This window comes from Equus asinus, chromosome 5, assembly GCF_041296235.1.
Source record: "Equus asinus isolate D_3611 breed Donkey chromosome 5, EquAss-T2T_v2, whole genome shotgun sequence".
Classification (NCBI taxonomy): Eukaryota; Metazoa; Chordata; class Mammalia; order Perissodactyla; family Equidae; genus Equus; species Equus asinus.
This window is the reverse complement of record NC_091794.1, coordinates 68,229,587-68,373,765: the sequence shown is the minus strand read 5'-3', so window position 1 is coordinate 68,373,765 and position 144,179 is coordinate 68,229,587. Positions and strand designations below refer to the sequence as shown.

At 47.0% G+C, this 144,179-nt stretch overlaps 1 protein-coding gene across 3 annotated transcripts; it reads right to left on the bottom strand.

Moving 5' to 3' along the window:
• Positions 1 to 63,843: 63,843 nt before the first annotated feature.
• On the bottom strand, positions 63,844 to 143,292 carry PLPP3 (phospholipid phosphatase 3). Of its 3 annotated transcripts, none has more exons than XM_044770875.2 (6): positions 142,631 to 143,292; positions 103,160 to 103,317; positions 89,499 to 89,779; positions 88,761 to 88,818; positions 78,468 to 78,644; positions 63,844 to 65,765 (listed from the first exon to the last, which is right to left on the bottom strand). In XM_044770875.2, the coding sequence occupies exons 1-6, from the start codon at positions 142,767 to 142,769 to the stop codon at positions 65,640 to 65,642; spliced, it is 939 nt and encodes a 312-aa protein (XP_044626810.1). In that variant the 5' UTR covers positions 142,770 to 143,292; the 3' UTR covers positions 63,844 to 65,639. The 3 variants fall into 3 exon arrangements, with proteins under 3 accessions (XP_044626810.1, XP_014700171.3, XP_070365925.1); XM_014844685.3 differs by lacking the exon at positions 142,631 to 143,292 and adding an exon at positions 133,163 to 133,365; XM_070509824.1 differs by lacking the exon at positions 78,468 to 78,644 and having other exon boundaries at positions 142,631 to 142,905.
• Positions 143,293 to 144,179: the final 887 nt, after the last annotated feature.

Below are 144,179 nucleotides of genomic sequence, written 5' to 3'. Positions count from 1 at the left end.
TGTTGAGGGACATCTTGAGTGTGTGTGTTGGGAGGAGGAGGTTCCAGTTTTTGGCAATTATGAATAAAGCTTCTATAAACACTGATGTGCAGATTTTTATTTGGACTTTAGTCTTCAAATCAGTCGGAGAAATAGCTAGGAGGGCAATTGCTGGACCATGTGGTGAGATATCTTTAGCCTTAATCATCTTTTCATGCGATTATTTACCTCTGTCTATCTTTTTTGGTGAGGTATCTGTTTAGATATTTTGCCCATTTTCTTATTTTTGAGCTTCAAGTGTTCTTGTATATTTCAAATGTAAGTCCTTTATCAGATGTGTTCTGCAAATATTTTCTCCCAAAGGCCTTTGGTGTTGTCTCTAAAATCTCATCACCAAGCCTCAAATGATTTCAGATATGTTCCCTTATGTAATCCTGATCCCACTGCTCTTAGGCAAGGGATGTTACATCCATTTTATAGGAGAAATGGCTGCTTCTCACTCTTTTCTCTGAAGTATCTTTAAACAGGCAAAAAAAAAAAAAAAAAGAACTAAGAGAGAATGTGTAGACAAAAGCAGGCCAAGACACACATGAAATATCTTCACATCTCCTGTTCAGCCTTAAAAGTCACGAGCACGTGACTGTCTCCTCGACCACCTCGCTGGATTTGTTTTAATGTAAACATCACGCTCTTGTTGCCGGAGTACGCACACGAAGACGGTGCCAATGTTTGAGAAAACTGGTGCTCCATCGGGAAATCCCATGTGTGTTGTCTGGGTGACTGCAGCTCCCGGCACAGCGACATGCTCCTTCCAGGAATATTTGTACATCAGTTTGGGGTGCAAACAGGGCTGAGGAAGGGACAAGGCTCAGTAACTGTCCGATGTCACCCAGCTAGCAAGTGACAGATCAGGATTCGAGACCCGAATGAGCAGACCCCCAAGCCAGCGCTCCCGCAGCCTGTGGGGTGCAGCGTGTGTGCTGGCCCTTGGCCAGAGACGGCCTGGCTCAGGGAGGCTGTGCCATCTCCCTCTCAAGGAGGCGGCCTCCTCCCTCCCGGGAAATGGCCTTTGCAGCCTCCAGAATCACCCCATGTAATTGCGGCTTCCCTCTCCCTCCAGAGCACAAACGAGCAAAGGAAAAAGCAGCCCGGGATGTGCCTATCACGGAAGCGTGTGAAAGTGGGGGAGAACCAGCCTTATGGGGATGAAAAAGAAACTGAGAAAAAAATGGTAATTTTTTTAATAACAAAAAACTTTCTATAGCCAAACAATTTTTGCTGAAACAACAATGCACATAATAAGTCGTATTGAGAAACTTATAATTACGCCAAATTAAACTGTGTGGAAGCGTCTCTCTGGCCGTGAGAACCATTCATCTCTTGGTGCAGTCGCATTCAATGGCTGGGACCCGGGCAGCCGCAGTGCTGAAAGGAGCAGCTTCCTGAGAGAAAGAGGTCATTCTCTCCAAGGAATGGCCTCTGCCCTCCAGAGCCAGGAGCGGACTGGCTCTTCTGGGGAGACTGGAGCGGGAGGCAGCTCTGTGAGAGCCTGCTTTCAGAGGAGTCCATTTGCCTCCCACCCCTCTCATCTGGATTGTATGCATTCAGCACACATGACCATGGATGGGTGCAGACCCGCGCTCCAACCTCCTGCTCAGGGCGCAGTGGCCTGGGAACTTCCCTCGAAGCAGCCCCCTTTCCCATATGCTGTCCTGGAGCCCAAGACCTGAACTTAAATCTCTGCCACACCTGCGACTAACTCTGTGACCCTGCTCCACCTCTGGCCACTTTCCTCTCATCGGCTGAACAGGAGTAATAGGACTCCAGGGGCTGGGCGGGTGCTTCCTCCTGCCAGTTTGAAGAAGATTGCTATTCTAGAGGAAGAACTGACAGGGCGGTGGCTCCATCATTGAGACAGGCCCTCAGAGCTGGCTGCAAAACTTCTAGTTCTCTCTGGTAGTGAGTGCTTCCTCTCAGGTGTATGTAAAACTCAGGCCGGTGTGCAAACTCAGTGAGGGCGGAGACCTTTTCCTTCCCTTTTCTTGTGCCTGCTTCAAAGAGCCCCCACCCTCTTTTGCATGCCTCACTGCCTGGGACCAGGCAGCTCTCCCCATGGCCCGCTCATGCCCTGATCCTCAAGCGTCAGGGTGACTGCTGCCATTCATGTTGCAAAGACTCCAAAATGGGGCTCTAAGTCCCGAGCAGCGTGACGGAAAGACAGAGCGGGAACAGGGGGTTTTGGGGGATTAACCAGCTCTCCCACTGAGAGGCCAGGCAACCTGCCTTACTAAATCCTCCTACTGGCTTAAGGCTGAGCCCGGAGATCACGACAGCCTTGAACAGATGTGACACGATGGGACACTTTCTGGGCCTTGGTCCAAGGAAGGAGCTAAAAGTAGATGGCACATGGGCACTTGGCACTTGTCACTCTCTCCCTTGGGTTATTTGTAGAGGCAGCAGGGTGTCTTGAAAAGAACAGGAGACAAAAGACCCGGGTTTGCCCCCAGCTCTGCCACTTGCCAGCTGTGTGACCTTGGGTGGGTTACTTCACTTCTCTAGGCTTCAGTTCCCTCAACAGAAAAACAGAGTCTTGAAGGATTCTGAAATATTATCAAAATTTAGTTTCCTCAAAGAACATGTGCATGAAACATGAGTGAGACTGCTTCTGGCTGGGATGAAGTCCTGGCTCCAATGTGGCCTCCTGTCTGTGGCTTCCCACATCTTCCTGCCTCCTCCATGCTTAATGGTGCCTTGCACACACTTCGATCTTAACACTCTGGCCTTCAAGGTCTGTAGTGTGTATCCTTGCTTCCCCACACTCGGCCACACCTGGGTTCCTAGAAAACTAAACCACCAAAGGAAAAAGACCCTGCGACTACCGGCCCCACTGGGGTCATTAACCAGTGTATCCATCAGCGTGCCCGCCTCTCCTCCTCGGCTACAGACTCTCCAAGGGCAGCGACCAGGGCTGATGACCGGGTATTCACCACGGCGCCAAGAGGACACACGGGGCGTGTTCAGAGAACACATGTGGAAAGCAAGAAGAAAGATGGGAAGGGAGAGAAAGAAATAGAACCGCCCTCCCCAACAGCAGCTCCCCCAGCCAGTCCTCCCTCCCTCTCACCACCGGGCAGACCCACGCTCTCATGGTCCCTCTGAGACCAAGATCCAGATGTTTTCTTAGTCCTCCTGGCCGCAAACTCTACAAAATTCATAAAGTCCGGCTATGGCTCTTTTTTCCAGCAGGACTCTCCTGTATGAGGTTTAATGACTCAACCAGTCACCCAAAGCCTGCAGTCGCTAGGGACTGCCAGGGTCATGAGATAACCCATCCTGGCTCCATCGTGCAGGAAGATCCCCGGTATAATCTCTCCATAAAATGGGAGATTTCATTCACTCCCCCACTTAGACCCGACCTGCTGTGTTCAACCTCTGTATCTTTGCATGTGTTCTTCCCCTTTGCCTGAAATGCCTTTATTCATTCCCCAAACCACCCCCCCACACTCTGAAATTCCTACAACCACCACTCTTGCCACGGCCAATTTGCCTGGTTGACTCAGACTTATCTTTCAAAATACAGCTCAAGAGAAGCCTCACCAGCCGGGAGGCTGCACAGCAGGCATGCAGAACAGTTGTCGGGACCCTGGGCATTAGAGTCGAACCTCAGTACTAGCACACAGGAGCTGTGTGACTTTGGGGAAGTCACCTCCCAACTCTGAGCCTCAGTTTGCACATCTGTAAAAAGGGAATGATAACACCTTCTTCATGGAGTTGTTATGAGAAGTAAATTGGTTAATGAATGTAAAGAGCTTGGCACAAAACTTGGCACGTGGAAAGCTCTCCATGAGTGGCAGCTTGAGTTGTGTGTGAAGCATTCCGTGGACCCCAGCCTGGGTTAGTGCCCCTCCTCTATAACCCTACAGCACCCTGTGCTTATCCCTCTAGTTGCCATTTATCTCACTGTTTTGGTATCTGTTCATTACTTGTGGCCCTCCTAGACAGGAAGCAACTCATGGCAGAATCTCTCCGACTTGATATTCCCAGGACCCAAGAGCGGGTCTGTTTGTTGCATGAGTGAATGAATGGGTGGAATGAATGAATGCATGCATAAATAAAGTGCATTAACAGACCTTTAGGCTACACTGACAACGACGCTTATTCTAAGCCCCACGAGGGCTGGAGTTGGATCTGCCCAGAGCGGCTCAGGTCTGAACCATGCCTATGACATCGCACTGGGTCCATGAGGACACAGAGCAGTGGGGACAATGAGAACTAAAAGGTGGGCTCCAACACGTACTCTGTCACTGCTGAGCTCGCCCCTCTCACCTCCTCTCAAGGCCCACCAGCTGGTTGACCATCAATAAACATTTGCTTGGAATTCATAGATTTATTTATTCATTCAACAAATATTAATTGAGCCAGACACTGTTCCAGGCCATAGGGTGCAGCAGTGGATAAGACGGGCACATTCGCAGGAGAGACAAAAGGAAGTACGATTCCTTAGAGGTGACACAAACCAACATCACCTATGGCTGTGGAAGCCGGAAGGGAAGGAGCAAGAGCAACGGACAGGGGGTCAGGAAGCCCACGTTCGTATTTTCACTACAGGCACAGCCATCTCAGCCAAGGCTTTCAGCTTCTCTCCGCCCCTGTGACATGGTACTTACACATGGTGGCTGTGTCTGCCCTACTCACCACAAGGTCAGATAGTCATACTGGGAATGATAGAAAATGCCGTGGAGTCATGGAAAGATGACAACTTGTCATCAAAACGATCTGACTCTGTGACCTTAAGCACATCGTCCACCTCTCCAAGCCTCCACTTCTTTGTCTGTAAAATGGGGATCAATACTCACTGGGCCTACCTCGCAGAGTCCTTGTGGGTCTTACCCTAGACCACAGCCGGAAGCAGGGTGTTATAACCGCAAGGAGCCCTGACACTGGAGCTCCCTGCTGTGGGCCTGTGCTTCAGCCCCCCTATCTCAGGCTCAGGGACTGGGTTTCCCTCAGGTGGATCAGTTAGCCTCTCTGACCCTCAGGGTCCTCATCTGTAAAATGGGAACAGTAATCCCTGCCTGGCCTAGCTCACAGTGTTGTGAGAATCTAATGAAATTGTGGGTGTGGGAAATCTTAGCAAAAGTTGACCTGCTACGTAAATGATAAAGTGGTCTGCAAATTTGAGGAATGGTTATTCTTTGTGTCATGAGGGATTATGCCCATTAGAGTAGAATTGAACTTGATCCCACATCTGTGACTCCCCATCTAGAAAGAAAGAAAAGAACCATTGAGATGGTCTCCATGTATCCCAAACTCACAAAGACTCTCACTTTATTTATTTATTTATTTATTTATTTATTTTTGCAGAGGAAGATTCACCCTAAGGTAACATCTGTTGCCAATCTTCCTCCTTTTTCTTCTTTTTCCCCTGCCACAAAGACCTAGTACCTAACTGTACATAATTGTAAGTTCTTGCAGTTCTTCCATATGAGCTGCCACCACAACATGGCTACTAATAGACCAACGGTGTGGTTCCACACCCAGGAAATTAACCCAGGCCAGGAAAGCAGAGCACAACAAAATTTAACCAGTAGGCCATGAGAGCTGGCTTCTCACTTTATTCTTGAGGTAACTCCATGTGCTATGCAGGAGAAAAAGTTTTTTCCATTATTAGAGAGGAAAATAGGAGAATCGGATTCTAGGCTGCTACTGTTGTCCCTACTGTGTGACGTTGGGCAAGTTACATTCCCTCTCTGAGCCTCATTGTCCTCATTTGTCAAGTAAAGAGGTCAGATTCTATTTAAGTTAGGATGCCTTTGGAGGGAAGAAAAAAATAGTGATAATCAATAATGCTGTTTTCTCACATAGCAAGAAGTCCAGGTGCCAGGGTCCCAGGGTGGGTACTAAGGGGTCTCAGAGATATCAGGGCCACAAGCCAGTTTCTATGTGTTTCTTTAGTGGTGTCAAGATGGATCCTGCAGCTGCAAACTTTACCCCTCTCTCAAAAATGCCCAAAGGCAAGAGGAAGTATTTATTCTCTTCTTAAGAAAAGAATAAGGAGAACTTTCCCAGATGTGCCCTTGGTGTGTCATGACGGGGGCGGGGCAGAGGGGTGGTCACGTGCCCCTTACCTAAAGAAGTCGGGAGAAAGGGAAAGGAATTACCATGACGAGCAACGGAATCAGCGTTGTGATGTCAAGAACCAACGTGGGAATGGCCACTGAGCAGGCACCCCTCAGGGCCTGACACAGACTCGGGATCTCTGAAGTCCCTTCACACCCCAAGGTCCAATGCTGAGACCCGCCCAAGGTCATGGACCTCCACAGGGGGAACTGAGAGCCCCTTCTCAGCCTCCAAGCCCGCCCCGTTCATGCTGGATAGGACCAGCTGGGAGGTGAGGCTGGCGAGTGAACCAGGACCCCACAGCCGTGAACGGTTCTCTCGCCTGAGGACGCCCATTCGGCCAGGCCGCACCTCCGGCAGCTTTCTGGATTCTATTTCTAAAAACAGGCTAGTTCGGCAGGCCGCACTGACCACTTGCTTTCCTTCCTGCATCTTCGGATAAATAAACAGAAACTGGTAAGAGTGACTGGAACGAAATAGAAGTCTATTTTTTCCTCATGTAACAAGCCTAGGGCTCCAGGGTCCTCGGAAACTCAAGCTCCTTCCGTCTTTCTGCTGCTCCACCCTCAGCACATGTGCGCCCTCAAGGTTATTTCCTGGTCCAAGATTGCTTCTGCAACTCTGTTACGATCATTACGTCACATTCTACAAGGAATAGAGAAAAGTGAAAGAAAAAAGACCTTTATCTGCCATACCCTCCTGCTTTTTAAGGAGCTTTCCCCCACATCTCACCCCAAAACTTCTTACGTCTCATTGGACAGAACTGGGTCACAGGGCCACAACTTGCTGCTAAGGAGGCTGGGAAATGTCCTTTTTAGACGGGGCATATGGCAACTCCCAGTCCATTTAAATGAATAAGCACGATGAAGAGAAGGGATCCTGGGCAGGCAGCTAGCAATCTCGGCTACAGCTCCAGGGCTGGTCAGCGGAGTAACATGTGTTCCGGATAAAGGGTCCGGGCGGTGGGTCACTGCCAAGTGTCGGAGGACAGGGGACATCGGGTGCGGTGGGGGTTGCTGTGTTCACTGGGTTTGGGCTGGCTTTCATCTGGCTCCCTATGAGATTTTGAACGCATCGCTTCATCCCGCTACATTTCCTCAGGTCTAACACGGACGGAGAGTCTACCAGGTCCACTGTGGTGAAATGAATCTGAGGATGAGATTCGTTCTTCCATGTGTCCGTGCATTTATTCCACGAGAATCTACTGCACGGCTTCTATAAGCCAAGTGTTGTGCTATACATCGAGGATTCAGAGATTCACAAAAACCCTGCTTTGGGGAGTTTATAGTAGATTGATAAAAGCCCAGGAAAACATCCATTACGATAGATTGTGCTAAATCTTACGTTAAGGATAAGTACAAAGAAATGGGAGGTTGGAAGAAAGGCACCTAATGCAGGCAGCGGTCCTCAAAAGCATCATCAGGATGCTTAAAGTATGAACAGGAGCTGGTGGATAGAGGACGAGGAGGTGGACAGCATGTGAACAGGTATGAACCCATGAAAAAGTCTGTCATGTTCCAGAAGCATTTTCCCACTGCACACTAGCCCTCAGGGGAGGCTCTGCTCTCAGAGCTTTGTCTGCTGGCTGGTATTGTTTATTCTACTTGTTTGAATTCAAACAAACCTGAAATTAGATCTCAGCTCCACCACCTCACAGTGTGAGCTCAGGCACAGAGCTTCGTCTTGAACTTGACCTTCGTATCACATGAACTTCAGTGTCTTTATCTACGAACACCCCCAGCCGTTGGTGGTATGGATGAAGGGAGATGTGAACGTGCCAAGCATGGTCCTGACACTCAGTCAGCTTTCAGTCCGTGCTTCCTCCCCGCTCCCTTTCCCCATGGCTACGGGGTGAGCCTAATAGGTTTCGGGGAAACCAGAAAGAGGAGACAGCCACAGGCAATAGCTTAAGGAGGGCAAGAGTGGTTTCTGTGTTGTTTCCAAGTGCTTACTAGAACAGGAAAAACTCAGGTGAGAGAGAAACCACGACGCCTGCCAAGCAGTAGACTGCATTGCTCACCCCTGGTAAAAGAGATGCAAAGAGCTTTTAAAGCAAGGGAAAGGTCAACCTCTCCAAGTGATCAAATGCCAAACCTGTGGCCCTGTGACCTTCCTCCTGCAATTCCCATGTGCTGGTTTCCTCCTCTGGAAAATAGGAGAGCGATCTCTGCCCTGCCAGGGCTGTCTGTGCTGTGTGCATAGGCTTGCAGGGGGGTTTTAGGTGCAAACTACATCAAGCCCCTGACGAGGGGCGTTACTTCTGTCTCGGTGCCTCTGCCAGGCTGGCCCCCTCATCTCCACGCTGTTGGCTCAGTGCTGCCTCTGGGCTGTCCTTCAGGCTCCCCTTCACCCAAAGCTCTCTCTTCTTCCTTTTACCTTCCAAATTCTCCCCATCCTTACCAACTGCATCTCCAGAAGCCCCTCCTGATGGCACTCGTCCACACTGATCTCACGCCCTCAAGAGGTCTTCAGACTGGACCGCACCATGAGACAGTTACTCTCTTTCTTCTGTCTTTTTCCATTCTGCCGCATCCTCACCTCACTCAGACAAGGACCGCCTGGTCTCCCACTTCCCCCATATCATCACTTTCAGAGGGCCCTCCCTCTGCTCCCACCTCTGCTCATTCCAAGTCTAGCGTCACCTTCATGCCCTAGTGAAGCCACTTCATCTCTGTGCTCTGCCACGACCATTTCAGTTCCCTAAATGTGCCATGCCCTGGCTTGCCTCCCCTGCCTTTGTCCTTCGGGCTTCAGGTTAGATGTCTCCTCTTTTGGAAGCCTTCCTTTGATCCTCAGCTCCAACCTGACTCAAATTACGTACCTCTACGATCAGTCCCTTTTGCACCTGTTTCCCCCATTACTCCTCATCTCAGTGCTGAAATTAACAAGTTTATGCCTTTCTCTGCCTCTGACAGTAAATTGTATGAGAGCCAGGGCTTGTCTCTCCTATTCATCAGAGTCGTAGCTCCAGCACTGAGCATAGTGTCTACCCAGCTAGGTGCATGCATGACCTCTCATGAATTCCCCTACCTTCCAATGATTGCACTGAACTCATAACAGATGCACAGCGAATGTTATCATCAATCCAGTCAGTTCACAAGCATTTATCCAGTGCCTACTATGTGTCAGGCACTGGGCTAGGTCCCAGGATAGAATGATGAATAAGACGGACCATGCTCTCAAGAAGATCCCAGGCTGGAGGAGGAAAAAGACCACTGCAGTGTAGGGGGATGAAGCCCTGTGTAGAGATACAACCCTCTAGAAGTACAGAGAAGGAGCCAAAACTTCATCTGTAGAGTCAGGAAAGGCTTCTCAGAGGAGGTGGCAGTTGATGGGTCCTTTCAGCTAAGGAGGAGTTTGCCAGATTTAGGAAAGAGGACTGGGCTGGCCAAGGTGGAAGAAGCAGCATGTGCAAAGATGGGAGGGAGCAAAAGGGTCACTGCCTCCAGGGCAGGTGAGGAGTTCAGGGTCCCTGGGTGTGGAGTCCAAGGTGCGGGTGGAGGCCGTGAGGCTGAGATGAAGGCAGAGCCCAACGGGGAAGGGCCTTGCCTGCCAGGCGATGCAGCCCTGATCCTGCAGGCAGTGGGGAGCCATGGAGGCCTTCGAGCACATTAGTCATGTGTCCAAGTTCGAGTTTCAGAAAGATGACCCTGAGCACAGTATAGTCTCATTTCCTACCCCCCACCCCGACCCCCGCTTCTCACAAACCCTCACTCACCTTTCCATCCTTCTTCCTGCAGACCAGAGGTTCTCAAAGTGTGGCCCTGAACCAGCAGTCCATATCAGTTGGGAACTTGCTAAACACGCAAATTCCCTGGCCTCATCCCTGACCCAGTCAATCAGAAGCACTGGGAGTGGGGCCGGCACCCCAGCTTTAACAAGCCTCCAGGGGACTTGAATGCACTCCCAAGCTCAAGAACCCACACGTCAGACAATTCTACCTTACAAGGAGGGAAATCCAGCCCCGGTGGTCTCACCACCACCACCACCAACGGGGTTTGTTTCCTGGTCAGGGAACCACACCAACGTCTGTCGGTTGTCACACTGCAGCAGCTGCGTGTTGCTTTGATGCTGACAGCTCTGCCACCAGGATTTCAAATACCAGCAGAGTCATCCGTGGTGCACAGGTTTCAACAGAGCTTCCAGACTAGACAGACTAGGACGAAGGACCTGGCCACCCACTTCTGATGAAGCTGGCCGTGAAAACCCCATGAACAGCAGCGGAGCACTGTCTGGTACAGCGCGGGGCGGTAGGAGGATGGAGCGGAATGACCGGGCAGGGGTTCGCTCTGCTGTCCACAGCGGTGCTACAAGTCAGAATCCATTCCATGGCGCCATTGACAAAAGAAGGGAAAAGACTAAATAGTGATATTCTTCCATTAGCTTCCTAGTTCTCCAGAAACACGCCAACGTGAAGGCCCCATCGCAGTGGACTTATTCTTTTTCCTAGCAAACATGATAATGCACTTATTACATAGAGATGGAAGGAAGAACGCTTCACCCCTATTCCTTCTCTGATTTATCCCACAGATACGTATTGAGCACCTGCCATGAATGTTTCCAGCTTGAACTCAGACACATCCGAGTTTGGGTCCCAGCTCCACCACTCATTGCCAAGAATGGAAACATGGTGGGGCAAGGACTCCACTGGGGAAGTGAGACGACTGCTGAGGGAGCTCCGTATCCGGCTTCGCCTGAGGCGGGGGCAGTTCCAGGGCACCTCTCTTAGGTGTGCGTGGCTGCATCCCCCTGCACCAAGCTCCCGCAGATGGAGCTCCCAGCTGTGCAGGGAAGGCTGTGGGGTGGGGCACGCCAGCAAGCATCAGTGACACATGTTTCATATTATACGCAACATTCTTTGTGGGAGCCCCAGTGGAAAGTGCGCATGGCCAACCATCCCTTTCTCAGAAGAAGGGGGCCCCAGGAAAGGGGATTTTGGCTGCTGGCTTTATCAAGAGTTAGAAACAAAGTGACGGCTCTGAGCTTGTTAGAAAAACAAACTGTCTGTGCTTGGGCTTTGCATTTTGAGGATCAGGACATGGTCAGGATATCAGCGGACCGCTGAAGGGCCCACCTGGGTCTCAAGACAATGGCAGAAAGCGCATGGAATGTGGTGTCTACCCCAGCTCCCTGACTGCCTTGCTGTGTGGCGTTAGGGGATCCACTCACCTCACTGAGCCTCTACTTCCTCATCTCGAATACGATAGTAACATTCCCCTCCCAGGGGAGGCACTAAGAAGACCCTATGAAATGGCATTTGCAAGAGTGCCCTGTAAAACATACTACGTAAAAGGGATTTTTATTATCATTATTCTATGTTGACAATTCAGAAGGAAATATTGTCTGTCATCATAAACTAGTGGAAGAAATATGGATTTAAAGACATACAGAACTGGATATAAATCCCACCTTCACCACTTACTGGCTGTGTGGCCTCAGGCAAGTTACTTTGCTTCTCTGAGCCTCAGCTTTCTCATCTGTAAAATGGAGTAGAGTGTTCCCCACCCAATCTGCTTGCTGCCAGGACTAACTTGTGCCCTCTGTAAATGCCCCTGGCCTAGGGAAGTCGCTCCACACAGGTGAGCCCTGCAGCGCAAGGGTGTCTGCCAGGTTTGAGGCCACTCCCAGAGTCAGCTCTGCTGTGTACATGGCCTCACTTGAGGGGACACGGCTGCCTCCTCCCCCTGACACTCCTCTGAAAAGCTATTCATCCTCACAGCTCTGGCGGCCTCCTCTCACCACCTCGATCAAGTTTCAGACGCCTTTGTTTTCCCCTTACCAAGCGCGAGGTCTGCAGCTTCTCCCCTTTCCCCTCCAGCCTGGTGAGCTGGGCCAAGAGCTCAGCCCCGAGCAGCACAGCCCAGCACCTCTCATTAAGGCACACAGAAAATGCCACAGCTGCCCCGTCCTCCTTCCCTGGTAAGTGTATTCATCAATTGGCAGCCCCGGGAAGCAGTTCCCAGCCTCCACGTCTTTTCAGCTGAGTAAGATCCCTGGAGGGCAGCGGGACTTTCTTAAACCTGCTCAAACCCAGCCAGAGTTGGGACAGACCTGATCCAGGCCGGATGGGGCAGGGACTAACGTTTGCAGACCACCTCCCATGTCCAATCCCAGCGTGAGCATCGCCCTTCTGCAGGCGCCTCACCTGACCCCACAGGACTCAGTGAATCCGATCACCCACTCCCTCGGCAACCTGCGTTTCTTCTTGCAGGACTTACGGGTGTAACCTGCCACAGTGTCTGCCACACAGCAGGTGCTTAACAGACGTATATTCAGTGAATGGATGAAACCTCGTGCAACGCAGTGGGGTAAATATCATCATTTTCCTGATTCTACAGTGGGGAACTGAGACTGAGGGGCCAATGTCATACCCAGGCTGACACAGCCCACAGTGGTGGAGCTAAGATTCAAACCCAGGTTTTCCCCAGGCCTCCCTGCATTTGATTGACATTAAGATCAGGCCGAAAACGTTAACAAAGGCAATTTTTAAAACTAAAGAAGCTGAAACTGTTTGCCCAGAATTCCCTCTCCACCCCCAACACAGCAGGATTTGTACTGAGCAAGAGAGAGGATTCTGAGAGCTTTGTGCCACCCACGCAAGGCCGAGGAAGGGGACAGGGGCGGCCCTTGTCCCTCAGCTGCTGGGGACTGGACCCTCGCACGGAGCCCTCCCCGGCTCGTCCCCACCAGAGCAGCACTGGGATAAAAAGTCTTAGGAGAACAAAGACCACATTTTCCCCTGAGAAGCGGAGAGGCCGGTGCTGGGGAACAATGGCCGTGCTGGGATCAAAGACAGCTGGGGACAGAGCTGGATGAGAATGACAACCTGCTCTCCTGCTCCTTTCACAAAGGTCTCCGGAGAGCATGCAGGCCAGGCCCTTGGAGGGCCCCTGACCATCCCACCTCCTCTCCCCACCCCTCCCCTCCCCCCCCACAGAGCCCCTGACTGCAGCCTCAGGCTCCTCCCCGCCAGCCAGCCAGCCGTGTCCTCCTCCGTGTCCTCCTCCGCTCTAGGCCGCAGCTCAGGCCTTTCCTCTGCCTCTCCCTCCTTTCCTCGTAAGTGCATGGAGTCAGCTTCAGTGTTTCGCTCAAAAGCAGCCTCCTCTCTGCCCTCCACACCACCCCCCTGGCTGGAAGCCCTGGACCCGGGGCACCCTGAGTGCTCACCCAGAGCCCGCTTCCAGCCTCTAATTACAGCACGGACCGCACCAGACTATCACTACCAGTGTCACCGCCTCCCCCACTGGACTGTGACCACCACATGCAGGCTGAGACAATTTCTTAAGGATCTTGTGAATGCGTTGCCCAGCACAGGAGGAGGCTGATGGATAAAGGTTTGTTGAATGAATAAAGCAGTGAATGGTGGAGAGCGAGCTCTCCTAAGGCCTGGAAATTCACTTGGGAACCATGTCTTTGGTGTGAATCAAAACCTCCCTGACCTCTCGATCACCTTCGTTTAATTTTCTTCAGCTAACACTCTCACAGTGCCTCCTCTGTCCCGGGCACGGCTGGGAGCTGAGAGTGGAGTGTCAGCAAGCCAAGTCCCAAGTGACAGTCTAGTGGCCGGGACAGGGGACAAACAGTAAGCATTTGCCTAATTAGAAATTATGGTAAGTGCTGTGAAGACAGAGCACGGGGCAGGACAGTAAACGAGCGCATTAATTTGTGCATCAACACCTGCTGAGAGCCCACCACGTCCCAGAGGAGGTCAAGGCTCGGGGGGCGTACATGGGGAGCTATGTGTCTGTCACGGAGCAAACCTGGCCTCTAAGGGGGAAGCTGGTCCAGGCTGAGAAAGTGGCAGTGGAGCCAAGATTGAAGGGATGAGCCAGCATGGAGGAGGCAAAAGGCAGAAGGTGGGGAGACTAAAAGTTTGCTTTGATTGGCAAGAGGATTGGGTTGCCTGCAGGAAAATATAAATGCCTTTGCACTAAAAGGCCCACAGAGGACATGGTAGCAGAAGTCAGCAGAGCAATCAATATGTGACGATCAGACTCAACTACCCACAGAGACTTTGTCTTGCCCAAGGTCACCCTGAGGCCCCTGGCAGATGGAGAAAAATGGAGCCCCAGGGCCCTGGCTCCAGCCACTGCCTCAGGATGCCCTGTAACTGTGAAATGGATTGGGGAGACCCTTCTCTAGCCCAGAGATGGACCCCTGGGATTGGAGAGCAAGGCATCACCAGGATGTGCCTCTCTGGAGGACCAGGTTTGACCTGGCATTTCCCATAAAGGGACTGCCACTTACCATAGCAAAAATAATGAGTGATGCCTTCTGGTGTGTTCATTCAGCATTTACAGTTGGCAATGCTCTTTCGCGTAGATAGTCCACCTCTTCTAAGAGCAATCGTCAAGCCCTAGGTTTCAACGAGACTGAGTTCTACTCAAGTCTTCTTGTTAACTGTGACCTTGGACTTGTTATTTCACCACTCTGAGCCTGAATTTCCCCATTTGTCACCTGGGACCAATTCTCCCTCCTGGCAGGGCTACGGTTGGGATGGTGTATGAGTCAGCCCAGCCGCCATAACAAAGTACCACATTCTAGGCGGCTTAGGCAGCAGAAATGTGTTTTCTCACAGCTCTGGGGGCTGGAGGTCCAAGATCAAGGCGTCAGCAGGGTTGGTTTCTTCTGAGGCCTCTCTCCTTGGCTTGTAGATTGTCTTCTCTGTGTCTTCACAAAGCCTTCCCTCTGTGTCCTAATTTCCTCCTCTTATAAGAACACCAGACACAAGGGATCAGGGCCCACTCTAATGACCTGACTTTAATCTAATTCTGTCTTTAAAGGCCCCATCTCCAAACACAGTCACATTCTGAGGTACTAGGGGTTAGGACTTCAATGTATGAATTTGAGGGGAACACAGTTCAGCCCATAACAGATGGAATAATGTTTCTAAATTTCTGCATGATGCCTGGCAGACAGCAGACACTGGCTAGATGGTAGGTGGCACTGGCATCATTGGGAGAGACTATGGGGTAGATGACGAGCGCTTCTCTCTCATGTCCTATAATGGACGAACAGGAGTCGGGAGGTGCCTTAAGTCCTAATCCTGCCTGGCTGCCTGGATGACCTCAGCAAGACCTTGGTGCCTTCTCAGTAACCACGAAGGGGATGCACCTCATAATATATACATTCCTTTCCTTCTCACATAGCGCCATTGTATAAGTAGAGAAAAATGAAGTCCCCAACACTGGCCGCTCCAAGAGCAGGACAGCAAGGAGGCTAAGGTTCTGCCATTTTCAGAACCAGCCACGCTAATGTTCCCCAAGGGCTCAGCTTCCTGCTGCTGCTCTGAACATTCTTCTGCAATTGAAGCAACTCCAGAAAACGTTCCTTTCCTTACGTCTCCCCTACTGCCCTCCCCAGCATGTGGGAGACAGCATTTTTCCTAGAGGCAATCAGTTACATTATCAGGCACAGAAGATACAACTTAGGGAGCAGTCCTGATAAGACTCAATTGTCCCCAGGTCACCCACTGGTATCTTAGACCAGATTCATTCGTCTGGCAACCTGCCCTGCCCTGACCTGCCCTGGGGTGCCCAGGACAGCTAACCTTCCAGGAGCAGGTGACAAGGCCAGAAAACAACCTTTGAGGTAACTTTCCCACCGTGCTGCTTGCTCAGTGAGATGCTAAAGAGGTTGTTGGTTTTTCATGGTTTTTTTTTAAAGACTATATCAGCACATCCTTTTTGCAACGTGAGCCCAGGCAGTTCCTAAAGACTGGCTTTAGTCTATTGTATTTGCTTCCTCTTTGAACCCAGTCAAATCAAGATCGTGATGCCAAAAGAGATGAGTGAGCAGAGGAGAGATGCTGAAATGGCATTTTGGCATAGCAGGGGGCAAAAAATGGATTTTGAAAAGGTGTTAATTGATCTTTAAGCCAGTGAGGCCGTATTTGGGGGGAGCTCTTTGTGCTCCATTCTGAGCCCCATATTTTGTGTTGATTTTCAAAATGACCCATGTTCACAGGAGAAAATTTGGAAAATAGAAAAATGTAAATAGAAAAATGTAAAGAATATACACACGCACACACACACACAATCTGTAAGCCCATCATCTTAAGAAAGTTGTTGAGATAAATTGTTATCAGTGTTGGGATGTATCTTATTCCAGGCTTACTTCTTGTGGAGCTGAGATCATACTAAAGATAAAGTTTCATATCTTGCTTGTGGTTTTTTTCAGCTTTGTTGAGGTATAATTGACATATCTTACTCGTTTTAATTAGTACTTTATCATAGGCATTTTTTTTTTCAAGAGAAACATCAATATATGTCTAATATCCCATTAAACTGATGTACCACTGTTTCTTACCCATTCTCCTGTGGTGGATGTTTAAATTGGTTCTGTTTTCTGTTTTACTGTGGATGGCTTTTCTTTTATTTGTTGGATTCTTATAAATAATGCTACCTTGGACATCCATATATTTTATCTACTTTTTTCTAAGGAAGTATCACTTCCTTAATTTCACATGCTGTATTCTTAAAACAACACTGAGAATTAGGTAGCATTCACACGGAATAGATGAGGATTCCAGAAGCCAAGTGCTGAAACATAGTTTGTAACCCCAGAACTGAAGCAGAGCCCACTTCTTTAGACCTCAAAGCCCACGCTCTTTCTACTACTCTGTGCTTCACGTTACAGGTGAAGGACCGTCTGATACCAGGTCCCATCAGGAAGAGTTGGAGGAACCAGGAATTCTGCACCTGCAGAGAGAAGACTTAGAAAGCAAAGACATCTTCCAGCATCTGCCAGGTCTGCCGATTGGTGAAAAAGCAAGCAAGCTTGTCCTGTGCAGCCACAGAGGGCAGAACTAAGACATCTATACAGACATTAGAGATGATTTCGCTCAGCGTAAGGAGAAAGTGTGGTACCGTGGGTGTGATACAAGACAGACTTGAGTGTGAATCCCTGCTCCATTGCCCTCCAGTTGTGTGGCCTTGGGCAAGTCACTTGTGTTCTATGAAACTCAATTCCCACAAATTATAAACCATGTAAGTTTGGTCGGAGGATGAGAAGTAATGTGCATTTAGAATACAATTTGGTGTATAGCAAGGGCTCCAAAACTGGTCACTAGATTTTTTAGCCCTAGATTATGGCTGTCCAGCCCTGAAATGGGCCATGTTGGATGTTCAGCAGAGTTGGGATATCCGTCTGTCCAATATGTGTGGAGGCAGCCAGAGGTGAAACCAAGTGATCTCTAAGATACCTTATAGGAAAAATGTGAGGCAGAGTTAGGAGTCCTGGACACAAGACCTTGCTCCATGACTTAGCAGGTGAGGCGTAAGGACAAATGATTTACCCATTCTGGGCCTCCGTCACCTTGCTTGTAAAAATAGGGATAATAACAACGTACTCCTCACCAGGCTGTTGGGAGAGAGAAAAGAGATTGTTGATATGCAAGCACACAATATAACTCCAAAAATTTCCACCAAAGTCCATTAATTGTATGATTATCATCCCAACACAATGACATGATGATTCTCCTGGGGTTGCATGGAGAAAACAAACTGTGCTTCTGATACAACTCCTGCCTCCCGGCCTCCAGCTCCCCTCACAGCAGTCACTGTGTTTTACAGTGTCGTTTAAAGGCAGAGCCGGCCAGGACGACCAGTGCACGCCTGGAGTGTGGAGGAGTTAGGATGCTGCCCGTGGATCTGTGTTTCATCTCCCAGAAATGTCTACATACAGAGCAGACAGCACCTTGTCTCCAGGACCGGGTCAGAGACTACGCGGACCCTTCCCCAGCCCCTTCACCTCCGGCTGTGGGACACTCAGAGGTTTTGGAAAGCTGACCCTTTGCGCTGGAATGCAGTGAGCTAGGCCTGACACATCTTCCATCAAATTCCTTGGGAAAGAAAGATCCCAGAGAGGCAGCCTGCATTCATCCCTCTGATCTCAACCATGCGCGTGTCATTAGGATTTTATCTCTTCCTTGATTGCAGCAACTGCCTGGTGCCCTTCACTGAAATGCCCAGTACATGAGGCCAGACATTCCTGATCCTCAGTGCTCAGACTTCCATCCATCACTTAGGAGTGGACAAGAACTGCATTCAGAGGAAGAAGTGGCTTGTAGCAGCTTCACCCCATAAATTCTGATCAGGTGTCTTCTTAGCCAACATTACCTTTCTTCCATTGAAGACTTGGGGTTTATAGCAATCCCCTATCAGTCTCCTCAAAGCAGAATCGGGCAGTTGAAAGCTCTGAAGGCAGGTAGACCTGATCATAAATACCAGTTATTTGTGGCATTTATTTGTGACACAAGGCAAGCTGTTACGTAGATTAAATGAGATGGTGTATGTCAGACCTTAGCCCACTGCCTGAGCCACAGTGAACGCTGTAAAGGTTGCTGTGACTTAGCTGGTGTAGTAGCTGCATGACCTTGGGCAATTCACACAGCTCTTACAAGTCTCAGTTTCCTCATCTGGAAAAATGTCATCTGTCAAAGGTGCTTGAGAACAAAGCAGTAGGTTCCACACCCAGAGCAGGCTATGTTCATTTTCAGCTTCTTTCACTTAGTAAACCGTGTGTCCTTGGCATGTTATTTAAAGGAACCTCAGAGCTTCAGGTTCCTTTTCTCTAAGTACAAATAATAACACCCATTTTGCAGAGTTGCTGGGAGAATTAGAGATAATATCTGGAAAGCTCCTGGCATGAAGAACAACTGCGACATTATTCCTGAGGGGTGACTGGCAGAATGGTTCCCACCTTAATTTTGAATGGCAGCAATTTAAATTTGGCATCTGAAGGCATTGCCTTCTTCTTCAAAGAGCGGAACAGTGTAATCGCCAGCCAGCATGGCAGCAAGCGGACATTGAGGTAGGCGCTGCGGGTGCAGTTGATGGCCCACATAAATTAAATCAGAACCAGGCTCAAATTACACAGCAGCCACCAGGTGGGGAGCTGGCAAGGGGATGACCACTCTGCCATCAGGGCTTCCCAGCCCCTCCCTGCCCCTGTTCAGAAGTGGACTGTTCCTCTAGACATGAATTCCAGGAATAGCCAAAATAAAATGGCCTCTAGTTTTCAATCCGTCCTCAAGCCCCACATTTACCTTAGTCATTCATTACCTAAAAGCAGGTTTGTCACAGGACTCTCAGCTCACAGAGCTCCAATGATCCCTAATATCTCCCCAATAAAGTTCAAATTCAAACCATGAAGTTAAAGTCTTCTGGAATTTTCCACCACTTATCCTGAAGAGAGTTCACGGTATAGGAAGGGCAGGGGGCTCTGGACTAGGAGGCACACACACCTAGCTGAAGCTTGGCCCATGCCACGCAGCGCCTAAGTTGTGCAGAGCAAATTTCCTGGAAGAAACGAGTGAGTTTTCCTCAAGGGCGACAAGATAAGACCTGGCGCTGGGCACTTCCACGTGTTCCCTCAGTTAATCCTCAGAACTACCGCTGCGAGGTGAGTTCTTATTGTCCCGTTTTGCAGGTGTGGGGACAGAGCTCCAGACCAAGCAACACAGGTCCAGTCTCCAAGCTCACTTCTGTGGGAGCAAACAGGGACCCCAGGAGCGCCCCCACCCCCCGAAAGGATGAGGCCCTGGACACTGTGAGGTGCCACGGTTTTGCCCACACCACTCGGCTGGAGCATTGGTGCTCTTTCTGGCCTCCTCATCCCTCCTTCATCTATAGCTAAACCATAGAGACCAGCATGGTGTCTGGAACTAGTATGCACTTAACAAAAATCTGTAAATATATTTTGGAGCCTGGACTCATCACCAGGTTGCCCTCAGACAGTAAGGAGGAAGTGACTCCTACCAGCCTTGACCAGAGCGGAGCAGGCCTCCCCGTTACACATTCTCAAAGTCCCACTGCATTTACCTTCTAGCTGGTACCATACACACAGTGCGGACGCTGAGGCTGTGGAGTCCACGAAGGTAAGCATTATGCCTGCTGCGCTCATCGCTGCATCCTCAGTGCAGCTGGTTTCTACGCGTCGGAGGAACGGACGGATTCACAGGACCTCTTCGCTGGCAGCAGTGCATGTGCGCCACGAATTGCAGCAGGAAGGAGCAGTGCAGACAAGTCACATTACTTCACACTGATGCAGCTCGGCATCTGCTGGTCAGGGTTTGTTAGCTCATAATAGCAGTGAGGAGATTGAGGTGCAGGTTGGTTATGAACCCCCAGGAGAGCCAAGGTTAGCCCTTAAGGACTGATTCAGGTTCCACCTCTGCTCCAACTCATGCTGCATGACCTAGGGAGGTGCCACCTCCTGCTGGGGCGGGGCTTCCTCACCTGATATGGGAGGAGGCAGGATCAGGAGAGCTCACAACATGCTCCCAAGCCTCATATTCACCTTTCTCCACTGGCTAATTCCTCTAGCTCCAACTTTTAAGGACATTTTGAAAATACCTGAAAGTGTCTCCTGAATATTAAGATACTAGGGACAGCTACTGGGGGTAAAACATGTTGACCAACCCCCCACCTCAGAACAGTGCAAAGATTTAGGATAGAGGTAATTCAAACAGGACAAGAGGCTCCAAATATCAAGGTTAGGGTTTTTAATGTGATCAGAAGGGATTCTCAAATTGCCTTTCTCCCTTACTCACTCTCTCTCTCTCTCTCTCTGTCTTACACACACACACACATACACACACCCCAAGCTAATCCTGCTACCTATCTGGACCAAACAAACAAGATAAGGGGTTGGGAGAGGGAATTGCCATTTACTATCCTAGCCACACCCTCCTCGCCAGGTTTTTCTTGTTCAAAACCCAGCTCACTTGAGCAGGAAGCATCGCCTCATCAAAATCACCTGGAGTGGGGGCTGCAAGTCTGTCCAAATGCAGATTTCTAGGCCCCATGCAGATCTTATAAATCGGATATTTTTCGCACACTCCTCAACGCCCCCCTTTCCAATGCTTCCTAAGTTTTGAGACTCACTGTGTAAATGTTTAGGCCAATGTGGCGACTATTGAAATGTGCCATGCACTTTATATAGTAGCCTGAAGCATATGAAATCGTCAATATTCAACCATTTTTAACCTTCAGAAGTGACAACTTTATATGGTTCAACCTAATCCATTGGCGTATTTGATAGAAACCTCAGCACAACCTTCCAGGTAGGCATCATTGCTCCTAGTTTCCATTTACAAACACGAGGCTCCGAGAGGTCACGCATCTTGCTGAAGGACACATCGTCAGTGGGGGGAAGAGGTGGGATCTGAAGGCAGGTCTGGCCACCTCCACAGCCCACATACGCCCCTCTGTTCCTGAACTTTCCACCACCGCTCCTCAGGACAACTGAAACACTAGACAGATGTGCATGTCTCGGCCACAGTGTCCTAGGTTGGCGCCACCTCTGGCTCAAAACAGGCCCCGAGTCTGTCCCCGGAGGCTTGGGCTGTGTGCACATGTGTTCAGAAAGCTTTGTTTCTTGTCAAAAACTCAACTGATGTTTTTCCTGGAATGGCTTTTGGAAGGGAGCATGATTGCTGATTAAATATGAAGTGGTTTGAAACCTAAGTGTCTCTCTGAATAACGTAATGTTTGCTCCTGACCAGGAAGGGGTGCCAAGGGGCTGTCCCCTCAGGGTGATTTACGGCTCACTCTCCAACAGCCCCCTTGGAAGCGCTGCAGTGGCTCTCCTTGGGTTTGACACCCCTCAAGGGATGCGTGTCCTGAAGTGGCCTGAGGGCTGGGAGGGAGCACGGCTGTCCCCAGAGCCATCAGCTCTGCTGGCTGAAACCGTGCCTGCCCGAGAACTGGCTGCACTGCTCCACGCCTGGTGGAGGAACAGAGATGGACAGACACACGCTCTCCCGCCGTCTCGGCTGGGGGCCTGAGAGGCTGTGAGGGAGTCCCGGAGGAGGGTGGAAGGAAGAAGAGCAGCTTTGTCTAGAAGGGCTTCGCCTCCCAGGTTACATCTGTCATCTCTCATTTCCTCAAAGACCCCTCAGGATGGTTATTCCTGTTGCCATTTCATGAATAAGAAAAACCAAGACCCAGGAAAGTGAATACTTTCCCCAAGTTCACACAGGATTTGAACCCAGGATTGTCTGATTCCACAGCCCCTGTTCACTTCAGGAAGGAAGAGGAAGCAGGAGGGAAGGGAACTTGTGCCAAGCTCTGTCCTGGATGACTTCCTCTCTATTATCTTTATTTTTCTTTTTGATGAGGAAGATTGTCCCTGAGCTAACATCTGTGCCAATCTTCTGGGTTTTTTTAATTCTTCTCCCCAAAGTCCCCCAGTATATAGTTGTATATTCTAGTTGTAGGTCCTTCTAGTTCTTCGATGTGGGGTGCCACCTCAGCATGGCTTGATGAGCAGTGTGTAGATCCACACCCGGGATCCGAACCTGTGAACCCCAGGCTGCCCAAGCGGAGTGTGCGAACTTAACCACTACGCCACCGGGCCAGCCCCTCCATTACCTTCTTTATTCCTTCCACCGTTCCTGTGAGGAAAGTAAAATTCTGCCTATTTCACAGTTGAGAAAACTGGGGTTCCGTGTCCTGGAGCATCTGCCCGGGGTCACCCAGTCAATGAGCAGCAGAACAGGCTACCCCCAGGCTGGTTCTCGCTTCCCACTCCCTCACGCCCCCCGGTCAACCATGAGTCCCACAATCGGGATGTCTCCTAACCCTGCCACTAAGCTGTGTGTGCTTTGCATGCATGTTAGTCCTCACAACATCTCAACAAAACGTTTAGTATTACTGTGCCCATTTCACCAACACAGCCCCCTGAGGTTCAGAGAGGTTGAGTAACTTATACAAAATCACACAGTAGGCAGCTACACAGTAGCTGGCAGATTGGGAATGCGAACCCTGATCTGTTTGACCTCAACACTTGCCGCTCTCCATAACTCAGGAGGCCTCATTGAGGAGCTGCATCAACACCCCAGTCTTTGCCCTTATTAACTGTCACCTTGCTGAAGGCGTTCAGCCCTCTGAACTTCAGTTTCCCTGTCTGTGAAATGGAATTGTGTGGGGACCAGGAAGACTAGATCCATTCATGTACTTAGCCGGGCATTCCACAAGCACCTATGGGTCTCCTTTGTGCTGTCAGGCACTCCGCTGGGTTCTGGGGTCCAGGAGCTGAATGAGAATCTCCACTGACAAAGACAAAAGACACAGACACAACAGGTGAAAAGGCAGCGTGCTAAGTGGTACGACAGGGCTGTCTGCACAGCAGAAGCACTGGAGAAAGTCCCACGTTCTTACGAACCTTATGTAAAGGATTATTATTGCTGTTCACTGAAACGTTCAAGGCTCATTTTCCTGAGCCTCACTTCCTGGGGTTCCCCCTTTAGGTCCCGCATTCTTCAGATGGACGCCTGGGCCAGCAGGACTTGTATGTGCAGCTGGTTTCAGAACTTGCGACACCCTGGACTTTTTTTAACCCTCCAGGAGCTTTTAACCCTCCTTAGCCTGGAAAACCCCAAAGGTGACTCAGAGACTTTCAGGAAAGGGACTCGAGTGGTAGCCTCTGAAGCCCCTGACTCCCCCAGTCCTGTGGCTGCCCCTGTCCTGGAGCAGACTGTGAGGGCAGACCCCACAGACTTCTCACCCAGCGAGGGCTCAGCGTCCAGGGTCCACTGCCCCTCAGCCCTGCGCCAGTCCTGGAGCACTGGGCAGGTCCCTCTAAGCTTGGTGTCCCCAGCTGTGGCATGGGACAGAACTTCGACCCCCCCTTCCTCCCAAGCCTGCTGTGAGGACAGAACGGGGAAGGACAGCACTGTGCGACGATCCTCTGGGATGCGGAGCCCCTCCATTCTCTGTTCATTCAGTGCGCACTCTGTGTCACCAACGCACCAGAATACCTAACACTACTGGGCACCAATTCCATATAGCAAATCAGTTTACAAATAAAACTGTTATTAGTCAATACTTAATATATGGAATTTAGAAAATAGAATTCTAAGAATACTTCGACCTACATATCCTGGCTAACGCAATCCTTGCAAGAAGCCTGAAGGCAGATGTTCACGGATGGGGAGAGCGTTTGCACAGAGCTTGCGTCACCGTGTCAGGCTGCGCATGCGGCTGATAGAGCAGAGCAGAGCCGGGATGTGAACCGGGATGCGAACTGGCAGGACGGCTCCGGGGGCTGTGCTCCTCACCTCCATGGCATCTCTCGCTCTCCACCGGCAAGGTCTGGCCCTGCCTTCCGGGGTTCACCGTCTGGCAGGAGAGATTGACAAGAAAGCAGACAATTACAATATCATACGATGCCTGCTGTGACAGGGAAGCACAGGGGGCCCTGGGGCTGGAGGAGGGGCTCTGACCGAGCCAGGGGTATCACGGAAGGCTTCTTGGAGGAAGCAAGTACAGAGTAACAAAGTAACCCTGGCCGAAGCACCAGATGTGGGAAAGCTCCGGGGTAAGAAAGAGGCCGGTGCATGTGAACAATGGAGAGAAGTGGGAACACAGGGTGCAAGTGGGGAGACGAGCTGGGGCAGAGCGCACAGGCCTGTAATCTGTCTCCGGCAGGGTCTCGGAGGAGAGACACACATGCTCGCCTGAGCCATTCGAGAAGGGAACCTCACCCAGGGTGTGGGCAGGGAAGAGCGAAGGTCATAATGGACGCTGCGGAGCTCCTGGGCTAATGGCCATTACCACCCTGAAGCCTGAGGGGGCGAGCGAGGGTGTGTGGGAGACAGTGGCAGGAGCAATGGACTTGGCAGAGGGACACAGCGCTCTATGGGGACCTGGAGGAGGGAAGCCGGAGGAAAGGCTCTGACGGTTCTCCTCCTCCTCGCCCTTCTCTTGGGGCTTCATTGGCTGAACCCCACTGGGAAAGGAAACGTAAGTGGACCCGCTGACACCCTCAACACAGATCAGGGTCCTGGGGCCCAGGGCAGGTGGAGAAGGGGGAATGGCGGACCTGCAGGGGGCAATCAGATGACACCCTTGTCCAGGAGATTGTTTGCCCTGAGGACGGCGGGGAGCCACTGTAGAGACACTATCAAGTCTCCATTTCAGAATGGTGGCTCTGATCGCAAAGTGAAGGAGAATGAAAGCAGCCTGTGAGGCTGGAGGCAGGGCCACCAGCTAAGAGGCTACGCAGACGCCCTGGTGGGAGGCTGCGGGCCTGGACCACGGCAGCGGTGTCGAGGGTGAGAAGACTTCGACAGGTCGTTAGGTAAAGGCTTCCCAAACCTCAGGAAGCTGCCACCCTTTCCTCCTCCTCTTCCCCCACCTCCACTGTAACAGCTTTACCCGTACACACGCATGCGCAGGCACAAGCATGCACACATGCACATGCAGATGCATACACACCCCACCAGCACCACTCCACGTGGCCTGGTGCCGTCACAGCCCGCATCTTCCATTCCTTGGATTCATATTCAACTCACTCGTCCCGCAGCCCTGGAGTGGCTGACGCTGCCAGGCGTTCTCACTGTGTCATTTCATTCTGCTCCATAGGTCCGTGGTCTGGACGCTACGCCCAGCAACATGAAGCTCAGATGAAGCCAGAGTCTTGTTCAACAGCAAGTAAGCGGCACAGCCAGCACTTGAACCCCAGTCTGCCCGGCCCTGTCTGCCCAGGGCATCTTGGCCCTGATGCACCGAGAGTTGACCCCTCCTCTCTCCCTCCTTTCTCTTGCCCTCCCCTCCTCCCTGCCATGAGAGCCCAGAGGGTGTCCCAGGTGAGATGCATCCTCCCCTGTGGTGTCGTCAACAGACAGGCTGGGTGGCAGCGTCTCCCCATTGCCAGCAGCGGCCTGGTGTGGGCGGAGCCTTGCGGGCCGGGCGACGACCCTGCAGTGGAGGGCCTGCTCTTCCCACCCTCCCGAGCCCAGGCTGTGGCCTGCTGCGGGCCTCCAAGGCCCTTCCTCTAGGCCGGGAGCTATTTGAAGTGCTTTACGACGTTTAATCGTCACAAACCCTGTGCGGTGTGTACCGTGAGCCCTCCCATTTTACAGATGAGAAGACTGAGGCACAGAAAGTTTCAATAAATTGCCTGAGGACACAGGAGGGCAAGCAGCAAGGCTGGCTCAGAGCTCAGGCAGGGCGGCTCCAGGGTCTGTTCACTGAACCTCCTCAGATGCTTTCTGTCCCAGCTGGAAAGCCCCAAAGCACGTCCACACTACCCTTCATCTTGAAAATGAAAAGGAGGCCCAGAGAGACAGAGTGACTTGCCCTGGTCAGCGACAAAGCCTGGGCTAGGCTCTGGCCCTGACTCCCAGTCCAGGGCTCGTCCCCCTCCTGGCTCTGCAGCTCCTCGGGTCTCCCTCCCGAAGCGCCGTGTGCCCCTGGCTGGAAGCAGGCTGAGTCTCTCCGGCTAACAGCTCGATTGCGCTGGGGTGAGCGCGCCCCTCCAGGAAGCCGGTTTACGGGACATTAAGTCCCTTGCTAATGACCTATGCTCCTCACGTCCAAACTGGAGCTTGGCCGGGACTCCAAGCAATGCGCTGCAGGAGTCAGGCAGCTTTTGGCCGGGGAATAACCAAAGCCAAATGTTTCCAGAGGCAGGAAAACCCCTAGGGCCCCATTCCCCAGCTCCTCCTCAGCCCACAAGGGGGTTGCTCTGCAGCCAGTGGAAGACATTATCTATTCTTCCTGAGACTCCCGGGTGACCCCTGGACAGCCTGGGTTACCGTCTCCCCCAGTCTCCCTCAGCCCACAATTATTCTACAGATGAAAAAAACCTTTAAGATGGGAAACGTTTTTATCCAAACCCTGCACTGAACCAACGGGGAAACTGAGGCCGGCAAGGAGCCTGAGCCAGCTCCAAGCAACAGGAGGACCAGCACAGCCCGCGGCAGCCTGGAAACCTGGCCTGTCCACTGTGAATCCTGCCTCGTAAGGGCCTCCCAGCACTTGGTTTGCCCAGAAGAAATACTTACTGAAACTGTTTTGTATTATTCGTAAAATCCTAAACAGTTGGAGATGTCCTTTCAAAAACATGTTTGTAGAAATAAAGAAAAATAGTTCAGGGAATAACTTATCTCCCTCATCCCTTACTTAATCTGTTTACGCAGGATTCCTGGGCAATGACCAGGCTGTCCCCTGCCCTCCCCTTGGGGCCTTGAAGGAGGTAAATTTAGGATATATCAATGAGCTCAATGGACTGATTTTGGGGAAGAGCTTCAGTTTACACAGCGTTTTCATGTTACGCTTTACAGCTTGGGAGGTAAACACCCACATATTGCAAGAGAGGCCGTGCGGCCCGGCCGGGTCTCCACTGGACGCTGGGTGAGGTAAACCCAGGCCGGATCCCAGCACAACACCCCCAGCTGTGTGAGCTCAGCTTTTTATCAGCTCTAAGCTTCTATTTTCCGCATTTATAAGACAGCCATCACATCCCCCTCACAGACTTGTTGGGGAGATCGAATGAGACGAGGCGCCCGGCACGTGGTAGCACTCGGCAGTGCCCGCACTGGTTATCCGTGTACTATCCTCTGCCGGGGACCACACTACCAAAAAGATGGTTAACCCTGGGGTTTGTCATCCCAATACAGGCAGAAAATGTAAATGAGCACGCGCAGGTTTGATGGCTTCCAGATGACAAACCCACAGTGGGCGCTGGATATGTCCAGGACTGGCACATCACCCGGGTACCCTAATCAGAGAGAACCCACGTCTTGTGTGAGAGCTACTGGGAAGAGGCACGATTTTTTTTCCTGCTCAATGTGAACCTGGAGAATGCAGGCCTGGAGGTGCTGGCCGCCCTCTTGCCACTGAGTATGGATCCAGCATGGAGGGAAGGAGAGCCAGGAGGAGAAGATGGGGTCCCGATGACATCATTTGAGCCCTCCCTTCAGAAATTCTACCCCAGGACTTTTAAACCGTATGAACCAATACGTCCTACTTTGGGTAGGAGAGAGTGTATATTACTTGCAAGTGAAAGAGTCCCACAGTTTCTCCCATCGGCCTCAAGCGTTGTTGAAAGACCAAGAGACACACTAGCCTGCTGAGTGAGGAGGGTCGGCTGAGGCCACCAGAATGAGACACGTGGGGACTCCGGGCACCTGGGGGGATGTTCTGCTTCTTAGACGGGAGCGGGGTATGCAGGTGCTTCTCACGCTATTCTTTGTGCCCTGCATGTACGAAATATCTCACAATATATATTTTTTAATTCTACCTAAACAAGTATAGCTTGGAACAACTTTTCCAGAGACACTTTGGAATACATCTCAATTACAATGCATAAATTTATTCATCAGTTTGATTAATTCAATTACTGATTCAAAATTCACAAATCTTTTAACCCTAAAACTCCTCTTCTTATCCTAAGAAAATATTGAAACGTGCTGAAAGATTTATGTTCCACATTGTTTATAATTTTCAAAAATTGGAATGAACTTATGAGTTTTATCAATAAGGAATTGAGTAAATTATGGTAAATCCTTATAATGGAATATTTACGTAGTCATGAAAAAGAATATAGGAGATCTTTTATGCATTGACAGGGAAAACCATCTATAATATAAAGTTAAGTGGAAGGGGTCGGGGACAGCTGTGTGTCATTTAGAAATTGCATCTTGGTTCCAGTCACAGAAGACCTCATCACAGTGGCTTCAAATCACAGGCAATTATTCTCCAATATCAAAGATGGCCTGAAGAAGGACACTTGGGGCTGGTGTGGCTATTCCTTTGAGTTATCAAAGACTCTGACACATTCTTCTGCCTCCAATGTGTGGCTTCCATTCTCAGGGACCCTCATGGCCTAAGATAACCCTGGAACCGTACCTTCACATCTGTTTTGTAGGCCAGAAGGAGGGCAGACAAAAGGCTAAAAAGACACACCTCCCGTTTGAATTGCCTCTCCCCAGTAGCCTTCTTAGTGGGGTACAACCTGTCTGCTTATATGCTATTGGCCAGAACTTACCCACATGCACACACCTCACCGGAATGGAGGCCGGGAAATGTGGTCTCTATTCCAGGCGGCAACGTGCTCAGCTCAAAATCAAGATGCTGCACTAAGGGGTGTGTGTGTGTGTGTGTGTGTGTGTGTGAGTGTCGATTGCAACATATATGTTCATGTGAGTACAGAATAAAGTCTGGAAGCATATATACCCATAAAAAACGGTTATGTCCAGGAAGTCAAATCACAGAGTATTCTTTCACTTGCTACTTCGTATACTCCTGAATTAACAAAATTATTTTAAACCAACTTATCTTCAGAATCAGGAAAAAAACAAAGACATCTCAAATTTGAAGAATAGTGTTTAAGTCTATAACATAAGCTTCGGTGTGCATGACATAATTGACGACAGCCTTCCATGCCAGGGTTTGCGTGCACGCATTCATCCCCATGCACTTCTTAGGCCCTCTTAGAGCCTTCAGAGTGTGGTGGGTGCCGAATTACAGAAAGGCCAGACACATTGGACATGAAAACCTCTTTTCTCATCTACAGACATTAGAACCTACTGATGATACTCTTATCGTGATTGAGGGCAGGCTTCCTTTTACGAACATTTCATCTCCTCTTGAGATCCATTCAATAAACATTAGTTGAATGCCTACTATGGGCCAGACGATTCATTAGGCCCTTTCAACCTTTTCTCATTTATCCTTAACAAAAACCCTGTCAGGCAGATACAATCATCTCATTTAATAGATAAGAACATCAAGCCTCAGAGAGATGAAATAAGTTACTTAACCAAATGCAGCTCAACATGAGGTCTGTCTGACTTCAGAGCTCATCCTTTTTCTCCTTCACTGGGGGAGGCCTTCGAGCTGAATCGGCTCCAGCCCCTCCTCTGGAGCCAGTGGATGATAAATGGTAAATAGTCCTCACCCAAGCTCCGTGCCTCGTACCTTAGGAGCCTCCGAGTCTGAGGCTTTCTAAAATTAGGTTGATCGCTTCCTTCCTCACCTCCAGCCAGTTTTAAATATAAGCTCTCCCATCCATCTTCCTTACCCACGGACGTTTCCTCCGCATTTCGCGGACCATCAAACCAGCAGTATTTTTCCTATTGCCCTCGCAGCTTCCTCTGGGAGGCTGATCCATTACTCATTTTGGACCCGGTGTCTTGTGAACTTGTCAATGGTCCTCCCGACTTAACTGTCAGCTTTGACGCAAGTTACAAAGAGTCTCCGTGTTTTCGTTGCCCCTCCGGGATAGGGCCCTGGATGTCAGGAGCCCCTTCTATGTATCCTGGAGTGGGTTTCCCACAGGCAGTGGGTGTGGTGTAGAGAGCTGGGGCTTTTGACCCCGAGAGACTTGGAGCTGAAGCTTAGCTGTGCAACATTTCTGAGTCATGGTTTCCTTATGTCTAAAATGCAGGTGATAATACATTTTTTCCAGGCTGCATGTGAGGACAAATTGAGATAATGTGAGTATTTTAAGCCCAGCAGCTGGGGATTGTTCAATAACTTTCATTAATTATCTTCCTTCCAGTTTTCTTGATTGAAAATGCCCCGAAATTCTCACTTTTAACATGTATTATAATTATGCCAACAATTACACAGCATAATAGTTAAAAGCACAGACTGCCCGAGTTTGAGTCTCTGCTCTACCCCTTAGCTGCTGTGTGACTTGGGCATTTACTTAAACCTTCCAAACCTCAGTTTCCTCAACTGCAAAGTGAGTTTTATGATTGCACCTGTCTCAGGGGTTAATCACTTAGAATAATGCCTCGCGCCCTGGAAGCACTCAATTTGTGTGAGCTGTTATTGTTCCCACCCATCGGGCTCTTGCTAACTGGCAGGCTCTGTGTTAAAGCCTCATGCAGTCTCTCTCGTTTTCACAATAACGCAGGTCATATTCTTCCCTCCCCTGAGCTGGGGAAGTTGAGATTCACAGTGGGAAGATGACTTACCCTGGTTCCCGCAGCTAGCAGGTGGCGGAGGTTGGATTCATGTCAGGCAGTCAACAGCAGAGTCTTTTTCACTCCACTATGAGGTTATCTCCCTCTGACTTCCAGCTCATTCTCCAAGGAGCCCCCCCTGGCTCCTTCGCAACTTCCTATCCTGATATCGCAGGGACATTTCCACATTAATCTTGGTTTCCTTTGCTATTTATGTTCTGCTACCTTGCCCACGCTATATCACAGGGTTGACTCATCAGAACTTGTGTCTCGGTGGTTATGACCGTAAAGGAAATGTCCCAGGACCCCCCCGCCAACCTGTCCCTGATCTCGGCTCATAAATGATAGGCTGTTTATCAGAGGGCAGAAGGCAGCCTATTGTTGGGATAGAGAAGAAAGGGGACCAGGTTAGAGTGTCATGCACAAGATGCAGGCCTCCAGGACCTGCTGAGTAAGCTGGTGTGCATGTGGCCCTTGGTAAACAGGATGATGACGGCCCAAATTGCTGACACTCAGCTCTGCTGTGCTGTGAACTGAGGCTTGCAGGAGCAGTGATCATCGCCGCAGAGAGACTGATGCATCCATCTAACAACCAGGAGAAATTAAATCAGAGCAGCTACCTCTGACGGAACGCTCCCCACGTGCTAAGGAGGAGACACACATACCTCTCAGGTGTCAGCTCTTCCCAGTCCCTACCATGCTCCTGGAGCTCTGAGAATCCCAAACAACCCTGAGCTCCCCACAGGCACCATGCTGATTCTTCCCTCCGTGCCCTCATCCACTCATTCCTTCAATCAGTCAATGTATTCTGTCTCTCTACTGTGTGTCTTTTGTGGGTTGAACGTGTGTCCCTCCAAAATTCGTATCTTGAAATCCTAGTCCCCAGTACCTCAGAACGTAATCTTATTTGGAAATAGGGTCATTGCAGATGTAATTAGTTAAGATGCGGTTATACTGGAATAGGGTGACCCCCTCATCTATATGAATTGTGTCCTTATAAAAAGGGGAAATTTGGACACAGACACACAACGCGGAGGTAATGCCACATTAAGAGGAGGGCAGAGAGCAAGGTGATGAGTGTTTACAAGAGACACCAAAGATTACCAGCAAACCACCAGAAGCTGGGAGAAAGACACGAAACTGATTCTTCCTCATAGCTCTCAGAAGGACCCACCCTGCTGACACCTGTTCTCAGACCTCTAGCCTCCAGAAACATGAGAAATTAAATTTCTGTTGCTTGAGCCACCCAGTCTGTGGTACCTCATTACAGCAGCCCGAGCAGACTACCACAGCGTCAGGCTCAAAGTGGTGGGGATCCGCACTGAGCAAGACAGATGAGGGCACTGCTCACACTGAGCTTGTGTTCCAACAGGGAAGACAGACTGTAAGTACACAAAAATATATCTCACGTGATTTCAGATCACAGTAAGTGATAGAAAGGAAACTAAAGCAGGGCAAAGGGAGAGAGGGGGACCACGGTGCTCAGAGAAGATGCCTGTGAGGAGGTGACATTCTGAGCAGAGCCCTGAGAAGCTATGGAGAAGAACATTCCAGGCTGGGCCCTCTGTCTGGACGGTGGTCCCCCTCTCCTGTGCGGCACCCCCGCAAGCCTTCATACCTGGCTGACATCCTTCAAACCTCAGTTCAGATGTCATCTCCTCCAAGGAGATTTGCTGACCTCCAGGTTAAGCCAAATGCTGCTCCCCTCTGGGCTCCCAAATGCTTAGACTACAGGGGTGTGCCTGAATTCCCACAATGCTTTATAATTTTTTGGTTAGTTGTGTGTCTCTGTGCGTAGATTGTGTTTTCACAGAGGACAGGACCATGTCGAGTTCACTCCTGTATGCCAGCATGCAGCACAGACACTGCTGAAGAGAGGTGTTCAATACAAGTTCATTGGATGGACAGGTGGATGAGCGGATGGATGGAAGGACAGATGGATGGACAGACGCATGGAAGAAGAGATGAGTGGAATTATGTTATTTATTCATCACTACAACCTTGTGACATAGTTACTATTGTGCTCAAGGCATAGACGAGGGACTCTGGGTCCCACTAACGAGGGATCTTGGCTGTTCACACTGATCTTGTTCTAATTCAACTGGTCTGAATTTTGGTGCAGTAGCTGGTTGGGCAAAGCCGCCAATCAGGCCCCAGTTCCTCGAAGTGTATAGCCTCTTACAGATTACACTTTGACTTTCCATTAAATCCTCATAACAGCCCGAAAAGTATGCAAACAGGATAATCGTCTTCATTCGACAGATAGGAAAATCTTGATTCAGGAAGGTGAAATGAATTGCCCAGGGTCTCATAGTTGGTGCATAGAGCAAGCACTCTTGATCGACTGCTTTTTCCATTCATGGTGCTGCCTTCACAACTAATTGACCCTCAGCACCACATCCTAGATGCTCGGACACAAGAGGCACTTCGACTTCATCTAGTCCAACCTCTTACAGAGAAGGAAGAAGTCGCTCAGGGTTGGTGACTCTACGTTAACCATCCTCTCTCTCAGGCCAGTCCCATTTTACTTGCTCTGAAGAAATACCGGAGAGACACTTCTCTGTCCAAAGTCAACAGGAAACACTTGCCCTTTAAGACAAAATAAACAAAGAAAGAAAGAAACCACTATGTGGACATAGCTCTTTTAAAATCCATTTTTCCCTGAGAACTGCCCTTTCTTTCTCAAAGTCCCTTTACCTTTAAGACCATAGGCTTTTCTAGAGGATTGAGTTGGAGGAGGACAGAATGATGATAAATCCACCAACCACAGTACCCCCTTCCATCAGCCCCTTAATGAGAAACACGTGGAGGTGGAGAGGAATGAAGGGATGGGCAGAGTTCAAGAAGCTCCTCCCTTTCTGGCGTGGATGGGGGTCTGTTGCAGATCGCAAATGGCCCAGCATTCCTGGCGGGAAATGGCAGAGAGCAGAAGTCCCACCGCAGCCAGCAGCCTGTGGGTCAGTACAGGTAACAAGGGCCTCCTCTCAGTCTGTGGATTGCTGTGACTTCAATCCTGGCGGTCCACCTTGCCAAACAGCCCTCGGTTCTGTCCTGGGCCTCTGTGCCCAATTCAGTGTATGGATTTGACCGGAGAGGTCAAGGTCAGATCCAGAAGCTGCAGTCAGCCCCAGGCCCCCATGTGAAAAAATCTTTCAAGCTTACAAAGTATTTTGGGGTAAAATGCCTCAAAACTTGTCTAAGGTTGAAGGCTCTTACCCCTCCCCAAGCCTGCTTCCACTCCTGTGTTCCCAATGACACCAACAATATTCACGTACCATTCAGCTAGAAGAATTCCATTCACGTACCATTCGGTGTCTTTATTCTCTCTCTGTATCCTTCCCATATTCAAATAATGCGCAAAGGCAGCTGAGTCTTCTGGAGAACACCCTCCCCAAGACTCCTTCCTCTCCATTCCTGGAGCCCCTGCCCAAGGTCTGGCCTCCTCACCCCTCCCTCTCCCTGCCCACTCACCCTACCTGTGAGTATGATCTCCCTGCACAATTCATCTGATCAGGTCTGTCCCCTGCTCCAACTGTTGGGTCCTATTTCCCATGAGATACGTCCAACTCTTTATCAGGGAGCAGGAGGTCCTGCATAACCTAACTTCATCTCCTCATCTCGTACCCACTTCTGCCTTCCATTTTTCTCTCCAGCAGCTCTGAACCGCCTGTAGTGAAAACCACATCACACCATTTGTCACCTCCATTCATTTCCTCGTGTTATTCCCTTTTCCTGGACTGCTTCCCTTCCCTCCCCATTCCCACTTCCCATTGCCCTGCCTAATTGCTACTCATTCTTTGAGGCACAGCACAAGTATCATCTCCTCCAGGAAGCTTTGTGAGATCTCGCTCATCCCACCCCAGCTGAGGTAGGTGACTGAAGTGTTCCCACAGCCCTCACTTGTACACTATGCACCGTGAGTGATAGCCATCTGTTCATGTGCCTTTCTTCTCACTTCATCGTGAGCTCCTCAAGGGCCAGGGCTCCATTTTACTCATCTCCACGTCACCAGCTGCTAGTCAAAGCCCTGGCAAGAGTAAGGACTGGACAAATGTTGAATGAACGAATGAATGGTTGATGGACTTGATATGACTTATGAGGGAAAGTGAGGAGTCTAGGATAATTCCAGGTTTGAGGACACAAGTGGCCGGACATTGATGCTTTTCATAAGCGTCGGAAATACAGAATGAATGAAGGCTTAGGGAGCAGATGGCTGCCCCCATTGGGTAGAGACTTCCACTAGGCAGTTAGACCTATGTACACATCTGGAATTCAGGAAAAAACATTATCTGGACGAGAGATATCATTTGGGGAATCACTGCAGTGGGAAAATTCCTCAGAGATGGGTCTAGAGGGAGAAAAACAGGGGAGGGGACCCTGAGGAACACTGGCATTAAAGCCTGGGCAGAGAAAGACAGTCGCATGCCAATAATAGAGCGAGAATGGCCAGAGAGGTGGACGCTGCTCCATCAGGGTGTGACGTCACCCAAACCAAGGGAGGAGAGCATTCTGAGAAGAGCGACCAGCATTTCCAAACACAGCAGTCATGGCCACACTTCTTAAATGATGGGCAAGGCCCTTTATAATCTAGCCTTTGCCTATATTTCCTGTCTTATCCCCTCACACTGTAGATTCCAGCCTGTCTGCATGGCTTAGTGTTTCCTCAATAGACTACACCATTTCACCCTCCTATACCTTTGCTCAGTCATTTCCTCTCCCAGTAAGGTCCATATCCATCCACCCCAGAATTGTCATCATCAATTAAATGCCATCTTGAGCCTTTCCCCCTGTAAAGCCTTCCTGGCCTAACGCCTGCCCAGTGCGCGGGGTCGAGCACAACCTCCTCCAGCCCTTCACTCTTCTGTGGATTTGGATCCTGCACATCACCTGTAATATTGCATTTTTATTTCCATGCCTATCTTCACATGATTGACTTGTGTGGGGGCACAAGCAGTCTTATTCATCTCCATAATGCCAAGCAGACACAGGGTCTGGCAGAAAGTCAGCAGCCCATATATTTTATTGAACGGGAAAGAAAGAACAAAGAACTTTGCATATCAACATCACTCAGAGAACAAATAACAGAAGTGCAAATATCAAAATCTGGTTAGTTGAAAGTTCTCTTTTGTTGGGTTTTGGTTAGCTGGGGTTCCCCTGGAAATCCCTGGGTTAATATTGCACAGGATGCATTGAGTTTTGCCCTGGCCTGGATGAGCTCCTGAACATAGTTGCAAATGAACTAATCTAGGTGGGAGGGAACACCTTTGTGGGGTTATATAGAAACATCCGTTTGTGCTAAGGCTGCCAAACTGCCTTTCGTTTGGCCCCACTGTACCAAGGGTGTCTCATAAATGTTAAATAATCATAATGACCATGCTCAGGGGGGTGTCAGTGGTCATAAAAGCTAGCTTTTATGGACACTTCCCTGCATCTCCTGGTGGGTGGTTAGAAATTGAGCAGGCCCGATGGCCAGAGGTCTCCATACAGGCTGCATCTAAGAGACCTATACGCTTGGGTGGCAGGAAGAGAATCCAATCTCAAGTTGGGAAGCCCAACCATTGATTGATTGAGGAAGGCCACCCACACTGAGCCTTCTGGAATCCATTGGTGAGTCATGGGCCAAAGGCTTATGTCTTCAATATGGGCCATTGGGCCTGATACCAAGGCATTTCCTGCTTACAGCCTAAGGGAGCTCTCCTTAATGAGGGTGATGACCTGTAGGTCCAAGAAATAACCAGACGAGAGGAAAACCCTAGTCTCATTTACACCTCGTGGGACATGGCTTCCTAAGCCTTTTCTGTTTGGTTCTATATTCTCCAGCAGACCTCAGTTTACATTCATCTCATCATTTATCTGTTGTATTCATTCATTCCATGGACATTAATTGAGTACCTGGGCTAGCTGTTAGAAGTACAGAGAGAAATAAAACACCGTGTCCACCCTTATTGGTCTACTGTAAGGAGATAAGACACCAATTTTCACATAATGTGTTAAGACTATACAGCCACAGAGTTATGTACATAGACAAGAAAGGGGACCAGAGAGGTAACATTTGTACTGAGTTTTAAAGGATGAATAGAATTCTTCCAGGCAGGTAAAGGGAGGAAGAGAGGGTGCCAGGTATCCAGGAGGGTGGAGGAGGCATTTAAACAGTTAGATACATAGAGCGAGTGGAGCGCTGAAATGGGGGTCAGCAGCAGGACCTCCACCTTGCATAGTTCCCGGGGGTGCCACCTCACATCAGTGCCGACAGAGTCATGGAGTACAAAACCTGGTGGGTATATGCCCTTTGTGGCCCTGTCAGGAGACTTGGTCTCTGCTGTTAACTAGCTACACGACCTTGGATGATGCTCTTCCTGTTTCTCAGTCTCTTAAGTGTAGCATAAAGAAGCTGGAGTGGATGGCTTCCAAATATCCTCTTCTCTTAAGAGTACTCGATGGGTCTATGAGTCCAAGCTGAGTTGAAATGACATAGTTAAAGCTTGTCATTTCAGGACTGAAATAATTACTGCCCTTGGAAATGACACTTTAATCTTCCCTGTGAGCCTTGATTTCTGTACATTTTTTACATAGTTTGGTTAAACATGATGCATAGGATACTAACACTAAAAGGGGAATTAAAGATCATTTAACCCAAGTGGTTCATTTCTGAGAAGGGGAGACTGAGGCCCCTAGACAGTGAACGATTCACCCAAAGGCGTACGGCAAGTTGGGTCAGGACCCAGACTGAGTAGGATGGAAGAATTCTTTGCCCTGAGCCAAGCAGTTCTCAAATTTGACCCTGACTCCCTCCAAGACATTGTAACCTCCCCGGCCCAAGTTTCAAGCTTATGAAAAAAAAAGAAAAAGAAAGAAAGGCAGTAGAAGACAAAACTGGCATCCTGTTAAGAAGTGTAATGTTGCTAATGGCGCTGCCTGCAGACCTCCCTGCCTCCTGGCCACCCTGTTCCCACTCTGCTGGCTGCGAAACTGCAGGGCACGCAGTGAATGAACTTGCAGATCAAGGACTGTAGCACCTCCACCTGATATTTCTTTGAAATATGAGAATCCCAAACCCTATTCTTCATAAGTAAATTAAATCTATGTATATTCAAATCACGGTACATATGGCCAAAATATTCCAGGCACCATCCACCTAGGCACTCAAAGAGGAAACCCAAGTGTGATTCTAGCTCTTTCCCCACTCTCTCCCATTCTCTCATTCAAGTTCTAAAACATGTGCCTCTACCTATCCCCACCGACCTACTTCAGGGCCACACCCTTTCTCACCTGGGCTATTGCATTGGTTGTCTAACTCGTCTCCCGCCCCCCTATCCATCCTCCTCCATCCTGACACCATGATGCTTTTGACTCTCCCTTCCAAAGGCAGACCAGGGGCACTCCCACACCTATCAGATAAAACCCAAACTCTTCAGCATGGCACACCACACCTTTTGTGATTTCCCCCCAGCCACCTGCCACCGTTCATCTCTGCCTTCATACTCCACAAGAGTGCATGATTGTTATTTATGGCTCTACAGATGTGCTGGGCTCTCTCAAGTCTCCAGGCCTTTCCTGAGGCTGTTTCCTATGCTGGGAATACTGCCCGCCCGTCTTCAAATCCGTCTGCCTTGTACGTCCCCCCTGCACTAGTCTTCTAGGGCTGCCATAAGAAAACACCACAGACTGAGTGGCTTAAACAACAAAAATTTATTTTCTTACATCTCCGAAGGCTGGAAGTCCAAGATCAAGGTGCCAGCAAATTCAGTTTCTGGTGAGAGCTCTCTTCCTGGCTTATTGACAGCTGCCTTCTCCCTGTGTCCTCCCCCGGCCTCTCCTCTGTGTGCACGTGGTGAGAGAGCTCTCTCGTGTCCCTTCCTTTTCTTATAAGGACAGCGGTCCTATTGGATCAGGGCCCCACCTTTATGACCTCATTTAACCTTAATTACGTCCCTAATTGCCCTACCTCCAAATACAGCCACCCTGGGGGTTAAGGCTTCAGCATGAATTTGGGAGCAGGAGATGCAATTCAGTCCATAACACCTCCGTCATAGCTTTGTCTCTATGTATTACAATGATTTCTTTTCATGTCTGTCTCCTCTACTGGCTTCCGAGTTCTTGAGGAAACTTAGAACCTTCTCTGAATCCTTATATCAGTGAGAATTGGTTCACTTTCGTGAGGCCGGAGGTTTATAAACGTAGTGCGCTCTCTCTAAGAAGGGGATTAAAAATTAGGTATGAAGTGAATTTAGAAAGGGCCCCTGTAAGAGGGGGCCCTGGAGCTGGAGCTTCATAGCTTCACAGTTGATTTTCCTCTGGGCTGAGGAAGGAGGGAGCACAACGAAAAGCCTCACTGGGGACTAGAGAGACCACAGGCTGGGCTGCATTCCAACTTCTCATCTCCCTGTGGGCAGACAACTTCATTAACTGCACCTCAGTATTTCTGCATATGGAAAATGCGCTGAGAATACCTGTCGTGTGAGGTTGTTTTAAAGATATAATCAGATAACCTGAAGATATGTTAAATATTTGTTTACTTGCTTCCTGTCTGTGTTTCCAATTACAATGCAAGCTCCATGAAGAAAGAGGCTTTGCCTTGGCCGCTGCTAAATCCCCAGTGTGCTGTGGTGGGACCCGGGAACAGCTGGATGCTGAATAAATATTCATTGATTAAAAAAATGTAGTACCTTATAGTACCTGAAAGAATGGTGCCTCGTATCCATCAGTAAGTAAGTTCTCCCGCCTGTAACATTTGCTATTATTAACAAACTTTAGTTAAATGAATAAGGAAGAAACACAAAATACCAATGATCAGAAGATATAAAAATCGCTACTAGCTAGACTCTAGAGAGCATTATGATTCAAAATTTCTTATTGTCCTAAATGTTTTTAAACCTAGAATAATTAAATATCTGGAAGGAAGGAAGGAGGGAGGGAAGAGAAGGGAGGGTGGGAGGCAAGAAAAGAAGAAGAGAAAGAGAGAGGGAGAGACAAAAACGAAATAAAACAGAAGAACCTGAAAACCCTTCAGGCAGTGGGGAAGGTCAAAACAGGAAAGCCCCAGAAATTTGACGTGTCTCAGGCGACAAGACAGATACTTGTCCGCTGTCCCACAGCTCCTTCACGCTCTCCAGGGAGCAGGCGCTCTGCTGGGTGCTGAGCGCTCTCCAGTCAGCGGTTTACAGCGGGTAGGCAGAGTCGTCATCAGACAACCTCAAGTCACACGAGCCCCAGTCTCTCCCAGCCTGGAACTGTACAGTCAACCCTCCAACATAGCTCTGAACTCTTCACCCCAATCAATTGAGAGCAATCCCATCAAAAACCCCAAGTAAGTTTGCTTGGCTTGACCTTGATGATTTTAGCTAAAGAGACACCACTCCTCCTGGAAGAAACTATTATTTTTAATTGGTTCACAGTGATGGTTGAGGAGTTCAGGGAAAGTTAGACTGAGTCCCGGCACTCCAGAGCCAAGAGGGGCCTTAGCACTCACAGAGGGGCCCCTTCGTTACGACTGAGGCTCAGAGACATCGAGTGACTTTGTGGAGGGCACACAATTTTGTTATTATTCGTGTTAAAGGAAATCCCTTAGATTGATCTAGCTTCCTACACAGTCCATTTAATTCTTACACTTGACCGTGTCTGACTCGTGGTTCAAGATTAAGAGCGTGACCACAGCTTCACACACTTGTTTCAGCTTCTCATTCTGCCTCACATGTACTGTGGGAACTTGGATGAATGCCTCCACCTTTCTGGGCCTCGATTTCCTCCTCTGCAGGACGGGGTCACAGCATTTATCTGCCATGCGTGTCGTCGAGATCACGTGAGAGAGCATTTACTTACAAGCTGTACTTTAGTGCTTAATAAATGCTGGTTTCCCACCTTCTTCCTTCCTCCCTCTTTCCCTTCCTCCTTCTCTTTCTTCTTTCCTCCATTCCTCCTTTCTCCCTTTGTTCTTAATAGGTGCTATGATGAATGCAAACAAGCATAACCCTGGGTCCTTGCTCACAGGAAGTCCATCTCCATTCGGGCTTCAGTTTTCACATCTACAAAAGAACGTGAAAGTGGGAAGAGTTGGCTTCTCCAGCCGCACGCTCCCCTGCCCTACTGCTCTGTTGTCACATGGGTTTACGTGCACTCGGCACAGACTGCTGAGCGCCTCCTCTTGACCCCGGAGCCAAGCTGCAGGGATGCACGGATGAACATTCCCCGTGCTCAAGGAGCTCACAGAAAACTACAGCTGAGGACGAGCGGGAGAAAACCCATAGTAACCCATAGAAAACCCATAGTAAGCTTGAAACCATATAAACATTTGCAAGAAGTCAGAAGTCATGTAGAGGAAGGGGGAAATAGCCACATCAAGGTCCAGCAATGAGATGTCAGACAGGGAACCCAAGAAGTACTGCAGTTCTCCTTGTCTAGTTAAAAAACAAGCAAACCAATGTTAAAAGGAAGTAGAAATTTGCCAGTTGGGGCAAATTATTTCTGGGCACCACATTCTCTGGAGAGAATCTAGTGCATGCCAACTACCACTTTATTCAGTCCGCTGGGGCCTGTGATTATTAAGCCCAGTGAGAAAAAAATATAAAATCATACAAGACTGAACGAAAAGAAAGAAAATGAGAGGAGGCAAGGAGGACAAAAGGGGAGGAAACTACCTTTGGTTGACACTTCCATCTACCCCTTACCAGGTCCCTTCACTTACTCATTCCATGAATGAAAGAAAAGGAAGGGAGGGGAGGGGAAGGAAGAGAGGGAAGGGGGCAGAAGGAAGGGTGGAAGGAAGGAAGAAACCAGTGAGATGGATATTATCTTCTTTCTAAACATGAAGAATGTAAAGCCAAGAGGTGAAATGCCTTGCCCAAGGCCACAGAGCACTAAAAGGCAGAAGCAGGAGTGAAAGCCAGCTGTGTCTGACTGCAAAGCTCCCGCTCCTTTCAGGATATCCTGATCCCCAGGGCAGAGTCCACTTCACCCCACAAATGATGGCAAAGTGGTAAGGTGTAGTCTGAAGAGCCAGGACGCCATGGGATTAGGAATATAAAGAAGAGAGACAGGCGCTCTTCCAGGCGCCCAGTGAATCCGGTGATTATCCACACAGATTAACTTCTCCCTCTGCTACTGACCAAGTTAACTCTGGGCAAGTCACCTAACCACTTTGGCACCCCAGTTGCCTTATCTGTAAAATGGGTCCATCATATCTTCATCTTTTGATGAAGGAGACTGGCTTAGCTAAACTCTTGAGCTTCCTTCCAGCGGGAAGTCTCTAGGTTCTGCTCACATCACAGGATTTTATACCTGGAAAGGGCTATAGAAATCAGTGTTTCTCCAGCTTGAGACCCTTGAGGCAGAGATTTCTATTTGCCCCCTTTATCTTTTTTTGCATAGTGATAGAACTTTAAGTTGGTCACAAGACTGCCCAGCTAAAGAGCTTTCTTGGCTTCCCTTGCAGCTAAGGGTGGCCATGTGACCAAATTGTGGGTAGCAGGATGTGAAAAGAAGTGTTGTGTGCAACTTCTGCCCTTTAAAGACAACAGCAGGCTCTCCCCTTTCCTCTTTCCTGCTGGATGGAATGCAGGCTTGATGGCAGGAGCTAGGGCTGCCATCTTGGATCACAAGATGGAAGGCATGTGTTGAGGACCACAGAGCAACATGATAGAAAGAGCTGTGGTCCTGATGCTCATGGAGCAATCACTCTAGCCCTGGACTGCCCATCTGGACTTTATATATGAGAGAAATAAACTCCTATCTTGTTTATGCCACTGTCTTTTAACAAATGCATCCCTTTTAAAGAAAAAAATTCACAAATTCCCCAATTTAGAAACACATTGCATAAAGAGTGAAGTGGGAAACAAATACATTCAAATGAAGCCACTGAAATCTCACGCCTACACCTGGAAATCAGGGTGGGGGTCATCCAGATAATCCAGATTATGTTATGTTGAGTGGGGAGAGGACTAGATAATCATTTCGATGTAAACTCAAAATTGTAGACATTATCACAACTTTTTAATTGCCTTCACTTCTACCCTGAGCCCAGGAGCCAGAGGAGCCCAGTTAGAGGAAAATTGATCTAATCCAATCATTTCAAACTAAATTCCACTATGACTCCTGGCAGTATCTAGTGGGGGCAGAAGTGCTGAGAGGATGAGGCGGGACAAGGCGGAGTGGAAACAAGCAGCACTCCAGGCCCCAACCCCTGCCTCAATGGCAGCGCCACTGCTGTCACCTGGCTTCTATGTGGGGTTCCAGGGAAGGGCTCAAAGCCCTCTGTTCATGTTTGAGAAGGCCCCCGCTCCTGGTTAACATAAAAGGAACTAGTGCCCAGAAAGGGGAAGTAACTTGCCCACAGCCACACAGGGAAGGAGAGGCCAAGTTCTCAGGCCTGGGGACCAGCCTCTTCTACCTGAATCAGATCTACTGATCAGGCCACACATCTTCTAACCTGGGGACAACCCATCCAGGAGTGGCCTCCCGGAGTCCCTCAGCCCTCTAACCCCAGAGACAGAGCTTCCCTTTCGTTCACGATTTTTCGGTGACTCTCATCTTCAGTGGTATTTCAGCCAGAAGAGAAAGAGCCTTTGACTACAGCAGGTACCACAGCCTGAGGATGAGCCAGTGAATTCCTATGCAGGCCCAGGAAGTCACAGGCCATCCAGCCTGCTCAGCGGGCCCCGAGAGGGCGATTTTCTTTCCTGGTCAGGACGGGCCTTGAGAGCAGGACAAGGAAAAGCATTGCAGTTCCCACAGCACTGTGATCATGACCAAAGGTCTCCTCTTCCCAGAAGCAGGATCAGGTAGGCGCCTGGTGTCAGAACAGGCTCCCAAATTTCTGGACGCTAGTGCTGGTCACTCAGATCAAAACTAAAAGTGATTATTCATAGAATGACCCAGATGTTTCCATTCTCCAGGCGCTTTTACTTGCATTATCTCATTTGTGGACTCGGACAACGCTAGAGGGAAGGTGGGCAGAAATCCATATGCCCTCATGATTCCCTAACAGACATGGGGCCAATCAGGAGCGCACTGGAACGTAAATTCCTCAAGGGGAGGGATCATGTGCATTTCGTTCACTACTCTTTCCCTGGGGTTTACAAAACTGAACTTGGAAGGATGCCCACCAAATATTTGCTGACTGAGTGAATAATGAACCACCTCTGCCAATCCTCCCAACCTCATCTCTCTCACTTTCCCCACGACACCACTCCCTCTGCGTCCTGGTCACACTGAACCACATGCAGGTCCCCAAGTGAAGGAAGCTCTTTCTCAAGCCTGCAGGTGTGGGACATGCTCATTCCTCAGCCTGAAATGGATTCCCCCACCTTGGCCTTCTACTGGGCCTTTATGTCTCAATCTTGACGTTCAGGGCTGCTGTGTCCAGATATGCATGTTGTCCAGGCAAGAGTCTCCAGCCCAGGGGGCAACTAGGGGCACAAATATCTGCTTGGGCTGCTTGCCAGCTATGCATCCTGGTACAGGGCTGCATTTGCCCAGAAAAAGGGGCTCCTTGTTGAAACTTTCACAAAGATTCCAAAAGGGCTAACTGTTGACATCAGTTCCTCCAGGGGGCCTTTGCTCATACCCCAGGGTTGTTTAGAATCTACTCGCAATCTCTGGCCTTGTCTATTTCCCCCTCGAGGCTGTGAGTTCCTCCGCTGCCAGAGCTGTCTTGTTAGACGTTGTCTCATCCTAACGGTGCCAGGCCCACAAGAAATGTTTATTGAATGACAGAATGAATGAATGATGACTGAGCCCTAGAGAGGTGAACTGGCTTTTCCAGGGTCACATAGCCAGTAACTGACAGAGCTGGCTTGAGCCCCCCAGACCTCCTGGAATCTGGTCCAGAGCTTCCTTCCACAGTGGAAGCCCTCCTCCAAATATCCCCTCTGGGAGCCAAGCCCTCAGAGGCGCCTTGGTTAGCGATGAAGACAAGCCAGATGAACTTAATTAATTTTGAGCACTCTCCTGCATCTTGTTCACTCCGTCAGTGAGGGTCACTGACAAACAGAAATATTTGGGGAGACTCATTTTTGCACCCCCAATTCATAATTCTGTCCACGTGCCACCTTCTCCAGATTTAAGAGGTGCTAAGGAAGTTTATGGCCGGCTCTCCTGACCGGCCGTACCCCTTTGATTCTCATCCTGCAAACCTAAACCAAAGTTTCTGTACCAAGTGGCTTCTCTAAAGGGTCCCAGAGTTAAAAGCATCTCACACTTCGGTCTTTGGGGGTAATGTGATCCAGACCCCCGACGACACGCTGCACAGGAGGAAGTGAGGAGGAACACCAGAAGTCACACCAGCAGCCAGGAGGCCTGGGCCTGTCCTGCTCTGGCAGGTGACTCCTCACTGCAAAAGTGATAGCTGACAATACAGGCGGGCCAGGACTAGAGCTATTCTGCTGCAGAAGCCAACGTTCCCGAGGCAGAGCTGTCTGAAAGATCTGAAGACTGTCAAGAGGAGGGCTGCGATTGCCTCTCATCCAGGGTGTGGGCTTTGCTGGATGGAGTACAGACAACCAGGCACGGTCTCTGTCAGCTCCTCCACTTTATCACTCTGTGACCTCGGTCAAGTCACTGAACATCTCTGAGCCTCAGTTTCCTCTTTTTAAGAAGGGACATAAAAATTTCTACATTGAAAGGGGTTTTTTTTGGTCACTCCCTTCTTTCCTTGTCTACATATCACTCCTAGAGCAGAGCAGGAAAGCACGCAGGGTCTACGCTCCCACTTGCAGCGTGATCTTGGATAAGTTACTTCTCTCTGTCTCAATTTTCTCCTTTGTAAAAACTTCACAAAGTTGTCACACGGACTAAAAGACACAAATGTATATAAAGAACTTGTTTAGTAAGGGCTAATCAAGTGTGAACTACTCTTACATTCGAAGTCTGACTACTAAGTTGTTAAGAAGAAGACAGACCACAGGTTAGAGGGTAGAGGCCCTGGGGTCCAGGCCCGGTTGGCTCCCTCTCTTGTTTGTGACCTTCAATAACTACTTACCCTCTCCAGGCCTCCATTTATTTCCTCACTAAAAGAAGGGCGGGGGGCTCCCTCAGGGCCTTCCAGTTCTTACATTCCCGGGTCCCGGCTCTCTGCCCCTTTGAACTTTCTGCTCCCTGGGCCTGAACTCTCCATCTCTGCCTGTGGAACTCCTGCTCATGCTGTATGGTCAAGTTAAACCTAACTGCCTCTGGGATTTTTCCCTGCAGCCACAGAAACAAGCAAAGAAGCGAGAGAGCATTCACGGGACACAGCACAGCACTCACTACTTTACTGACCATCAGCTCCTCTGTTCTCTCCCCACCCAGCAAAAGGCACCCCTGCAGGGCACGGCTCCAGCGGAGCCCTGGGAAAAGCAGGGCTCTGCAGGTAGGTGGGGGCCAAACCGAACTGAGCTCCTACCATCCAGACAATGCTGGGGAAGTCACTTCAATCCGCTAAGCCTCGATTGCCTTATCTAAAAAAGGGAGACGAATATCTACATCAGAGGGTCGTGAGGATGCCGGGCAGGAACAGCCAAGAGCCAGGACAGGAGGATCAGAGGCCTCACTCGAAAGGGCTGGAAATTGCCTTTCTCTCTGGAAAGGTTCCCAAGGTGTGACACAAAGGAAGTGCGAAATCAAGCTTCGGTGGACCGCACGCCGGGCACTGAGCTGCTTGGAAATCCAAACCCTCCAGATGCCAGGTCTCCACCAAGGATAAACCAGCACCGCAGAGCCAACGTTCACCGGCCCTCTGAGCCGGGGCCTTTCAAGATCGGGCCTGGTGGAGGCCGGGCTGCTCCCAGGGGCCGTGCCTGCGCCCCCAGCTCCCACCAGAGGTCTCCTGGAGACCACAGCCAAACCAAGCCCCTCCGCTGTGAGCTCCCCGTGCACGCTCTCCCAGACAAACGCGCAGCCGCCAAAGCCTTCTGTGCCCGTCGGGCTGGGGATGGAGACCGGAAATTGAGCCGGGACGCAGAGGCCCCGCACCTCGCGGCCCTGGAGACCCTGGCCGCGCGGAGAATCAGGAGGAGCAGTGCGGGGGAAGGACCTGGGCAGCTCCCCTGGTCGCCGTCCCGGGCCTCGGGCGACAATCGGCGCGTCCTTCTCCCTCCTGCACCCTGAACGACAGCCGGAGCGGGAGGAGAACGAGGACCAAAGCCTGCGGAAAAGCCAGTTCCGAAAAAATGGACCAAGCGGGCCACGCAGGCAGCAGAGGTAACACTGTGTGCACACCTGCCAAACCCCAGGATGGTTGAACGCAACTCTCCCGCCGCTGGGCGGCACGCGGCAGAGACTGGCCTCAGTGAGTTCCCTCAGTCCTGCGACAGTCCCGGAGCGGACTCTTCCCCACTCCTCTGCAGGACCATCTTACATCTTCTCTCTTGTCAGCCCCAACACCTCCTCCTCAATTCTTACTCACAGCTGCTAAGCTTGCTCTGATTTTATTGAGGAAATAGAGGCAATCAGAGCAGAACTTCCTGGGGCCACCACCACCCTTGGCCCGCTCCCCCACCCGCACTGCGGCGCTTGCCTGCCGCCCACCCTCCCTGCCCTCCCTGCCCTCCCTCCTGGGAGCCTGCCGAGTCTCCCTGGCCGCCCGTTCATGGGCCTCGCCTCACCGGTACTCTATGCCCACGCTCTTCACCACCCCAACAACTCTCCCTCCTTGCCTGCACCACCTCTTCTCCCCTCTTGTCTAAATCATTCTCTTCAGCACACAAACATTCTGTAATTTCTCTCATCTTTAGAAACAACAGCAAACCAAAACCAAAAATCTCTTTGGTTCCATATCTTCCTCCAGCTACCTACACATTTCTCAGCACCGCTTTACAGTACCACCCATCGAGAACGCCCCGTGCCAGTGGTTTTTGTCAACTTAAAACCAAATTCACCTGTTATTTTATCCTCAAAACCAGTTTATTCAGGAATAGCCAAAAGAAATTGCTATTCAGGATGTACATGCTAAGACAAACCATAGGCAGATCCGAAAAACAAAGGAGAAGAAAGGGGGAGAAGGGAGGGACTGTATTAAAGGAAAGTCTTTTGGGGGGAAAGTAACAGTTCAGGGTGGCAACAGCTTCTCATTGGCTGGGCTGTGGCATTTCTCATTGGCTGGGCTGTTGCCAGGTTGGGAGAGAAATCTTCCTTCAGTAGTAAAGTAGTTGTACTTCCCGATGGAGATGTACTCTTCCTCTTTGTGTAACTGACAAAGTATGGTAGCACTGGAGAGCTCCCCCAACAGGCCATCCTAACTCTAATTTAGTTACTGTTTCTTTTATTAATTTCCACATTTTTCCCTTTTGATCAAATCTTTCACCTAGAGCATCACTGATCAGCAGTCAGATGCTCTGCATGTAGTGGTCTTGTCCCTCCGTGCCAAGAAGGACCTTTCCTGGTTGCCGTGTCCCACGTAGCAGGGAAGGTGCATAGTGGTTGAAAGCCATTAGGCCACATTTGAGTAACAAGGAAGGTTAGGAGGAGAACTCTCAGGTATTTCCCACCTAACATCTATAGTCTAGTCCTGTATCATCCTGTTTCTCCAAGGTCATAGGCATCAGAAAGCATTTCAAATTGTTGAGTTAATATCACCTTATTAGGTACATCAGCTTTATAAAGGTATGACAGGCAGTAGGTACACAACTTCACAACAAGGATACAGAGTAAGATTAAGAACAATACACCAAGCCTAGTTTGCCAGATGGTTCTAAACCGGAGCCCAGACCTGAAGGTAACCAGCTGAACAAACCAAAAGATAGTGGATTATTAGGTGAAATTCATTGTAGCCCATGCACTTGCTTTCTAATCTTATATAATTGGGTCTCTACTTCCCCAGAGGCATTGGAGGCACTGTTCAGGAGGTAAATAATCAAGGGCTATATGATTATTCAAAACTACCTTGACTGATGAGGTAAGTGACCATTGCTGAGCTGATTGCTTTGGCTGTGGAGTCAGCCAACTCTCCTAGACTCAGGGAGAGATTCATGATCATTTCTTCATGGGCACTCACTCGATCCGTGGGAAGAAAGCTCTTCCCTTGGAGGCAAACCCAGAGCCACATACGCCTCCTGGGAGTTCTCGTTTAGAGTGACTATGGAGACTCAGTGGGAGAGACCAATGAGAGGTCTCAGCTTGGCTATGCAGAGACAACAGGACAGTGAATACAGTAAGGGCACACTGTCCCTGTCTTCTCCAGCTGTCAAGGCAATGAGTTGTCCAAGCATAAGGGCAATTATAGAAACCTCCACGGGTCAAGATTTAACCAGCGAATGTACATAATTCTCCTGCATAAGTGGAGGTGTCTATGGACTCATTCACTGGCATAGAGGCATTATCATTACCTAATCAAGGCTCAGACCCTAAGTTGTTACATACCAAGAGATTGCCTGAATACATAGACATGTTAAGAAATTACAAACAATTTGACTTATGTTGATGGATCCACAAAATTTTTCACATGAATGTTCAAAAGGCCTTGTTTCCTCCCCCTCCCGCCCCCCAAGTCTCAGTCAAATTAAAGCAAGGAACAAGTTTAGGTGAGTTTAGCACCCCGACTCAGTAAACTGGGGCAGCAGAACAATTTAGATAAACAACAGCATCTGGAATCTCGGTGAAATCGCTTACTGGGTGAACTAAGGGGTCATTACTGTCTTGGACAGACCAAGGTTTCTCATGACGAATCCAGCAGTCAGAGAAGTTCCCCCTTTTGTGAGGGATTGGGAAATATGTGCAACGGCATTGTCCTTCCAGGAAAGAGAGGGAGAAATAAAGGAAGAAACAACAGTGGGAAGAGGGTATATAGTCCTGGTCCAGTCATCTTGGGAAAGCTGTCTGCCTCAGATGTCGGCTGCTTCTCCTCTTAGTCGATTTGATTCAGAGGTCTCCAGTGTCTGCACAGGACCAGATGTCAGGCAGAGCCTGCTTTAGCTGTGAGATGTGTACCCAAGGCTCAAGTCCTTCATGTTTGGCTGCCATCTGGGCAGTGAGGAGGGCCTGGTATAGTCGCTTCCAAGGAGATTTCAAGGGCAGTAACATTGGAAATGTCAATTTGGAGTATCATATCCAGACGTTTAAGGGAACTAGAAGATTTGGGATCCAGTCCAGCTTACAGGTATATAACAAAACCTTAAAGACAATTAATAGGACTAGAATTTAACATCTACGAAGATGCAAACATAATTTCTCTCTCCGTGATAGCCTCTATTTTTATTAAAGATAATCATAATAAAACTAATTTGTTTGTATTAAATTTGGCCTGATTATTTATATAAATGCAGCAACAATAGTGATTGATCATATAAACTCTTTTTTAAGATTTCCGGGGCCGACCCCGTGGTGCAGCGGTTAAGTTCGCACGTTCTGCTTTGGCAGCTGGAGGTTCACTGGTTTGGATCCCAGGTGCGGACATGGCACCGCTTGGCAAGCCATGCTGTGGCAGGCGTCCCACATATAAAGTAGAGGAAGATGGGCACGGATTTTAACTCAGGGCCAGTCTTCCTCAGCAAAAAGAGGAGGATTGGCGGCAGATGTTAGTTCAGGGCTAATCTTCCTCCAAAAAAAAAAAAAGATTGCTTTGCTGAAACCTTGTAAGCAAGGTAGTAGGCCAATTTTTCAAGCAGTTCTTTAAAGCTACCTGGTCCTATCTGAGTCTATGTACATCTTTCTTGAATAAAACATTCTAGGCAAACCCTCGGTAATGTAGCCAGTATTTCCAACGGTGTTTTGTTGCAAGGAGACCAGACCTTCTCTTAACCCGTGTAATGTAAACATATATATTGTCATGAAAAGAATACTTAAGAGTTTCCGAATTCTGGAAGGATCAGGCAGAGAGAAAAAGATAAATGTTTCAACCCTTGTTGCAAAGATACACTTTACCAAATTGTAAGTTATAGATAGCTTAAAGGAGAGGAGAAAAAAAGGAGTCTTTCATATCTAAAAAAACAAAACGTTAAAGCAATCCATTCTCCACTTGAGTTCCAGAAATACCCACCAAGTTCAGTGTTATGATCTTAAAGTCCTCAAAACCTGGATTCCAGAGTACTTGTCAAAGTCTTTTCTACCAATTTCTTTGAAAACGAAACATTTGTAAATGCATTAGAGTAAAGCAATAACCGTCTGTAACTGACAAAAGACTTATTAAGAAAAGGCAATGGGTAAATAAAATTGACACGAAAATTTGGGTATTTTTGTGACATACATTTTAGATAATAACTAGAATTACAGGTAACATTATATTAGGACACATCAGATATTTGGGAATTTTATACAATTTCTAGAACACTTTTTAGTAACATTCACCCATACAATGTAACCTAAAAATGTTTATCATTGCTTATTCAACCATGCTTCTCATGTAATTTGACATACCAAATAAGCCTAATTAGTGTAATCTCTCTCATTTTATAAGGAGAGGGAATGAATCTTTAGAGATGTCCCAGGTGCCCTCTGGAAAATCCCAAAGTTACATCCAGGTTGAAAAGATGTCATTTAGAACTTGAACATTTTGGGAAGCTTGTCAAAAATAGCAAAAGGTTTGGATACTTGACCCAATAAGATCAAAGATCATTATAAAATAATATGTAAGTATCTATTTGACCAAAGTAACAATAACAGGTTTCAAAGGCAAATACAAAATGTTATATAGTTGTAAGTAAAACTTAACTCCTTCAATACTGAGAAGAGCGTTTTCCTAAGTACTTAAAGACCTGATAGAAACAACACAAAAAAATTATTTTGACAAAACACAAAATCTGTTTTCTAGGCGTATTGCTTAAAAGTAAAGAGGCTTTCACAATCTGTTATCAAGAGCAGACCAATAGCCCGAGAAAATCTTCTCCGAAACAGAAAAGAAAGACAATTTTTAATTTTGCTCATCTTATTTTGATATTAAAACTTATTTGTTCCAATCTTAGCCAGTCCCTGACTGCTCATAAAATTCTTTTTCCAAAATTATTTTCCATAAACCTTCTACAACTTTCTTTTCACATTCAGATTCTGTCCTGTTTTTCTTTTTTCATTCCACAATAACTAGCCTCTCTTTAGAACAAAATTTCTTTTTCCTCGACAGAATGCATCTCCATTCCTCATACTTTCTGTTACTGAAACACGCGTCCTGCTTTCTTTGCATAGAGAGGTGTTTCTCTTTTTGTTTCTAGGATATATGTTGTTTTAGTTACATATGTTAGAATTCTTAACCCTTAGAATCCTCAATTTCTAGTAAAAACTAAGAAGTAAGCAACTGTGGACTGGCAGATTTCTAAATACATTTCATAATTTCTAGGAATATGCCCTTTGATTAGTGCAGTCTTTCAATGTGGCGCCAGACATGATTACCAAAAGACCCAAATTTAGCTTTAGTTCTTTTGCAATATGAAGCCAAAAGTAGAGAAACCTATTTTCTGCATCCCCAGCACTTTAACAAGGTACTTGGCACATATAAATGTTCAAAATTTTTTTTAATGTTTACTCCTAAAAGTTGGAAAATGTATTTATTTGTTGAAGATTACTTAAATAATTCAAAATTCAAGTTCAAAATGATTTAAAAATTACTGCTTGCCTACTATGTGCCAGGCTCTGGTCTAGGAGACGGGACTATTACAAAGAACAAGGCAAGCTTGAGCTACACTCTCATGACACGTTCTGGTCGGGGTGTGAGAGAATCAACAACAAGAAAAAACAGTGAGAGAACTATCAGACAGCGAGCAGAAATCGGGTGCTAGAGCAGCAAGGGCCTGGGTTTATTCTCATTTGTACTGGGGGTCAGGGAAGTGCTCTCTGCAGAAGCGTTAGCTGGGCAGAGACCTGAATGACAAGAAGGAACCAAGCAGGGGAAGGGCACAAGGAAGGGCATTTCAGGCAGAAGGAACAGGAGCTGCAGAGGTCCTAAAGCAGGAAAGTTGTACTGATGCAGGCTAACGCCATATTATTCCTATTTCAGAGATAAGACAACCAAATCTAAGAGAGACACAGTCATTTGTCCACCTCTCACAGAAGTGGTGGCTAGATTGGGAGTTGAATACAGGCAGAAAGTAATCCTATTTAAGGCGTTTGCAGACCTTTATCAAAGCAGTTCAATCCTCTAAGCTGTAGCAAAACTAAAAAGCTTCTGCACAGCAAAGGGAACCATCAACAAAATGAAAAGACAACCTAACAATTGGGAGAAGATATTTGCAAACCATATATCAGATAAGGGGTTAATATCCAAAATGTATAAAGAACTCATTCATCTCAACAACAAAAAATCTAACAACTCAATTAAAAAATGGGCAAAACGTCTGAACAGACATTTCTCCAAAGAAGATATACAGAAAGCCAAAAGGCACATGAAAAGATGTCCAGCACCACTGATTATCAGGGAAATGCAAATCAAAACTACAATGAAAGGTCACCTCACACCCATCAGAATGACTATAATTGACAGGACAGGAAATAACAAGCGTTGGAGAGGACGTGGAGAGAAGGGAATCCTTGTACACTGCTAGTGGGAGTGCAAACTGGTGCAGCCACTATGGAAAACAGTATGGAGATTCCTCAGAAAATTAAGAATAGATATACCATATGATCCAGCTGTTCTACTGCTGGGTATTTATCTCAACTTGAAAACACGAATGCATAAAGATACCTGCACCCCTATGTTCATTGCAGCATTATTCACAATCGCCAAGACTTGGAAGCAACCTGAGTGCCCATCAAGGGCTGAATGGATAAAGAAGATGTGGTGTATACACAATGGAATACTACTCAGCCATAAGAAATGGTGAAGTCCGGCCATTTGTGACAACATGGATGGACCTTGAGGGTATTATGCTAAGTGAAATAAGTCAGTGTTTGATCTCACTCATAAATAGAAGATAAAAACAACAAACAAACACATAAAGACTGAGATTGGATTGGTGGTTACTACAGGGGAAGGGGGGAGGAAGGATGGGGAAAGGGGTAATTAGGCACACGTGTGTGGGGATGGATTGTAATTAGTCTTGGGGTGGTGAACATGATGTAATCTACACAGAAATCAAAATAGAATGATGTATACCCAAAATTTATATAATGTTATAAACGAATGTTACAGCAATAAAAAAAATGATTAAAGGAAAAAAGAAATATCCTGACTGAACTTGCCCACTCCTCATTCTACACTCCCCACTGGGCCATCTATCTCATCCACTTCTCATGGTTTTCTCCACCTCCACCATGTGCAGGCTGTTGACTCCTCAAAGTCTATCTCTAGCCCTCTGGTACATAGTAGACACTCAATAAATATTTATTGAATGAATGAATGAATAACTGAACTGCAGACTTATTTATCCAACTATTTCCTGGATGTGTCCACCTCAATGTTCCACGAACACCTGAAGTTCAGCATGTCCAGAACAGAGCTCTTCATCTCTACCGCTCTCTCCTCCAGACCGCCCTTTCCCTCCCCTCACTCTCTCTCTCCAAGACCACTACACGCTCCAGCCGACGGCCCAAGTCGGAAACCTGGACATCGCATCTGATTTCTCCTCTCTGTTTTCACCCCTATCTAACAGGCAAGAACGTCTTCTCAGTCGTAACTCTTTATATTTCTAGAATCCATCTCTGCTTCCACATCCCTTTGGGCATACCTTGGCTAAAAATCTTATCGCTTCTCTCCTAGATTATTAAAATAGTCAACTAATGGTCTCATTTCTTTCTGTCTCTCCTACAGAAACCTCTATTCTGTACAATGTCTTTAAGAGTGATAATTTTAAAAATATTTTTAAATTGTAAAAGCTAAATATTCTAGAGATATGGAAAGTAAAGAAAAACTTGAAAAAGAGAACGGAAATCACCAATAATCTCATTATTCAGAGGTAACTATAGTTTTTATTTTGTTTTTTGTTTTTGGTACAGTTCTTCCCAATAGTTTTGCTGTGTATTGATTAATTAACTAATTTTAAACCAAAACCAGAATCATTGTACTTAAGCCTTGAATTCTTCATTTTGGGTTGACACTTTATGCCTCTCAATACCTTTAAATATTGTCAAATACATTTGAATGTTTTAAAATATTACATCAATTGGATGTGTCATAGTTTATTTAATCGTTTTCCAATTGTTTAAAGTTTATGTTGTTTCCAATTTCGTTATTATAAAACAGCCTTCAATGTACATTCTTGTACATAAATTTTGTCTTTATCTCTGATTGTTTCCTTATGATAAATTCCTAGAAGTAGAATTGGTAGATCAAATTCTATGAATGTGCTTAAGGCTTTTGACACTTTTGTCAAGTTATCTCAGAGTAACTTTTAAAAAATGCCAATCTAATCATGCTATTCTCTTTCTAAAATCTCTGAAGACACAGTTCAGAAAATAGTTGAGACTTCCTAGGTAGGCATACAAGACTGCATGATTTGGCCTCCACTTACCTCTCTGACTTCAGCTTCTGCTGCTTCCACACACAAACCCTTTATATCAACCTCATCAAACTACAGATCAGCTCATGACGTGGCTCAGGCCTTTGGACGTGGTTGTGTTCTCTACCTGGAACACCATGCTCCCTTTTCTTCATCTAGCCGACTCCTACTGTTTGCTTCAAAATTCATCATTAAGCATCATCTACATAAGATATAATAAAATCTCTTCCATTTAACTGCTTGCAGTCAGTCAGACTCCATGCTGAAACCTCATTTCATCTAATCCTCACAACCATTTTGCACAGCTATCTTATCTGCAACGCCCAACTGAAGAAGAGGCTCGATTACTGAATGGCTTATGTGGTTAAGTGGCGGAGTGGAGACTTCAACCCAAGTCTATCTGACTATCGTTTGCCAGTATGAGTGGGATTTGCTTCCTCTCTGATCTTGTTGTCATTTGGATTCCTCTTTTCTGGGTTTCCACAGTATCCTGGGCTTACCTTTTTCTTTCCGTTTGTCCACATATCAGTCTCCCTCATTAGACTGTAAATTCCTTGAGGGCAGGAACTATGTGTAATTCACAATATAGGAGCTCTGTGAATGTTCACTGAATAAATGAGGAATGAATAAAAAAACACTGGTTGTACGTGTAACTCTGACCTGGGTTTTCCTTAATTTCCTTTGCTGTCACTGATGATGACTTTATGAGCTTGTCTCCTTGGGGGATCACCACTCATTTCCTCTGCTGTCTTGATTCATGCTGGGGTCCTCCAACTGAGCCGTGGTGACATCATGGTCATAGAACTCCTCTGCCAGTAAAGGTGGACCCCAGACAGCATCCTGTGAATCAAGCCGAAAGAGAGATGTCGAGCAGCAGAGCCTGAAGAAGTTTCTGTTTGCCTACACATGCCGGAGTAATGAGAGAAAAGGAAACCCAAAAATAGAAGGCAGGGGCTTAATGGGATGGAAAGGGGCCCTGTGTGAGGCAGGAACCGGCTTCAAAGGATTAAAAGCAAAATGAAAAGTAAAAACTTCACACTTAGGCTTCCATTGGAATTAAAGAGATCAGGTCCTCAGGAACTGTTGTCCATCAAGGCTGTCCCACTGATGTCAAAACTCCCTCCATCCCCTCCTCCCGACTCCCTGAACCCAAGAGCAGACAGTTCACTTAAGTACAATGGATCCCTCCCCCCTTGCCCCTAGCAGGCACCTTCCACAGGGAGAGTTTCTGACCGAGAGCTGCTTGGACCACATATTCCACAGTTTGGTCACCAAAGTTGCAATTATCCTTTATTTCCTCTCTCCACTGTCACCACAAACATCACAGCATCTCCACAAGTGCCACCTAACAGATTGTGTCACCCACTCAGACGAATCAGAGAGAACATGCACATATGCATATACTTAAACACATGCACACAGGCTTGCACGCATGTCTGGAGATGCATAATCATGTATTTGCAAATACATACATATACATGCTTGCACATATAATTACACACAGACACACACACTTCCACATATATAAACTAAAGGAGGGACTCTCTAGTCATCTGTTCAATCAAAAAATATTTATCGAGTACCTACTCTTTGCTGGCTATCGGGCTCCATCCTAAGGAAAAAATGAAGGCTAAGACCCTGTCATTGCCCTCAAGGAATTCACAGTCAATAGGTGAGACAGATGGACATATAGTCAATTGAGGAGCAAGAAGACAGTGGAAGGCCAGCAAAGCCATACGACCAACCTCTGGACTCAAAGTTTTCCCAGTAAAGATGGAGGCAGAGGACTAGGAAGAAGTAGTTATATGTGCAAAAGAAAAGTGGATGGGAGAATTACAAGTAGTTCAGCATGGCTAGATTTTAGGGCATAAGGAGAAAGGTAGGTGCATCAAAAGAAATAGGGGTAGAGAGATAGGCAAGTCCCAGGTCATGGAAGGAATCCCACAGTGAAATCCCAAATCTTGCAATGGAGCAGACTTAACTGATATAGAACGGCCTTCCCCGGAGAAGACACACAGAAACACTGAGTAAAATACATCGACAGCCTCCATTAACAAAGCGTGACAGTCCCCCCGCCACCCTGCCCTCCACATCAATGCATGGACCAGATCAAAAGAAGTTCCATATATCAGAAATGAAAGGAGAGTACAAAAGCAAGCTAACACCTTCAGGCTGAAGTTCAAGTTGGAGAGGTATGTAGAGGCCACTTCATGCAGTCTTGTATATCTATCTAAGACATCTGAACTATTTTCTGAAATCCTTCTAATAGAGTTTAAAAAGAGAATTACAAGATTAGATTTGCACAGCCCGTGGCCCCCCGGGACTCTTCCTGGCAGGAACAAACACAAAACTGCTTTCTAAACCAGGGTGCATGGGAGTCCCACAGAAAACAAAGCTTATGCTGTACATAAGCTCACAAGAAAAAATTATGAACCACACAAGCTCACCCTGTTTGTTTCCAAAATTAAAATTAAAATCCAAAGGGATTTCACTCATCCATACTTATCAGATTGTTAAAATTTAAAAGTCCAGCAATACTGGTTGTTGAGGATGGAAATCAACTGGAAATCTCATACACTGCTATCAATAGTATAAATTTGATACAACTGCTTCTGAGAGCATTTGGGCAATAATATCTATTAAAGTTGAGATGTATATATACTCTACCATCCAGCAGTTCCATTTCTTTGTATTTTGGGGCTAAAATTCCTACTCACCTGAACAAGGAGAAATATATAAGGGTGTCCATGGCTGCATTATTTGTCACAGTGAAAAACTGGAACCATCCTAAGTGTCCATCAATTTTACAATGGATTAATAAGGTACGCCTTTCCCAAACAACGATGTTACCGAGTGGTTAAATGAACATTACAGATCTGTGTGCCATCATGTATAAATCGTAAAAACACAACATTGAGTGATTAGAGAAGATTATAAAAATACATACTACTTTAGTAATATTTACATATTTAAAACTCATAAACTATGTAGGATTCATACATATATTGGGTCAAGTAAAAAACCCTGATTTGAAAGGACACACCAAAATTCAGGATAATGATTACCTGGGGGAGGCACTGTGTGCAATGGAGGGACTTGGCTTAAACTGCATCTTAACAGCTTCTTTCTTAACAGCAACAGTATTTGGTCTGTAACAAATAGCGCAATATGTTGATCTGTTATATCTATGTGGTAGACACATGGTTCTTACGTTATTCTTTGTATCATATTAAATTTTTAAAATAAATTGACGTTTAAAAATGAGAATAAATTCCATGGGGAGGATTTTATTCCCTGAGCAGGTGTGTGACATGGTTAGATTTGTGCTTTGGAAAGCTCCCTCTGGCCCCTGTCTGAGGGCAGCCCTATAGGAAGGCAGATGGAGTCAGCAATTTCTGGCAAAGAGGCTGCTGTAATACGCTAAGAAAGAGTTAATGAGGTCTGGCATGAATTAGCGGTCTACGAGTAAAGGGAAGGGATGGGTTGGAAAACTATTTAGGAAGTAAAGTTGCCAATATACTGTCAGTGTTTTGTGTTTTTTTTTTGTCCCTTTGGTATTTAATTTTTTTACTTTTACAAACTTCTCTTTTCCCCTTTCAGTTGAAATAGACATAGAAATAGACAAGCACATAAATCATAAGTACATTGCTTAATAAATTTTCACAAAATGACCACCACTCCGATCAAGTCCTTTCCCAGTCAATACGCTCCCCAAAGTTAATCACAAATTTGACTTCTATCGCGATAGATGAGTTTTGTCTATCTTTTTTTTAACAGTGAACTGAATTTATTGAAATAATAGAAGACTTTAGTTATCACACATAACGAGAAGTCTAGATGCAGGTGGTTCCAGAGCTGATTCACCTAGAGCACTGGGTCAGCCACTCTGTGAGGTTCTGGCCTGTTCCTGTGGCTGGCAAGGTGGCAGCCACAGCCCCAAACAGCACGCCCTCACGGTACAATGTCGAGGGCAGGAAGCAGCAATAACCAGGCGCATGAGACATCTCCTCAAGTGTTTTCCTGTTTTCTCAACACGTAGAACATGGTCAGCTGCAAGGAGTCTGGGAAAGCCAGTGACCCTCTTTCTTAGACTCTGAGATGGAAGGTGGGTAAGAAAAAGAATGCTGGTGTCATTACGAGAGTCAAATAATTTCCTTGGTTTCCTACCAGGCCAATTCAATGCTAGGAATCAAGTTCTACAAATATTTATTTTGGTTCAAGTGTCCTTTTCTAACTAAGCTATAAACATTGCTCTGGAATTTTCTATTCTTATTGAGCTTCTTGAAGTACTGTTTTTGTTTGTTTTGGGGTATTCTTTTTCCAGTTTTATTGAAATACAATTGACATATGGCATTGTATATGTTTATGGTATATAGCATAATGGTTTGAAAATCATGAAATGATTACCACAGTAAGTTTAGTTAATATCCATTATTTCATACAGATACAAAAATAAAGAAAAAGAAAAATATTTTTTTCCTTGGGATGAGAACTGTTAGGATTTACTTTCCTAACAACTTTCAAGTATACCATACAGCAGTGTTAACTATAGTCATCATGTTGTACATTACACACCTTGTACTTATTTATCTTATAACTGGAAGATAATACCTTCCGACCACCTTCAGCCAATTCTCCCTTCCCTTACCTCCCCACCTCTGGTAACAACAAATCTGATCTCTTTTGCTGTGAGTTTTGTTTTTTTAAATTCCACATATAAGTGAGAGCATACAGTATTTGTCTTTCTCTGTCTGACTTATTTCAATTAGCATAATGCCCTCAAGGTCCATCCACGTTGTTGCAAATGGCAGAATTTCCTCCTTTTTTATGGCTGAATGATATTCCATTGTATATATATATATACCATTTCTTCTTTATCCACTCATCCATCGATGGACACTTAAGTTTCCACGTCTTGGCTATTGTAAATAATGCTGCAATGAACATGGGGGTGCAGATATTTCTTCGACATAGTGTTTTTGTTTTCTTCAGGTATATTCCCAGAAGTGGGATGGCTGGGTCATATGGTAGTTCTATTTTTAATTTTTTGAGGAAACTCCATACTGTTTTCCATAGTGGTTGTACCAGTTGACAGTCACACCGACAGTGCACAACGTTTCCCTTTTATCCACATGCTAGCCAGCATTTGTTATTTCTTGTCTTTTTGATGATAGCCATTCTAACAGGCATGAGGTGATATCTCATTGTGGTTTTGATTTCACTTCCATGACGACTAGTGATGTTGAGCGTCTTTTTATGTACCTGTTGGCCATATAAATATCTTCTTTGGAAAAATGTCTATTTGGATTCTTTCTCCATTTTTCAATTGTATTTTTGGGTTTTTGCTATTGAGTTTTGTGAGTTATTTATATATTTTGGATATTTACTCCTTATGAGATATACGATTTACAAATATTTTTTCCTATTCTGTAGGTTTTCATTTTGTTGATCATTTCTTTTGCTGTGAGTTTTGCCTGTTTTGAACTTTATAAAAACGAACTCACACAGTATGTATTCCATTGTGCCTAGTATCATTCACTCGATATTCTTTCAGGGAAAGTCACTCTTGTTGTTGTACATAGCAGGAGTCTGTTCATTTTCATTGCTAAATGATATTCCTTGTATGAATATTTAATTCCACTAGTTAATCATCCACTCAGTTGTTGATGGGGATTTGGGTTATTTCCAGTTTTAGATAGCGCTGCCATGAGCATCCTTGTAAATGTCTATTAGTGAGCTATTTGCATCCTTCCCTTGGGTGCGTATTTAGGAGTGGAATTTCTGGGGGATAGGTTACACATACTATTGGCCTTAGCAGATACTGCCAAAGTTTTCCAAAATGGGTGTACCAAGTTACATCCCCACAAGAAGTGAATGAGAGTTCCAGTTAGTTGTCTCACATCTTCACCAACATTTTGCACTATCAGTTTCTTTTTGTAAGTTAGACAAGGATGCCACAGTGTGTAGCGAAATCTCATTGTGATTTTAATTTGCATTTCTCCATGACTAATAAAGTTGAGCATGTTTTTATTTTATCTGCCATTTGCATAGCCTCTGTTAAGAAGTTTTAAAAATGGGTTGTCTCTCTTTTTCCTATTCGTGATTATTTATAAACTATTTTGGTATCAAAAGAAAACTGCTAAAGCCTCCCTGATAGCTGCCTTCGTCTCTGAATCTGGAGCCGCTCCTCCCACGCCTGCCTTTAGAAGGAAGTGTGGACAACCCGAAGGCCGTCGTGCGAAGTTAAAGGCACGCGCATCGTCATTGGAAGGGTGCATGCAGAAGCTGGCATTTTTGTTCAGGGCGGATGTTCTAGAAAGGATGCTTACATGGGAGGGGAGAGGGTCCACACGGAGGACTTCTGAGTCCTTCCATGCACGCTCTCACAGCTCTTCGCATAGGTCCGTCCTCCTCTTCTCACACTACCCCATTATTTATTTACTCCTTTGTCTCTTCTCCTAGACTGACCCTTTTATGGCTCTTCCCATTCATTCTGTTGGTGCAGGAGTGGTGTAGTCAGGCGTTGGCCCTAGAAGGTCTCAGGGAAACCCCCAGCAAGGACAGGTCCTCCTGTAGAAATCTCCCCTCGCTTCCTTGCTCTTCCTTTATAACATTCATCTTAGTTCTTAACTATACAATTGTGTGAGCACGTGATTTTTTGCATTCTCCTCTAGCCTCTAAGGTCCTGAAGTGGAGGTCCTGTCCCTTTTACCCACTGTCCTACCTTGTGTGTTTACCAGAGCCTGGGACATAGTAGGTAATACAGATCAGTCAACAAATAGATAGCTGAGACGGTTTGGATCTGAGACCCGAGCTGCCGTCCTGTGGACCAGCTCCAGCTCCCCCACGTCCTCATGGAAAGGGCTCCTTCTTCCTGAGACTGGTCTAGCCTAAGTGCTACTGGTAAGGTATAATGCAGGCGAGAGGACTGGTAGTGTTGGGTCTCACCAGTGCCTCCTGGCTGTGTGTTCCCCTCCTCTCCCCAGCAAGTTATTTTGTTTCTCTGGACCTTTGTTCCACCAGATTTGACGGGAAGATTTAGACTCAGGCCTTAAGGATCACCTTAGCTGCATCCTGGGGCCCAAAGTTACATTTCCACTTATGAAAAATGCTGAGAAAGAGCTGAGCTAGCACAGGCGCCCAAGTAGGGGCTCGCCTTATCCAGCTGTGAAGAGCAGGCTGACCTTGGCAGGAAAGGAAGCCACAAGCCATGTGAGTTTATTCCCAGGCCCAGAGACCAAATGGAGTTTGCTTGGCTGGATTTTGACATTGCTTGGGACTGATGACTCCTTTTTTCCTTCCATTTTCTCTTTTGAACAAGAATGTCTATAACTATTATTCTATGCCTACCCCATCACTGATTTTTGCTAACAGATAACTTGTTTCTCGAGTTTCACAGATGGCAAAGGGCTCACAGATGGAGAGCAATTGTGCCAGAGGATGAATTAAACCCAGAACCTCATCCTTACCTGATTCAGAGGATGCAGTTTAGATGATGAGATTTGGGACTTTTGAGTTGATAAAATTTAGATGGGATTTTGGATTTTGAGTTGATGCTGCCATGTGTTGAGATCTGGGGGGATGTTGGGATAGGGTGAATATATTGTGCATGTGGGACAGCTGTGAATCTTTGGCGGCCAGAGGGTGGATCGTGGTAGGCAGGATAGTGGCCCTCTTAAACATGCGCATGTCCTAATCCCTGCCTGGCACCTATGAATATGTTATGCAGCAAGAGAATTAAGGAAGCAGATGCAGTTAAGGTTGCTAATCAGCTGACCTTTATGTAGGTAGGTTATCCTGGACTCTCTGAGTGGGCCCAGAATAATACAAGAGCCCCAAGTGTGGAAGGGGTGGCAGAAGAGGAGAAGCAGAGAGGTGGCAGAGTAAGAAGGAATGGGCCCAATGCTGCTGGCTTTGAAGATGGAGGCGGAGGGCCAGAAACCAAGGAATGCAGACGGCATCTAGAAGCTGGAAGAGGCCCGGAAATAGCTTCTCCCCTAGAGCCTCTCGAACTCTAAGATAATCGATTTGTGTTGCTTTAACCCACCAAGTTTGTGGTAATGTTTCAGCGGCAATAGGAAGTGAACACAAGTCCTGGCCTGCGATTTTCTCTTCTAGGATCTTAGACAAGTCATTTCATCTTTGCATTCATTAGAAGTTCTTATTTCTCAAAATAAGAACTGCTGTAAGGATCAAAAGTGACAAACAGGCAGAAGTGCCAGGCATACAAGTGGCTCAACAAACGTGAACTCCCAGCTTCCCTTCTTCATCCAGGTGGAGGGAACAAAGAGAAGGAAAGCAGGGGTCAAAGGCCGTTCTCAGCACGCACCCCCGGGGCACCCCCTTCCTTCGACAGGCCTCCCTGGGTGAAGGCCCCAAGCTCACCTTATCTCCAGCACTGCTCCTTATCTGCCTCTGGGGGACCCGCAGCTCCTCCCTCCCTGATGAAAACCCCCTTAGAATACAAAAGTCCTTTAGATGAGCCTGAGATGAGAGCAGGCCCAGAGCCTCACTCTGCAAACAGACTTTCAGACATGAAACAGCAGCGCAGACATCTATCTATCCACCAGCCACCACATTTCCCACTGAAAGAATCAGGAGCTGGCGCCCTGAGGGGAGGCCAGCCCATTCGGAGCACAGCCTGCCATCCTCCTCGTCCTAACTCCATTCCCGAGACAAACATCCGTCAAGTAGTCCAGGCTTCTGATTCCTTAATTAGTTGTGTTATGAGCTTTTATTTAAAAAGCACATTTAATACAAGTATAGTTTCGCAGATACAAGTTTTCACTTTGTATTCTACAAAAGTCTTTGAATATTATTATCTTTACAAAATGGAACCTTACAAAAATACTGACGATTTAATGTTTTTATATACTTTTCTCTAGTTGCAGTTATTTCTTTCATTGTAAAACAATGTCTACCACAGAACTACGATATTTTAGTCGATATTAAAAAAAATTAACTCCATGCTTTTTTAAGCAGCTAATGTAAATAACACAGGTCGAGACACAGTTTATAATCATAGTGGATATAGCTAAAATTGTTTCAGAAATAATATTTTACATAGTTAACTTTTAATGTTTTATACATTATTTATATAATATTTATATATAAAAATCATAGCTTGCTATAAGTTGAAATGACAGGACGGCTTCTGTAGTAAGGATGTGCATGTGGTTGACCCATGTGGTTACATTTAGCCCTTTGAAGGGTTTGCATCCAAGATCTGAAAGCATTTCTTCCTCCTTTCCTCAAAGGTTCAGTAGAAGGGGTCCCTGTCTACTGCCTAGAGTGAGACCTTGCTTGGAAGGACACTTACGCACAGAGGATGAGGAACGCTCTCCACGGAGATGTGACCCACGTGTTCTGCCCAGCAGAACCTACCAAGAACTGCCCTAGAGATCAACCCCAAGACAATAGTGCTTCACACAGCTTAGCAAGAGTGACTCCCACAGAGACCCTCGCCAGCTCCGTTATCTAGAAGGGCAGCCTCTCAGGCGTGAGACTGTCTGCTACTCTGGCTCATTCTGACTTTTGTAGCCAACAGCTTGGCTCAATTTTCATTCTTGCCCCTTTCACTCCCCCATCTCTTGCACGAAGGCTGCTGTCCCTCAGCCAGTAGCAGATCAGGCCTTTGCTCGTCTCCAGACCCTCACAGGAAATCCCGGTGAGCACACAGAAAGGATCTCAAGAGAGAAAGCAGTAACGGAAGCTAACCATTACCAAGAGCGTGCGAGTGCCCGGTGATTGATGTGCACAGCATCAGCATCCTGCAACTGACGTTTCAACATCACAGGATGATGCGTCAAAAGAAGACAAATGAGGGCCTGTACCCTCCATCTCTTCTGAAATTGTGCTATTTGTGAAATTGACTCATCCACAGAGTCTCCTAGTCACTAAAGTGAGGGATCGTGGCTGCGGGCCTATGGGCCAGGGAAGTGAGTGATAAGGCCTTAGGATGGGGCATTTGGATTCAAGGATCTAATCACTTGACTGAGCTCTGTGCTTCCATGTACAAAGAAAAAAACCCAAGAAACTTCCTGAACCAAAGTTACAGTGGAAACTGGAGTGGTGTGGACAGAGAGACACAAGAGGGGAGCCCCTCGACGGCTATTTCCTTGATTCAGTGCTATTTCTGGCATCGTGTGCTAAAATGTGAATTTGAGTTTCTCTCACAGGCCTGGGATTCCCAGGTCACAAAAGTGACCGGCAGACCCTACTGAAATCGTTTTAGTGTTTGTTCCAGAACAAGCCGTGTTCACTAGAACATGAACATTTTAAATTAACTGCACATCCAGGATTCCGGCACTTGGTGTTAGGCTGCTGTTGTTTCCTGATAGGTGAACGCTACCTGTTTTGGAAGGCCACAGAGTAAGACTTTTTTTTTTCCTTTTTTAGATCAGTCGGGCAAAAAGTTTTCCCCTACATTCTACTGTCTGATGAGATTGGAGAGCAGCAAGGACTTGCTGTCAGCAGTCATTTTACAAAAACAGCTCAGGAGGCACGTGGATCTACACCATGTTGTGGTGATTGTTTCTGTCAATAATGTCCACAGGTGAAAGGATTTCCTTCCTGATAGCAGGGGCAGGCAGGGAGAGTGTCGTCTTGGTCTTGAAGAGGTCGGACACGAAGAAAACCTAGAAGCACAAATCAGAGATCTGAATCAATAACTGACATCTGGGGTCTGGCGCAGGCAAAATCAAGGGGAAGGGCATGGGAGCATGGACGTTAGGAAAAGAGGTCGCCAAACCATAGATCTCTGAATAGGGAAGGACAATAGAGGTCATATAATTCAACTTCCATTGTACAGATGGGGAAACTGAGGCCCAGAGAAGCAACATGCCCCGGGTCGCTCAGCTGTGGTAGCAACAGAACTCAATTCTGTGGACTTTCAATCCAGTGCTCCAGATCTGCAACCCCCACCTCCTTATTTCTCAAGGCAAACGAACAGCAATGAAAGATAAGTTCCGAAACAAAGGAAGCAAGTCATAATTAGTCACAGTCATTAGTCCACCAGACTTTCCCTTTCCTCACAAAGGAATCTAGGGCGTAACCAAAGAGATCAGCCAATACGAATTCCTATCAGCAGGAGCTGGAGCAAGGAAGCAGTTGTGACCACTTTTTCCTGAAAGCCCGGTGATATCAACAATTTGATGGGGGTTAAGAAGCCAGGGTCTCGTTGCTGAGGGAGTCAGCAGCTAACCCGGAGGAAAGGTCAATGAAACTCTCCTATCGCTCATTTCCAGCGTCCTTCCTCCTGAGCATGTGACCTCACTGAGCCCTTCTTAGAGTCATTGAGAAACATTTACCGAACAGCCACTTGCAAGGGTGTAAGGATGGCTCAGGCGTAGTCTCAATTAGCTTATGATGAAAGATTCAAGAACTTAATGAGTTACTGGAGCAAGAAAAATTTATGCTTTGCAGTAGACGGCAAAATAAATACACAGATATCCATTTGAGCCATTTAGCAACAGGAGTTCCTATTAAGTAACCATAAACGGCACCTATCAGTCATGTAATTTAATAGGAAACACATGGCTGGGTTTCGAAATGGGGAATAAAACACTTTAAAAGTGTTTAAAAAGTGTTTAAAAGTTCCTCTGTCTAAAGGCTTTCTGGACTGAAGTCTCTGTACTCAGATGATGATGGTGATGCCCTCACTACTCATGATGGCCCTGTTCCTCATTCTGGACACATTGTAAGCAAGAAAACGAAGTTCTTGATAAGACCGCACCGACACCAAGGCTCCAGCAGCCAGGGCCCGGCCATCACAGGGACTTGGATCATTTGTTGAACCAATGGCCACAATGTCCCTTTTGTAGTAAAACGGCAATCAACAAAATGCCACAAAAATCACGGCAACAAACTGGTAATGCCGGTTACCCCAGGAGACCTGGGTGGCTACAAGAGAGAAGAGAAACAGACTTACTCATCACCATAAAACGCTTCATACCTTTTGAATTTTGTATCCATTACATTTATTACCTATTCAAACATTTAATTATTTTTTTTTTTGTAAAAAGATAAGAAAAGAAGGCTAGGCTATTTCTATGCTATTACAAGAAAGTAAAATACTAGCCAAGAAATGTAACATTTTAATACAGTTATAGTGTGAGTGCTATTGAACGTACCATTTTGCAAAGGAAACAATTAAGCCTTTCGTCACTTTCTTTTTGAAGGAGGAATGAGCAGTGAGACCTGGTGCACAGAGAGTTTGTCTCCTAGCCAAGGCCAAACTTGAGAACTAGGGAGGAAAAGGTCTGTCCCCAGCTCTCCCAGGAGGTTCTAGGCTCCGGCACTTGGCAACCCTTTACGAGAGGTCGGGACGGGGTTTTCAAGTACCCCCAGTATAAGGAAATACCAACGAACGTGATTCAAGTTAAATGTGGAGATCATTAAACTTTTCAACTCTTCTCTGATAGGTGCAGAGCCAATGCCCTCATCTCTACCTGGAAATTACCTTCCCTTCTTCCTTCACTTTGTCCCCGAGGAAGAGGTTTCAAAAAACCCCTCCAGCGCTGGCTCTCAACTCCACTTCTCCAGCCGAGCAGCCAGCTGCCCCAAACGAGGGCTGCTGCTACTCTCAATTCTTAGAGAGCTTTCCCTCACCTTCCATCCCATGTGCTGAGTGCAAAGAGAGCACAGGACAGACCCCCAGCCCTAAACAAACATCCCTCCTTTCAATCTACTGGCTTATTTCCCAATTTAATTTTCTGAGCTCATATTTAATACATATTAGGGTTTCTGTAACTCCAAGGCAGGAATGATATGAAGGTTAAAGTCAACAATATACTTGAGAAGACCTAAACCTGTGCAAGTATGCAGTTCAACAAAAGGCATTCCTTTCTCTAATGTCCTGGGCACCAAAGTAGTGAAGGGACCTGGAGTGAGCCATGCTCTCTCATGTCTCCAAAACTCTGCTCATCAGCCTTTCTTCCAGATGGGCGGCTTCTTGAGGATACGGCCCTGTCCTGAACATCCTATATCACCCACGGCTTTTAGCATTGAGCCTCGCACACACCAGGGGCTCAATAAATGTTTGCTGTTGCATTTCTCAACTCCCCTCTACTGGGAGCAAGCACTCTGGCCTTGGATCTTATCGGCACATGCAACTCCTACGGGCTTCAGGGGAACCACACACTCACACACCACATGCAAACGGCCACGTGGCCAGATGATAAGTTGAGTGGGGTCCAGCAGAATCCCCCTTTAAGCTGCATTTCGCTTTCAGCATGGCCTGAGGTTACACAAACACTTTTTTGGGATCATGAAACACGATCCTGTCAAGACTCAAACAGGGCTCAGTCTTCCTAATGCTTGAACAGCAGAACACAACAAGGACCAATAAAAGTGCAAACTTTTGGCTTGGAGCAGTGCCATGTCCTGCAGAAGATGCTCTCCACCCAGAAAGAAAACCCAGAGGCCCAGGCTGGGCAGAGTCTATACAAATGAGGTAGCTATCTTAGGTCTGTGGAACAAACCCACTGCCAGCCCACGGTCCCCCTCCCAGCTCTTCTCTGCTACGTGAAAGAACACACTGGACAACAAATACAGGCTCCACAAGCAAGAAATTTATACCCTAAGCACCAAGAAGAGTTCAAAGTTACACGGCCCTGAGCGTTTGCTTTCAATTCCATTTCTCCAATTCTTTGCATTTTATAAATTGCTTTTATTGAAAAATGCAATCACTAAAAACTTACTTAACAGCTGCTCTGTACCAAGCCCTGAGATTACAAAGATAAATATACATAAGACAGAGTCCTTCGCCCGTCAAGAGCTGAGGCCAATGAAGGAGAGATTCAGGCAAATAGACAACACAATACAGTGTTTTAAGGATTATGACAAAGGGAAGCACGGAGAATGCAGCATCTAACCCAGACTGAAGGGGAAGGGAGAAAGCCTTAGAAGGCTTCCCCAGTGGAGGTGTCTTTGAGCGTGGCTTTGAAGGATGAATAGGAGTTAGCCAGGCGGTGCATGCCAGGAGTGCTGCTCCAGGCAAAGGCACGGGAGGCAGATGGACAGCACGTTCAGGAGCTGCAGGGGCCTCAGTATGGCGAAGGCCAAGTGGGCATGGGGCTGAGAGGAGAGAGCTGGATCTTGAGAAGCCTCCTGTGACACGGTAAGGAATTCGGACCTTTTCCTCTTGGCCCTGGGCGCCGTTGTCAAGGTGGAGGCAGGGAAGCAGCACGATGGGAAGACTCGCGTTAAGATCAGGATGCTATCTAAGATGGACAAGGAGTTAGAAAGGGTGCAGAGAGCCTGAAGGCAGGGGTACCAGTCAGGATACAGTTGTGGAATCTAAGAAAGGATGAGTCCTGCACTACAGCCATGCCGTGAACACAAAAAAGAAGAGACGGACTTTGAAATGTTGAGGACAGAACTGCAGCTGACAGAGGCGGCGTGTATGTGTGCGGGGGGAAGGAATGCTTCTCCTTCTAGTTCTCTTTTCAACTCTAGAAACTTTCACCCTTGTTCCCATCAGAATTCTTAAAGTCTGGGTAACTATGCTAGGGAAAAAATTATAGCTCTGCTTTCCTCTGCCTTCTAAGATTTTGGCTCTTTCTGATACTGTCTTGAGGAAGTGGTTCTGACCCCCTCCTGAGTCAGAATGGCAGGCTCTTCTGTGACCTGAGGAAGTAAGGTGACCTGATTTACCCAAATACTCAAGACAATGCAGCCCTTCCATCAGGAGCAAGACCACACGCGGCAACAAGGCAGCTCCAAGCCAGAGGCATCCCATTCGCTGTGACAAGGAGACCAGGAATGTACAGGGAGTCTCCTTACCGATGACAACTAGCATCACTGTGTCACCGTCTCCCACCCCCATCCAACACACGCAGCACTGGTACCAAGCTTGGCTCTTTGGAGTAGGACAGACTTGTCTTCAAATCCCAGTTCTACCATTTCCAGAAAAATACCTAAATGAGGACACAATACCTACCTCAGAGGGTTACTCAAAGGATTATAGGATGTAATGAAAGGCACCAGCATGGCACAGTTGATACGCGGGAGCCATCATCATGGCTCGTGTGTTCAGTGCCTACCTACACAAAGTCATTCCTCTTTCCCCGCCCCTTGTGTGGAAAGAGAAGAAAGAAGAGACGGAACAAGAAAAAAGGAAAAGGAGAGGGGGAAAAGTAGAAACGACTGAGAAAATGAATGAATGTGAAAGCCTGTAGAGTGTCAAGCTGGACAGGAAGATCATACGTGGATGGGAGTTTTCTACAGGACAGATAAGACTGGCCCTAAAGGCCGATGATTTCTGGGGCTATTTTGGGGAATGGGTCAGCACAATCAAAAAGGAAGATGTTTCTGGGGCCGGCCTGGTCGCGCAGCGGTTAAGTGTGCGTGTTCCACTTCGGAGGCCCAGGATTCGCCAGTTTGGATTCCGGGTGTGGACATGGCACCGCTTGGCAAGCCATGCCATGGGGGGCATCCCACATATAAAGTAGAGGAAGATGGGCATGGATGTTAGCTCAGGGCCAGTCTTCCTCAGCAAAAAGAGGAGGATTGGCAGCAGATGTTAGCTCAGGGCTAATCTTCCTCAAAAAAAAAGAAAAAGGGGAAGCTGCTTCTGATGTCTTAATGCCAGGTTCACCCGCTCCAGAGACGCCAGCCCCGCAGAACATACAAGCCCAGCCCTGCTGGGGTTCTGCCTGGCTGGAGCTCCCCAAGAACCAAGCTGGTCAGAAACAAGCAGTCTGGTCAAAAGCCAAGTTTCCACTCTCCTTGCTGTGATTGCTCGAGTCAGCAACTTCTGAAGGTCATTTTGTTAAGGGCAGATTATGACAACAAAATTGTCCTTTTAATGTTTCTGGAGTCCCTGAGTATTTCAACTCCTAAGAGTGTGGAAGATAGGAATCACATCCTTATACATCAGGATTTTTGTAAGAACCCGTTGAACTTAGATGCCAACACAGAGTACACAGGTATAAAAGCTGAAGAATTTTGGAATCTTAGAACAAAAAGAAAACTGAGAGTTGTCTATTCCAGTATTTCTCAAAGTGTAGTCCTCAGAGCATCTATTTCAGAATCAGCTGGGTGCCTCTCAAAAAAGCAGCTTCCTGGGCCCACTTGAGGCCTACTGGAAGGGTGGCCTGACATCTGCATTTTAACAAACGCTACTGCCATTTGTTATGCAGACGAACGTTAGGAGAACCATTAATGGATAGTCTATGGGGATGAACAGATGGGCTCAAAGCCTAACTCGGCCGTTTAATGGCTGTATCTTAGCTTGAAATCTCTTTGACAGCAGTTCCTGCATCTGGACACTGGGCATCGTGATACCTTCCTTGACCTCCCTCACCTTCCCCCCTTGGTACCCATTCTGAACTTTCGATGATCGCCTTAGCACTAGGCCACACATGCTTTAGTGCACAATGCTTTAAATGCTGTGTCGTGTTTCCCCTTTGGACTGTGGGCTACTTACTCAGAGGAATGAACTGTGCTCGGAGCCCAGCAGTGGCAGCCCTCAATCTAGCCCCCCACCACCGTGAGGACAGAGACCACGGTGCTGCCCTTTCTGCATACACCCCCGTGCCTTGGCCTTGGGGTTCCTTTTGACTTCCTGCTCTACCTCACTGAAGAATCTCACAGATGAAGGAGTCATTTGCTTTGGAGGAGAAAGCCTTAGGACCTGGCTCAGCCTCATGCCCCAAGGACAGAAAGTATCATCTAAAGAAAAGGCACCTTGACAGCTCTGTCTTCTGACTAAATGGGAATTAGGCGATTGCAAACATTACTTTTTGACCTCAGTAAAGGGTTTTCAGTGGCTTTTGGCACTGGGAATTTGCCAGCGTCTGTACTGAGTGAGTTCCTGGTGAACCTGAGAGGGAACATGATGGAGCAGATAAAGTGTTGTGCTAGGAGTCAGGCAGCACGATCCAGTCCCAAATTGCTACTGCTGAGTGATGGGGGCTAAGCCACACTCTTGTCTAGGCTTGAACTTATACAAAATGAAGAGGTTTATGGTTTCAGATGATGGACCTGCCCTGTATTTGTGAAGGTTACTGAAAAACACATCTTCCCATAGTTACTATAGGCTTAAATGGAAGATTTTTTGTGAAAATACTTTGTACCTATAAAGGGACACTCAAATCCTACCTCAGTTACCATCGTTTATGATCATCACTGCTACTGATGGACGTGAAGGAAGTTAGTCCCACAAAAAGGAGGGGTTGGAACAGCAGAGGAGAGAAAGTTGTGGGCAATTCTGAAGGAGAGCAGGCATCTGGGCCCTGCCAAGGAGCCTTACAGGAAGGCACCTCCAGGCTATCACGGAGGAGGGTTTCTGGTAAGGAGGATCCAGAGGGATCCAACAGAAGCAGAAGTTCAGGAACATGGTACCCAAGGATGACAGAGACTGGACAAAGGCAGAGGCCCCCACTCCCTGAAATCCTATATTTCGAAGCCAAAAAGAAGGGAGCTACTATTTATTGAGCTTCTCCCCACCCCGCCCCCACAACCCCGTTATCCCACAAGTTCTCCCGTTTTGAATTCCCAGGGTCAGAAGACCCACCATGTTCTCATCCATCTCCAAGTCTTCGTGTTATTCCTTCTGCATGAAATGCCCTTCTTATCCTTTGTATCTCTAGAAAATAGCCATTCACCTTTCAAGAATCACCTCTAGAAATTCTTTCTAGCCTTCCAACATGCTCAAGAAGAATTAACTATCCCCTCTTGTGCCCGCACAGTGTCCAGGAGCAGACCCCATCCCAGCAGCTGAGCTCTTCTATCACACTTACTTGTTTTCACGTCTGTCCCCACTACACGTAATTTTCAAACTGCACGTCACAAGGCATTAGTAAGTTAACAAAATCAATTTATGGGGTGGTCACTACCAGCATTTTCAGAAGTTAAATAAAAAAGATTAGAATGTTTCACACACAGTAAGGGTAAGTCTTATTTTGTGAAGGTTTCAGTTATGTGTGGGCGCCTCTATTGGGTTAGGATGTAAAATGTAGTTCTTACTATGGATCGGGTCAAGACTTGGAAAGCTAATGCACTCTAGGCTCTTTAAGGATCAACTCTTTTTACCTCTGAATCTTTAAAACAAAGCATAGTACTTAACACATAATACACAATGTGTTGCATGCACCAAGCACGATGCGCCCTTGAATCCTCCATCTGAGCCTCTGCCCCATCGTGCACCCGTCTGTCTCAGCAGGGGACAGGGAAAGGAGATTTTGGAAGGACTCTGGAAACGGTGGGGTACTACAGAGATACCGTCGTCATCTACTGGGGGCCAAAGTTTATCTCTGCCTTTGCTTCCTTCTCTCTCCCATCCCCATGTTCCTGGAGCCCCTGCCCACCTGAGAGTGGGGACCTGGGGCAGCAAGGTCAGCCCCGGGGCCTACTGGGCAAAGAGCTAAGCTTTGTTAGGGCCAGAAGAAATTTGGGAGGTCATTTCGTCCATTCCCATCCATGCCATTTCATCCAGGCCACAGGGGAATAAATCCAATGGGAACAGATGCTAATCTCTCTCTTAGAGAAGGAGGAGATTTCAAAAATTCATGGCATAGACCAAGGTTTTGAGTTACTATTTTAGTCTTTTGAGACAGAATCAAGAGACTGGGGATCTGGTTCCTATTCCACCACTGTGTGTCCTTGGACGTGTGGCCTTCTCTCTGCACCCCACTTTCTCTTGAGGAAGTTGTCATCACTGAACTCTCTTTCACATTCGGATTCTTGCTTGTCTCTTCTCCCAAGGTCGCCTCACGGGGGCAGAGACAAAGAATATCCTCAGCCTTCCCTACATCCTGGAGGAAGACAGCAGCACACAAAAGAGCTACTGCTAGCTGAGCCACACCCCCGGGAAGAGGAAAACCAGGAAAGACTCTGCTGTGTGTTTATGAAATCCATGAGCAGCTGCTTCCTCTGCTGAACCCACAGTAATGGCGGCCCAGCCCTGCCCTGACCCCTCCCAGGGCCCCACAATTTGCCATCTGTTAGAGGGTCAGGGAGGAGGTGACCAGATAGCCAAGTTGTCACTAGACAGGAAATGAACTGGTGTCTGTTGCTTCATGGGAGTCCCTGGGTTACTGCAGGGGGTGCGTCTGATGAGGCCAGCTGTGAAGTTCACATCTTGGTGGGGTGACTCTGTGTGTGTGTGTGTGTGTGTCTGTCTGCAGGCACAACATGGGGACTGTGAGGGTCAGTATGTGCCTGTGTTGGCACCGGCCTGTGTGTGTCTGTGGTTCAGAGTGCTGCAGAGAGAGGACAGATGTCATGTGCCTGAGTATGACTGGGTCTGTCTCTGTGCCTCTGGGTCTCTCTGGGCACTGGTTCTCTACCTTTGTCTTATGTACCTGTGTGAAGGTGTGCATCAGTATGCGGCTCTGCCTGACCCTATGTGCCTGTGTCCCCATGTTCAGTCCATGACACAGGTAGGTTTTCTGCCTGTGTTGGGTGCCACTGTCTTCCCTCTCTGGAAGGGGCTCAATAGAGAACAGCTGGGGAGGAAACAGAACCTGTTACTGTTTGCCACGTGATTTTCATCTAGACACGTCTGCTTGCTGTGACAGGACTGACTCTCACAGACACAGGTATCATTGCTGGGCGGCCGGGCTGCTGCAGCCTTCTGCCCACGGCTCTGCAGCGACTGAACCAACATTCCAAGGTGACGCCCTACCCCCACGGGGACTGAAAGACATGTCATGACCCCCAAATAAAGGTCACCTTCAAGGGCATCGCAGGGAGACGGTTCCATCTGAGAAGCAAGTCCAGCTCAGTTCCTACAAAGTCAGCCACACCATTAGCATGTCTGTGGGAGAAGGTCACGGGGCCTCCAAGATCGAGTCACAGATGAGGAAATGAGGCTCGGAGGGGAAGCGTCTTGCCCAAGGTCACAAGCTAATTCCTTACTCATTCTTTAATGCTTATCAAGTACCTATGGTGTGTCAGCCACTATACCAGGCACTGAGGAAGAACAACGAGGAGATGGAGCCGTGGATTCTGCTATTAAGGCATCCACAGTCTAGCTGGGGAGACAGACGTAGGAGCAGGCACTTATGATCAAACCAGGCCGAATGCCACGGCAGGAAGAGCATGCAAAGGGCCCCGGAGCGCTAGAAGAGTCAGACAATTCCGACTTCAGAGAAGACAGAAGGGAAGGTGGCATAGACCAAACAATGGCCCCCTAAAGATGTCCACGTCTTAATCCCCACAACCTGCAGATATGTACCTTACATGGCGAAATGGACTTTGCACACACGATTAAGTTAGAGATTGAGAGATGGGGAGATGACCCTGGATTATCTAGGTGGGCCTAGTGTAATCACAAGGGTCCTTGTAAGAGGGAGGCAGGAGGGTCAGAGTCACAGAAGCAGATGTGACAATGGAAGCAGAGGCCAGAGAAAGTGAAAGAAGACAGATTTGAAGATGCTCTCTTGCTGGTTTTGTAGATGGAGGAAGGGACCACTAGCCAAGGAATGAGGACAGATTCTAGAAACTAGGAAAGTCAAGGAAATGGATTCTCCCTAGAGCTTTTGGAAGGAAGGCAGCTCTGCCAATCCCTTCATTTTAGCCCAGTGAGACCCATTTTGGAATTCTAAACTCAAGAACTGTAAGAACATAAATTTGTGTTGTTTTAAGCCACTAAAGTTTGTCGTAATTTGTTACAGCAGCAACATGGGAAACTAACACAGAAGGTCTCATCACAGATGGGGTGACACTGGGACTGCATTCCATGAAGATGGACAGCTATCTAAGACAAGAGCTCAGGGTACTGTAAAGTACTGAGAAGCTGGTGTGCCTGGAGGTGAGGGCATGTGGACAGGAGCAGGAGGCGAGGCCCCTAAAAGCAGCCTGGGTCCTACAGCACTGGCTCCACGTCACACCGCCCGGGGTCAACTCTGGCTGGCCTGCAGCACCAGTGACCATCCATCATCCCCCTTGCCAAGTGCAGACGGCAAAGCTTTGGAGTCAGTGAGCGTCCTAGGAGCAGCTGTCAACTAGCTCTGACCTTAGATGACTTGAGTCGTCTCTGAGCCTCAGTTACCTCCTCTGTAAAATGGCTTCATGTGCCTAAAAGGAGCCAATGGGTAAAGGGTCTAGACCAGTGACAGCACAGAGTAGGTGCTTTACAAATGCCAGGACCAAATTCCTCTCCTGTGCTACAGTCAGCCAGAGCCAAACAAAATAAAAGTCTGACCCCTCATTTCCCTCCTTAAACAGAAACCCTGGTCCTCCCGGACACTTTGTCTAATTGCACATGGCCAGTGCACTAGGCTATAAAAGAGGAAGGCTATGAAGGATCCCTCCATTTTTTATTATTATTATTATTATTATTATTATTATTATTTTTGGTGAGGAAGGTTGGCCCTGAGCTAACATCTGTTGCTAATCTCCCTCTTTTTGCTTGAGGAAATTGTCGCTGAGCTAACATCCGTGCCAATCTTCCTCTGTTTTGTATATGGGATGCTGCCACAGTGTGAGTTGATGAGTGGTGTGTAGGTCCATGCCTGGGATCCGAACTTGCAAACCCCGGGCTGCTGAAGTGGAGCACAGGAACTTAACCACTATGCCACCAGGCCAGCCTCTTTAATTTTTTTTTTAACTGGGGATGGAGGAGACTCTAATGAGGCCAGTGGTGCGGAGAAGGAAACACAACAGCACGCCCATGGGCCATCCTCCTGCAGAGAGCAAAGCCCAGAAGGACACAGTCAGCAAAGGGCTACGCTTTAGTGCAAACACCCCTCCCCCGCTGCCCCTGCACGTAAAGGACCAGGCATCAGAAACAAGCTGGGCAGTGACAGCTGCTCTCATTAATGACTTGTTCCCCCAATTTCTCTCTCTTCTGGCCTTGACTAAAAAAAAAAAAAGCTAAACTAATGAATAAAGCCATCACGCAGCAGTCCCTGGGCTGGGATCCTGTGCCAAGGCTGGCAGGCAGCTCAGATGCTACTCTCTTCATGGTGCCCGCTGTGGTCGTGCCAACCCCGTCTCTCGTCTTGCCCACGGCGCACTGAGTCAGGCTCTTGCCTGGTCCCAAAGTGCCCTGCCCGGGTCTCCACCACAGCCCCACATTGTCCTGTAATTCCCGTGTGTGGCCTGGCCGTATGAACAGCTACACTGGGATGTCCTTGGGAGCGAGGGCTGTGCCTTATTCATCCCTCTGCCTTCAAGAGAATGTCCCTTCCAGTGTTCTCAAGAAAGGTAAGATCAGCTTCTTGACCTTAGCTGTTTGTTGATGAAGCGTGCATTTACTTACTCCGAGCTAGGATCCCTGAGGGGCCGCGGTGAGACAGGAGAACAACACATGTGATACCTATGGTCCCTGCCCCCAGGAAGCTACAGTCTAAAGAGAGATGCACGAGCACTGAGATTGCTGTCACAGAGAATGGGAGAGGCTACTGTGGGGGACAGGGGCTGCAGCAGGCTTAGAAATGTGGGAAGGACCAGGGGCCACTCCAGATCTCTCTGTGGTTCATGATTCTTACTGTGAACTAATGGGATCATACGAACAACAACACAACCTGCAGGCCAGTGCTGTGCTCTGGGCATCCTGCTGGACTGCCGTGAGCCCCCGGGGAGAGCCCAGGCCGGCACGGCACCAGACGAGCTGCTCAGTCATGTGTGCTGAATAAGCCCCTCGAAGGCTTCAGTGGGCAGGAAAAGCAGATTCTGGGGGGAGAGAGACTCAGAAAGGTGGAATGCCTTAGCCCACCCTCGCTGGGAGTCAGGGGTGAAGTATGTGAAAGGGCAACCATTCATTCGGGGCAAATCGGAATGCAGCCCAGCCCACAGCCATTCTCGAGGGAGCTCTGTGATTTGATGTCCAAGGCCCTCAGGCTGGAGGAGGGCTTAGCTTTCACCAAATCCCCTCTTCTTGCACCAATACCGAGTTTAGGGTCTGAGTAAGTCACCCTAAAGGTCACAGTGGGAAGGGGAGAGTGTTCCAAGAAGCCAGGAAGTTCAACTAACAGAAAGTGTCCACTGAAGCAGCATGCGCGCACTGAGTCAGGACTCAGACTCTGCCAGTGACTTGACATGTGACCTGGGCAAGTGTCTTCCCCTCTGGAACCCTAGATGTCCTCATCGATAAAGTGAGCGAGTTGGACAACATCTAAGATCTCCTCCAGTTGCAACATTCTAGGAGCCCAAACCTTCCGTGTTTACGGAGAAGAGGCTTTACAGACCCTGCTGGATGAACACTCACAGGCTGAAAAGTAGCAGGGACTGTTCTCATTTTCCTGGAGGGTCCTGGGGTGGGAGACTCTTCGGACACCCAGCAGACACGAGGATGGGGAGCTCCCTGGCTTTGGTCACTGAGCTGAAAACATTTAACAAGCAAGCAGTCTGGGGCTCTGCCTGCATACCGAGGACAAGCTGCTACTTACTATGCAGCAGGCCACCAGGGCGCCTTGAGCAAATCCTGCCAGGACATCGCTGGGATGGTGCTTGTGGTCAGAGACACGAGACAGTCCTGTGTAGAAGGCCATCATGATGAGAGTGAACTGCAGGAGGGGCCGGAGCAGGCGGGCACCTCGCCAAGTGAAGCGGGCCTGCAGGTACAGCTGGGGGAGAGAGAAAATGAACAGGCACCGTGTGACTCGCTGTTCACCCGCATTAGAACACCAGGTCAACATGCATTGCATTTTTGCTAAATGGAGCCATCTAGACCTTGAGTGGCATGTTGTGAAAAGAATATCCAACTTAGACATGACCTTAAGACAGTTATTTAAACCTTGAGCCTTAGTTGCTACACTAAAAAATAAGAAAAATGGAGCTTTTCTAGGGAGATAAGCTAGAGAGAGCTGAGCAAGATCATCCACGGGAATGGCCGAAGCACGCTGCCTGGCACACAGCACACACTTCATAAACATTAGGTCCCTTTTCTCTTCTTGACTGAAACAAATTAGAGAATGGTAACCAGGGTTAGTAAAGCTTTCTTTTCTACAATTGCTACGTTTTCCTGGAGATTATGGCTAAGCCATCCCTACGCTGCTGGCCTCTCAGGATTGCCAAGGAAATAGAATACACAATGATAACGGGAGGCAATCAGGATAGTCACAAGCGGATGCTTCTGCTGCAAAAGAAAGCAACTCTTATCAAAGGACGAGTGTCTAAGTCACTACTTGGAATTATGGGTTTTAACTAGAAAATAAGGAAACACATAAACCAACCAGACAATGCCAGAGAGCTTTCAAATGAGGTTGACAGACTCGACTGAGCGGGGTAGAGGAGTAACCTGAAGAAAAATGGTAGAAAAAAAAAAACCACCTCTGGCTGAAGCAAAGAAGTTGAAATGACGTCAACTGGGCATTGTCCCTCAGAGTTATCTTGCTGCAGTTTCCGTTCTAACCTCTGGGCACAACCTACTCCCCAGGTTCCTGTGGGAACCTGGAAATGAGGGGGAAGAGGCGATGGGACCAGGGGAGCTTCCGACTACAAATCAAAGCGAAGCACTTGGAGAGGCCGGGAGAGAGGGGAAGAGTGCCAGGGGAGGGGCCGGCGGCTAAAGATAGGCCTGGGCAGGGGCGAAGGCCTGACTGCCCTTCTGAGACAAATGAACACCAGCGGCCGGTGCTGAGGAGACCCAAGAGTGGAAGATTCCGGAGGCACTCCTGCTCATGTGGGAAGTGATTAGCACTGAATCCTCAACTACTGGGAAAACTATCTCAAAAACCCAGGCCTGTAAAACAGCAGGCAACTTTATAATCACTATGAATTATAGGAATGTGGTATTGGGAAATCTAAGAATAACAAATGAAAAAATAATAAAAAGATGCGTTGATGTTGTTGGCTGCTAAACAAATGATAAAAATCAGTGGTTTCCCACATATAAAAAGTAACCAGTTAAAGATCTAAAAGAAGAGGTAAAACCATCATAATAGCAAAGATGATTAAATAAACAGTAATTAACTTATGAAGAACTGCACAGAACCCTTATGAAGGAAGGGACATTAAGGACAATTGGAATAGAGAGAGAGCTAGAAGTTTCATTTTTAAGAACATTCATTCTTAAGAACATTCAACTTATAAACTCATAAATTGATATATAAATTCAGTGAGATTCCCATAGATATCCTAAAAAGTCCCGGGACTACGTGACGTTCTCTGGCGCTCTGACTGCTGGCTTCGAAGGTGTCACTCTGCCTGGAGCACACGCCCCTCACTACCGTCTCCTCACTCCAGCAAACACCTGTGTGTTTGTGTGGAGTAAGTGTGAGTGTGTGTGGGTGTGTTTGTGTGTGTGTGTGTGGGGGGGGTGATGCGAAATGGGGCTAGAGGCAAGCAGGGGCAGTTTGTGAAGGGCACTGGATGTCAAACCAAGGACCTTGGCCTTTATTTAGCAGGCCAGTCTTTCCCAAACTGTTCTTCGTAGAATACCACGGGTCTCTGAAAAACAGATTAGGAAATGCTCTATATGAAATCTTTATTTTCATCACTTACAATACTTATCAGTATTCTTACAGAACACATAATTAGTATGTCCCAATCAAGAACGTCACTGTAAGCAATGGTGAAAAATCAAACAGTTTCAAGCAAGGCAATCAGTACCACAAAAAATAATCTGGGGGCCAAAGGCTACTCCCTCATTTCTGCTGAAATGACCCAACAGTGGATTGTGCAATCACGAATCAAAAGATCCTTCCTCTGGGGAGTGGGCATGGGGGCGATCCTGGCGTGGCTGCAACCCAAGTCCTTAGGCCAACGGCAAGTTCAGGGAACAAGGAGTAGTCTATTTGTGCTCTGTCCACTACGCTCTGGCCTCTCCGGCCAGTCCTCAAGTCTGGACAGGGCAGGGTGGGTAACTAAGATCACAGGTTTTCCTCAGAAAAACCTCAGGGAACCTCATTTTTCTCACACATAAAATCAGTGTGACAACCACTACCGGACCGGCTGTGGGACCGTCGGTGATAATGCAGATCTGGCGCTGGCACCGTGTGCTGCTCAATCAACGACGGTTGTACCCTCTAACCGGCTCTGAATTTGGACCTAGTAGCCCTGAGATTTTCTAATTTCCCTCAACTGGAAAATCTGCAGGTCTTCAGAAAAGGTTTATTCAAAATCCTCCAACTCTTCCCCCGCCCCACCGTGCAGAAGTCTTGGGAATCAGGGTGAGGCAGAGGAAGGGAGGGTTTCCCAACCGGACAAGGCACACATCTCCCCTTCCACTGACTCAGATACTTAAGACTGGGGCTTTAGAAAAGAAAACTATAAATACACGAGAGGAACTTGAGGAGAGAGGAAGAGACCCGCCATTAGAATATCTTCAGGAAGAGGGTGCTTGTTAATGAGAAGGGAGTAGGGGCCAAAGGAAAAGAATTTCTTCCGGAAGCAGTCAGACAGGGACTTCCGTCACCAGACGGACGCTTGCTCCCCCATCCACCGGAGACTAACACATTTACTGAGAAACATCTCAGGGATCAATCTTGGGATTGATCGTGGTGTCTGCAGCTGGGGCTTCAGGAGACAGTACAGCGGTAAAGTGAATCTGGGGATGAGACAGCAATGATTCTAGTTCTGGCTCCACCACTTACTAAGTGTCTGGTTACTTCACTTCTCTGAGCCTCAGTCTCCCCATCGGTGAAACGGGGAGAACAGGATCTCCCTCCCATAGTTGCCAGGACCAAATGAGACCACACTGCACCCTGCCTGGCCTAGGACGGGCACTAAAGTCACTCTTCAGAAATCTACCTCACCTTTTGCCTTGGTAAATGAGATTTACTCAATGACTGTGGTTGATTTCACCAAAACAAGTAAATTACTAAAGAAAGAGATTGCACAGTGACCTTCCACCCGGTGGCTACTTGTGATTTGTGAAGTAAGCTGGCCTCACCAGGATTTGAGGTTGATCAAAGGCTCTGATAACTCCCTCCATCTCACACTATCTAACTGCTGAATGGATTGGATTTGCTGGTTCATAGCTCCGTTTGAATGAGCCCCTCCAGGCCAGAGGCTTGGGCCTCACCAGGATCGGTGAGTACTTTCTGGAGTGCCCTGCTCCCTTGGAAACATGAGCCTGGGGACATCCTGTGGGTCAGGAGGCTCCACAGGGGCAGGTACCCCTTATGCAGGGGAGGAGGTCAAACCTCCTGACCACAACAATGCCATGTTCCTGTCCTGGACCAACACAAAGAGACTTTCCCAGAATCATGATTCCTGCTGCGGCTTCAGTAAAGTCCTAGGTGCCTTGCAAAAGGGTGGTTAGGAAAGGAGTGAGCAGAGCTGGACAAAATCAGAAAGTCTGAATCACCCTGACCGCTCGTGGTGGTCAGCAGCCTTGAGATCCTGTCTTATCTATCTTCACTTCCCCATCTGCCTGAAGACCACTGGGCTGAGAGAACCCACTTCGTAGGCATCAGGGTGACGCTGCAGAAAGTGTCTGATCTGTAATCAGAGCAACTGGATTTGAAATCTTTTCTCTGCTACACACCAGCTGTGTGACCCGGGACAAGTCACTCTACTCCTCTAAATTTCTCCTTCTCACATGTAACACAAGGAGATTTGTTCATTCAAAGAAATCCAAAATTCTGGTAAAAAATCTGTGAAAGATACAGATATGAATAAGTTCCTTCAGGAAAAAAAAATATAACCTTAAAATCCCTTTCTTTTACTCAGATTTTTCTTCCAATTGCTAAAATAAAACTGCCAATTGTAGATACGATGATTACAATAGAAAGGTATCTGCTGCCCCACCCCCACCCCATCCCCACAGTGATGGCTGTGAAAGTCCCCGGCACACAGGACTCACTCCACAAATGGAGCTCTCCTCTCCTTTCTGGTCCTAGCTTCAAAACTGGGGTCGTGTGGAATTCCAACAAAACCTCCTGAGGAAAGTCTGGCTGAACTCAAGCCAGTTCCTCTCGTCTGAACCAGCAGAGTCAGATGTAGGCTGAGTCACGCTGCTTCTTGCTAAATCATTTGTGTCCCCATCACATGATCTGCATACTGGTGAAACAGGTCTGTGCTGTCCTCTCACTTCATTTCCATGGCTCTTGGGACTGCTCTGCTGAGAGTGAAAGGAGGCTTTTATCCTTCCTTAGGTCCCTGCCCGCTCTGTTCCTGGAAGTCTGTCCAGATCACCAACACCCACAGGGAGGGACTTTCTCCCTTCTCTCACCTCCTCCATGGCTCACGCCTGGCTCTGGTTCATGTGCCTGGTGACTCGTCTACGTGGTGCAGAACTGGACTTTCTGTCTGGGAGTTATAAAGCTACTTTCAGGACAAAAGAGGAATGTTTCCCTGCCTTTTCTCCTCGTTTAGAAGGGAATCAGACCTTGTTTTCTGTCACTATCAGGGGGAGAAAAAGAAACTACCAGTTTGCTGAGCACTAGACAGTGTGCTATGCGCTTTAAGTCACATCACCTGCAGCTGTCACAATCCATCGTGCGCACTTGACAGATGAAGAGATCAAGGCCCAAAGAGGCTTTGCCCAAGGTCACACAGAGCCATGACTTACACCGAGTAAGATTTGCCTCTTGCTAAGTCCATACTCTAACCACAGAACCACCTGCTTCCTTAGAGAATCAGCGTTTGCACACAGAGTCTAGGTCTTTGTGCTGGACTCTTCTGTCTTCGGAGAGAAGCAGCAGTTTGATGGGACCCCATAGCTGTCATGCACTAAAGGACAACTGGCATGGGCTATTTGGAAGTTCAAGCTCCTCGGTCTGACCTACACACTCTGTAACAGCCATGACGGAAACACAAGTGTATGGCTCTTGTAAGAGTTGGGATAGAAGGATCTCTGAGCTGACCTCAAGCTAAGGAGAGCCGTGAACCGACTGAGTGCCCATCACAGCTGAGCGGTCAGCCCTCCACCCTGTGCTCCAACCCTTCAGTCCACCCCGGTCAGAGAATTTACCTAACTGTTTGGCAACTATTTACTTCTCGAGCTTTCCACACAGAATGTGAGGTCTTTTGGTGTCTGTGGGTGCTCATAAAGGTCTGGCACAGGAAAGGTACTCAGAAACTGCTAGATGGACGGATGGATGGATGAGGTACAGAAGAAAAACATCTGGTACAGTGGTTTATTCCCCTTGGAAACAACAATCTTGCTCCAGCAAGAGGTTTCACGAGACACTCCCAGGAGCTGTGGGTATGTCTCGTGGGCACACCAGACCCCACTGCTCCAGGATTCTAAACATGTTGAACAAAACCTCAATGACTAACAACCACAGGCTGCAGAACATGGCGGTCAGAGGACAGCCACTGCCCCGTTTCCTTGGTTCCTGACAAACCCTCCGACACGTAAACAGTTCTCTCGGGTACCACAGGAAGAGTCAATAGGTAAACAGTTCAGCCAAGAGCGAGCCAAGGCCTTCCCTACACCACACGGGCCCCTCGTGACCCATCGAGCCAGCGATGAGGAGATGAGCAAGACTCAGATGGGAACAGGAAGCAGACTAGCCTGGGAGTGCCACAGACGCATTCCCTCATCGAATATTCACTGCACCCTGAACTAAGTGGCAGATACAGGAGTGAATCTGGAGATAAAACCTCTCCTCCACGAGGCTTACAATTATCTGGTGGAGAGAAAGAAGTGAATATACAGTATGTCCGTCAGGGAGAAATTGGGGGAAAAAAATGAGGCTGCAAAAGGAGTTAGGGAGTATTGGAGGAGGGGGGCTGTCATTTAAACAGGGTACCCGGGGAAGGCTTTTTGACAAAGCGACCTGCAGAAGGTGAGGGGCAAGGCACAGATTCCTGGGAGAGCGGCACGGCAGTGGGGAAAGGCCGCGACACTGGACTGGAGCGCAGAAGGAGAAGCTGGGGCTGAGGAGCCCAGAGGTCTTCTCGGTTTTCAATGCACCTGACTAACCCTGCTGGGAGCCCTCCCTGGCTTCTGCCACCCTGCACTGCAGGTTAGCCCGGGTGCCCTACACATCCCCATGCCCCTCCTGCACAATGCACCAGACTGTTCTCACTGTCCACTTGCTCCTCTGAACTGAATTCCCCCAGGGCTGTGAGCAAGCCCTCAGTGAGGTCTCTAGTCCCACCCCTAGCACGGTGCTCGGGGCACACAGTCACTCAGGACCTAGTCGCCGAATGCTGAATATTGAGTGAATGTTGAGTTCCTCGAGGGTGAGGCCTGGGTCTCATTCATCTCAGTAACCCCAGAAGGTGGCAGAATACCTGGCACAACAGAGGAGACACAGGTATGCTCTATGATTTGGGGCCTGCCCTGGTGTTAGCATTTTATCTGGACAGCCAAGTCATCCTCAACCCTTGCCCGTGGTGGTGCAGGGCCAATCCAGATGTGGTCCCTGGGGTTTAGGCCAGGGCTCAGGAGTAGGAAGCACCATTTATGCTTATGTATGCTATGGGATTTTTCTCATTAGAATTTGCATTAATCTCTTAACAAGGCTTAACCGCATCCTTAGGCTTCTGTGCCCGGAAGCAGTTTGGTATATTGGGGCATGGTTTTTCTAAGCCGATCATTTTACAAATCAAAACCTAATATGGAGTACCCTTCAAGCCACAGGAGGCTCTAGATGGCAGCTGGTACTGGAGTGGGGATGGCGGCTCTAGGGTCCTGGAGCGGGGATGGCTGGTGCTTCCGATCAGCTGCTCTCTTTGAACTCCATGGTAAAGTGGCATCAGTTTGTCCCTAAGGGCTTCCCACTTCCCTTTCAGCGCTTTGGGTCATTCAAACTTCTTTCAGACAGAAGCGCGGAGATTGAGGGAGGAACAGACACTATCTAACCACACTCTTTCATTTGACACATGAGGAAAGTGTGATCTAGAGAAGAAAGTGGCAATAACTCTGCAAAACAGACAAGATTGTCTCCACTTTATAGATGAGCACACTGAGGCTTGAAAGCTAAGTAAGCCACTCACAGCTCCATAGATAGTAATTGGCATGGCCAGAATCATCCAGGTCTGTCTGACTCTCAAGCCCAAAGCTTCAAAGCTACAGCCAGCCAGTTCAAATGCGGTTCTCCCCAGAGCCCCAGGGAAGCTGTGGCTCACAGGCTGCATTAACAAAAACATACGGTGCACGGGGGAGGCCAGAGTCTCACCTGCCCAACTCCGGCACGTCCTGAAGCTTGCCATGAGAGAGTGGGCACGGGTCCAAGGGCTTCTCTGACTAACTGCAGGACTTCCTGCCCACCCTGACGGGCAGCAATGCGTTCTTCAAACTTGCTTTAGAAAGCTTTGCCAAGTGGACATTCACAGGGCTGAGACTGCTGTGTAATATCACATAAAAATGAGCCCTGGGGCTGGTCTGGTGGTGTAGTGGTTAAGTTCACGTGCTCCACTTCAGTGGCCAGGGGTTCGTGGGTTTGGATCCCAGGCACAGACCTACACACCGCTCATCAAGCCACGCTGTGGTGGCATCCCACATACAAAATAGAGGAAGATTGGCAACAGATGTTAGCTCAGTGCCATTCTTCCTTGCCAAAAGAAAGAGCCCTGGAAAAAGCATGGTCCTCCCTTCTTTTCGGCCCTTTGCTTCGGAGAGCTATAAGCAGAGCCTGTGTTTCTATGTTGTATATATGGGTGTCTGTGAGTGTGAATGGTGAAGATGTGCGTGTGTGCAAGGTTCCTAAGAGAGTGGCGTGTGTGTGCACGGATGAGTGTGTGTAATAAGATGCTTAGGAAATGAAGGATCAAGGAGCCTCTTCGCTTTTTCCTTCTCTCCTCCTTTCCTTTCTCCCTTCTTTTCCTTCCTTCCAGGAATATAAAGGCACTATCATTTTTCCTTTGCTCAGAGACACAAATAAATATTCCATCACATCCACTCCTCCCCCATCACCCCCAGAGACCTCCTGCCTAAGGAGAGCTGGTAAGGAGCTGATGGGGGCGGGCGAGGGGGTGTCTCCCCCATTAAAGCAGATCTGAGGGAAGGCAGGTCACCTTCAGGTGAAACTGCACGTAGGGTCAGGAGCTTCCACTCTTTCAGTCGGTCCCGAAGAGGCTTGTGTGTTGTTGTTTTCGTCATGCAGTACAAGAGAAGAACACACACCAAGGCTGGAGTCATAAGGACCCACCTTCAAACACCGCTTCTGCCTCTGACTGAATGTAGAATTTTCATTACTTAACTTCTTCGCTCAGGTTTGCTTGCTTTAAAGTGAAAACAGGGCAATCACAACGCATCTCAGCGGGTTATTGAGAGAATTGAATGTTATATGTGAGCTCAACCCAGGGTGGACACAGGAGGCCCCGGCAACCGGCTGCACCTCTGCCTCCCGGGCAGCTGGAGAGCAGAGCACATAGTGTCGGTTTCAAAATTATCTAGTATTTTCCTCTTGGAAGAAAATGAAGGAATATGAAAAGAATGAACATGTACTCACTCCTCTGAGCACCTTTACAAAATACTGAAATTACATTTGTAAAATTGCTTCCATCCCTGGGCAAAATATAAAACTGGAACAGGAAACTAAATATCTTTGCTAAACTATCCTTTCCAGGAGAAGGCAAAAATAAATACAACAAAGAAGTCAAGAATGGAGGGATGTGCTATTCGTGAATAAATAAAATCCACATTCAATGTTTTTATAGGTCGGGGCCCACCTTTTAGCTCTACATCCTAGGTAACCAGAAGCCCAGAGGCCTCCACACTTGGAAAGGTTTGGGGGAAAAAACAAAACAAAACAAAACAACCTCTCCGCTGTTTTCTCTAATTCCTAATTATGTTTTTTTTTTTTAAATAAGTCAAAATCAAAATGTTCTTTTTCCAAACAGCTTATGCTCCTCTGAGCTCCGTCTGACCTCTCAGTGCCTTCTGGCTCTAAACTCCATCAAAGCACCCGAAAGCAGGAAGTGCTCTGGCACAGGGACCTCATTCAGGGAGAGGAAAGGCAGGGAGACCACATTTAACTGACAAAGGGAAACAGACCAGCCGCTGTCTGTGCTGTGTGGCAGCTGGAGGGGAGCGGGCTCTTCACCTGCCCGGTCCCAGCCTCTGTAGGAAGTCAGAGCAGACGCAGCATGGCAAGGCCAACGTGGCCATTCAGACCACGGCTCCTCCACTCAAAGGACCTCCAACTTGCTGCTGAGCCTCTCTGGGCCTTTGGTCCCGGGATCTGAGCAATGGGGATAAGGATTTGGTACCTCACCATGTTTTCATGAGGTCACGTGTGCTCATGGATGCAAAAGTATTTTGTAAACCTCGAAATCACTCTAGTCAGATACTGATGATTTTTCAAGCCCTTCCATCAGTAGAGTATGGAGGAGGACTGGCATGGTGAACACTGCAAGGACTTTGATCAGAAGGCTTGGATTTGAGCAATACTTCTGCTATCTATGTAAATTTTGGCAGTTCACTTGAATTCTCTGAGTCTTACTTAGTAATCCTTTCCCACAATAGAGATAATGTTACTTATAACACAAGGTTCTTATAAGGATCAATTGAGTTAATGGATTTTCAGAAAACAGTGCCTGTTATCACAACATGTTATACAAGTGGCTTTGTCACTATATAATTTCAAAATGGGTACATAATCCTTATCAAGTAGCCATGGTAAATATTATTTTTATTTGAAAAATGGGAAAAGCTTGGAAAGTAAAACAACTTCTGCTAATGCAGTGGGCAGGGCTCAGAACAGACGCTAATTTTTTTGGCTAAGCCCTTTGCAAGCATTTCACAGTGAAGTCTGTCCCTACCCATTCTGAGGGCTCTACATACAAGAGAGATTGGAGCTGGGGCTGGACTCCACCAGAATCAGAGGGAAGGTACTCACCACCAAATACAGCATCGTGTACATGGAGAAGGAGGCATGGCCAGAGAAGAAGGACTTCCTGCAAGAGCAAGAGAGGGTCATGAAAGGGCCATCTTCACATCCGTGACACACATTTGTCTGTCTGTCTGTCTTCCTCCCCAGACCTTGAGAGCAACACTGTCTTGTTGGTTTTTGCATCCTTGGTAGTGCTTTGGACACATTGCCTGGAACCTAGCAGGTACCCATGAATGCATGAACAAACAAAAGAATGAATGAATGAACAGACTTACCGATGCTATATCATAATGGTTTGTTTACCCACGAGTCTCAATCATTTGACTGACTGAGAATTAGGACTCTGCCTTACTTACCCATCTACCCCAGAGCCCAGCACTGAGCCTGGCTCTTAGCAGGTGCTCAGTAAGTGCTCACTAAACTGCCTGCATCAAAGGAGTGCACACCAGGGCCAGCCCCATGGCCAAGTGGTTAAGTCCACGCACTCTGCTTCAGCAACCCAGGGTTTTGCCAGTTCAGATCCCGGGCGTGGACCTAGCACTGCTCATCAGGCCATGCTGAGGCGATGTCCCACATAGCACAACTAGAAGGACCCACAACTAGAATACACAACTATGTACTGGGGGTCTTTGGGGAGAAGAAAAACAAAGATTGGCAACAGATGCTAGCTCAGGTGCCAATCTTAAAAAAACAAAAAGAAAGAAAAAGAAGTGCACACTGTGGCCGTGGGAGGTGGCATCTCACCTGGCTTCCTGGACCTTGCTGTCGTCACCTCTGCATTTGTAGTTTTGGATGTAGCCCTCGGAGCAGTTGATCTGGCTGAAATCAGGGTTGCAGACGCTCAAGAAGTGAGGACGCAGGCGCCCTATGGAGACTTTGGCAATGTCTGTGAAGGACTGGCTGATGGCACAGCCGAAGAGGAAGCAACCCACTTGCTTATAGAGCGCTGCAACATAGGGATTCTGCACGGTCGACCGGGACTTCTCCTTCAGGTAATAGATCCGGTAGAATTCCCCTGTGATGATCTGAAAGGACACCGAGTGGGCAATCAGGCAGCATCAAGACCTGCCATCAAGACTCACTTGTAAAGAACATTTAATGACACAGGGAATGCTCAGTATAAAACTACAGTTACAATCTGTAAAATCCCAATTTTTTATTTAAGAAGTATACAGACGCAAATTTGCATGGGAGGAAAGATCCAAGTGCTAACATGGTCATTTTATCCTTTTCTTAAAAAAAGTCCTACATGGTCATATAGGACCTTTGCACCAAGAAAAATATACAATCAAATATACTTATACATAAATATATATATATTATATATATAATAAATAAAAACAGATATTTTTTTATGTCAAGATGTCAGAGGACCTGAGCCATGTCAGGATTCTGGGATTTGGGGTAAAGGATCAGCAACAATGGTCTAACTCCACAAAGGGCCTCCGCCTGTGCCAACACCGAGCCGTGGTGGGGGTTTCTGTAGGAAAGGGTGAAGGCCTCAAGACCACATCCTGTGTTTGGATCCAGGCTCTCCCACCTACCTACCTGGTGTCCTGCAGCAGCCATGGAGCCTCTCCAAGCCCCGTGTTCCTTCTGCACGAAAGGAGGCTACTCACCTCCGCAGTTGTGGGCTTGAATGTGCTAATGTGGGTGCGAAATGACCCGGGTCATAGAAAGCAACTCTTTGTTGTACTTTTTAGAAGTATGGTATGATGAAAACAAGACAAGTCTAAAACTAAGGAAATTTTAATAGAATGTCCTTCAGTGTTTGCGAATTTCCTCATGTCTGCATGTACCATCCTCTCAACCCTGAAGGACAGCGAGCAAGTCTTGATTTTCGTGCCCTTCCTCCATCCCACTGTGTCTCCTCCTTGACACTTAGGAGGCATTTATCACTACTAAAAAAAAGCCACCAACTATCGATCACCTATTGCATACCAGGTATTGCTTTTATACAGTCATGGAATTCTCACAACAACCATGCCACAGATACGCTGAGGCTCAGAGAGGCAAAGCACCTCAATGGAAACTGCCTGGTTTTACATGAAGAGTGGAGAGCCCGCTGATTCTCTGTAACACAGATGCCTACAAAGCAGAGGGCCAATTCCGCTTTGGTGATACATAACCCCACGGCCTACTGCCCTTGTCTTAACTCCACAGCGCAGCCCTGGCCACTTCCTCATTGCGACCACAGTCCAGGGACAGTGATGCTCCATCATCATTTACCACAAAGTCCCTTTCGCACTTCCTCACGTGGCAGGACAATGAGCCACAACTGCCCTTTCAGGGAGCAGAGAGCACATTCCCAACCACAAGGGAAGCAATAGACTGACATATCCGGGCGCTCCTTTCCCCCATCTCCCGTTATTCTTATACAGCTGGGGAAGGCGTCCAGGCACGGGGTCTGATCCTGATCCTCGAGGGCGCCCAAGTCTGGGGGTAGGATGGCCATACAGGAGGAAATGCCAGCTGGGCCCAGGGGCGAGCAGGCGCAGTCGTGAGAACAGCTACTAGCACTGCTGACGTTAACTCAGTGATTCTGTGTCTATCAACGCTTGATATTTCTAAGTACTACATTTTGGTTTCCCAGATCACACTGAGTGTGATTCCATATTGGAGAGAGATGGTCAAAGCCCGTTCAATCCAGCGTCCTGGCAAAGCCATTCCCTGTGAGGGCAGGACTAACACCTGGTCCCGCGGAGGTGCCCAGACACTATTGGCTGAATGAACGAATGAAGGAAAGGGGTCAGGACAGTAGTCCTCACAGTTGTTTTACTGCAAAATTGGAAATATCCTGTAAACATTACCTAGAGTCCTTTGATAACATGCTGCAGAGATTAAAATGTGAGAAGCATGGCAAGTCAGAAATGAAAGGGTCCATTATATACAGAAGAAACTGAGGTCAAATTAACTCACAGCTGAAGATTAGCTGCAGGTGTCTGACTCCCGCCCAGCATTCTTTCTTGCCCTTCATGGTCTAATCCCTTTTTGAACCTGTTTATTCTTTTACCCACGTAACCTCACAGGCTAATAAGTTCCAGATGTTATTACCACCACCAGGTTCTCTAACTCTTTCCTACTCCTCTTTATTTATAAATCATGCTTACGTGACTTTGGACGCGTGGGGAAGAACACTCAACTAGGAGTCGAGGGGCCAGGGTTCGAGTCCCTGCTCACTGAGTGAATTTGGGGTAAGCCAGTTTCTCCATTTGCAAAACGGGGGCGCTAGACTCCGTGATGTATTACTTCATAACTGCAATGCCATTTATTCTCAAGTCCTGTGCTAGCTGCACCACTAGCCTCCCGACCATGCAAAGGTAATAAGAAGCAGCGGAGGAAAGGCCTTCCTCAGAGACGACACCACAGGCCAGGGGCTGAATAAGGCCCATGGACAATCCCCGCCCTTGGATTGTTCTTCAGGTCCCTGAACCGTGCCACTGCCACAGATTAAGAAACTGTTTCTAAATTGGGGCTAGAGTGTGATTTGCTGTTTGATCCTGAAAAAGAACACACGGGTTTCCATTGCAAATTAGCATCTCACATGAATTTACTGATTAATCTCAGGGGAGTCACCTCTCTGCTTCAGTGATCTTAGAAGGGGTTTCATTACATCTTGAGGACTCCTTTCAGCTCTAACATCCCTTCATTCTAGAACTTCAGTTTTTAGTGCCATAGTCTTGCAAACAGTAAACTGCTAATTAAAATGCTTCCTCCTCTCATGGAAAGACAAAGGGGTAAAGGGGACATTTTGTGGCACTTCAAATTCCTAACAACAATGGTAATAATAGCAGTAATCTTTCTCATTTCTTTTGCACTTTACAGTTTCACTTAATCTGCAACTCTGGGGAGAAGGCATACCGATTCTACAGATGGGGATCCTAAGACACTGAGAGAGAGTAACTTCTCTGAAGGATCTGAGGCTAGTAAGTGACGGAGTTAAGAGCAGAGACCAGATATTCTGACTCTTAAGTTCAAAGACCCGCAGCAGACTACATAGGGATAATTTGATTATTTCTCTTGTTATTAAAAACAGTATCCACAGGAGAATAACAATTGCACACAGTGACGCGCTGCATAACGACGTTTCGGTCAACGATGGGCCACGTATTCGATGGTGGTGCCATAAGATCAGTACCATAGAGCCTTGGTGTGTAGTAGGCTATACCATCTAGGTTTGTGTATGGACACTGTGTGATGTACAACAAATCACAGAACGATGCATTTCTCAGAACGGGTCCCTGCTGTGAAGTGACGCAGGACTGTATTGTCAAGGAAAGGGCCAGGCTGAAGCCATTTAGCAGACACATGACTCCAAGACCACGTGGTTTCTGGGGCAGCCCTGACAGATCTTGGAGTTAATGAGCAACAAATTATGTATTTTCTCTATCCCCTCGTACAGAAGGGGTCGGGGAGTCGACAACACGGCCATAAATCATCATTATGAACCAGCCGGACTTGGCTTCTTGTAATCCTAACCCTTAAAAGACCATTTAATGAAATTCGGGCTGTGAAAGGCAGCTGAATACCTCACCTCTGCGGAAGAAGCGAAGGCTTAAATTGTTCCCCGACACGTTACACACCTAACTCTGCAGTTCCAGATTTACTGCTTTCGGACTTTATTCATTACTCACAATGTTTTTATTCCTGGGCAATAAAATAAGGTCTTCCCTCCTCCTCCCCTCCACCCCCACAAAGGCCTGTCTCTACCCCAGACTCCTGCTGGCGGGGCCCTCATTTCTGCTTCAGTCAGCAAGGCTGTGATATGTAAATGTCACTGCTGAGAAAAATGCAGTCAACGTTGATCACTTTCTGAACCAGCAAGCAGCAGATTCTGGAGGGGATGGCAGGCTGCCAGGCCAGCAGAGGAGAATTCTCCCCTACCTGCCTTTTAAAGCACTTGGCACAGAATCTGGAAACTAATAAAGCGGGAAAGCATTGCAATTAAGCTACGAGGGGACAGAAAGGGACCAGTCCTTGCCCGAGAACGGCTGGTTTGGAGGGAGGGTGTCTCCAACTCTAAGACAGCTCCTCCTCCTGTCTTTTCTGGTGTAAAAGAGCTCAGCTGCCCACATATTCACAAATATTGAACTGTTCCGGAGAGGAAATTTGGAGAAACATTAGGACAGACTTTTTGGAAAGGAGAGAGCACAGGGTGATGACAGAAGCACTGACTTTGGAGCCAGGAAAGCCTCAGTCTGAATCCCATCTCCTACCTTAAGCAAGTGACTTCACCTCCCTGGACGGAGGGCTCCTCGCCTCTAAAATAAAATCAATAACGTCTACCCGGCAGGATTGCCAGGGCATTCACGAAGGCGATATGTCAAATGCCTGGCACCCAGCAGAAGAGCCTTCCAAGAGTTAATATTTTCCTCCTTCCCTTGGGGTAGGGAAGCAAAAAATTAACAAATATTTGTAGATAATATATTTTCCAAAATAATTCCAAGAGCTCCTTGGAAAAAAAACACTCCACATTAAAGAGTTTGACAGTACCACCCCTCCAGGGTAGAACCAGAAACTATGTGGATGACTACGTTGGTTTTGACATGTAATAGGATGTCTTTTTCAGGGAAGCAAAGTGGAAGAGAAGTCTAAAGCCAAGGCCGCACGGGCAGCCCTACCGTATTGTTCATAGTATTCCACTCTATAAATTATGCCAAGAAAAGTAAGATCTTTTGCACACAGTCTCTTTTAGAGACTGAAAACTCATCTTCCCCTGTTGAGTTCGAGGGACAAACTTCCCTATATTCTGATCTGCTCGAATAATATTTGAGGAGCACTTTACAGCTTGCGAAGCATTTTCACATCCACGGTGTTATTCACTTCTCGTGACACCCAATGCATGACTAAATTATTATCAGCACTTTATCCGTGAGTGTGGTGCAGGCCAGAGACCCGTGAATCGCCCTCAGTCGGAAACGCGGCAGGGGCAGGGCCGTCGCTGCAGGCCAGACCCCCTTGCTCTAATTTCTGTGCTCTGTCCGATGGTGTCAAGCTGGCTTTCTCTTGGAAGTCCTTGCAGGCAGCAGGACCTTGTCTCCAGTGAGATGGACACGTAGAGAGCACCTGGTGAGGTGGTGTAACCTTGTCAGGCACTTGCACATCCAAGCCCCTGCTAGCCAGAGTGCCAGGCTGTTCTTGCACAGCTGAGTTAAGTGGATTAATGAACTTCTTTCAGTCCATAAGAGATTCATTCAACAAACATTTGATGACAGGGAATAATCGAGAACCACTGTCCTCAGTCCCAAGGGAAAGAAAAAATGTAGTGTATCTGGGTCCTGCTTCTAAGGATGGAGACAGAAGTGTAGCTGTATTTTCTCCGAAGCTGAATGCTCCGTCTACTACAATAAAATGTAGCACCTTTAGAGACTAGAAATAATTGATGAGAAACTTAATCCTTGGTTACTAGGTTGTCTTCAGCTTGGCAGGAGATTAGCGCCTCACAGACTGGGAAAGGCAATGAGGACCTAGCTCTGTCCAATGCCACCAGTAGAGCTTCTGGGCTCTATGGGTAAGTCAAAACTCCAATGTCTACAATATGGACAGCAAAGAGGCCAGAAGGGGCCGGGCCACAGAGGCTATTTAGGGTTGAAATCAGCAGTGGCCACCTTAAGCCCACAAGCTTTACGAAGAAGGCAGTCAGAAGCATGAAGCATCGTTATTTTCCCAAAAGTCAGGGACTCAAAGCCACGGGTCTCCTAGATGACTAGCTCTGCCTGTCCACTCCAGACTCCTGGCTGTTCTTTCTGTAGCAGTGCCCGCTGCCCATTGCTTACTCCTCTTTGATATTGAATTTCCTAAATTCCATCATATTGCATGGGGTGATTTTCTTCCTATTTCTCAAACACCTTCCTCCTCCTTCTAGTGGCTCTACCTCTGGGTTCTATCAGATAAATCTAAGTCTTCCTAGGACTGTATCCCTGCCGTTCTGCCATGATCTCAGCTGCTGCAATAGCGTCAATTATTACCTCTGTGAAGATGACCTCCAAAAGAGCATCTCTCTCTCTCGTTTCAGCTGACCCTATCAGTCCTATTCCAATCTTCTGCCAAACCTCCCAACTACTTAGCAAACCGACATTACCAGCATGTCAACTTCACCAAGTCTAAGATCACAGTCATTCCAGCCTCTGCCCCAAGCCTCATTTCTCTTCCCTCCATTTCTGCTCGAGGTGCCATCAAACATAACTGCAAGGACATGAAATCTTAAACTCCTCCCTCTCCTCGATCCCACTGTCATCCAGTTCTGTTCACCTACCTTTTGCAAGGTATCCCACAGCCATCTTTGTTGCTCTCTTCCCCTCGCACTGCCACCACTGTGGTTCAGGCCTCATCCTTACCTTGGTTGGAAAATTGATCAAGCTAGCTTAAAATACTTTCACCAATCTCTAGCCAATTAATTGGAGTAAAAACTCCTCGGCATTCAAGGAATTTCACAATCTTGCTGAAATCTTTTCCTACCTTATCTTTGTCTACTTCCTTAGACTCTAGGTCTCCAGCCAAACAAGTCCACTCTGCATTTCCTGAAAACACTATTTTGTCAGACTCAACCATCGTTGGAGCGATCCCCTCTCCCTGGAATGTCAGGATTTCTGACGAAAACCCCACCATTCTTCCAGTGGAGCTCAAGTGCCAACTAAGGCACTGGTTAGAGTTTTGGCTCTTTCACTTAGCAGTCTTAAGACAAACAACCTCCATAACTCTTAGTTTCCTGAGGTGTGGAAACAGGGATGATGAGAGTACCAAGAGCTCAAGAGTTGTGGTGATAATTAAATGGGACAAGTGCTCGATGAATGATGATGATGATGACGACGAAGCCTTTGCCAATGAAAATAACCTTTCCTCTGAATTCCCATATCACTTTATTTATACCTCAGGGCATCTACAGCATCCGACCTGTTTTGCCTTGATGCTCTCACCTCTCCAGGGCCCACCCCCCTGCACTGCCCTGACTCCCTTCTTAATTCTCTGACCAATTCTTTAGTCTCCTTGAAGAGCTAACAGTGTAGTCAGTCTTGGACTTGACCTGCTCCCCCTTTAGACCCTAAACTCTGAAGGCAGCCTCTGTGTCTCATACATCTGCTTCTAGGCCAAGGTGCCTACCATGGCGCCTGCTCGTTCTGAGTGAGGTCTCACGGAGCATCTACCGACAGACAGCATGGTATCTACCGCCTTCTGTACAGACCGCTTCATACAAACACTACCGCACACCGCTGACCTTAGGCCGTTGTCTGCCCTGTGGTCCAGATGTTTTATCCTTCTCCCCGCACTGAGCTCTCCAAGGCCAGGAACTAAAAGCTTTTATAGCTCACTAAATGAACAGCACACTCTGCAGCACCTAGCACAGAGTGGGCCTTCAATACATGTCAGTTCAAGCGCTTGGGCTCTGAAGCCAGGCAGACCTGTGTTTTCATCCCTGCTCCCCCATTCACTAACCTGAGTAACCTCACACTAGCCACATCATGCCACTAGAAGTCCCAGGACCCTCCCTTATTTGTCAATGGGATAAATAATACGTACCTCATGTAGCTGCTGAAGAGGATTTAAGATAAGGTATATTGGTTTCCAGCCCATTAGATAGCTAGTGAGTGTTATCCGGCTCTCTACCCCATCCCCTAACACACACTGACTCACACAGGATGGATTTCTCAGCCTCCTAAGCATTAGCATTTAAAATGGAGAATCTCATCACCTTCCTATTAGATACATTTTTCAAATAGTCATTAACCCCTAAGAGCTATACAGAAGTAAGGAAGAATGGCCGCAGCACTCACATCTTCCAGGGCAAAGGGAACAGACGGAAGCCTAATCTCAAGGCCCCGTGTTTGTTAAATTGCAAATAGATGCCCCCTCCCACCATCCCCCCAGGCATAAAAAGGTTTTAGAAGAATTCTGTAGCCATCTGATCAGGGGATGACACAGTTGAAGGATTAATGTGGCCACTCTCTGTTGGTGGTCTTGGTAATTGCACAGATGCAGCGGATTGTAAACTGGGGGACTGGGTCCCCCACTAAGGCACCGCTGGGCCAGCACGACTTCTCTTCTTTCAGAATTGAGAACTCGACTAACCTTTAATGAGGAGGCAATCTTGGGGAACCTTGTTTTCTTGGCAGTGCTCTCTCAGATAAAGGGCGAGGGGGGCAGGGAGGAAGTAATGAAGTCCAGATGTAGGCTAACTGAAGCCTGATCCTGAATAAACAAGACCTGGAGGTATTAAGCTCTTCTTGTCTCTCTAGCAAGAAATTTGCACATTCCCATGTACATCATGGACCATATTTAAGATCCTAGGAAGCAAATAGGACACTTCTCCCTGCTCCATACGTCCTCTGACACCTTTTGGCCTAATGCTTTTGATTTTCTGCCCAAATTTATAGCCTCCTCTGTGATTTTTAACAAACATTCATTGTGCATGGACGTCTGTGCCTTGCATTAGCAATACAAAATCAAATCTGACTGGTTTCAACCCTGATGCAGCTAACAGGGTAACAAGAAAATAGACAAGTAAACAGACATGACAGTTCAACCTAGTGACTGCAAAGACAGAGGTGGACCCAGGGATCTCTGGGACCTTTAGAAGGTGGGGGAGAAAGCAGCCAAGGAATGCTTCTTAGAGAAGGAGGTGTCTGCTTGGTGTTTATTTAGTACGTACACATCCAAGAGGAAAAGGCCTGGTCTCTGCCTTCCAGGAACCTATCATCTAGCTGGGCAGACGAGACCCGGCCACAAATCATACTACAAGGCAATATGTATCGAAGGTTCTATTTGTCTGCTTGAGATAAGGCAGCTTCTGGCAGTTTACTGTTGAGAGACGACATGCAGCTTAGTCGGGCTGAGGTTCACTGTGTCCCCAGCACCTGCTACACCACGGGTGTTTGATAAATAATAATGGAAAGGAGGCAGGCTTCAGAAAGCAGCAGTGGTGTCATTGTTTAAAAAAGCCTTGGCCTCAGAATCAGAGGACTCCTAGCCTGGCCCTGCCACTAATTAGTTATGGGAAAGTCCCTTAATATCCTTGACCCCAGTTGCCTTAGCTGTAACAATCAACCTTGCAGGATCACTACCAGATGCAAATAAGAGAATATGCACATAAAGGCCACTTTGTAAACTGTACGTCACTGCAGAAATGGAAGGCATGATTCTCAGTGATGACACACGTCACGTGATTTGACCCCCAAAACAAGCCTATCGAACTGGTGAACTACTGCCTGTGATTTACAGAAAAGAAAGGTGCAGCTCTCTTCCAAGGGGGTCGATGTCTTGCCTGAGCTCAACAGACAAGTAACAGAAAGAGTGAGCACAGAAGTTGGGAATGAACCTAAGTCAGACGATGCCAAAGTCTGAAGTTTTTCTCTAGTTAGGAATATTATTACAGAGGATTAGATTCAACGGGATCTGAGAGGAAAAGGAGCATTTTTATGGCTAGAGGGAGAAGGGGGTTCACCCATGACTCACCCCTGTGTCAACCCCTAGATATTAAGAATCTACATAAATGCCTTTCAGGATTTGACCAAGGCAAGTACTGAGCCCATGTTTATTTAAAAAGACTACAGAGCATTTTTTCCATATGGAAATCTTTGCCCATAATACTCTTCCCAGCACAGCGTAAGGCAAACTGCCGGGAGCCAGATAGGAGATGATTCTTTACTGTTCCTCCCAATCTCAGTGCTGCTAGAGTCATCAAGGCTTTACAAGGCAGGGAGAGGAGCCATTGCGTTGTGGATTTGGAAGGAATTCCTATTATGCTATAATTCCAGAATCTGAAGCACATCTGAAAAAGAGGTCAAAATGACGAGATTTTTCCATATCTCCTGCCATAGACAGGTGTCTGCTTTCTCTATAACTTCAGATGATTTGCATCTCCAAAACCGCACTCTCAACTCCCCTGGCATTCCACTCTTTGTTGCGGGGACTATTCGGACTGGGACAAGGGCATCCGAATCAGGCAAGGCTTCTCTTGTGGTTTCAAACAAACCTAACACGGTAGGAGAAGGCAGAAGGCAGGAGAAGGTGCGGGCAGCAAGCAGCAGGATGATGAGATTTCCAGCTCTGGGTGCCCCTCTGCCCTCCCTGACTGTCATTCACGCCCTCTGATCTGAAGCAGATTCTGGATGCAGCCAGCCAGGCTCTAGGGCCAGTCATAATGGGAAAGTGGCAATGTGCTGTTGTCGTTTAATTTAAGCAGTAAGCTTTTCCAGAATTGAGTATACTAAAGAGAATTACTCACTTGTCCTCTGAGGTCTTTGCTTTTACTTTTTCCATGGGTGCTCTGGTACTTAATGGCAGGTAAGTGGGCAAGAAGACCTCATGAGGAGCCACATGTCATACAGGCCTCCAGGTGAGATACAGAGGCAGCTGGATCAGCAGCACAGTGCAAAGAGCACTGGAGTGAGAGTCAAGAGACCTGGCTTCTAATCAACCAAAAACGAGGAAAGAGCAGGAGATATGATTGTGTTCAAAGGCTGGAGTTCCTCTCCTGATTGTATTTTTACCAGATAGAAGGTCTTGGCTAAGTCACTTCACCACTTTTTGACTCAGTTTACTCATTTACAATAAAAACAGTTAACATTTATTGAGTATACTGTAGGTGCCAGGCACTGAATTACTTTCCATACATTAGCTCATTTAATTCTGAAAACCTTAATAAGTAGACATATTATCTCCATTTAACAGAGGAGCCTACTGAGGCTCAAAGAGGTTAATTAACTTGCTACGTTCCATAACAGAAGAGCTCAGCTGTGAACCAGAGCTTAGGCATTTAACTCACGCTAAACTGAGAGGCCTAAGAATGAATGCCTCGCTCTCAGGGTTTCCTCAAGGATGAAATGCTTGAACCCGGTCCACAGGTTTCTACAGCACACAGTGGACCTGTAGGAGAGCACTCTCCCAACCTATTTTGCTGACATTGTATGGCAGGAGGAAGCAGGGCAGTTGCTCTTGCTATAACCAGGGCCACAGCACATGATCGCTTCAACAAAGCCTGGGAGGTCAGAGAGCATTTTAGTTAAAACATCAACATGAGCTGAAGAGAGACATGAGGGACAGCTAAGCTCTTAGGCCCAGATTTTATTTGGAAATGTTAGCATCTCCTGAGGAGGAAGGGACGGGTCTTGGCAAAAACAGGAAAAGAGCTGTTGACCGAGAGTTTTGCTTGAAGAAGGAAGAACAGAAGACAAGCATGGACCCCAAAAAAGCTACTTTAGCACCTAGGTCCACCTAACCCACAGTTACAAAGCGCGTGCCCACAAATGACAGCACTTGATTCTTAGAGCAATCCTTACGTGTGAATTCAAACACCACTCTCATTTTACAAATGAGGAAAATGAGGGCTAGAGAAAGCAGTGATTCGCCTAATTTGCAGAGGTAGGGGGTGGCAAGGCCTCTGAAGAGTGTCTCTTTCCAGGGTGCCAGGTCTGGGAGCAGCCCACTAGGCAAGCCCGGGCTAACCCCTCGCAGAGCGAAGAGCTGACATCCCTGTCGCTGGGCTATTCTTATCTTAACCTGTAGTCGGCTTCGTAAAATCATTCAATTAACTGATCCTCCAAGGGTCAAAAGCACCTGTTCAAACCTCAGTATGAGATACTGTGTGATTATTTGCCTTCCATTACAAATGTCCTTTCCAGGCAAAGCGATTCCTCCTAAAGGACTCAACCCGACAATGTCAATTTGGAGCAAACAGTAAAATCAGATTTTTATATTTCTCAGTTTCTGAACACAACGATCCTTAGTCCACCCTTAAAAACTACTCCAGCTGCCAAATGGACTGTTTTTCTTTAAAGGTTGGAAAGAATTCCACTAGCTTCCCTTCCCCCTCCCCAATTTCAAACTGTTGATTGTGTGCTTGGTTTACGATGTTATTAAAAAACAAAGAGGGGTCTCAAAGTTTACAACCAACCCCCAGAGTGGGGAAGTCAAAAGAAAAACTTCATGAACTGTGGTTCATGTACCATCAGCAGCTTACATTAGGTCCAGAGCAGGCAAAAGTAGCTGACTGCCTATCCCCGTGAGCAGTTCCTTTGGACAAGAGAGCCAACCTCCCATCCAAAAGCGAGTCTGCAAGATGGAAAGAGGGCTTTGAAATAAGCCAGGCACAGGCGTGAAGTCCACATTTATTAGCTGTCGACTTTGAGCACATCATTTAACCCCTTTGAGCTTTTGGGTTTCCATTGTATAATGGGGATACTAGCACTGATTTCACATGGAGTGTTGTTAATGCTAACTTCCTCCCTTCTTGGCTTGCTAACACAGGCCAAAGATAAGTTTCCAGGCTACAGCTAATGCAAAGATGACTCAAGGATCTAAGACAGAATTTACGATTTTGATGCACATGATGCGGCTCTTTCACCCAGATGGCTGGGGTTCAAGGGCAAAGAACAAACAGAAAATACTGGACACGTGGAACGGACAGCTGTGAAAATGCATAACTCACAAATTACAAGACGGGATTACCCTCAATTCCTCACCCCCTCTCCTGCCCCAGATGGACACATCTAGAACAGGGCAGAGACCTTCCAAGCAGAGTCCAGGTGGACTATACCCCAATTCCCACGAGGCTACCATTGCTCAAAACAATTCTGGGCTTGCCCAAGTCTACGTCACATTTTTGCATCCTCAGTGAGGACTTCATCCTTTAAGGGAAGATCTGGACGTAAGTCTGGACTTTACACTTGCATATGAGTAACCTGCTCAGCAATTAAGAGTTTGCAAAGTATTTCAATATTCATGATCTCTTTCACTCCTCACCGCAACGCTACGGCTGTGAAGCAAGATGGTGATCCCTAGTTCTAGAACCTAGGTCTCTGGATTTCAAGTCCCATTTTATTTTCACTTTGACACCAGAGCCACTGGATGAGAGAACTAAACAATACGCCAGAGAACACCAGTGGCATTATCACTGTCACAGCAGCACAGCGCCAGTATGGACAGACACAGAAAATGCCGTGCTACCTGATGAGCCATGTCCCCCTCCTCTGGGGCTCAGCTTTACGGCACAGTTGCTCAGAGCTCAGATGCTGGGGTAAGGGACAACTAGCTTCAAAACCCAGATCTATCACTTACTAACCAAGTGGCCTCAGGCAAATTATTTTTACTCCATGGACCTCAGTTTCTTAACTTGCAGAAGAAAGATAAGAACCATATCTAGACTTCATCGGATTGTTGTGAGGATAATGCATGCAAAGTATTTTCGAAGGGTGCTTAGCATAATTTTATACTACTTTTAGTATATATGTGTATATATATATATAGTGAGTGTTTTAAAACACCTTTAGTAACAGTATCAACTGCATGAAATAAACAGTGTTAGTCAAATGAAATTCTCCTTGACCTGCCAAGCGTCTGCTGGCTCAGACATTCTATCATGTGACACAGGGTAAGTCAGACCGGTTGAGCCTGGCAGTCTGGGCTCTTACCGCAAGGATGGCGATGACAATCCCCACAGCGCAGAGCACAGCATCATTTATCGTCTCTCCAGTTTTCAGGGGATACTTGATGCTCTCGTCATTGCAGTAAAACCCTCGATGGTAAGGCTTGATGGTGCTCGTCTCAATGATGAGGAAGGGCAGGCCCGCTGGTCAAGATGGAACCATCACACACACCGGAAAAGAAAAAAACAAGGGGAAACATCAGTGCAAGCAAGCCAAAGCAGAACGACCTACAGCAAAGACCACCCCGAATGACACCATCGACAGGGACATGAAGGCCCAGTGCTGGCAGCACTCTACAGCCTGTCGCGAGCTTCACTACATGCACCCGCTTTCCTCCTTTGGTCACCCCTAAGAAGAGAGTGGCATCGATCGTCCTCTCAATTTGTCCAAGAACACCGCGGGAGGCAGTGGAAGAGCCAGGGCAGGAGCTTTCCCACTGCTCTACAGCATCCTGCTAAAAATGAAAGTCCAATTTATAATAATTACTAACACAGCCCAAAATCTCACGATGTCTCATTATGCCTCCTAGTGTGTTCCTAAGTGGTAACCATATCCCCCTTGAGAAACTCGTCCTGAGGCCATGCTGCATGGAGTACTGAAGGCCTTGGAGTCAGATCCCAGATCCACCACTTCTTAGCAATGGGACCTCTGGTTCTCACTCCATCTTTCTGAGCCTCAGTTTCCCCACAAATGAGTTGTGGTGATGACTAAAGGAGAACAAAGCACATAAACCTTCTAGCAAAGTGCTGGCACACAGTAGCTGCTCAATGAATGCCATTTGCAATCCTTTTCCTTCACTGTTCAGAGAGTCACTGACAAGACTGAGCAGAGCCAAGCCGGGCCCTGTAGCCTGCAGACCTGGAGCAGAGCCCAAGGGCCTCCTGGAGTGCCAGACCGCTCCTGCAGCTGCTGCTAGTTTATCAGTAACTGGCTCAGATGCCATTCTCTTAAAGGTCATGGCAAACGGATTCCATCACCTGCCAGGAAAAGTCCCTTACAACCCTGAAGCAAGTGAAGGCCCACAATCTCTCTTGCTTGGATCCTGCAATAGCCTCCAAATCAGTCTCCTGACCTTCGCTGCCTCTTACACAGATCCACGTCTACTTCCTGACCACAAGCACGCCTTGCCTGGCTCAAGCCTCTTCATTGGTTCCACATTGCACAGAACAAGATGAAGTGCTTAAGTGGGACCTCCAGAGCTCCCTATGACCTGAACCTCTCCGCTCCAGACTCAAAGTGTGCTGCTCCCCTTGACATGTCCTCTAAGAAAACAATCCACAAAACTCTGTCTTGGTTCTTGCTCTTCTCTTAGACTAGAAGGTCTCTTCCTCCCCTACCACAAAGTTCAATACCGAGCCCCAATGCCACCTCACAAAGTAAAAGGTGAGCCACCGATGTTCGGACTAGGGAAGACCAGGAAACACATCTTGTTCATGCTAACAGCCACCATTGATGTGCACCGACAACATGTAAGGTACTTTATATCCACTTGTCTGCTGAACCTTCCAACAAGCCTGAGAGGTCATTTTAACGCCTCACTTAAGCACTCCTATCGCTCGCCTTTCAAGGGGAGGGAACCGAGACTCAAAGAGAACACTTAGCTCACTCTAGTCTCTTAGTCTCACTCCAAAACGCCTAAATCCCTAATTTAACTTTGCAACTTGGTTTCATCCAAATGTGAATTTCATTAGCTGAAAAATCCTAAGATAAGCGGTTGTTTAAAAGGTAAAATTCCATTTTCATGTTTTTCAAAAAGAATTAAATTCACGTCACGTTACTCGAAGCCCCAGACCGCCTCTTAAAAAAAATGTACCGTGAACTCCACAATTTTTCAATTACTTTGGTCCAGACCAGCAGTGATAAAAATGCTCACTTTCTAAAAAGTGTATTTACGTATCACTGTGCATACACACATGGATTTATTTGGTTTTATTCTTTGGATTTATTTGAATTCTACGGCTATTTATTTTGTGAGCCCCTAACTGCTTCCTGCTAGAACAACAATTTACTTTATCGAATTCATACTGGCGCTTTGAAAAGAAAGAACGGCAACACACCGCAGCCTTGTGTCTGACCTCCTCAGAGTAAACACAAGGGGCCCGTGGAGGCCATCACCCCCGGCTCTTGGAACCCTGTCTCTGCAGTGGAGTGCTGGGGGCACGGGGAGGCAGTGGACAAAGCTTCTGGCTTAGAGATGGTAAGAGCAGCTAGCTGATCTTTTGGGGTTCGGCGCAGGCAGAGAAAAGATATCATATGGGCCTGAACCATCCATCTTCAGTCCACTGCCGACACATTTTGAAATGTGGCCAAGTTGGCCACGAAAAGTAGCTGAGAAGCCAGCAGTATGATATTAATAGTCTGCTTTTAAAGTTCCACACATCGCGATAAACTCGCCGCACTGCACGTCCGAGCCCGGCTGCAGCCTCTGTGGTGCCCACAAGCCAAAGCGTTGCCAATAAACCCAGGAAGGGAACAGACCCCGGGTGCCTTCCATTTGCACTACACTCTCAGGCCTCCAGCTTCTATTTTTAATAGTGTTCACATGATAGGCCTGTAAAACATATGTTTCTAAGGACAATAAAACACATATAAGAGCTGTGGAGTTAGATAGAACAGGGTTAATGATCTCCACTCTGCTCCCTCCTACTTGAGCAGGTTATTTCACATCCCTAGAAACCCCTCATCTGTTCAATGGGACAAGTGAAATCTAGCTTTGGGATTGCTGGGACGATGTCAGGAGTTAAGGTATTAACTCATTCATTTATTCAACAAATATTTAGTGAGTCTTAACTACGTATACTGAATACAAAGATGACACAAGACCTGCCCTCAGGGAGCATACAATCTAGTAGGACAGGACACGTATCGTCGACTAAAATCAACACAGGAAGTTGCTTCAGCTGGAAGACACCAGACAGCAGCACTGGGAATGGCAGCGCCGTCCGGCTGACACTGTGGACACTCAACAAACGTGAGAAGGAAGAAGGGGGCGAAGTCCCACAGAGAAACCTAGGAAAGAAAATCTATGCGCTCAGGTCCTTCACTCTCTTCACCTGGGAGCAATCCAAATCCTTTTTCTTCCTTCCTTGTCCAGGCTTGAGGAGGGTTTCCGGTTTTGATTATGTGGATGAGGACCACAAAGAGACAAGAAGTTGGATCTGAATATGTTCTGTTTATTTTCTTGAAAGGCGTGGAGATAGCATTTAGAAAAACCAACGGCTTTTCGGTCTCCCCTACAAACTTGTGGTATGACTGGGGGTGATGCCAGTGAAATCTTGACTTTGTTCCAGGAAGAGAGCAACCTCCGATCCCTCCAGCGGATGAAAAAAGCATAAACATTTCCCCCAACGGGGCAGCTGGTCCTCAAGAGACAAAACACCACGTCTTGCCTCTCCAAGACACAAAGAGACTGCTCTTTTCCAAAGCAGCATCTCCGTTTCTAACTTTGGCACCCTATTTATTACCAACCACTACAGTCCCTGATCACGTGATTTCAAGAAAATCCCAAGTGCTAGTCTCTGGGAATCTAGAGGTGAACAGGTCATAGTGCCTGCCCTCAAGAGGCTCATGGTATTGGAACAAAGTCACAAAAACAAGTGCTCAACAATATTTCTAGTGTGAGGACTGATATATGTACAGAGTGCGACAGGGGTACAAAAGACTGCCCTACGTGACTCGAAAGATGGCCCACAGAGGATGGGAGGCTTGGCTTGACCTGAATATGAGGAGAACGTGTCCGGGGTCCCAGGGCTAAAAGTACGTTAATGAAAACTCAGTATAGTTTACTGATTCCAATAAGGCAGTCAACCAAACTGATGGCCATTATGAGATTACAATTTTAAAAGTAACTATAGTGCTGGAAGAGATACACAAATAAACAATGAAAGAAAGGAAAAAACAGCACAGAGAATAATAATAATAATAACTAACACTTACTAAACAGCTATTATGTGCCCAAACTGTGCTGAGGATCCCCACATAAACTACCGCAGCCTGACAATCTGGCTGCCGACTACATTCTAGGCACTGACTGGGCTACTGAAATGAAGGAGAGTAAGTCCCAACCTTCAGGTGGCCCACAGGCTAATGGAAGAAAGGGTTATAAAAACTAACACCTTAAGTCACCCTAAGGTTCAAAGGGATTAAAGTGACTTACCAGAGTCACTCTGCAAGGAAGTGGTGGAGCTGGACGGGGTTCAAATTATCTGACTCCTGGGTGCTTTCTAAAGTGAGTGAGTCACTTAAAACAGAGCAGGAGGCACCTATGAGTATTAATAGATTAACTGAAGCTCAGCAAACCTCATGGTCTTCGAAGGAAAAAAATGCTTTGTTTGGAACCGTCAAGGCACCAGCACTGGCTATTGTTCACTGAACACTGACCATGTACCACGCACGTGCTCAGTATCTAAGTGAACCAAAGCCCTGAAGCCAATATCCTGGGATTTAGATTCATCTATAACGAAAGGTACATTACGAGCTTCTTGCAAAGCAGAACCAAAAAGAGTGTGTGCTTATATACACACTTACATATACACACATACATATATAAACACACACATACCGTTTGGCGGTTCTAGACCCAGACTCAAGCATTTCTCCTTCTTTTAATCAAGGATCAATTAACTTCCTATCCTCCAGGGACCTCTTGGGATGTGTAGGCTGCAGAGGAGGTGAAATATGAACTCACTGACAAACACTTAATGCGCAGAAAATCAAAGCATGAAGAAAGGCCCCTGTGTTGAGTTCAGGCCTTTGAAACTTCCTGGGTTTTGAAAAACCAACAGTTGGGCAGGTTGGGTGGTTTAGGAGTGGGGTGTAAAAAAACAGAGGATAAGTTTTCGCGGCCCACCCATTGATAAAGTCATGTGGGAAGTGTTACAGAAGTGACCCAGCCTGAGATCCCTGCTCCCCTCAGCCACAGCTTCACATTTGCACAAAATTAAACACAGCCTCCTGCCCTCAGCGTTTCTTAGAAAGCCCTTGTGAAGGCAGGGGAAGAGTGGGGGTGGGAGAGTGAATGGGAAATCTTTGTGCTTTTGCAGGACCAAAATCAGAGCATCAGGGAGGGGCTTCCCATGGCTCCTGTATACAAGTCCTTCAAGTGTCTTTTCCAGAATTGTCCACCTTTCCCCTTAGTCTGATCTGTAGATACCTTAAAATATGCAAAGTCCAGGATTCATGAGAGTAATAATTCAACTAATATCTGCAGAAAGCCTACATACCTACCCACAAAGAATACTGGACGTAGAATATGTGTATAGCTATGAAGAATAGCACAGCTGCAGGGCCGGCCCAGTGACGCAGCAGTTAAGCGCGCACGTTCCGCTTCAGCGGCCCGGGGTTCACCAGTTCGGATCCCGGGTGCAGACATGGCACCACGTGGGAAGCCATGCTGTGGTAGGCATCCCACATATAAAGCAGAGGAAGATAGGCATGGATGTTAGCTCAGAGCCAGTCTTCCTCAGCGAAATGAGGAGGATTGGCAGCAGTTAGCTCAGGGCTAATCTTCCTCAAAAAAAAAAAAAAAAGAATAGCACAGTTGCTCAAATCAGGCACCTATTATGATTCTCTGACAAGAATTTATACATCCTGCCTACAGTATAGAGTTCTACTCACTTTACAAACAGAAAAACTGAGGCTCCGGAAGGTTAAGCAGCTCATCTGAAGTGCAAAGGTAGCAACCGGCACCAATCTGGGCCAATCTGGATCAGATGCTAGAAATATAGGTGGAAGACACTGGGCTTCTGATTTCAAGGAGTTTGGAGTCTAATTAGGAATTAATGTATTTTAATCTCCACAATAGCTATGAAAAGTTATGTTATTATTTTCATGTATACTCAATAGAAAATTAAATCCAGAAGTTTTATAACCTAAGGTTCCCAAGGGAGTCAATTGGTCACTGGGATTTGAACCCAGGTCTGTCTTTCTTTTGGCTCATGTTTTCTCACTCCATGACCTGACCCTGCCTTTCTTTATAAATGTATGCCCTGTTAAAATACGAAAACCAACTGATTTTTTTTTAAATCACTTAAGGCCAGAATGGTCAACCCAACTACTACTTAGAGGTTCAAAATACAAATATTTATGTTGCTTGTAAGTGACAGGGTTTCTATTTAAAGTAATTAATTGCTACTGGTCTTAGAAATGTGCAAACTTTCTTTGGTTTATGATATTTGTCCAGATTTTTAGACTGGACACAATCCAGATGAGACAAAACTAAGTTTACTATGAAGGCGTCTCCCCACCTTTGAAATAGGCTGCCATGAAAAACACTTGCTGTTGGCTGGTGTGAACACACAATATTCTGGGTCTAGAGGATTTCTTTGACAAACGCTCAATTCTTCAGTATTGGAAAGTTCAGGCCCTTTCTTCACAAGAAGAAGACTGTCAGAACTAAAACCAACTACATGGAAGAAACGAAGAAACTAACGGCAGAGCTGGTCCTGGTCCCGGGCTTCCTGACTCCAAGCCCAAGGTCTTTAGTTGAATTCCACACACACGTATGGACAACTACTGAGTCCTGGGAACTGTGTTAGGTGCTGGGGACACAATGATGAGCAAGAGACTGCACTGTTTTTGAGTTCCTCAGCTTCAGAAAGTCTCAGGTTCTACAACAGAGACACCTGTCTTTAGTCTCATCTTGGGTGTGGAAAAAAACTCGAGATGGCCTTTCATATTTCAAAGTGCTGAAAGCAAAAGCATTTCATTCTTTAAAACAATTTATATCAGCTGCCTTAAAACCCCCAGCTCTCTTGGTCTTTTCAATTGGATTTTTAAAAGGTTGCCACATCTTCCAGGAACTAAAAAACAAACTGACCAGCAGTCCATGATTCTTATCTTTCATTGAGAGACTCCAGGCCTCTTTTGCCACCATTATGTATTTCACAAATGAGATATTTTATTTTTCGTAATACACAACTATCAGAGCCAACAGGACTTACAATTCCTCTACCCCAGGTAAAACTGGGTCATCTCCCAAGACCTCCTTTCGCTCTTTTGATGTCTCTTTTAAATAAGGATGACAGTAAATTTACATTCATTGGCCATCTATTACGTGCCAGGAGCTTCGGATACATCAAGTGATTTAACTCTCAAAACAATCCTCTAAATTATTAGTATATAGCCAAAGAATTGAGGGTCAGAGAGATAATAACTTGCCTTGGTGTCCACTCTGCTAAGAGGCGTACCCAGGCCGCGTAATAGATTACTGACTCTAAAGGTCGTTCAGAGAAGGGGCCAGTTAGCCTTTCTTGTTAAGTACACATGAACTATGTCTCTGCAGATATTAACAAAGCTAAAAAGCTCTGGAAAGTGTATGTTGACTTTGAACAAGGATAAAAAGCAAGCTCCTCCTTAGATGTTGAGATGGATTCATACAGATCCAGCCACTCTCCTGCCTCAAGACTCCCTTATGACTGACCCAAATGTGTTCATTTGCAATATGGCTGCCCAGGGCTAGGACACAACAAGAATTACACGTGTGCACACAGTTCTATCGCTTTTACATAAATAATCACATTTGATCTTCCTAACAACTCTGTGAAGTAATGTTTTTAACACCTGGATTAAAATACCACTGACAAACTCCTATTCATCCTTCAAGACTTAAACATCTCTTCTACAAAGGATTCACTGAGCCATATAATCCACTCTGACAAATTTACTTTTTTCCAATTTATCCATGAACTTCAGAGCCAGGCAGACAGGATTTCACATCCCACTTCTATCACCTGTCATGCTTACTGTATGACCTTGGGCAAGTCACTATACCTCTCTGAACTTCATTTTCATCACAGTACAATAGGACTTTGTACGATAGTTCCCAACATACATAGTTGATTAGAGGACTGAGACACAGTTTATAAAGTATTCAGTAATTGCCTGGCTCCATAAATGTTAGTTCTTGCTTCTAAATGTGACAGAAAGCCACTGAAAGCTTTTAAGCAGGGTTAAGATGTGATCAGCGTTCTGTCAAAAGCTCACTCAAGTAGCCGTGGGCCGACGAGCCACTTCCCAAATGCAATCTGATCCCAAGGGAAAAGCATTCTCATAAAATCCTCTAATTCCAGGGGCTTCTTGGGATTGTGTAAACAGAAGGGGCTTCGACATTGGTTAGCAGGACCTGGCACACTGATGCAGGCAAGGAGCACCACAGCAGGAAGCCTGCCAAGCATTCTCAAAAGATCACAGAAGACTGAATGGGAGCTAAGTCTATTCTAAGGGTGAAAAAACATTTCTTCTTATTTTCCCAACAGTTAAACATACATTTGTCAGCATGTGTGCTCCCATCCAAGCCATGCTGCCTAGGTGTACACAAAACACCAGGTTCACTGGGCGGTAAACTAAACAACACGTGGATTGGCAGGACATCAGATAGCTGGGAGGGCCGACGTTCGAGATAGTCAAAAGCAAAGGCTGGAGCCAGACGCCAAAACGAAGAGGTGAAACATTATCAGAGGCCCTGAGAGAACAAAGTCCTGTTGGTAGGCCATCGGGGCACTCCAAGGTAACCCATCAGGCAACACGGGCCAAGTGCTAGGTCAAAGGTCACAAACGGGCAGCCCAGGCCATGGCCTGCAGAGATGTTCTGTTTGGCCCACCCAGGGTTTAAATTGTTTTAAATTAGTTGTTAACATTTAATAACGGGAGGTCTCACATAACAACTAGATTTCCAGCTTCTTAAACCAGCTCTAATGCCATGTGGCAATGCAGGCAGTAGTGACTGGAGCTGTACGTGTTCCCCAGGGCACCACCATTCCCTATCGTCTCCCTGACGCCAAGGCTGCGTGTCAGCTGCCATTCTCATTGAGCCTGTACTGTCCTTTTTCCAACATCTGGTCTACTCCAGTCATTTCTGTTAACTGCCTGACCCCCATAGACATTGGCTTTTCTATCCCTGCTCTAGAGAATATGGAAGTCCGTGGATGAACCCCAAAAATAGAAACGACTAACTCTTGACTCAACGAAGTCCTCTGTGGTAGGTAATGGCCACATCAGACATGTATATATAAGTATATGCATGTGTTTATGTATATATCTTCATATTAACCCAAGACCGAGCCTCCTATCTACGTTTTCAATGATAAATCAAAGGATTGTGTCAAGTTACCACTGCAAGGCAGTCAACAATATTTGCATTTTAGATATGGGGAAACTGAGGCCAGAAGCTAAGTAGCTTGTCAAATCCCTCACAGTTAGCAAAAGGAATGAGGATCGGAAACCAAGGTTACTAAACTACAAAGCCTTTACACTTCTACTCTGTGAGGCTGGCAGTGGGGCCAGAACGAATCACGCTTCAGAAGAATTAAACCCAACTTATTCCTCTCCATGGGACACTAAGTGGAGTTACGAGAGAGTTCTAATTTTTATGGCGATAGTTATTTAAAATAAAAAAAAAACAGCCTCCTTCTGATAAAAGCTCATTCATTCTAAAGAGTAAAGCCAAGTGAGAAGTGACTTAAGAATTAGAGTCCATCAGATATTTGTTGGTGTTACAAATACGACTCTAAACGGAGTGAGGCACATTTCAGTAATATCCTGATACACTTTGGGAACTACATCTGAGGTCTCTCCTCAGATGTCATTGACTCCCTTTAACAGGTGGGATAACTGAGACCCATCATCCTGCAGCACTGTGCATCTATCTCCTGCACTAGCTGAGAGTCTCTTCAGCAAAGGGTCCACATTTATTCATCTCTGTATCCTCGGCACAAAGAATAATTCCTGGCACTTACTGGGTGTCCACAAATGTGTACGAATAAATGTAAAGGAAACAAACTAAAATTCAGAAGATCTGGCTCCGCCCCAAATACACTCTGACCTGGGGATCCTGTTTTTACCCCTCCTTCTGAATTTTAATCCAATCTCTGTCAAATCCCAAATCCTCTTTTTCTATCACAATATCCCAAAGCAATACAACACCACATATCCTCACGAAGAGCTAATGACCCCATCAGGGATAATTCATGGGGAACCTAACCAGCCTCAAGTCTCAGATGGGTAATTGGGCTAGATGATCTTTAAGACACTTAATGGTCAGTCTCCCAGTCTTTTTCACGTAGAAACCATCAGAAAGCACTTTGTAGGGCACCCCAGGTAAGCTTAGGAGGCCGATGCTCAGTGATTCAGTGGCCTCACCCGACCTGGCCCAGCTACCCCAGGGCGACCAGATCAATTTCAGCACACCCCTAACTCGCCTGTTGTGATCACCTTGGGAATAAATCTCTGCCTGAAGAAAGCTCTAAGCAAAAGGAAGAGCACAAATCTAACAAAGTAACTCAGACCTGGGTTTGAAAGCCAGTTTTGCCGCTTATAATCTCTGCCATCTTCGGCCAGCTGCTTAACTTCTCTGAGCCCCAGCTGTAAAAAGAGGAGGATGCCAGTACCCACTTCGAAGAGCTATGAGGATAAAGCATCACGTGGTAGGCACCTAACTCAGTCCCGAAATCTACTAGCCAGCTGTTCACAGGATGCCAGTCAACTCGCTTGACTGGTTTCCTCAAAAAGGCGGCTGGAGTAACCTGGACAGGGCTGTGTCAGCTCAGACAAGGACTGTCACTCGAGCTAAGCGAGACTGAAGCTGCTCCAGTGTGCTGCGGATAAAACAGCCCTCCCCGGGGAACACACTCCCCATTCCCAGCCCTGTCAATGTTCCCTTTGTAAAACACAGAAACCTTCTTCAAATCTGACAGCTGCCACCTGCACAAATAATTCAAGGATGTAATTTTGTAACTGAATACAAGCCCTGAAAACTGAAAAGTTTGAAGTCCAAAATAATCCCTTTAACCTCCTGCCTAAATGCTCACTAATCACTTTTTAATTTGTAGCTGACTTCCTCTGGAGGTGCTGTCCATATAGGCTACGTTTTCGCTTTAGAAGTATCCAGGGAGTGGATGGCATTACAAAGCACCCGATTAAAGCGCGAGTCAACGTCTTTCCCAGACATCTGAGGCTCGGTGCCTGCCCCTCCGAGTTTCCCAAACTGCGCTGGCGGCGAGAAAGTGAGGGAGAAAAGGCTACTTTGAAGGAGGAAACTGCTCATTGAGCGAATTATGGGCTCCAGAAACTAAATACGATGTAGTCTCTGCCCCTAAGAATGCATCCTCCAGAGACAACTGCCCCCAGTGCGACGTGACAAGAAGTCCATGGAGGCGTTTCTCAATGCTCAGGGAACACGGAGGACACCCTTTAGCACATGACTTGGCAGCCGGTACGCGTGCAGCACCAGTTTATCGACTAGCCCAGTAAATGCATTTCAAAGATTCCTTGCTGCCATTTGAATGCCAATGATGTATTCAAGGCTATAAGAAAAAAAAAAAATCCAGAACTGGAAAGATTCCCCCCCAAAAAATTAACAAAACTGCTGCTGTCTTCCACTCTCATCCTCTACCCAACTTTTAACCCTGAGGAAAAATGGGAAAAGCCATTTGAGGGAGCCCATCTAATTCCTAAAACATAGATGCTGAAAAGTACGAAAAAGGAAAAACTGGCAGTTTAAAATGCTATTCAACCCAGAAGAAATTTCTTACTTGGGAAAAAGGTTTCTAGTTTAACCATCAGTGGGATCACTATAAATTGAAGTAAGATGAAGCCAATACATGAATAGATATATTGACATATTGGGGTCACTCTACTTTGTGTGTCTTTTCTAGCAAATTAGCCAACCTTTCACCTACTGGGTAGTGAGAGTCTCAAGCAGTCTGAATTGGGTCAGTTTAGCCAGTATCTGGGGAGGAAAATGATTTCCATACTAGTTTTTGGTTCAGTAAAGAAATACCTGATATCAATAAGATAACACAAGCAAGTTTGGGAGTATTAGTTAAGTTTCTCTTGCCAAGACTGCCTTAAAAAGCAAATACTAACCAATGATAATTGATAACAGCAACTTGCATTCATCAGTGTTAGTTCTGCTGTTAAGTAACTACATAACCACTCTTCTGCTCTCAGGCTCTGTGTCTTCATGTGCAAAATGAAACGCTGGTTTTACCAGGTGTCTACGGACCTGTCTAATTGTAGGAGTTTTCAACTTTATCCAAGGAGTGCAGAGTATTTTATAAACAAACTAAAAGTTTCATCTCCCTGGCGTCCTTACAGAGCAGGTGGGCATTACCACCTGCGCACTACCCGGCTGGGGTAACAAGCACACTACTTCAAGTTTGTGAAGGTGGACCAGCAAAGCAGAGCCCTCTGGAGTTCAAAGTTGCTCCTTTATAGAGAAAGCTCCAGGAAACTCCCCAAATCTGCAGACTTTCAGATCCAAAGTGAATTAATGACTGGCAGTTCTGGCTCTGTCAAAGTAGGTATCAGCAAAAACACGGTGTGGGGGGGGGGAGGCAGGTGTGAATTAGCATCAGCTACTGCTGCAAACTGGACACTGTTCTAGGCTCTTTATAGCTGGGCCTCATTTATTCCTCCCGGTAATCCTTTCCAGGTAAGCGGGAGGAGCTCGATTTTGCAAGGGCCAGAAGTGAAGATGGGAAACATGGCGGCAGAGCAGCAGGGCAGCAGGCCTCTGGGTCAGGGAGGCACCCCACAGTGCAACGTGGCCGTCTCTTTTCCAGTCTTCCCATGCTTTGGACGGTACCTGAGGAGAGGCGCCTCTCACACACTGGCCGGCCCTCTGGAGACAGAAATCCATGTGCTCCGAGGCCACCCTCAGCTGTTCTGGCAGCCCCACCTCTTCCCCCACCAGGATGGGGATAACAAAACGTGGGCATTCACATACACGTGGGAGAGCCGGCTGCAGTAAATAACTCCTAGGTGGTTTGCCATAGGAACCCTATTGTTCCAGAGGGAAGCGCTTTTGCCAAAAACTCTCCAGGAAGCCACTGCTCTCTGATGCATTTTTCAGCTGTTGAGAGAAAAGGGTAGTTCCTGGGATGTTTCCTCAATGGTTCTGGAAGTCGGGTACTTAATCCTTACAAGGTAGCAAGGAGCCAGCTTCTCTTACAGGGATAGAATGTCTAGAGTCCTTCTTCCAAATAAAAACATAAAAACTGCCCAACTTCCCCTTGACAACCTTTCAAAATCTGAGAATCAGGCAGAGGGGGAGAAGAGGGTATGGAAGCCTAAGGCGGGGTCCAGGCCTTCTCTGCACCCCTTTCCCCTCATGACCCTGCCCACTGACCCTCTCTCTGCAGTAAATTACAAAGCCCCCACTGTTCTTTCTGCCCATCCCCCCCCGGAACCCCCCCCACACACATAGACTTTTTTAAAGGGCGAAATGCCAAATAACATTATTCCCCTTCACCACGGGATTGCCATGAGAGCTGCCTGGTATGTTTGCCTGAAAAATGGAAGGTTTTCATGGAAATCTGGGCCTCCACTACAGCTCTCCCTTTGTGGAAGTGGACTTGGAAAGAAACTGAAGGGTCCTCAACTGGAAGCTAATTGGGCAGACAAGGGCAGAGAGCAGGGCCCCTGGCGTTGCTCTAAGGCCTCAGGAACACCTGACTGCACCCCTGGCAGCCGGCGACAGGCCGGCGCTCCTGGGCCACTTCTGCAGCCTCTTCCACTCCCCCGCACGGTGCAGCTCTCGCTGGTGGGTGGTCTCGCCTTAGAGCAGGGACGCTCTGAGATAGTTTGAGGGGAGGGGAGCATTTACAGTACATATATTACCCACAGGATGCAAACAGGTTTCCCCGAGCATGATGTAAATCCCGGGAGACTGTTTCACTGCCCGTATTAATCACCTGAGCACCAAGAAGATTCCAAAAGAGTTTTCCGGGTTTGGTTTGGTTTGGTGACACTTTGGAATTAGCAGACCTAGGTCCAAGGCCCTCCCCTCTCTGCCAGGTGTGGCAGTGTGACCCCGGACTAGTGGATTCTCAGGACCTCAGAGTCCTCATGGCAAAGCAGGGGGTGCAGCCTGGATGGGCCGTGAGGATTTCCTGAGGCGGTGTGGCCAACGGCCTAGCCCGCAGCAGATGCACTAACGTTTCTGCCTCCCCCCAAAGCACGAAGGGGAGGGGGGCACATTCCCAAGGAGGAGACTGCGACAGGATGGTGAGAAATAATCTCTCCTATCATGCTCCAAGCACTACGGAGAGCAAACCTGCATATGTGGGCTCCCGCCTGTCTGTCAAGATGACAGAATGGGTCTTGGGGAATTAATTATTCAACAAACTCGCCCTTCACAAATCCCATCCAAAGGAACAGTTTGATGCCTTTCAGTACGCTGACTATTCAAAATACTGAAAGACTAGTGCACTTCAAAAGCCTCACAAAAACCCAGGCCCGGGTTTGGCAGGAGTTCCTCAGCCACTGGGTTTTTCTGTGTGTGGTTTATAATAACATGCAAACCTGAGGCCAAGTCCTAATCTATTAAGGGACTGCCAATTAGCAGGCGGCTTAGAACTGCAGGTCTGAGAACCGGGGAGCAGGTCTAATTACGTTTGCAGTCCTTCCTCCCATCACCCTGTCAATCTGACACAAGGTACGCTGGCCGAGTGTCTGCACACGTCCCTTCCGAATTCCGACACACACAGTTGTCTGTCTGTTTGTTTGTTTGTTTGTTTTAAGGCTCCAGGCCTGAAGGCTAGTGCTTATTTTCACGTCTGTCTTTAAGGGTAAAACTGGGGACTGAACAAGGATATCCTGTAGATAGTGACTCTCAGGTTTGGCCAGTCATCAAATTCATCAGGGCACTTATTAAAGAACACAGGCCAGGCACTGTGACTCAGTAATTGAATCAGAATTTCCAGGGCAAGGGCCCGAGAATTCTCATTTTTAACAAGATCCTGAGATGATTCTATCCCAGGGTGATTTGGCAATAACTGCTCTAAAAAGTAAAAGCAATTTCATTTCTGAATTCAAGGACTTTAAAAACAATTGATGTAAAAGATAGATAAAATGCAATTCATATAGGCATACGCCAAATAAACACAATTTTAAACACACTGAATATCAAATATTCACTGAGTACTATTGCCCACTGGGGCTGAGAAATCCTGAGATGAGTAAAACAGAGTCCTACCCTCAAAGAGCCACCTGTCTAGGGGCCAGCAACAGCCCAAGAGAAAACCGGTCTTTCCTCTGCAGGGATCCTGCGAGGAGTCAGACCTGTAGGCTCCTCTCGCTCTCTCTTCTGCCTCATTGTAAACTCAGCTTTCCAACATCTTCGCCAGGACGGCTCCAAAAAAGAAACAGAATGATTTCAGACACCAAGCATCAGAGGCCCGACTTAGAAACGGAGAGAAAGCCTGACAAACATATGGTTTCAAGATACACGAGAAAATATGTGCCTTAGCACCGCCTGGTCTGAAGACAGAAACACAGTGGAAAGTCAAGCTAGCAGTACTCCGCCCCCCACCCCTCCCCCAAAGCAGAAAAAGCCCTGGGCTGGGGCTTGGAGCCCAAGGTTGGATTCTTTTGCGGCTTAAGAATGCCCCTTTTGCTCGTTGAGCCTCCTCATCTATTAAAGAGAGGAGGCTGGACTACTTGGCATTTCCCAAAGCATATTCAGCATGAACCTTTCTCCCTGGGGCCTTCACCGAAGTTTACCGTTGAGTTTCAACAGGGAGATGCACTACCCAGGAGAACCAGAGTTCTCCAGAACACTACGAAAAGCTGGCCCAAAGGATCTCTAACCAGCTCTAAAATGATGTCTCATGTGCATGGCTTTCCAATAAGACTGATTTCCACCCGGCAGGGACAATGCTTTCTATTTATCCTCTACACAGCGCTGGATACACAGCAGAGACTCAAAACAAAGGCATACGTCTGGGGTAGACAGTGACATGGCCAGGCTGTGTTTCAGAACGATGACTCTGGTGGGCCCGTGTAAGGTGGACTGGAGCGGGGAGCTTAATAACTGGAGCTCCCTGCTAACTGACGTGTGAGCAGCCACCTTCCCAAGAAGAGCCTTCTGCCTTGTTTAGACACATCCCCACCCGCCCTGAATGAAATGCAGTGAGGCCTCTCACAGCCTTGATGCCACGCTAGGTCCTGGACAGCACAACTCCGATAAATACTGCCTGCTCTCCAGGGGCATCTGGACCATTTCCCTCTTTGCTTCAAACCTCTCTCCCGGGAACTGATTGCTGTCACCTCCCTATTCAGGCTCTCTCAGGTTATCTTAACATATAGCACTATTCAAGAGCATCCCTAGGTGTAGGTTAGAACTAAATGGCTAAAGAGGGCAATCCCTCTGTTGGCAACTGAAGTATAAGGGCGAAGAGTAGCTTGGTGTGGCTCCAAGCGTGTGGATTTTCGAGTCAGACACACCTTCAATAAGTTGGTTAACCTCTCACAGTGATGTGAGAGGAGTAAGGTATTGTGTGCAAAGATACTTCTTATAATGCCTGGCACACAGAAGTGCCCAACAAATGTTACTACCATCAATATGGGATGGTGTGTCTTCTGTAAAAAGGAGAGAGACGTGTTATCTTGGTCCATAAAGAAACTCATTATTTACTTCCCATATAGTTACTTAATGTGTATTATGAAAATCACCAAGCCTTTGGTTTTTTTATGAGATCGACCATACGGATTATCAAAAAAAGCACAGGCTTTGGGGTAAATAGATTTGTGTTTGAAGCTTGGATATGCCTCTTCTTAGTCTTGTGACATTGAGCGAGCTTCTAACCTCTCTCAGCCATCTGTAAATGGGGTTGGTAGAGCCCATCTTGAAGGGTTACTGTGAAGTTTAGAGATGCAGTACCACAGGTAAAGCGCACTCAGTTCATGGGACTATCATTATTGTTCATGGTCTTCCCTACAAAATACATTAGAATGAAGAACGATGCCCACGGGAGCCCTTTGTCCCCATGTGGGAGTTCCTATTCCTTAAAGCAAACAAGGGCAACAGTAAACACAGAGTTTTCAAACCACAAATGTCTTTTCAATATTTGACTATTTCCAGCTAAAGGGAAATAATGGGATCTTCTTAGCACTTCATGCTGGTTTGAATGGAATGTCCCTCGGGACCTCTTTGGTCCACTTCATGCTGATAAGAGCCTCCATCTATGGAGACTATTTGCTCCCCTTCCCTTCATTACTTTTCTCCAGTAAACATTTATCATGCACCTACATTGACAAAGCATAGCCGACGGAAGAGCAATGGGAGATATGCAGCCATCTTAGTTCAAACTCTTTTCTATTCAGGTGAGGAAATTCAGAAAAAAAGTAGTGACTTGCCCAAGTGCACTCAGTGAAAAACGGACATAGCTATCAAGGTACTGCCCAACCCTAGGGGACACTACTCACAGGCTTCAGCTTCAGCCTGGGCTGCAACGGGCCGGTGTCCTTTCTACTACTCCATCACAGGAAGGCAGAGCAGGCCCACCAGCGCCTTCTGCTCAACAGCTGCAGAAAGGCCTTTTGTCTTTCTTGTGAGCAGGACACCCTGAAGCCACCATGAAGGCTGCCCACATTAGCTGGTTATTGCTATACTGGTTCTCACCGTCCCCGGGGCTACTGGGGTGTGTGTACATGGGATGTGTGTATGCGTGTGTGTGCCCACGTGTGTGTCTCTGTGTATGCGTGCACGCAGCTTGCCATAATCATTTACGCAGGAGAAGGAAAACAAAAGACTAAAAGGAATCTACAAAAAAGACAGAGAAACAGGATAAAAATTGAGGACCAACACTTAATATTGATTGGTTTTGCTATGCAATGTAGTTCAACTGCCAGGGAATTATCAGGATGCCATATAGCCTATAGGTGATCGCATTCCCTGGTACTTTTAAATAAGAATGAACTCATCTGTGCGACAAGCTTAGTAAATGCTTTAGAGCAATAAAAATTGTAACTAAGCACAGTGAGCTGTACTTCGTTTTTTAATAACATGATTACACAGATTTCAACTGGTCAAACTCAGTTAAATTTAGCAGTTAATAACCATCAAACATTGTCTTACACTAATCAAATTCAGATCAAGGAAGACTTTTTTTTCTTTGTTCATGGTATTTTCAATTCATGGGTAGAAAACAGGATATGATGATAACGCACCATTTCAGAGTCACATAGGCCTAAATTCAAATCTCAAGCTACTTGGCCTGGGCTTCAATTTCCTCACATATAAATGAGGGGTGTTATGGGTTGAACTGCGCCCCCTCCCCCCCAAAAAAATTCATATGTTGAAGTCCTAACCCCCAGGACCCCAGAGTGTGACCTTATTTGGAAATGGGGTCTTACAGAAGTAATCAAGTTACAATGATGTCATTAGGGTGGGTCCTAATTCAAAATGACTGGTGACTGATGGAAGGGATGTTAAGACACAGAGCCATGCACACAGGGCAAACAGTGAGAGTGCCACGTGAACATGAAGACAGCTACCACAAGCCAAGGAGAGAGGTCTGGAGTAGATCCTTCCAGCACAGCCCTCAGAAGGAACCACCTTGATTTTGGACTTCTGTGCTCCAGAGCTGTGAGACAATCAACTTCTGTGTTTAAGCCATCCTGTTTGTTGTGGTAGCTTGTTACAGCAGCCCTAGCAAATAGGAGACAATGGTACCCGCCCCAGAGCGTTCTGATTTGGGGGAGGAGGGCAAAGGAAAGCAAAAGACAATAAAGAGAAATCTATGTGTGATTAAAGCATGATGCTTAATCTGAATGATCATAAAGGGTCATTTGGTCAAGTAAAGATAAAATAATTATGCTGACTAGTAGCAACATAGAAAATCTTACGTATATATATATATATGTATGTATATATACCTAAATAACTAAAAGAAAATCAAATAAAAATGACTAAAAGGAAATACGGCCAATGGTAACAGTGTTTGTGTTAGGTGGTAGAACAGGTGACTTTCCCTCTTCTTCCCAAATTTTAGATGATGTAGTTTAAAACATCAATGAGGAAAAAGAAATTTACCTTTTAGAAAAAAGGCTAAAGAATTTACGCTAGTGTCAAAAATGACTTGGGTTTTTCTGTTTTGTTTAGCTTTTACTGAACAACTTATATGTACCAGGCCCTGAGTTAGGCACTAGGAATACACAAGTAAAAAGGGGAGGTCCTGCCTCGGATGTCATTGTCAGGGCTCTACATAACCCCACACTGATTCCCATACCTGTCCAAATTTTAATCAACCGTACAAACACTCTAATTCAAAGGGCAAGAGAAGTTGAGTGTGCGGCCCAGCCAACTATAAACACATCAGAAACTTTTCTTATCAATGTTGCTGTTCAATAAACCAATCAGCCAATGTAACTTCTCTGATTAAGCTCAGTTGTCAAAAACACCACCTGCGGCACAAATCAAAAGGGAGAAACCCCATCCCTACGTCTCATGACAATACCTCACTAACGTCAGTGTCAGGGTGACCTGCATGCCGATTCCCGGCCCTGGCACCGCTGAATTCAAGTATGTTTGCATTCGCTGATCAAGCATAGGTCTGTAACACTCCCACGCAGGAGCACTAACAGTTAACACTACAAGAGAGGGCTGAACAAGCTTGGATTCTCGACTCTTGGAGGACATGCAGAGTGGGCGACACCATCAACACACCTTTGAGGCACAGTACAAACATTTAAGAACACTGATCTATGAAAATTTGTCACTTCTCACCTCACATCTCTGAGCCTTATGTGTTCCAGAAAAGTCAGTTTTCCAAATGTGTGACCCAAAACCACTGCTCTTCTTCTCTGGTGAAGAGACTGGGTGGCCCAGGCCCTCTCAGCAGCAGTTCTCTTGTCAATGGTTTGCCAAACCCACTCTTTTCCTTTTGTTGTTCCTATTGTATTTCCATCCCCACCCCGCTGTCTTACCAAGCAGTTGACAGGAAGTGGTCTTTTCTGGTCCGGGAAGTTTTTGCTTAATAGGTAAAGTTTAGATAGATAAAAGGAACAGAAAAACAATGAAGAATAGAAGGCACCAGGAGTTCAATTATTTTCTCTTCCTTGACTTCCATCATTGAGTCTTCTCCCGTGTTGATAGCCCTTGTAAGGCTGAACTATCCACGCCAGACTCTTTCTGCTGGTCAGTTTGCTGCTAAGCGGTTTAAGTATCTGTGGAGATGAGCACTGGCAGTTTCACTTCAGGGAAGCTCAAATTTAAAAAGCTGTTGGGTAGTGGGGGCGGAGGGTCATGTATATGTGAACACAGCAGGAAGTACTAAGGAAGAAAGGCTGTCTCCTTCACTTGAAATCTTCAAGCTTGGGTCAACTAGATTCGGAGCTGCTTGAGTAGGAATTGCGCCATCTGAACTTCATAGTCACATCAAACTAGCATATAGCAGGTGATCGATTCATGTTGCATGATTGAGTGGATGAATGAATGTATTAAAGCATGTGGTTGCTTCAGGTCTTGAAAGAAAAATCTCTGGTCTTCAGGTCAGATATCTTTGCTAGAATGGTAACATCTGTGTACCTTGATGGATCATTCCCCTTTTCGGCTCAAAGACATTAAAAGCCACATTTTATAGGCATGCTCATTAAGCTGACAGAGGAAAGACATCTTCTGAAACCAATTTCGAGGGTTTTGAAATAAACTCTCACTGTATGGAGAAATTGCATACTTCCTCCATCCATCTCAGTCCCTCTTCTCCTCAGCAACTCCCAGGGCGCTTTTCCAATCCCACATTGCTCTGTGCTGAAGCCAAAGCCCAGTTTCCTGCCTCAAAAGGTCCTTTGTTTGGGCTCTCTTTCCAAATCAGCGTATCCTGAGCTTGAACCCTCTCGCTTTTGAGAACTCCGATGCCTTGGCAGCAGAAGCCTTTGCCAGCAGGTTTGTGGTCCTAACAGCTTTCAAAAACCTCAATGTGAGGGCATGTCTATAGCTAAGAAACTCTTTTCATGGGAGGGGGGTAGAGGGAGTGTTATTTTAAGAGTTGCAAAAACAACTTCAAATTGACTCTTTAGTCTTTAATTGCTACCAGAAGACTGAGAACTTCTTGTTCTCTTGTATTTCATTAAGATGATAGTTTTAATCAACTTTAAATGATATTGGTTAATATGCTCCGCTCAATCTCTTAGGCGAGTTTTGCCTCAGAACACTGGCATGCATTAAAGACAAATTTCCAACATGTTCTCTCCCAAATGGAAAATACCTTCCTGCGGCAAGTGCAGACGGAAAGGTAGCTCCATCTGTGCGGCTGCCCTGTGAGTCTCTGGAAGGACTCCAAAGCCACTTTTCAAAGATGAGATAAATTTCATCTAATCCGTACTCTATCACACATGCTATGAGTCCAGGTAGCACTCTCTTACTTACTTGTTCTGAAGCTTGTCAATTATGTGTGACAGACAACAGTTTCTAAACAAAAAGTTTTTAGGGGGCAGGGTAGATCAATGTGGAAGAACCTACTGTCTGCCAGGCAGCTTCCAACCTTGGGACAACCTGTAAGATAGGAATTATTGTCCCCATTTTACAGATGAAGAAGCTGAAGATCAGAGATTACACCCTCTCCCTCAGGTTATAAACAAGCAACTGGTGGAGCCAAGATTTGAGCCCAGAACCGTCTGAGCGCAGACACACCCTCTTTCCGCTGTGCCACGCCGCCTGTTCAAGCTGAAAACTTATGACTCAGTTAAAATTGCTGGACTTCTTATGGTGAATCTCTTCATCTCTCTTGTATGTCACAACCGTGTGACAGAATTCGGCAACTCAACGAGGTCAAGACCCCCAACTATGAAGCACTGTTTCAGGTGCAAAGTCTTTTATATTTGATGACCTCGGCAGGTCTTAAAGACATCTAATTCAACTGCCCCATTATTAGGTAAGGAAAGTTACATCAACAGAGTGTAAGGGGTTTCTTTAAGGTGGCTGACTAGTGCCAGAGCTGGACTGACTTGAAATGAGGAGGTGAAAGTAGCCCAAGGTTGGAGTAGGGAGGGAGTGGGATAAGCAAAAATCAGCCTTAAGATGGATACTCTTTCCCCCAGGCAGAGAAGAAGGGGAAAGAGCATGATCAAGGCCAGAAGGCAGACATCTGTGGGGTGTGTCTAGGAAGCAAGGAGACCAACATGGATGCAGGTGGATGTCAATGAGAATACCCGTGCGTTCAAGATAAGGCTGGCAGGAACCACATCTGTTAACAGTAGATGCCTCTGGTGAGTGGAATTTGGAGAGATGGTGAGAGGGTAATCCCCTTTTAACAAAATCATATTTTGGGAATACTTTTTACTATCGGAATCATTACTGTGCTTTGGGATGTTATGTTAAGGTTTAAAAGGCTTTGTAGATTACTGACACATGGGGCCAATATCTAATTTGCAGAATAACCAAATCCAGTGTAAGGGGATGCTTTAAAATACGGTATTGACTGGATTTTAACTTGAAGCCGTACAAGGTAAGAGTTTTTATTTCCTGTGGATTTTACCCATTTTCTAAGAAAGTTAACTTCTCTGGGCCTACTTTTCCCACCTATAAATTGGGAGTGGGCAGGAAAAACTCTTGAAGCTTGGGCCCCTCCCCCTCCTGCATTCTAAGATTATTCCGAAGGACGGTCATTGGTGCCGGTCTGAGCTAAGGCGGAGGAACCACCCTGCCAAAGGTTATTCTTCAGCGTAGTGCCTCCTTTGACAACGGTGCCGACCAGCATTCTCCTAAGGTGCCCGTCCAAACAACCGTGATGTTACTGGCTCCATCGCCCCACGGCTCAATCCTGCTACCTCTGTGCAGTGTCCACATTGTATTTCTAGAACTGCATCTGCCCAATGTCCACTCTAGAAGATTCAGGGGCAGGGACCACAGCCAAGTCATTAGATCCCAACGCCCAGCACAGTACTTGATACATTAAATGTGCTCCGTGAATGTCTGTTGAAATGACTCATCACCACCCTTCACTCAGGGCTTTAATTATAAAGCTGATGAACATTATTATTAATGCTAATCGTTATTTACCAACACAGTACCAAACATAGCTGATGCTGGGTTAAAATGATAGGAAGAGAGATTTTATATTAAATAACCTTTTGAACAATTAGAACTGCCTTCAAGGAATAAACTTGCCATCACGGCAAGTATTCAGCAGAGGTTTGATACGAACCAAGAAAAGATGGGTTAGAGGGGTTGTGCACCGGGTGGGGGTGCGAATGGTTGTGAAGCCTGAGGTTTGAAATAAGATACAAAGATCTGGGATTAAATCCTAATACTTAATCTCTATCTGCCTCAGTTTATCATTTGTGATACTGGAGTAAAAGACCCATTCCACAGGACATTGCAGGGACCAATAAAGCCCGTGACACACCAGAACATGTGAGCTGCTCTATACCGTTGGCTCCTTTCTCTTCTGAATTGGACATTTTGGTAGTTCGGTCTCAGCCCTCTCAGAACTGAGAAGCAAGACTAACCCAGATAAACACCTAAGAAGGAAACAGACAAACGAGCAGGGTACCAGGCGAGTAGGGGATTGTTTTCAAAAGTTTTTCTGATATGATCAAAAATAAAAAGGTTAAACAGAGAAAATCATTCCTCTCCTCCCCTTCACTGTGAGCTTCACAATGCTTTAAGGAACAAAGACTTCAGAGGAGGCACCCAGGTGGGCCAAAAGTTTAGAGAATTCTTTGTTCTGGAGGATTTCATGGTCCCATTTCACAAATGAGGCAAGAGTCACAGAGAGGGAAAGCTGGTTGGCCCAGGTGACCCAGTAAACTAGCAACAAAGTTAGGACAACAGCCCAGCTTTCCCGACAGATTTCTGCTCTCCCCATTCAGAGCCCCCCATTTCAGCAAGACCACTCATTCTAAGGACAGTCCTAGCTCTTAGGCTAAGTTAAACATCATTTTAATAGAAGCTGTCACGGTTAGCACAAAGTCACTGTTGACCAAGTTCTACACGTTCTAGGAATGCAAAAGGGAAGAGACACCGCCTCACTGCCCCCTGAGTGAGCGACGCGCTCCCACGCTCTCAGGCTGGTCCACACTTTATTATGGGCTGTTACAAACTCCAGCAAGCGGAGGTCTCTGCCATTTCATCACATTGACTCACAGAAGGATGTATTAAGCACCCAGTGTTTAGCTTTATAATTATCCTTAATAATAACTCAGCTATTTACAGAAAGAAGAGATACTGTGCCAGTGGCTACCTTGGGACTGTGATAGTACAGGCAACACAATTTTACTTTTCTTTTTGTTTCTTGTCTATATTTTCTAAAATAACTTTTTACTGACATTTTCTTCAGTAAAAATTTGAACCCCTATTATATACAAGGAAGTCATAATCTATTAAGACGGAACTGTATAAAACAAACCAAAAATCTTGACCTAAGAAAGGTCAACACAAAGTGCTCTGGAAGCCCAAAGAAGGACTAACCCTGCCCCAAGGAAACCAGGAAAGGCCTCACAGAGGGAGGGGCACCTGAACCCAGCACAGACCAAGCAAAGAGAAGGAAGGACATGGTGGGAAAGTGCCTAGAATCGCCAGAGAATGGAGACAGTGGGGACAAGGGTACAGACGGGAGTTGGGGGTGGGGCAGAAGGAGTTGGTGAAGGGTATGGACGGGAGTTGGGTGGGGGTGGGAGGGTGGAAGGGGTTGGGGGAGCCAGATTCTGAAGGGTCTCCGATATGCAAAGAAGTTTATTCTGTAGCCAACCAGGGGTCCTAAAAGTCCTGCTCTGAAGAGAAGGGCCTCCGTGAGCCGAACCGCAGTTGTTAAGAAATGACTCTGGTATACTCAACGCATACAGGATACACGGGGACTATCACCCTAGAGATAAACCTGCACAGAGATGTCTTCAGATCTGGGTGGATGACAGCGTGCAACCTAAAATGGGGCAGAAACAGGGAGAATGGCGAGGAGACAGCAAATTCAGAAGACCAAAAAAATCTATTCCTTGTACCAATATGACTTCATAATTCCAAAGTTCCAGTTCTGTATCTGTGTGATCCCATCCCTCTGGTCTCAGCAGCGATGTGAGACAGGTGGGGAACGAACCATCGCCCCTATTTGACCATTTCTAAACTGGCAGTGATTTGCTGAGGCTTCCCCAGCTAATACAACGAAGCTGGGAACAGAGCCCAGGATCAGCACGGAGCTACACTCTTAGACTCTCTATTTTAAAAATTTCATCTAATTACCACCTCAAGACACCTGGCTGTGTTTTTTTCCATGGACTGTTTGTGTGTCTATCTTCTCAGCTTCTCACCCGCCCCTGTGAGGGCAGGATCCGCCCCCAGAACTTCTCTCTATCTCGCTCAGTGCTTTGTATTTATCTCAATAAATACTGAGGGCCAGATAAGATAGCTGAGTCCCAGGAATATTCTCATCTGTAGTTTTCTGACAACAGAGAGGTCAATAGCCAAGGACACACTTTCCCAGTGGTCTGTGGGTATTTCCATTCATCAACAGCCCCAGTGGAGGAACAGCCCCTGCCGTGACTCCTATAGTCTGAGGTGCCTCTTGCCAGCTGCTTTGCTCCCCTGCATTCTAAGTGTGAAGGACCTGTACAAAATGGGCCTGCTCGAAGTCCTATTTAACTTTTCCATGGGTCTGTGTTTGTCAAAGCTTCATGCCAACTCTGTCAGAAAAAGAAATGCCACAAAACTTCTTTTAGGGAAGAGAAAAAAGACCTACTTTATAACTTGCTCTCATGCTAATCACACCACCATTCAAACCCCAGCTGAATAGGAGCCCGACAATAGCCTGGGAAACACACAGAGCCTTCAAGCCAAGTGGAGGCTACTCCACTCAAAATGTTGCATTCCTCTGGCTTTTTAACTTCTTTAGAGAAGACTGATAAGAAGAAGGATTAACAATACAATCTGGAGTTGCAGTCCTTCTGCAGAAAAGTCATTCCATCTCTGTACCAAATTGGCAAAGTATTCGCCTGCCGTGCCTTCTGCCTTTTTTTCCTAAGGCTCCACAGAATTGGAGCTGAGATTCTCTTTGACATATTACCAGATTCTGAGAAAACTGAAATGAACTCCAACCTCCTCCTTCCTAGGGTTGTCCTGAAATTCAAGCAAGCTAATAATGCATGTAAAGCCCCTGCCTGCCAGAAGTATTCAGTAAAGTTATGCCCTTCCCCGTTCCAGCCTAGAGGTTTTGAGTCTAATTTCTATCCTGTAGAAATTTACAAAGAAACAGGCAATACTAAAATGGGCAAAAAACTTGAAACCCCAAATCACACCTGAATACTTTACAAGGCCTGATAATTTCATTTCAAAGCTTTTCTGGCTTGCTTGCTTGCTTCCTATGCTTACAACTGAAAACAGTGGTCAATGCAAATTCCAACGCCAGTGTTCACTGTCGGAAAAAAAGAGCATAGGTGCTGGTTGGTTCTTATCCCAGACGCTCCACCATCTTCCAGGGGCAGGATCCCCAAGAAGTCACTCAACCTCTCCGATCGGCAACGGCCTCATCTGTAAAATCAGTCAGAGCAGTGTCTCCCCTTCGGGGCTGGACGGGTTGATGAGACACGTGAATGAGCCTGACTACAGTGTAGTGGTTCAAAGATGTTTCTCTTCCAGCTGACATTTGGGAATGATATTCTGGGTGAGGTGGCATTAGGCTTTTATTTTGTTGGCTTTTCAGGGCTGGGGAGCTGGAGATCGAGAAGGAGAAAAATCAGTTGAGGCAAGAAAGAATGTATACATTCAAACACTCAGAGGCATACATTTTCATTTGGTGGAACTATCATTGATTAACAATAAATGTTTGGATCTCACAGCTGAGGCCAGCACAACCACAATGTAAGGCAAAATCGTAATTAAAGGTTCCTCGGCTCCATGAATGGCCTTAGGAAAATTAAACCTAAAATCAAGATGGCGTATTTTCCCTTGGGATTGAAAGCCCTCTATTTCGAATGTTTTGACCCAAGAAGTGTATTTTAATTTCCCACCAGCCCCTGGGAATTCTACCCTCATACAACACCTCCGCAGAGACCTTCCATAGCACTGGTTGACTAGGCTGCATGAGCCCGTCACCCCTCCGGTCCTGTCACTGGAGCCAGCTTCCCCACACAGATGTAAGTGAGACGCCCACTAACCAAAAGACGCCAGTAAATTGGTAACACCTTTGGAAATATTTTAAAACTCTCGGCTGGCTGGACGTTCTTCCCTGCAATCACAGTATGTGTAGCTGCTTCAAAAGAAGACACAATGCATTTAATCAAAACGTCTTTTCAGGCCAAGACGACAGCAGGACAAATGCAATGATGAGAAATCATGTATTAGGCCCTTGCTCCCTAGAAACCTACAGAGGCCAAACTGACCAAAACAGCTACTCTGGGCAAGTGTCTAATGAACTCCACTGTGTGGCTGAGAGGCATTTCTGCCACTTCCTGTCAGTGGTGGCTAACTTTACAACAATGTGGGTCATTTGTGGGGAAGAGGCTACGGGTAGAAGTTCTATTTACTGCATTTAATGAAGGCATCGCGTCCGCAGCCACTAAACAGAAAGGCTCAAAATTTCTCAGCACCACCCAAAGGTTACACCAAACCACAAGGACAGCAGATAGAGCTCCTGGTGCAAAAAGGTCACCAACAGAGCGAACCACGACTGCTGCCTGACGTGGGTGAGGAGGCCAAGTTCACGTCCCTCGGCTCTTTAGGAAGCCTTTACAGATCCAGCGGTCTTCTTCTCCTCTAAATTCACAGAGCTGCTTGTCCATTCTAGAATGCCCAACGTTTTCGCGACCAAAGATCCCTCGCAGTTCCTTCTGGACCCTCTGTGACATCTGGAAGACAGCTTTATTTACCAAGTAAACTATATTTTAAGTCATTTCTCCACTTTTGTTAATCAAAGCGTAGAAAGTGTCCGTCTCATCTCCTGCTTAGTGAAAATAACCAGTAAGACCTGAGGGATCTGACAGGAGTCATCCGACATTCACGTCCTAAGTGCAGGACACTGATGCTCTGACCAGTCGCGGCAGAGGCTGATGCTCTGAGTTAGCCTCGGCAAGTTAACCACTGGTCGATGTACAGCACGCCTAGATATTTTTGAAATACTGAAAATAGCATTAGATGCCTCATGATTGCCTTAATAGACCTTTACGGGCCCAGAGAACCCAGGGTGAGAATCACAAGTCTAACTCATTTTGAACAATTCATGGCCTGTTGCTGATGTGAAAGCCAGCATGAAGTAGTGGGGGAAAGCCTGGGCTTCAGAAACAGCTGGAAAACAAAAGCAGTGTAGCCTAGTGGTTAAGAATAGCCTCAAGAGACACACTTCGGGGGCTGGCCCGGTGGCGCAGCAGTTACGTGCGCACATTCCACTTCTCAGCAGCCCAGGGTTTGCCGGTTTGGATCCCGGGTGCGGAGACGGCACGGCTTGGCAAGCCATGTTGTGCTAGGCGTCCCACATATAAAGTAGAGGAAGATGGGCATGGATGTTAGCCCAGGGTCAATCTTCCTCAGCAAAAAGAGGAGGATTGGCAGTAGTTAGCTCAGGGCTACTCTTCCTCAAAAAAAAAGAAAAAAGAGACAGACTTCGTCAACTCTCAAACTCACTTGCTGCATAACCTTTGGGTAAGCTATTTTTAACCTCTCTGAATGTAAGAACAAAGTGACACTATGGTGGTTTCATGAATGTGTTAATTCGAAAGGTCTTTGGTAAAATTTTTGTATTCTTTTCTTATACATTTTAATTAATCTTAAGATATTTCTAAAATGGTACAGCCACTATAGAAAATAGTTTGGTAGTTCCTCAAAAAGCTAAACATAGAGTTACCATATAATCCAGAAATTCCACTCCTGGGTATATATACCCAAGGGAATTGAAAACTATATCCACACAAAAATCTGTTTGTGAATGTCCATGGCAGTATTATTCACAGTAGCCAAACAGCAGAAATAACCCAGAAGTCCACTGACTAATAAATGTATAAGCTACATGTGGTACATCCATACAATGAAATATTATTTGGCAATAAAGTAAATGAATTACTGGTACATGCTGAACACACATGATACAATATGGATGAACCCTGAAAACATTATGCTGAGTGAAAGAAGCCAGTCACAAAAGACCACATATTATAACATTCCACTTACATAAAATGTCTAGAAGAGGCAAAATCTACAGAGACAGAAAATTGACGAATGGTTGCCACGGGCTGGCAGGAGGAGGAGTGTAAATGGGGAGTGACTGCCTTCAGGTACACGTTTCTTTTTGCAGTGATGAAAATGTCCTAAAATTGACCGTGGTGATGCTTGCCCAACTCTGTGGATATTCTAAAAGCTAGTGAATTGTACATTTTAAATGGATGAACTGTATGGTGCATGAATTATATCTCAACAAAAGTGTTTTAAAAATACCATTACAACCCAAGAAAAACTGTTTCTCTAAACCACAAGGATTTCCAATGGCCTATTTATTTTAAGAGGCATATGCAAGACTAAAAAATTCCAGAGCGAAAAAAGGGGTAACTCATCCGTCTAATAAGGCTACGAACGTGAAGACGCATATACTAATCCTGTAATAGATTTCCTAAGTCTTCTAGAAACCCTGCATTTAAAGGGTTTGTGGAGGGAGTGGCATCACCCCAGTTCAGAGGTTCCCAGCCAGGAGATCAAGAACTACCTGTAATCTCTTTCTTCTCCATCCTTCTCTTCTCTGTCCCCACGCTTAGGTCCAGCTCTCACCTGCCTCCCATTGGTCTCTCTCCTCAGCCTCCGATTTCCCTCCCCTCAAACCCAGCAATCTCAAACACGAATCAGGTTAGATTAACCCTCTCTGAAAAACTGTTCACAAATATGTTAATTCCAAACCTTGTCTGTAAAACTTTTGTAATTTTTTTTCTTACATATTTCAGCTAATCTTACGATATTTCTAAAATGGTGCAGCCGCTATGGAAAAACAATTTGGCAGTTCTTCAAAAAGTTAAACATGTAGTTACCATATGACCCAACAATTCCACTCCAAGGTATATACTGTGTTTGGTTTCTATATGACGTTTTCCATAATAAAAAGAAAAACGAAAACAAAAATAAAACTTCATTTGCCCTGTCGGTCCTCCAAAATAAAGTTCAGGTTCCTTAACCGCCTGCCATTTATAGCCCCCTTTGGAATCTGGCTCCAGCCCATCTCTTCCAGCCTCACCTCCAACGTCCTCTTTCCCCGACACAATGCAAATACACAATCCTTCACACTCCAGCCTCCAACTACTCACCCTTCCCAAATATGCTGGGTGTCCCCCGGCTCAGCACCTGTTGCTTCCTCTGCCACAATTCCCTCGCCCCCTTCATGGCACGTGAGCTACTGTCTCTCCTGTAAGGCCCAGCTCCATGCCCTCCGGCAAACTCCATCTCTCTCAGCTGCACTGCCGCAGGCCCTCCCTAACCACCCCGAAGTGCCCAGCACCCAGCGAGTGTCATTGTGCACGTCTGTTTCCCATTCACCAGCCTGGGAATTCTTAAAGGGCAAGGAACCCCAGGGGCCTAGCGCATAGTAGGTGCTCAAGAAACAGAGACTTAATTAAACAGGCTTTCTAGAAATTATACTGATTGATACCGCAAACTAATTTGGGGGCTAGCTAGGAAGAAACCATCAATGAGAAGGGCTTCCTTCGGTCAATATAATCATGTGCACTCTGTGCTTTAGGGGTACATAAACAGGAACCGAAGCACACTGCTTATTATGACAAGGCGCTTACACTGATTTGCATTTCTCTGCAAAACTCTCTAGGCATATAATTTTGTTAATTTGTGACAAACCTCAACATCACACTTACCACCAAAACTCTGATTGCAATGTATGCTTTCAAAGCACACAGACATCAACAAGTTCCTTTTGAAAGCTTCCAATTGGATCTTACGTGTGTTGTTTGGTTTGGTTTGGTTTGAATTTGGGCATTTTAATGCAGATCATAATTTATAATTTAACCTGGACCTGAGGGAGGAACAGTTCTACAAGATGTTCGAGAACCTGACCCAGCCTGCTTTTGAACGCTGGCACTGCCAATTAATGCACAACTCTGAGAAAAGTATCTAATCTGAGACTCAGTTTCCCCTCAGTCAAATGAGAATAATGTCCACCTCGAGAGGCTTTTAAAAAGCAAAAAGTCGGAAAATGTGGGCTCCCTTTCTTCTCTCCGGGGATGCATCATTTGAAAAAGATGGTGCCCGTTCAAGTTCAAATCAGTCAGCAGTGATCTTTGGTAATAAGCACTTTCTAGAACAAGTTTGAAGAAAAGTGATATATCAAAAAACTGCCGAGGCCTTCAAATTTGCCCCATGGATCTCTGGCCTCACTCCACTATCATCCACTGGTTTGGATTAAAAGTTAAACCTGTTTGTCTTGTTCCTCTTTTAATTGACACAGGCAAAAGAGAGAAGAGAGGCCAGCTCTGAAGAACTACCTCATGAGTGATATCACATTTCAAACTGACAAGTAAACACCAGAAAAGCAAAATGGTATAAAGACAGACCTCGGTTCTCGGCCCTGCTCTTTCAATAACACCGGACAATGACTAACCCACCCAGGCCTCAGGGTCCTCACATGTGAGTCAAGGGCACTGACCAGGACATGGTGACAATGACGACAGCAGCTACCACCTGTTGGTGTCCAGTGCCACACACTGTACCAGGCATAGCCTTGCAACTTATCTCATCTTACAAACAAGAAAACTGAGGGCTCGGAGACATTCAGTAACTCGCCTAAGCGTACAGCTACTCAGAGCAAGCAAGCTTCCCTCCATCCGACCCTCAGGCCTCGCTCCTCCCACACATCCCCCGCCCCTGTTCAAAGGGGCCTGTTTTTCTGACTGAGACAAAAAATGACCTTGGTATTGCTGATAATGAAATCTCCAAGGTACTTTCCAACTCTAAAGATTCCATGAATCTAGGCAATGAAGAATCTTGCCAACGGCGTTTTCTCCATTATGCCCAGACAGGCTCATCCAGGACACTCTAAGCTGTCTGGCAATTACTTATCTATCCCTCTGTCTCCTCCTCTGCCCAAGACGATCCTTGAGTTAAGACTCATATTTGCATCCTATGTTGGACCCTGCAGAACATATTGTACATATTTGGACTCAATAAAACTGAAATAAATGAAATGGAATGAAATAGAAACAAACGAGCATTAATTACATTGAAAAGTGGGCCGCAAGGGAAGCGGACGAGAGCCCTGGAAGATTATGACTACTTACCAGCTGGGCACCCTTGTGCCAGCTACTTCACTTCTCTGAGCTGCGGTTTCCCCATCTCTAACAGGAATCTAACATCTACACCACATGGCTGGCCTGAACAATAAACACGGTCACTGGCACAGTCACTCCTTTCCTCAGGAAACATTAAGAGTGCCCTGGATGACGAGCATTTTGGTCATTTTCCATCCTGGCTCTTGTTTTTAGTTAGATTTTCCCCTGGGCTGTCAGAAGACACAGATAAGAGGTGACCCTACATCAGACCATTTGTCCAGACTCCCTCCTACCCTCTAGGCTATGCTGTCTTTCTCTTAAGATGATGTGGCCATGTCCCTTTCCAAGGGGAAGAATGCCACCCCCAAAGGCTGAGGAGGTTCCCACACCGGGACTGTCCAGACAGGCTTGGAAACCTGGCCCTGCTGGTTTGTTCTCAGGATCCCTTCACAATTTCTTCCCCTAATATATTTCAGGCAACTTTGCTGCCCCCAAAAAAAGGACTTCATAGAACCCTTGAGGAGTGAGGACACAGGAAGGATAGAAAATACTATTACCACAAATAACAATAGCAACACAACACCTGCTAAGACAGGGCTTCTTAACTCCCACAGTGCTTTCAGACTGGTGATGCCACCTAAGCTTCCCTGTACCAGGCTGTCACTAGGTCCGTCTGCTTCTTTAACATGCGAGGAAATGGAAGCCTGGCAAGGTGGAGTGATTTTGCCCAAGTCACACCTACAGGTGACTTTATGTCAGGATTCAAACCCAGATCTGGGTGCCTCCGAAGCTTGTATGGTTTCTCTAATACTTTGCCAAGCTCACTTTGATCTTTGAAAGGCTCTATTCAGGAATCTAATTTATTCCTTTCATTTTTCACTCATACAAAAACTTCAATATCTCAAAAGAAAATATTGATACCTCATTTATCCAAAGTAGTCACTTGGCTGGCAACTTGCACTCCACAGAACTCAGTTTAGAACCCAGAAAGAAATAAAAATCCCAGCCTCCACCCATGGGGAGACACCACCACTCCTCACCCTCAGAGTCACAGGCCGGCACCCAGAGGTGAGTTCTCCTTTTGAGAGAATTCTAACAAGCTTGATTATCGATACTGAAAAAGACAGGTGCACCAGCCAAAAACGAAAAAAGGTACAGAAACCTAACATTGTGGAAAGTGCCAGAACATTCAGTCCAGGGACAAAAACTCACAATATAATCAACTGCCCTTAAGACATTAGCTGTTAAACAACATAGTGATTCTCAAATTGGCCTGATAAGAATCACCAGAAGCTTTTATAAAATACAGAATCCCAGGCCCTGGCCCAAAGCCTACTGAATCTCAATCTCCCGGGAAGGAGCCTGGGAATCTGTATTTCATACCAGATAGGTCTCCTTACTAGGTGAGTTCGTGAGATACTGACATAGTGGGCATCCTCAAAATAAATTACTCCTCCTCAAATAATGTGTACCGGATTGAACCGACACAGAGGGTAGGGTTTCTTAATAAATATAACTGCCTACACAGTGAAGAAGCCCTGGACTATGGTCTCATTAACATCATGCTGTGACCAACTGGGCTTGCCAGCCCAAACACTGAACAGGAAGAGGGAAAGAATCCAAAATTGACAGGAAATCAAAAGGCTAAAAGTGGAAAAGGCCACCAACTCTGGCTTTAGCCGTCTCCCACAGAGGCAGCTGTACCCCATGGTATAACTCTTAAGTATAAGAGAAAGTTAGGGAAGAAACAGCTAAGAGCTAAGGGAAAAAAACAATGAGGAAATAGAGGTTTTCAACCACCCTGGACAAGTCAGCAGGGCTTCCCCACTAAACGGAGGTCCCCTTCTTTATTTCAGTCCACGCAGGACACTTGGCCAGGGGGTTCACCAGCTGATTAATGAAAACCTGCTTCTATCTTCTGTGGTTCACATAGTAAATTAAGTTATCAAAACCTACTGAGTTATTAAAAACACATACTTAGTGAACATAGTCAAGCAACAAAAAGAAAAGTCACCTGTTGTGCTTGCTGACTTGTTTGCTTGTGATTATTACAAATTTCAGGAAGCAATGTGAAAACAAACATCACGGACGGAAAGTCTAGTCAATCTGGCAGCATACTGGACTAACCAGTAAAAGACGGTGCTTCCTTCCCCGCAGAATGAACACCAGTGTAAGCTAATTGCATTGTCAGCATTAATTCTTTGGTAAAAAAAAAAAAAGGAACAAATCAATTGCTGACAAACCGTCTAAGAGAAGCAATGACTGGGTTTCTGCATCACAGTATCTATCAGCACAGACTCATAAAATTCACAGAGCTAGAAGGGGTCCGAGAGATGACGGAGCCCCTTCCCTTTGTTGCGATAATAAAGAAACCAAGGCCCAGAAAAGTCAAGTTAATTTTCCTAAAGTCACACAGCAACGAAGCAGCGGTACAAGACCAGAACTCATGTTTCCAGGCTCGTCGTTGTGAGGACTCACTCAGCTAATAATGTACAATGAAGAGCTAAAGGGAATGCATGCATGAGGTAGACATTCAACGTACGTGTCATTTCTCTCTACTAGCAATCGGTCACAGAATGTTACACGGCAGCCTTAGACATCAGACATAAGCCCAGTCAACCAGTCATTTTACTGATGGGAAAAACTGAGACCCACAGAAAACCAACTTGTCCACAACCACGCAACTAGATGGTGGCATTGGGCAACCTGGAGGCTGGCTCCAAGTCTCCATTCTCTTCATGCCACCACACTGCCTCCCTCTCACTATAAAAACTGAATAACACATAATAACACATGATGATTTCACGTGTCCCATATATCAAACCAGTTCTACAATTTTATCTCGACCATTTAATTGTAAATCAAGAAATGTCCAAAAATATCTGGAACCACTAAATTAGAGAGCATGGTTGCTAACCATCCAAATTCTACATTATTACCTATTTGAGCTTCTTTCCTTCTGCCTCATGGTACTCTACCCACTGACTTCGTTCCCCGGTGGGGCATGCACAAGAGTCAGGCCTTTCAAACCAAACCTGACCACCACCTGCTTCCTTAAAGGTCTCCCACCCCTCCCATAACCTCAGCTCACCTACCTTCCAGAATCAAAAGCCAAATGAGGAACACTCTTTCTGAACAAAAAACCTTTTCTAAACAGGGCTCTGGGTATTCTGTAAGGGTAAGATGGCTTAAGAATTCTGTGAAATTTTAGGAGCTGCCTTCTCAGCTAAAGTTTAGATCAACGATGAAGGAAAATCATCTGTCTACAACTTACTGGGCAAATGTAACATTCTCCTATTTAAGTGAGTTCTTCATGGTCTCATCTACCTATGATTCTGAGACACATATACCAATACAACCAAAAACCTTAACCTGGACCTCCAGATTATAAATCCCTTGCATTTGCCCAAGTCTTGAGAGATGACAAATAACTTTCACATCCAATATTCCTTCTGATCCTCATAGAAATGTAATGGAGTGGTCATTCTGATTAGCATTTTGCAGATGAGCTAACTGAGCTCAGAGGATGAGGGGCCTTGAACAAAGTCCACAGAACAAAAAGCTAGACCTGTCCAAAACTGCCTACCCATCAAAGTGCATCAACCATCAAAGGGTTGGTAGGAGACACTCAATAACTATCTGGGGAGGTGGACAGGGAGGAGCGAAGGTAGGGGAATCAATGGGTTTACCAAACCTCTGCATTTGTGCCACACCACGTACTGCTGTGTGTTCCTTCTCTGGAACCACCCTCTCATGGGGTCAAAAGGCACCCTCAAAACCTGGGAAGTACTTGGTGCTAGAGCACCCAAATCAAACCAATGCCATGGAGCAACGGGACCATATCACCAACCAGAAGAGCTGAACCTGCTCTGCTTTGGTGCAAACGGGTAACTGGGAAATGTGGAGGCGGGACTGCCTGCAAAGCGAGCTTCAGGATTTTCTGCTGAGAATCTGAGTTTCAGGATTCTTCAGATGAGGAAACGAAAAGGGGATGGACTCCAGTCATGCTCACTGAGAATTAGGGATCAACTCAAACAGACTTCAACGTGAATCTCAGGTTTCTCATCTATAAAATGGAGATAATCTTTCATAAGGGTTACAGCAAAGAGCACATAAACTAATTTACATAAAAAAGAGGTTAACAGGGCTTAGAAAGCCAGTAGGTGATCCTCCAGTCTCGCCTAGGAATATCCTCTGCTGCTCTCATGCAACCTCGTACACCAGAAGCAACGCACAAGAAACAGGAGGCAGTACATATTTTTACATATTGAAAGAAAAACAAAATCAGTGTCAGAAAAATTGCCACGCAAAGATTCATAACAGTATCTAGAAAAGCAATTAGTCAGCAGATAGCTGGTAAACAGGAGGTAAGCCCCCACTGGTATTCTCTGACACCAGATTCTTTTTGCCTTCAAACATGAATGGACTTTCAGTTTTTTCACCAAGAATTTAATATTCCAAAAAGATATGTGAAACAAGTTAAGCTGCTTGTACATTTCCACTTACATAACACTTGTAGAGGACATGAGCTTTTGTGTTTTTCCAGATACAAGGAGATGAATCTTGGTGTATATTCCTCTGTGAGACAATAAACACAAAACTGTGTCCTTCTTTTTAATATATTAGTGCTCTGTAATCCAGACCATATGATCAATAAACTATATAAAAATTAAAACATACTGACAGTCTTAGGCAAAGAGTGAGCCAAGTAGAAACAATTTTTTTAGGACTGTGGTGTGTGTGGAATATTAAAATCACATGTTGTGTTATTAGTTTTCTTTAGCCAGAGTTCTCCTGCATAAATTTCTCATGTAAATATTTACCTTGCAGCGTTCCCTTTAAAGGTGGCAGAGAGGCATTAAACCAGCGACACTGTAGTTTGGCCTATACATAGGGAGACACGGATAATAAGTCACTTTGAAGATGACTTGGTTGACATGGTTCTAATGTCAAGGCACATACCCTTAAAATGAAAAGCTATGTGCTTCTTATAGTGACATACAGGGGCTGGCCCCGTGGCCGAGTGGTTAAGTTCGCGCGCTCTGCTTCAGCGGCCCAGGGTTTCACTGGTTTGGATCCTAAGCACAGACACGGCACCGCTCATCAGGCCACACGAAGGCGGTGTCCCACATAGCACAACCACAGGGACCTACAACTAGAATATACAACTATGTTCTGGGGGCCTTTGGGGAGAAGAAAAAGAAAAAGATTGGTAACAGATGTTAGTTCAGGGCCAATCTTTAAAAAAAGAAAAAAGAAACAAATAAAGAAATATAAGGTCCTGTTATCTTACCACCTTTTTGAAGTAAACAGAATCACTTATTCAAACAGACCAACAGTGAGTAAACATAATAAACGGCAAGGGTTAGAGTATCAGCTTTGGGGGGACCCAGAGAGAGTTGCAGCAGATGAAGAACTGACATGCAAACGCACACCTCACTTCCACCTTCAGCGCACACCTTCAATGTATTTTGGGGCTTCTGTGTCCTGGCTACGCTAAAGCTGATAGGTGGGTCTTTGTGCAAATTCCTTCACACCTAGTTTTCCCTTAACAAAAATGCACCATCTCTTGGGACTGCCTTCTGAAGCCAGGAGTGGAAGGGAGGCAGAGCACAGTGAAACCCTACAAGGGCTGTCAAGCGTGTTCTAGCTCTGCTTTCCTGATCAGAGTAGGAGGTGGGAGGGCACACTGCCCCAGTCTAGAAAGAGTTTGCTCCACCACCAGCTAAACCCGCAGCCAACGCTGGGCAGCCCCAGGCAAGTTCACAGCAAACTGCTTCAATGTGTTTAGTGTTTCCTTGTACTCCCCTAGGACCAGGCAGGGTCTTTAAAAAATTCAATAGCTTGACAGTGAGACTTTAAGTATTAATCTTCCCACTGTGCATGATAAGAAGCCAGCCGCCTTCAGGAAGGTAGGCCCCCCAGTGACAATTCCTTCACATAGCATCTTAACGCGGGATGAAACGGAGAGGGGGGAATGGGATGTGCCACCTGAACCACACTCACTTTCCTCCCCTTCCACAGAGCACAATTTTACTGTCAGCTGTCTCTCCTTACCTAAGGGGCCATTCTTATTTTTAATCTCTAAGAGTCCCGTCCTTCTTCGACTCTGAGAATTCACGGTGGACAGTCAAGCCAAAGACAGAGGGACCTCAGTGAGGATCCTGCTACAGCAAGAGTTAGGAACCCAGGGAAGCATAACTCCAGCCCCAGGTCTGGTCTGCACAATCTGCACGGATGAATCCATTTCAAAGGGGACTTCAGTCTCCGGGCAGGAGTTCTATTTTAAGGGAAGTGAATTGGGAACACAGATGTTTCTTCAGTTAGCAGAGTTGGCAGAACTGCTCCTGGACCAAATCCGAGTTCTTAATGCAGGAAGGGGCCTTGGAGAGCATCTAGATCAACCCACTCACTCAACCGATGAGGAAACTGAGGCCGATGGGGCAGTTAGGTGGCACACCCAGCAAGTGGCAGGGTGGCAGTGTTCTGACGACAAGTCCTGTGCGCTTTCCATTACACCATGATTCGCTTAAAAAAAAAAATTCTCCGCTGACTTCAACCTTGGAACTCCTGCGGATCCATGTCAATAGGTTTCTCCCTCCTCCCGCCGAGTTCATAAATCCTCCTTACTCTCCCACTCCAATTCCTTTAACTCCCACCGCTCTTCTGGCTGTGGCTTCCAACTAGTTTGGAAAACAGCAGTGGACTGTCGCCTCAGCGTTCTGGGAGTGCAATTAATTGTCGTCCCAAAACATGACCGTGGCTTGCTTTCCCAGTGCCTCAGTTTCCTCCTCAGTAAAACGGGGCTCCTCACCCGGAGTGCAACGAGTCAGGGAGAGGAGCTGGTTAAAACGGATGCCTGAGACCGCCCTCCACCTGGCACACAGTAGGCGCCTAAGAAATGGCTGCTGAATCGGTACCCCATATCCAGGCCCTAGAGAACACCTTCAGTCCCGGGGGCGGGGTAGGGGGGTGGGGGGTCGGGAGAGAAGCAACTGGAAAGGCCAGCTTGCAAGTGTGGCCGGGCCGCGGCGGTAACAGCGGAAGGGCTGGATGTTTACGCGCGGCCGGGGGAAAGCTGCGCGCCCCGAGCGGGAGCCAGCGCTCCAGGAGACGCGTTTTACTCGGAGGGAGGGCAAGCAGCTCTCCGCCGGCCGTGGGTCACGGTTCGACCGCCTTCCCCTGCTGGAAAGGACGAACCCACACCTTCCGTGGGGTTCTGCCCGGCCTTGCGACCGGAGACGGCTCTTAAGGAGCCTGTTTCCAGGGGCCCGCGAAAGCCTGCGCGCGCCGGGACGCTCAGCCGCGGGCCGGGGGCCGGGGGTCGGGTCCGGGGGCCGGGGATCCGGGGATCCGGGGATCCGGGGCCGGGGCCGGGGCGGCGCGGAGGCCCGAGCGGGCCGGGGCTGCGGGCGCACAGCGCTGCGCGCTGCGGGGGGCCGCGGCGGACGGCTGCCCCGCGCGGGCCCAGGGGCCGGGGCCGGCGGGCGGGCTCACCCATGAAGAGGCAGAAGAGGTCGAGGCAGACGAGCAGCGCCCGCTTGCTGCCGCCCCTCCTCGGGCTGCTGCTGAGCGCCGGGCTGCCGCCGTTCTTGCTGTCCGGGGCGATCGCCTTGTCGTACTTGTAGTTCTGCATGGCGCTGGCTGCGGCGCGAGCCTCCCGCCCCACGACGGCGCCCCGCACACCCGGGCGCCCGCGTCGCCTCCCGGCCGGCGCTGCTCGGGACGGTGGCGGGCGGCCCGGCCCGCGCGCGGCGGCGAGTGCAGCCCCGCCGCCCGCTTCCGACCGCAGGCGGGGGCGTCTGCTCCCCGGGTGCTCCGCGCTTTCCTCTCAACCCAGATCGTTCGAAAGTCCACGGGGGGAGAGAGCCAGGTCCCGAGCAGAAGCTTCGCCGAGCGGGGGCGGCGGGGGGGCGGCTGCGCGGCCACCTCCTCGGCGGCCGGCCCCTTAATGAATGGGAGCCCGGGAGCCCGGCCGCTGCGGAGCCTGCCCCGCGCCGACTTCTCCTCCTGCCGCCGCGGCTGCTGCTGTGATCGCCGGGGTTTGTTTTCTGCGCTTCTATTTCACGAGGTCCTTTAAAACAGAGAGAGAGGGAGAGGGAAAGAGAGGGACCTCCTCACTTGGCTCTGGAGGGACTCCGAAAGCACAGCCCCTTCCTGAAGTTGCCTGAAACGTAGGATTAATTAAGGCCACATTTTCCCCCACCCCCTTCCAAAAAAAAAAAAAAAAAATCCTAAAAGGAAAAGTTACTCTCAAACCAGAGAGGCCGGGAGCCCCTAGCGTTCAGAAACACCAAATTGTCACAAAAGGAAAAAATATATAAAGGAAAAGAAACAATTTCTTGCCGGCCTTGGGTCAGGCAAAAGTTGAGTCTGTACAGCTAAAATGGGTTTCTCCTCCCTTCCAGATTTGGGGCTTTTAAGTCTTTATTTTGATTTGAATTGTATTATCCTGAAAATACTCAAGGAAAATTGCCTTCGGTTTGCTTAAGATCTTAACAGACAGGGCTGGCTGCTAGATTCTGAGGATGTGAACGTGAAAAAGACTCCACGACTCTGGAGCTAGACCTCGTGCCTTTGAATCCTGGATGTGGCTCTGTGCCTCAGTTTCCCCATATGTAAACTGGAGATAATAAATTTCTCCCAAATAGAGTAACTGTGAAGATTTAGCTAGTTGACGTATAAGCGCCTAGAACAGTGCCAGGTACACAGGAAGCGTCATGTAAGGGTCAGCCGTTACCTTTCCTCCTGTTTTCGGGGTGAAGGCGTCTCAAGCCCTCCGAGCGCCTGCCGTTCGGCTGGCCTCGAGCCAGCACCTCGGCTGTGGGGAGCTCTGGGGCCGCGGAGCCTCTCTGGAGGTGTCACATCTGTAGCTTGAGCTTCAGGGCAATCTAACACTGTGCCTTAGAGGCTGTCATATTATTTTTAATTGTTTGATGTGAGTTAATCTTTCTTCCAGATAGAATATAAACATTTCCAGGGTAAGCGCCTTCCCTGGTATCTGTGGCAGTGTCTAGCAGAGAGTGGAGCACGCGTGGACAATAAA

What these genes read in the sequence shown, in the direction of transcription:
- PLPP3 (XM_044770875.2), bottom strand. Translation starts at nt 142,769, where the DNA reads ATGCAGAACTACAAGTACGACAAGGCGATCGCCCCGGACAGCAAGAAC. An exon ending in CCTCTTCTGCCTCTTCATGG is followed by an intron (nt 103,318 to 142,630) that starts GTGAGCCCGCCC and finishes CATCTTGACCAG; the next exon opens with CGGGCCTGCCCTTCCTCATC. An exon ending in AGCAAGGTCCAGGAAGCCAG is followed by an intron (nt 88,819 to 89,498) that starts GTGAGATGCCAC and finishes TTGCTCTTGCAG; the next exon opens with GAAGTCCTTCTTCTCTGGCC.